The sequence below is a fragment of the Apteryx rowi genome, unplaced genomic scaffold, assembly GCF_003343035.1.
Source record: "Apteryx rowi isolate R43461 unplaced genomic scaffold, aptRow1 scaffold_508, whole genome shotgun sequence".
NCBI classification, from domain to species: Eukaryota; Metazoa; Chordata; class Aves; order Apterygiformes; family Apterygidae; genus Apteryx; species Apteryx rowi.
The window spans coordinates 2,070-146,248 of NW_020450770.1; the positions used below are offsets into that span (position 1 = coordinate 2,070).

Genomic DNA, 144,179 nt, shown 5'->3' on the forward strand with positions numbered 1-144,179 from the left:
TTTTTTAAACTTAGATTAATCCAGGAGATGGAATCAATATCTTTGATCCTGTCTACAGTACAAATCCAACTTCTCTGAACTCCAGTTCAGAGAATGTTTTAACTGCTTCATCTGAAGGGCCAAAATCCCAAATATCAGATCACTGAGTACCTTTTTTTTTTTTTAAACACTGCCACAGTTTGTGCAAGACCTATAAAAGAATTTTTTAACCTGACAATTATCTTTGCGCTTATGTAAAGCACTTCAATATCATACATGCTGTCACTGTCCTGCCATTTTATATACCGCAGGTATAATTCTAGACTATTGTAACTGATAATCAGGAAGCATATATGCCCATTTAAGTATTTACTGAAAAACATTTTTTTATAGAACAGTAYTCTTCTAAACTTAGAATGGAAAGTCCATTAGAAAAAAACATACAGTAGGGATGTGTTTATAGGTAGTCMTGAAAGTGATGAGCTCCTATCAGTTGTCTGCATTGTCACTGAAGGCAGACTTAAGCTGTGAAAACTCTTGGGTATTCTAGAAAACTGAAATATCTGTACATATATGTAACTCTAGAGGTAGGTTAAATCCTTTGTGGTCCTAGTTGATCATCCGAACTCTTTTAAGACTTTATATTTTCTTTCCATGCTTTAAAAAGTCTCTTGTGGCTGGAGCTTGTGATCTGGGGTTTTGACAGTTTGTCTGGCAAGGGAATAGTTTTGGAAAGGCTTCTTCAACCTTATGCTGACAATCCAGACCTTGAGCATAATCAGATTATTCTATTAGTTCAATTAAATATATTATTGGAGAGAAAAACCCATACAGCAACATCCAGTGTACTTCATCATGAAGTGGTATTTTCACCTTTGAAATGTTTGAAATAGCTAACAAATTTCATCTTAATTCTCTGATACTGTGTGTGTGGGGGGGGGTTGCTTATTTTTCTTCCTTCCTTTAATGAAAAGTAACTAAGGAATATTTTTGATATACCTGAATATACCTAGGGGTTCAGTTAACACTATCTTTTTGTATGTATGCAGAAAACCTTTTTAACAGTGGGAGGGATATCCAGTTATGTTCAGGGTTATGTATTGAGAATACCTTCTGAAATACTTTGAAGTATGGATGAAAGATTAATATGGRAACTGGGGTTGGAAGCAGAAATGAATGCTTGAATTCAAATATATCATGCTCTTAATTTAATTCTGCTGGTATAACTTACAAGCCCTTTTCCATTTGTTACATAACTAGTACAGCCTTTGTTACCTCATCTCTTAATACCTACATATGTACATGACCTACATGTGTGTATTCCCTAATACAAAATTGGCTAGTAGTTTTGTTTAGTTCTGTTGCACACAGTAGATAATTTGCTTTTTCTTTACTAATAGGGTCTGGTCTTACAAAAGAAAAACGAAGACATCGATCACACAAGTTCTTGCGTCTCAGGGTTGGAAAACCTATGAGAAAAACATTTGTTTCCCAAGCAAGTGCATCAATGCAACAGTATGCACAGAGGGATAAAAAGCACGAGTACTGGTTTGCCGTTCCACAAGAACGGTAAGGAGATATATTGAAAAATACTGATTTTTACAGTCTGTCTTTATCAGCTGCTTTTTTCCTCTTCACTGATCATAATTGTTTTTCAGTGACTATCTAAAACAACATAAAAAGGGGCCAACTTCCATTTCTGGAGGATCTTATATACATCAAATTTCTCTTGGGTTAGAGGCAGAGAAAGACATTTTATTTAGTGCCTTTAGATGATAGTGGCATGCCCCTCTTCCCCCCCCCTCCCCAACATAGCCAACATTTCTGATGGCAGTGTGCATGCAGAACAGAATACCTGGGGAGAAATTCACAGGGAACCTCCTCTTAATCCTAACTTGTTAGATAAGGTCACCAACCAAGGATGTTGATGCTTGGCTTGTACTTAACAGCTGAGTACCTTCTTACCATACCAAAGCTTTACTAAGTTTTTTGCAGGTTCAGTCAATAGCTTTTTGTGGTATTTGGGTTTTTGTTTAATCTAGTTTCCTGACAAGCTCCTTAAGAAGAAAGTGTAAATATGAATTAAGGAAAGATTGAAGTAAGCGKTGTCTGATAAAGGAAGCAAGTTCAACAGCAAAGCTTTTCCTCGTCATTATCTGTGCCTGCCATTACTTGGAAGCTTTAAAGAGAACTCTGTTGTAGTTTCTAGAGCCAGAGTTCAGAAGAGGTAGGTAGGGTTGCTTTGTCTTTTCATCTTTGTATATGGAACATAAAATTTTTCCAGGAAGTGAATTAAACATATATCTACTGGAAAAACATCTAAGTTTCAATGATTCAAAGAGATGGGATAGCCACCATCACCCTCTGAGAAGGTGTTGGATTTCTGAAGTCACAGTTTCCTAGAAGTGTGTATAAAAAAAAAAAAAAAAAAAGAAAAAAAACCAAGTTGAATGTGGATTTCTAAGTATTAGATCTAACATCCTTATCAGAAGAGCTTAAAAAAAAAAATCTGTCAGATGTCATCTTGTATAAATATCTGAACACAGTGATCAAGTCACTTTTCAATCTTTTGTTTTGAGCTGAATGGCATAGAATGTCCAGTTGGGGCACTGCAGTTGAGGACAGATACAGATCAATTGGAGAGAGTCCAGAGGAAAGCAGCAAGACTAATTTATGCCTAGAAAGTGTAACATAGAAGTAAGTGGGGCTCTTTAATCTAAAAGAGAAAAATCAATGTCAAACAGAAAAGTCATGACATGTTTAAGTTACCTGCAACAAGAAAGGCAGTAGTATCTTTTTCATATCCACTGTGAATGGAGATGAGTAGTGGACTAAAAAGATATCAAGATAGCTGAGTTTTTCAACAGGAAGAATGGAGTCCATGCTAGCACATCACTAACCTACTTTTAAACGTTATACCCTCCAAGTGGTGAAGATCTTGTGATTTCTTGATGCAAATTCCCATCAGTAATTCTGGTATAGATAATCCTGTTTGGGCCAGATGACCTCTTGTGGTTCCATTCCACTCCATTTTTCTTGTTCTATTCTTACCACACTCCATTTAAAGACAGCCAAATGCTTCCTCTATGACAATGACATCTGGATCACTTGATTAAAAGGATTAATGTCTCAAGTGTTATCTTCAGCATAAAGCAGAAGTTACAGTGTCACCAAGTTTAAAAGAAATAATTCATAGCTTATCAGCCGGTATCTGATCTCACTGGTCTTGGCTACACCTATGAATGGTTTGTGTCTTTAATTGCATGGGAATTAGTTATCGAGTCTGCATCCATCCAACATGTGTCCTATTGATTCTGTAAACTAAAAAGATCAGATCACACATAATGGGTTTTTTCCTGTTTGTTTTCTTAATTCAGTGTTAAGCTTGCTGAGTTTTGCTCTGTAAGGTCAAAAATACTTAATGTCAACACACTTTTCTTTGTCAGCTAGGAGTGAGGAAGAGAAGTGTAGGCATCTGGCAATCTTGCTTCCTTTCAGTGTTCTTGATTCCAGATGAACCAGTCTGGGAAGGAATGTTCTAGAGTTCCTTCAGCATCCCTTTTTTATATACTTGTTCTAAACTGCTACAACTATATATAAACTTCTAGTTTGTTTAAAAATTCCTGGTTTTAATTTTCCTACTTCTTGTAAGACTTCTCTGATGCTGATAGAATTTATTTAGACCTATACATCTGAAATGTTTTGTCCTTTCACTGTTAGAGGAAAAATTCATGTTTTCTTTTTTCCTATTTTCTTTTATGAATATCACCCAGAAACCTTCAGTTTTAAGTGCCCTGACTTTGAATGACTGACCCACTTCAGAGGCTTTGATACATACCTGTGTACTAAATTCTTGTAGACAGAGGCACAGGAAAATCATAGCTGCATCTTTGTGAGCCTTTTGCTGCTCTATATCACTATTCTTCCAGTATTTAGCTTTCTAGGAGTTTAGTAAGGAGATGAAGAAGGTCCAGATATTGTTCTGTGTGCTAATTCAGAATGCAGATTCACTGTAATGAAGGTCCCTAAAGAAAGATGTAAGGAAGATTCAAACTCTTAGTAAGCAGGAGGCCACAAAGCCTTATTAGTCCTGAAGTGTCTTTTACACAATGAAGAGATACTAGTGGATTTACTGGGCATCCTTCTTCTAAAAGCTCTGCTTGTCCACATGCACAGAATGCTTAAACTAGTACAGACTAATGCCTATTAGGCTTGTAAATAACTTTCTTTTGGGAGTTGGGGCATTTTGTTCTTCCAAACTGGAGAACCATGCCATTTCTGGGAGATGACTTAAATGGAGGTAAATTCAATGCTAGTACTTACTGTAGTACTACAGTTAGGGTAGTTTGTAGTTTGGTTTGCTTGTGTATATACACGTTTTTCGGTCTTGTTTCTCCTGTAGTAATTCTCAATCTGTATAATTTTGTGTCTTGAGATTGTGCGGGTTTTCTTCAGGGGAGGGGGAAATGAAGACAAACACTTTCTTAATTCCAGTTTTGTATACCTTATATGAAAATTTTTATTTTAAAATGAAATAACAACTCTGAACACTTTCTCTTGATTTTGGAGGTTATTTCAGTTGTAAGCAGAGAGTTTTCCAATAGGACACTAATGGTGGAAGGACTGTGTGAGTATATGAAAAGACAGCTGGTCAACTGCTACCTTATGTTTTTCTTTTCCTGTAGTGTCAGCTTTGTATTATAACTAAACAATGAACAAATAATATAATGACTAGSTTTTTTTCAAATATATCACTAATAATCTAGTTTTTAAAAAGTATTTTAACTTTAAATATTTCATAATTGTTAGACAAGGTCTGAAAGAGCAAAAACTTACCTTTTCTTTTCTGTATCGTTATTTGACTTCTCTAGGACAGACCACTTGTATGTCTTCTTTATCCAGTGGAGTCCAGAGATATATGCAGAGGATACTGGGGAATCTATTCGAGAACCTGGATTTATAGTGATAAAAAAGAATGAGGAGCCTGAAACTAGTGAAGAATCTACTACTGAAGATGCTGCTAAGGAGTGGGAGGTAAGGAAGAACACTGTCAAAGATGGCTTTGTGGGGTTTTTTTTGGTTTTTTAAGATACTTGAAAATACTTAACACTTTTTAACTATATTCTTATGAAAAATTTAAAAAATGCTGTATTAGTATGTTTACTATAATCATGATTGTTTAATCTGTGCCATTCTAATGCTTTGCTCTAACATCAGTTCCAGCAACATTTCACAATTGCAATTTGCTACATACAAAAAGGACTTGTAACTTAAAACTCAGAGTTGAAAGGAGTTAAAAAGAGTTGTAACTTATCTCAACTCTGAGTTTTAACTTTGATAAAGCAGACTTAGTTTTCAGTCAAGCTCTGACAGTTCTGCAGTTTTTATGTCCATATGTAAAATATTGAATATGCATTGATATGTCTCAAAACAAGGATGAAACTGCAAACAGGGAAAGTAATATATTAATGAAAATATTTTTCTAATATTCTAATAAAGGTTTTATCAATTAACTTCATAAATATATAAAATGCTGTTGCATTGATTAATATTTTAGTAATTAATATTCTGTAACTGAAACTATTCTGTAACTGAAATTATCTTTCAAATTTCTTTTGTAACAAGTACATTACTCCCATGTGAATCTGTGTCCACTGTGTTTATATGGACACATCTTTACACATCTACATGGTTTTGTTTTTTAGTGTACATACAGTTAAAGCACTTGTAGTTCTGTGCGTTCAAGTTTGTTGGTTCAAACTTTGATTCTTGTCGTATATACTGTAGGAGTATCCATCAGCATTGTTTAACTTGAGTCTCAGGATAGCAATCGCAATCTCTGACTGTAAGCCTGTTTTTTTTGGGGGGGGGGGGTTGTTTTTTTTTTTGTTTTTCTTGGAGTATGTTGAAATTAGAGATCTGTTATACTTTTGCTTTTATGTAGAGTATAAAATCTTAAATTGTAGTAGCCTAACCATGAGTAATAGCTTTTCACAGCCCTAAAAGTTAGAATCCTAGTAGCATTCTGACTTCAAACTTCTCACTTAGTTGAAGTATTAGGCAGCAGATAACAGAACGCTAAGGCTCTGGAGCTAAATAGTTTGGCTTTGTCTTTGACTCTTCATATTCCAGTTCTCAGCATGCATGTTGCAACAGTATTGTTACCAGCAATATATCTTGATAACTCTCATTCAATGCTTTTATAAGTATTGATCTTTCAAAATTTTGCCTTCTGCAATGCAGGACAGACTGCCATGTGATCCTTATTATGGCTAAGGCACAGTATATCCTTCTTTGAATAGGCTGTTCAGTAACTTCATCTTAATCTAAATAGAGAACCATTTCCACTGAAAATATTTCATGGTGCAAAATTTTCATCAGGATTAAACACTAACTTTTCATGAGTTATTTCTGAAAGTACTGAAGGCAGTCCTCTTCCTACAGGTGTCACAATATTAGTTTTATTATGGAATGATTTCACACCTTGAACCTTTATTTAGATCTCTTCTGAAAACAGAATTGTAGAAGGCACACTTCAAAAATATGGTTTATTATTTCAATCTGTTATGTGAAAATTCTCTCAAATTTGTTTGTCTTAATGTAATCCAGAAAATGATTTAATGGGGAAGTTAGTATGATTTGTGAGATGGATAACTTGTAAACATGAAGATGTCATGCAAATACCAAAAAATATGCTAGTGTAATCTTCTATGCATTTTAACTGCTGAGTAATATGACTTCTCATTACCTTACTTAAACTCCATTCTAGCACAGATCTGAAAAAGCTGTGAAAAGCTACTTTTGTGTTTTTTTAAAAAAAAAAGAAAAGCAAGCTTCACTATTAACAGTACCAGATGCTTCCACCTGTCATTACACAACTCCATTATAGCTAGAATATGTGCTAGGAAGTATCAGTACATAGGCAGGGAACTGTAACTGCTGTTGTCATACCCATTATTCCCATGGGATTTCATTGCTTTTGTTCGGTATACTCCCTTCCTCTAATCCAATGAGCTGCTTCTCTGTCAACTCCTGATCATTATTCCAGGTAATCCAAGGCAGCAGGTGAACAGTATTTTGGAAACTTGTGTGCATTTCAGTTGTAGTATGCAGTGCTATATATATATTTTTTTAAGAGTCCTTAAGCTTTTGTATTCTTAATAGTTGTTCTTTGCATAAACTTGTTTGTTTCTTAATCTACATTTTGTGGATGCTTAGATGTGAGTGAAACAGCTGATTGTTATGTCTTACGCTTTAAAGTGTGGTATGATCAGAATGCTGTATGACAAGCTGAATAATGCGGAAGCAGCAGAGAACAGGAAATCTGGAAGTTTTTGGCTTCTTGAGACAATTTGCACAAACAGTATATAAAAATACATCAAATAAACAGTCTGCAGAATAGAAATATTTTTTCCAAAATGTTTCGTGAAAGGTTGCCTTTTTATAATATAGAAATTAGGGCAGTATTTTGTGTTACATATATTGCGTGTTACGAATTTACGGATGTGTCACTATGTATGTGTTACTGTGTATTAAAAGCATGTTTAATAGGCTTTGCTCTTGTACTGGAGGATGAGATTCTTTTGAATTCAGCAGTCTTATGTGCTATTACAATGTTTCTGTTAAATTAATCTTTGTGATGGAAGAGAGGTACTTTGGCATAGCACAATGATAATTTTCATTCTTGCTTTTACAATCGACTGAAGCAAAATCTGTGCTTTCCTTCAACTCTGTAGGGTGTTTCTTACTTTGCTCCACTTGTTTTCTACTTAATCTCCTCTTACTCTATAATTTGCAAATGAAAATTTGGAAGTGTTCACTGCTTGGAGTTATCCTTCTCTGCTCTTCTAGCTTTTCTAGTGGGAATCATGAATATGAAATCAGTGTCTGTTTCATGTATCTAATAAAACTGGTATAGTCTCTCTATTTAGAAATGAAGTAGTATCATACAACTAAATACAACTAAAACTTTTTGAGACTCTTAATTGCTTTCACTGTACCTTAAAACTTTCTGAAGAAAATTTTGTGGATGGGAAAATGCTGCTCCTCTTCCCCCCCCCCAAGCCCCCCCTTCCCCAGCTGGTGGAAGGAAATAAAGGATGGCTTCTAAAGTTAGACTTTCTTAAAGTTATCAGCAAATGAATAGTTAGCAGACTGAGAGCTGGGCCTATGGAATATCGGTCTGTGGAGTACTGGATACCCCAGAAGCTGGGTATTGCACTCTACAGCATTCTCACTTCATTAATTCTGACCTCAGCACCCTCTCCTCAGTCAGCTGAAAGGCTTTTGTACAAAATAAACTTGTCTGCCTTGTATTAAAGAAGACAAATCGAACCTTAATTCAACTGTCTTCTACGTGCCTTTTAGCACTTACCAATATATGGAACCACGTGCCTTTAACCCAACAGGATTCCTGCAAAAGATGACAGTTTAGATGGCCTGGAGAACTAAGTTAGGCACCTTCCTAATTTTCAAGTTCTTGAAGCTRTAATATAAGGAGAAAACAGCTCTTGTCAGAGCTGTACAGTACAATTTTACATTAAAAATGTTATAAGACTATAACAGAAGGATATTAAATCTAGGCATAGTACTTGTTTTCTGTTATTTCAATATACTAATGTGTGTTGAAACTACATACTAGATGCAACAATAGTTGAAGCAGCTTTTGGTTTTTTTTTCTTTGGGGCTCTTTAATAATGGGAGTTTTTGTTATAATCAGAAATATGCCTATTAATGTGATTATATAGCAATTTCATCTCTTAAAATACTCTAAGTAAATAAGCCACCAAAAATGAAACTAATGTCATTGCTTATTGATTTTTGTTTGTTTGTTTGTTCCCAGACAGACCAATACAATAGCATAAGAACGAGCTTTTGTCTTGTCAGTCAAAAATGCAGCTTCTGAAATTGGAATATTAAATTCTGGGAACAATAATCTTATTTTAAACATATACACTGTTCTCGGGAAGTGTTTGAGGGTGGCTGTCTTCAGTGCACCGCATCTATTGTTTTTCATCACAGAACTTGGTCACCTACACAGCCCACTTGTGTGAAACCAACAGGAAGTTCTAAATCAACTGTGAGCAGAAGTAATTTTTTTCCTTAGTATCTGTCTAGCTTCCCCTAGCTTCCCTTCCTTAAGAAGGAAAGAGCAGGAGAAATAAGTCTCCATCTCCTAACATAGTATTGATCAAGAACCATTCGTGTTAAATCATAGGCATTGTAGAATTCAGCATTACAACTCTTCTATCATTGAAGTATTGCAGTAGCTTCTAGCTGAAACAGAATAATGCCAGCTACCCAAACTGCAAAAATACTTTGCTTCACACATTGCATTCTGTTTTTCCTGCACAAATTTATAAAGAGTTAGCATACTTACTATCCCATTTCTAGGTTGAGATCTGGTAAGCTGATAGCTGAATATGGAATGGCAAGGGTATAAACTAGAGAATTGATTTGAGTGAAAATACGAGATTTCATATGTTGTACTGTGTGTCACTTGTTGGCTAGCACTCTACTCTCTTCTGCTTGTTTATATTCATTTTTTTGCAGACAGATCAGTTTATTAGGGGGAAAAAAAATCCTGAATAGCGATTACCTAAAGGAGGACTATGCACTTCTGCCTTAAATGTCTCTATTCAATCAATATTAAGCTAAGTAAATAAAGTTATCCAGTGTAATTGGATGCATTTTGTTTTGTTGTCTGGGCAGTTAAAAGGTTGTAGCTCTTAAGTGTGTGTTGCCATGCTGCAGATAGGCTGTTTCTGAGCTGGTACTCACTATGAACATTTATGGCAAGGCCATACATATTAACACAACAAGATGTGAGGCTCTAATGCAACTTAACAGATCAGTATGATAATCCACAGATACACAAAAAATAAAGGGGCAACTTATTTATCTTTAARGGCATGCTCCTGGGGTCAAGTGTTTTGTGTTCACTTTTTTCCTCTGACTAATAAAAATTTTGTTCCCAGCAATCTGGGAGAAAGAAGGTTAAGGGCCTGCGGTGGAGGACAGATGAGGCAGCTTTTGCAGTCTCTGCAACTGCACTGCCTGATGCTGGTCAGAGGCTCCCAACCTGCTGCCCTCCCTCCCGCGGTCTGTCCCAGCTGCAGGGCTCGCCTGAACGTCCAAACAGGCTGGCAGGAGGTCTGACTAGGAAAGTTACTAGTGCCTTCATTAACCTTAAACTTTTGCAGTTATAGTTATCTGAAAAGTTAGTTGTCAGATCTAAGCAAGCAAGTTTATTGCTCTTTCATTTTGAGTGATTCTTTCTGAAGGGGGAAAAAAAAAAAAACTTTTGAGAAGCTCTGTGAGGAACCATTTTGATCTACAGAGACTAAAACATCCAAGTAAGCTGTTTGAGTTGTTTAAGATGGGGGGGGGGAGTTCTGTGTTCTAGAATAAATTCTGTGATCATCCAGATTCCTTTCTTCCTCCCCCAGTTTTGGAGAAGTAGTGTTGGGTAGTGTTAATGAGCGTGGGTTTTTTCTTTTCTCTCTTTGAAAAGAATGATAGAATAGGCTGAGAGGGAGTTAGCTCTGTGGCCAGTTTTCTTTTTGGCTTAAAAGTTGCATCTCCACAGACTGTTAGAAATAGTTTTTCTGCATATTCTCCATTCCTTTAAGTTACAGCGATTTTTATAACTTCGATTTCATTTTTTTTCTTTTTATATAATTGTCTCATCTGAAATGGTTTTAATGAAGTCTGTCTGGTCTTTTGGTTGCTTATCGCAATATTAGCATGCTTATTTTTAGCATCTGATTTAGAAAAAAATGGATGTATGATTTATTGTTTGAATTTTGCACCATTTGACTGTGTGCATAATGTGCTATTGTACAGTTCCCTCAAACCCAGCTTTCAATGTGCCAGTGATAAAAAGTTTTTACTGGCATTCTTAATAGTTCTTGTAAGTTGGAACAAATTGATTTTTTTTTTTTATAGTTACCAACTCCTGAGAAAGCTTTTACTAAAAAGGAATGTTTTACCAGTCTGAATTACTGTATGTCGAGTTAGATACTACTGCAAGATGAGGCATTCCAGTGCACAGCATGCTGTATATGCAAGCAAGACTTGTGGTACTGCTTTTGTTTAGGAATCTTGGTTTTTAGATTGCAGTGCAATAGTATAAGTGATCAATGATTTAATCTTATTATAATGCTGCCTACTGCTGCCTGTAATTTTAGCATTAGCAAAGTTCTTGTCATAGATCTCAATGTTGATCACTGTTGGTACACTATTAAATATCGTATAAGTAGCAGCTTAGTAGCAGGATATGCATAYCCATTACTTTTACCCAGGACTCGGAGCATTAAACCCCAAACACCTAATTACCTTTTAGATTTTTAACTTGATCTGATCAATGTTTTTCATTATTGCCGTGAGGTGTGATTTCCTATTTTGTGGACTTAACAGCATTGCTTGCTAGCTTTTTCTAAGGGATGTTGTGTGTTGTGTATGTTGAACACTTCTGTTTAAATACACATCCCTGTTTAAGGGGGAAAAAGTTTGAATCATAATTCCAAAATACTTTTACTGCTGGGAATAGCATTTAACCATACAACATAGTTAGCATATAGACAAAAGGATTCACTTTGTTATTTTGTAGCTTACAAAAATAAAAACACTATAAGCTTAAGAGTTCCTGAATCTTTTAAAATCTAAAGAATTTTTTTTACTTTACTAACTACTGTGCGTCTGTGTTTGGTTGTGTTTTTTTTAACCCATTCAAGACTCTAAGAAGTAACTGACTTGATTTATATGCGCTTATCAGCATAAGTAATACAGAAACCATTATTTAATATTGAGTGCAGATTTGTTACTAGTACAGTTTGTCCATGGATATGACTGATTAGTGTAACATAATGCAAGTAGTTCTGGATTTCTGTATTTATTTGAATATTGCATAAGAAAACTGAAATTGTGCTGTATCTTTAAATATTTTAGCTTTTTCAACAAACTAGTACTCTGCAACCACCCTTGAACACAGGGAACCTTTCTTCTCTTGCACCGTCATCGCTTGGGATACAGCCCCCCTCCTGTACACTTGTTCATTTGTTCCTTGCTGTGTCAGTCAAATGTGTGCATCCAGCAAACTATCCTGTCGCCGCCGTGGGGCTCTGCCCGTGCCTGGAATTGACAGCAGGTAGACAGAATGCTTTGAATCAGCCTTGAATGATTTTTTTGGTCTTATTTTATTTTTAGAAGGGAAATGTCTCGGCTCTGGTATGGGAAGAAGGGAAGAAAGCACCAACCAGTTAATCATAAATTCACTCTGGTAATTTTCAGTATAGTCTGTTCATTTCCGTTACTGTATTCTTGTAATGTTATGGTGCATTGACAGTTTCTGGAAGTTTAAATTCTGAATGTGTAAACAGGATGGGAAGTAGCAGATCTTCATTACTTTCAGGTGCATATTTAATTGCTGATAATTGGCTACTAAACTAGTGTATATATACAAGGCTTTTAAATCATTCCATTAGCATTAGAAAAGGGTAACTACTTCGAGGATTAAGGGTTTCAGCAATTTTTTTGTTGGAGTAATGCATCCTATTTCAACAAAGTTCAATTTATAGCTAAATACTGTGAACAGTAATTTACCTTGATATTTAATCAGGAAAATATAAATCTCTGAATTGGTATTTGGTTATATCTTTTTCACAAGTTATTCTAACATATGAAAAAATAGGTCTGATAATACTTCTAAATGGATGGAGGTGAGTGTGCTATAGTCCCACTCTTGTATATACAATTTAAAAAAATCAACTGTGGAAACAGTGGTATGGATTAGACTTATGGAAGTAGCTGTTATTGTGCATTGTTTTCTTCAGAAGAGCTTAAATTTGTTGTAGAACATAAATGAAATGGGTGTTGGTGAAACTTCAAATACAGTAACGTCTTTGGAATAGGGAGGAAGTCATCTTGATATACGTCTAGTGGCTTACCAGCTCATATATGTAGAGGATATTTTTCATTTGGACTGTGCCTGCGATCAAGTTTTTACCTTCTTTGTAAGAGCTGCAGATCTATGGTTTCTGGATATGCTTTCTTGGAGATGCTGTTGACTTTTTTTAATCCTTATTTGGGGTCAGGTTACTTGCAGAAAATGAATTTGTGTTGTCATGTGGCAGTGATGTGTTCTCTGAATGTGCGTCAGTAACTATAATACTTTAGAGATAGTAATTTCTTAATTTTCCTCAATGGCTGTGGAATGTAGAATAGAGATGTAATTACTACATTAGCTCAAATATAATTGAAGCATGCCCTATGAAAGCACAGGAGGTGTGTGAAACTTACCAGAACTGGGTTTCTAAAAAAATAAAAATAACTATCTGTATCATTCAGCTTATTGAACAAGTAGTAGTATCACTTGTGTATTTCCTTAGGACCAATGCTTCACTTCTAGCCAGAGTCCCACTATGTTAATAAAAGTAGTAGTTATTAACTCTGTTACACAGAGTTTGTACTAAAGAGTTTGTGAGAAATTCCTTTGCTATGGGAGAGGTAGAGAACAGTTTCTCAAATATAAACATAAGTCAAATTAAAATATTCTTGTCTGCAGGTCTGTAGGGGTTTTCTTTAAGCGTTGTTATATCAACAAGAGATAGTCAGTGTTGTGAATCTTTTTCTTCAATGAATGATCACAATGCTAATGGGTACTTGTAACCTTCTTACAGAAGAGAGGGAAGGAGAGTTGGAATCCTTAGTTCTGTGTTAGGCAAGACAAAGTGGGAAGCATGTTATAGTCTGGCAGAATATATGAAGTGCAGGTTATTTGACTAAATGTTCCTTTAGCATTCTTCTGAAATTCAGATGGAAACACAGCTGAAGTGGACTAACATAAATAGTTGCTGGATGGAACTGAATCTTTTATTAAAATGTGGTTAGAAAGTATGCTTACTTGAAGCAACTAAGTCACCTTGGATTATTTACCTGAAAGGCCTCTGTTATGGTAGTGGGGCAAATTTAGACTGACCATTGGAGGTGTTGAACTCTTGCCCAGGATAAGAGACCAAAACCTTGGTGACTAAGGCATTATACTCCCACCTCAAAGCCAATAATGTCAACTCCCCACTTTTTTAGTAAATCTGTGTAGTGCTTACTGTGTCTCTTTATTGTAATGCAACAGAAAATATGCCAATAAGCTTCTAGAATGACAAAGCGCTTTAGACAAAAGACAGACAGTGCAACAGAACAAAGGGTGGGCTGCTGCTTTGGAAATGCCTGTCAGAACTGGAATGCTTTGCACAGCTTCTGTAGGCAGTTTAGCCAGAGGGGACAAAAACAATAGCAACTTGTTGTCTTTGGCTTTTGTATTCTTAAGATATTATATAAAGAGTTAAAGTGGTGTTGGTTTTAATAGTTTCAAAGGCTTGAGAGTCTTGCACAAACTCCAGGGTTTTTGATTTATTAGTTAACCGTAACTGGTAGATTAGATTGTGGAGGTATATTAATAGAGGCTTAAATGTGAAAGGTTTGAGTCTAGTGGTCCACCCTGTGGATGCCAAGATGCTGAGCATCCTTCTTTATTATAGAAGTGCAAGGTTTCATGAATCCAGTATTGCTGTTATAAAGATCTTCTGAAGTCAGTACAGTCAGTTTTTCCTATTAAATTTTGTACAGAGTAATAGTAATGAACTGTTGGTCCCAGTCTCTCTCTTTAAAAAAAAAAAAAAAAAAATGCAGTCCGGTACTTTCTTCTACTGATTATTCTTAAGTCTAGAACCTGGCCCTGGTACAACAGATGTTTGCCATACTCAGCGTCGATCGATTTGTTAAATCAATTAATTTCTTACTCATCATACCCCAACTGTATCTTCCATTGAATTATTAGGTGTTACAGTGTTTACATTTTGAAATATTAGGCCTCACAACAAAAGACCTCAAAGTACAGTAGTAGATGAACAGTATAAGTTGACAGAAAACAAGTGAACAGGGGAAGCTTGTATTTTCTGTGATTGTTCCTAATGGGCTACACAAGCTGAAGTTGTTCCTTAACCTTTTTGATGGAAAAGGGCCAACCTTTTCCACAGCTGGGGTGGGATTCAGTTGTTTGCTTCTAGGCATATGTAACACCTRCTTATAGCATAGCACTTTCTTGGCAATCTGAGAGAATATCTGCATGGCTCTAGTAAAATTAGAATTAGTATCTAACCTTGATCAGCCTGCTGTCTTCTGGAGAGGCAGCTTGAGGTCAGGCACTAGATGCTTTGTGTTCAGGCAACTGAACCTCATCACTGGTTTCTCTATTTGTTAGCACTGAAACTTCCTTAAATTATTTTGCAGGATAAATCAACTGGGTCTAGAAAATCTAGGTATTTTTTAGTAATGCTGATACAGGGCTTGGGGGTTGTTTTTGTTTTATTTTGACAAAWTGAGTTAAGCTGCCTGGTCTAACTCTAAGAAAATAATTTTCATAAATCTTACACATGTCAAACTTTTTTAAATATTTGCCTCTTTTTAGATAAATCAGTTCATTTGTTGGTGTTGCTGTATTTTTTAAATTATTGTGTTCTTGTATCTTGAAAATTATTTACAAAGGTTACCAGATTGTACTCTGTAAGCTTTGATTGCTCCCCTCCCCCCTCAAGTTCTCTTATTTCTGGTTCTTCCAGAACTACTTAATGTATTTGCAGTATATGTTAATTATGGCTTGACACCATTGCTGTAGGTTGAGAGCACTTTGAGACAGATACTAAATAGTCCATTGTGCAAAGCTTTGGAGACTATGCTAATCACAGACTGAATGTTGCTGTCTTGCAACATAGTTGGCCCTTCTATCACTGTTTTAGAAAACTTCTTGGTATGTAGAACATCTCTGAAAAAAGGCCAGGTGATTGGAATTCAAATAAAGAGCTATTAATTTCTCAGTCTTTTTTCCTTAAAGGGTTCCTTTTTTCCTTAAAGGCATAGGTGCAGTGGAAGACTGAACTCTACAATCACTTCCAACAATAACTTATTTTAGGTTCTATTTCAAAAAGGTATTTAGGAACATGTCTGATGTCATGAGCATATAAATAGTCTGTGATAGATGCAGCAGACTTCTTATTATGCACACTTATTTTGCTAAACTGATGTTCATATCTGCAAAGAGGCAGAAGAAAACATTATACAGAGGATTTGTCTTCTCTCATTAAAAAATCAAGTGAAACTATACAGTCTTAGATTTAACTGTTCTTAGATTATTCTATAAATGCTTATCTGATGCAGTAAACACCCTGTATTAATACATTATTGTATTGTGATGTACACTTTATATACCCCAAATACTGATATTTGTAACAGAAGACTGCTTCTGCAATACCACTTCCTTTCAAGTAGTGTGTAAATGTTTTGGGAGAAAACTAAGTTTGTCTAAAAGGCAGAGTTCGTAATTTTCTTTTATATAAAAATTTCATAACTGCATTCAATTTATGAATACTCCTTTTACTTTCACTGGAAGCCAGTTACAGCCTTTAGAAAGGGTTTGATTCTTTCTTCCCTCACCCTGGTTACTAATGAATGAGAAGTGGGCTAATTTTTTGAATAACTTCATAAATGGCCTGACAAAATTAAACTGCTTTTTATTTTTAACTAAATATCCTGGAACAAGAAGTGCAACTTTCTTGACTCTCAAGAAAAAAAATAGCTACTAATAAAGAAGTTTGCAGTTCACCTGATCTGACAAAAAATTTATTAAGACTCAAAGCAAAAATGTTCAGTTTTCATTCTCTTCCTCAGAATTTTTTTCATTTCATATTCAGTTAAGCATGAGGGTATAGATAACTGGTATTGAAGGGAACCACCTAATGCCATTACACCTTCCCTGTACTTATCTTTCAGAAGCCCTGTTCAGCCCTGATAGGGGCCCTCCCTTTCTCTAAGGAGACTATTTCAGCTATGTGTCAACTTTCTCAAAGTTCAGCTGTACTTGGTTTGAGAGCAGCAACTATACAGTTGTGTTAGCAAGTGTGTGTTAGTATGTGTATGTTGGCTGCTTTTGGTTTGGTTAAACAGGCAGAGATATGCTTCACTGATGTAAGCAGTAATTTGTGTTTACAGCTGTGCAGCAGACTGATATAACCAATAACTGAAAGGACTGGTGTGCCACCATATGTATGCCAAGCCATCTTTCCTGGACATTCAAACAGTTGTCACTGCGTTTTTACGTGTATCATTGAAGGACAAGTAAGTTACATATAGGACTTGTGAGTTCTGTTTGGTTCACTGGATATACTAGCACAGCTTCCAGGAGTAGGCACTCTGACTTAAGCTTTCAGAAAAACTAGGTTTAAAAAATTTAATTTTTTTTTAAAAGGAGAATCGTGGATCTCTCTGGTTGAAATGTTAGTGGGTAAACTCTCAGTCTGACTTACTGCATTAAATAATAAAGCTGTTGTATGTTCTGCAAAGTAGTTAACTCGCATCAGCCTGGTGCGGAGAGTCAAGCCAGGAAGCATTCATGCTACAGAGGCATGCAACTCATTCCATGTTTTCTCATCACTATTGCTATTATGAGTAGGTAGGCTAGTGTTTGATCTCTAAGGGTATATCCCCTGGCGTTTCAAACTTGATTAGCCCTTGGAATTGTTCTGTGGTAGACTGTTCCTTCCAGGTCCCTGAGCCAGTTTTGTCCTGAGGCACCCTTATCTCCTGGCTGTATACGTTCTTTGTTTTGGTCTATTCTATCCAGTGCGCAGATCAACCATAAGAGAATTACTGTTCCTGCTGCTCCCTGCATTCTTTTTGAAGCAGAATATAACTAGAGAGACAATGGAGAGTACTTTAGCAGCACTTTCTGATCCTCAAAAAGTAGCTTTGGATATCCAGGAGAATGGATGCTGATATGGCATAGTGAAGACACAACAATAATTAAAATACATAGCGAACTTCTACAGTTAGGCCTGCACTTCCAGTCCTGGGCAAAGTACCTAGATATTACAATTCTGGGTGCCTTGGTAACTTCTGTGTGAGGCCATGGACCACAATAGAAATTTGATAGGCTTGTCCTAAACCTTCAGGATACAATGAAGGAGAATACAGGAGCTGAGAACAGCATTTCTGTTACCAGCTGAAAGCAGACTACTGCATATCACTAGTTATTCCTAGGAAGGAAGATAGAGATGGGAAGCATACAGTGCTAAAGTGGTGCAAATATAGAGCAGAGTAACTTATTTTGAAAGGGATCTCAGGAGATCATCCAGCCCAGCCCCTTGCCCAAAGCAGGGTGAGCTTTGAAATCTGGTCAGGTTGGCTCAGGACCTTGTTCAGTCAAACTTAAACCACCAAGGATGGAAATTCTAGCACTGCTCTGGAAAGCCTGTTCCAGTTGTAAACCATCTTCATTATGAAGAATTCTTCTTTTCATCTGATGGGAATTTCCCTTGCTGCACCTTGTGGTTGATTCCTCCCAGCCTTTTACTGTGCACCTCTGAATTACAGCTCCTTCTCTATTCCCCCATAGTAGGTAGTGCAAAACAAATCAGATTTGCCATTCTCCAGGCTAAACAAACCCTGCTCCCTCAGCCACTTCTTGTATGTCATGTGCTTCCATCCTCAATCATCTTGGYGGCCCTCCACTCAACTCTTTCTGGTTTAATAATTTACTACTTGTACTGGGGGGTCCCAAAAGTAGGAACAACACTGAAGATGCAGCTTCAGGAGCCTCCCAGACAGGGGAATAATCACTTCCCTTAACCTTCTGGCATTACTCTTTCTTCTGCCACACAGTATGTGGTTAGCCTGCATCACCACAAGCGCACACTAACTGATGTTCAGCATGTTGCCCACCAAGACACCACTGCCCCCTTGTCTCTCCCAGCCCTTTTCTGCAAAGCTGCTTTCTAGCCAGGCAACCCTCAGCCCATACTGCTGCATGGGACTGTTATGTTGGAGGAGCAAGGGTCAACTTTTGTTGAACTTCATAAGGTTTCTGTCATCTCATCTCCTCAGCCTCTTGATGTCCCTCTGAATAGCAGCCCTTGTGTGTCTGTCCAGTGTATTCACCGCTTTCCCTAATTTGGTGCCCTCCCTAAGCTTACTGAGGAGGAACTCTGTCCCAGCATCCTGGTCACTGATGAATAAATGAAACCATATTGGTCCCAGAAATGACTCCTGAGGATCATCACCAGTTAATTTTAAATCAATAGCAACAACCCTTTGAGCCCAATGATCCAGTCAGCTTTTCGCCCACCTTCTAGTTCAYGCATCCAGCACATACCCAATTTGATTTGAAGACTATACTACAGGACAGTGTCAAAAACTTTGCTGAAGTGCAGGTAAATGTAGCATCCACTGTTATCTGTCCCAAAGTTAAAGAACTTGTATCTAAAAAACATTCTGCCCTTAAAACAACAGTCTGATATGATACATACTTGTCTTTCATGGGTGCATCTTTCTAGGTGTTTCTAGTACTGTGCAAGAAATGAATGAAATATTGTATTAAAGAATGAATAATTCAAAGTTGAATGGAGTAGAATAGTTTTTGGAATGATCAGGAGAACAGCCAGAAAGTGAAGGGGCCAGAGGAGAGGGAAGAAAACAAGTATTTGTCTACTCACCGAATGCAAGTATGGATTATATACTTAAGTACTGGATTTGAGAGGGTTGATCTCTCTATACTATGCCTTTAATTATTCTCCTATCTGTAGCTTGACATTCTGTGACATGCTATTTGTGATGCTTATCTTTATTGTGTAGCACTAGTCTGTCATTATTCAGGCTTTTCTTCACAAGGTAYGTCTAAGAATCCTAGTGTTGTGTGATCAAGGTGTGCCACAGATTCAGGCTGCCAAAAAGATATTACGCATGCACTTGGATAAATACCCACGTCTCTCCCAGGTAAGMAGTTAATCAAAACAACTTGTGCCCAGCATTCTGGGGATGCAGCCTTCTGCATGGCATATGAAAAACTCGTATTTTGATAACTGAGCAAAAAAGTTGATAAACAGTTCCCAAATGCAGACATATATTTGAAGGCAAGATGGCATTGCATATAAAATTGTGTACATTCCAGTATGTGAAATTCCAACTACAAAATGCTATCTGGAATGCTAAAAACACTAACTTATGGCCCATTAATTAACTACTGTCTCTTATTTAAAAGGGACTGAGTTTAAAGAAGGAACAAAATCAAAGAGTCCTCCTCATATTCTTTTCAGGGTGAGGTTCACAATAGGGGATGGGAAGAATATGTATGATGCAGTGAACTGCCATAGCAAAAAAAATGGGCGAGACCACAATATCACTTACATAATTGAAAGGAATAGTAATAAAGCTTTGGTTATAACTTCTTGACTCTGAGAATGCACAAACCAATATGATTTATAACAATTTTCTTTCTTGGGTTTTTAAGAGAATAGTTGGAAATGGTGCAAGTAAGTTGGGTGCTAGCAGCTTAGATTCTTCAGTAACAAAATTGGATGTCACAAGTATTCCTTTCTCCTTGCCTTGCAGTTGCATGGGGTAGAGTGAACCATCACTGCTCAAGAGCCAGTCATGCATGACTGTGGGCTCTGTACTCAGGACAGTGGCGAGTATCTGATCAAACTCCTTGTAGTAGGGGCAGGTAGATGGGGAGCTGCTGGACTTGTGGTTGTCTTCCTTTGCTCTGTGGTAGGCTCTCTGGAAGTTTTTAATATGCTCTTACTACACAGGACACTCATTTAATCTCCACTAGCTGTTTTAAGATGCTTTCATACAAATGATGATTTTGAGTCTCTCTCAAAATCACATTGTTTGCTATAGTTGCATCAAAATGACTGTTGTAGACCTTTAGCCAGCTTGTTGCACACCAGAGCAGCATGTTTCTGGCTAAAGGCTTTTTGGCTGTACACCTCCTGTCAAAATGGAGGTGGCATTTTGAATGAATGTGTGGACAGATGAGTMGCTCCTGATGCTTTGGAGGTAAACAAAAAGTACAGGCTGAGGGCATGGTGGGATGTTACTGGAGAGTTACTGAACTTTAGTTGTGCTACCTTGTCTCTAACAGTATCTTCATTGCTAAATAGAGGAGTTGGAACCTACTGAGAAGCCTGAGTTTTGCTTCTAATCTTTCCCTTTACCTAGGGAAACAAAACAGGTTCAAAGAATTCATTAATCTGACTGTAAGTTCTGAAAGGACTTTTGAGTGAAGGGTTTAGGTTAAGGCATGCAACTCATTTTGTTGATTTCTAATTTAGCATCATGATACTGGTAATTTTGAGCTCCTGTATCAGTTCAATGTTCACATTAGAGCAGTGAGAAGTATCAGACTGCTAGTGCTATTTGTGTTTACTTTGTAACTTTGCTGTGTCTACTAATCATAAGTCTAAAACCACCTACATGTGTGTTGTCCTTGCAGAAACAAACATCTTTTAAACACTTTGTTTTGTTACCATTGCACATTTTTCTTTCATTACTCTTCTCCACTTTTTCTTTCTTACCTTTTTACTTTTCAACTGTCAGTGGAATTATTGTCTTCCTGTCTCCATATTCAGGTAGTATCAGTGGCTGAGTATCACCGCAGGATCGATGCTCTAAATAGTGAAGAACTGCGCACACTCTGCAGACGTCTCCAGGTGCCCTCTTTGGTAGTTTAACCCCATCTCCAGAAAATTAAAACATCTTTTTTTGTAGTGTCTTGGATCAGGACAAGTCCCATGCTTGTTGGATTTGTCTTATTCACAGCACTACAAGAATCCAGCAGAAAATTCCGTTGTTTTGGATATAATCTATTGTGCAGTGCTGTGATGGAATGCAGTAATTTTATGACTAAATTATTACTTCAAGCTTTTTAAAATAGGAATTTTCTGTCAGAATTTAAAAGCTTGTTTTCAATACTGCTTGACTTTGTGTTTTAACTTCTACTTTAGACTGGTGTGTTGTATTAGATAGAAGCTTTCCTGAAAAGAATGCAAAACAGGTGATGAATCCAAAACTTTGTTACCTAGTTGCATGGGTGTTTAATTCTATATAGGAATCGTTCAGCAAGAATCTCTCAATACTTGACTAGTATGAAGCTTCACAGCTACTCTGTGGAATAGGTAAGTATTTTTCCCATTATACAAGCAGGTAACTGAAGGTAGCTTGACATGTCACAGCTCATATGAATGGAGCTGGTAGCGGAACTTCTTGTTCCAAAAACAGTACTCTAGCTCTGATTTTGAAGGCTTAGTGATATAGATTTAATCTGATATTTGCATTCTCTTTAGGTGTTTCTCAGTTCTTCGACRTATATAAAACTTTGAATTGATGTGTACATCCTATGTACCTTAACAATGGAAAACATAGCTTAGCACTCCTTAGAAACAGTGAATTTTTTGTTTTCCCATAGTACTTGGCTGATGAAACAATAGGAAGTCTCAGTCTTGTTTTTCACTTTGATCTTGGCTTTTTCCCCACTCTAACTATATATAAGAATGTGTTTTCTGAGATTTTATTTCTGTTTTTTTTAATAATCAGTAATTAACTGCTTAAAAGTTGTGTAAGCAGTAAGACTGTGAATCAGTAACCAGCATGAACCCAAAAGCAGCACTTCAGCTTCTATAGGAAGAAAACAGATGTTCTGCAAAAAAGTTTCATTCACACTTGAAAACAAACAAACAAAAAAACCTGTTTCTGGCAAGTGGCAATGGAGAAACCTTGGATTTTTGAAATTCAATCCAAATAAACTTCTGTTGGGATGCCACAACCCAAGATTTAGGTTGACTTGAAAATCTGATGTATTGGGCTGAAATGCACAAACTCTGCGTGCTCTGGACTCTTTACTCTGAGGCCATTTGTGCCATTTGCAGTATTTGTAGTGTGGGCTACGTGGCAGCTACTAACAGTGAAAGCCCCTAGATTCTACCTACAAGTCAGTCTACATGGTGGATTGCCAAGGAGCCAACAGATCGAGCAGGAGATAACTCTGCAAGTTTTAAACCTACACAGCGTTCCATCACACAGATACGTTCCTCTCTCCGCTCCTACTAAGCAGTATTTTTCTAGAAGAAAGTTGTCCTACTGTAAGGAGGAAAAAAAAAGAGAGAATAATTTGGAACAAAAATACTTTTTGTGTGAGGCTCTTTAATCAGAATTGAAGAATAACATAGGGAATAAGCTTTCTGCTGTACTCTTGAACAGTGTTTAAGTTTTGTAGAGTTGAAGCACTAGTATATAATATCTGAGATTTTTAAGATGGAAAAGAATTGGGCTACCAAATGGCACATTTTGTAGATAGCACTTAACAATAGTTTATCTCATTGCARAGGAGGCTCAGTGTATAAACATGTACAGTTTTCTGGTGATCTGGAAACTAGTGCATAGTTTCTGCTGGAAAAGTTTGTCATGTTGCATTCAAAAAAAAAAGGAAGGCTTGAGCTTTTGCGTACTTGATGCTGACTTTAAGTGCACATTTTCTTGAGTTAAGAATTAATGTTGTAATTAAGCTATTGTATGAATAAAGTTTGACTTTATAATTCCTTTTTTTTTTTTAGTAACAGGAGAATAATTTCTTTCTTAGTTCTTGAGGGTTTTGTTCAGGTGCCTGTCTCTGTTTAAATAGTTCTGTTTTCAGCTTAGCGTCTTGATATTTGCAGGATTCAGGCTTATTCTTTAGATGGTCTGTTTACCTTCAGTGAAATTTCATTTAGGCTGATAAATTATTCAGAATTACTCACTTTTATTTAGATTTTTTTTTTTCCTTAGATATCTGAAAGTTGTTATAAGTCTTGCTGCAGTGGCTTAATTTGCTACCTTCCTCAGCTTTCTCTCCTACCCTTCTGTCAGATTTCAGTATCCTCACAGGAAAATTTAACTTATAGAAGGAAGAGGGTTTGGATCTCAGCTGGTCTAGTTCTCAGCATATGGCATTTTAACTTGAAAGTGCCAGTGAATGTGGCTTGAGGTAAGAAACTGCTGTGAACTGTGGTATCTGAGGAGTCTTGTGGCTTTTTGCTGCTTCYACTAAATGGTGATCTACAACAACTGAGTAGGTTGGACATATGGGGCAGATATTTTAAGCTACTACAGCAACAATCACTACTGCTTCCTTGCCAGCCCCCAAAACTCTCTATGCAGCATATTAGTGTTAGTGATGCTTTCCTCTCCCCACCCCTTTTAGCTGTCAATTTTTTCTTCTTTGCTAACCATGAGAACCCCAGCAGATTGATTCCCAGAGAAGCAGTGTTCCTAGGACTCCATTCAGGTGCTTTACTTGGAATACTTGACAGCAGGTTTTTCTAGATCAGCAGTAGAAATGTGCAAAGCGTCACAAATACTTTAAAAGTTACTGATTCAAAAACTAAGAAACTTCTATTTGGAAGTTTCTATGCCTTTTCTTTGTCTGTAGTTTTCTTTTAATTACATTTAATGTGAATACCATGTTAGTATTACAATGCGAGCATTTTGTGCACTGCTCTCTGAAGAGCGTTTGAAGTCCTTCAGTGGTGTGTGAGGACTTGCGTGTTTTTAGCATAAAACCAGAGCTTTCTTCTGAGTGCGTATGTTTKTAGTATATTGTTGAGTAGCAGCTTGTTATTTGAAGCAATACAAATCTTCGTCAGAACAAACCTAATGGATTTTTTAACTTTCAAAGGAGTTTGTAAATTGGTAATTGCATGATTTTGAGCCTGCAAAGTAAACCTTCCCTGCAAATAGAATTGTGAATACTTACTTTCTTGTTCTTCTTTTGTAGATAACAACAAGAGAAGATACCAACTCAAAACAGGCAACAAATATTAAAACAGACCTGGAGCCTGAAGCATTCCGGCCAAATCTTAGTGATCCAAGTGAATTACTACAACCAGAACAAATTGAAAAGGTATTAAGTTATATATGGGGTTTTTTTTTAGTATTGTACCCTAACATATCACAAATGCTGCAAGTGTAGTGTAAAACATACCAAGTAATTTAGGAAGAATTTGTGATAGAAAATGCATAAGCCGAACATAATTCATAGACAAAATGTCTGCTTTTTTCCTCTACCATAACTTTCAATATTCTTACACCAACACTGTTCTGTCTTTGCCATTCTCATTCTCCCTTGACAACAACTCAGCTCTCACAGTAGCTCTTGCTATCTAGTCCAAAGTCATCCCATTAAATATGTTTGTGGAAGGTTGAATTTGTTGGAAGTTTGGGGGATTTTATGTTTTTTGTTTGGTTTTTGGTTGAAGGCATTGGGATAGGAGAGCAAGCATCCTTTACTACTCTTCAGCTTGTTTCCTGTTGACTTTACTGGTCTAGCTCCCCAGTCCTGAGGCGTAGTATTGTTATGCAAAGAATAAATATGTGCTTTTAGTGCCTTCAGATAACTCTTTTAGAGACCTTACAAAACATGCATATACTTCAGTTGGTAAGTCATTCTTCTCCTGCAAATCAGTGGTAGAGGTGGGAAGAGAAACCTGCTTGAAATATCGGGGTAGAAAATACACATATGAGACCTGAGGGATGGCCTGAAGTTTTAAACTGTTTTGTCAGAATTCTGCAGAGTTGGAGCAGAATATTTTTATGGCTTCTTTCAGTATGCTAGTAAAGCATACTGAAATTCAGTTATGGATCATACTAAATTTAACCAAAATCTCTAGTAAATGTATCTCAAAAACTTAAACCATTATGCAGAATGTGTGTAAAGATACAGAAATAGCAGTAGTCCCCTCAACTCAAAAAGGGGGGAGATTTGGGGAGGGGGTATGAGGGTATATTTTTTGTTTTAACTTTAAGTAGCTGGCATATATGCTAGATCAGATACAAGTTGACACATTTCCTGGGGAACGGCAAGTTTTAACAAAATTTAAAAAGTGAAAGGAGCTTATCTTTTAAGGCTACTTGTAAAAGTCCAGAAGAACATAAACAGCCCTCATTTCTATGTAGTGCATACATGTAGGAAAAAGTATTTAATAAGAGCGTTGTCATTATCTTGTTAACAGCTCACAAAGTCTCTTCCACCACGGACCATTGGATATCCATGGACCCTTGTCTACAGTACTGCAAAGCATGGCATGAGCTTGAAGACTTTGTATCGAACTATGCTGGGATTAGACACACCTGTGTTGCTGGTTATCAAGGACAGTGATGGACAGGTAGGAAAATGGTTTGGGGCTGGGGACCCATCAAGAAAAAAAAATCTTCAAGAATCATAACTGAATAGCTGACACTTCAGTCCATCATAGGAGGAAAGAAAAATTGTGTCTATCAAGCTGTTTTCCCCCTTAATAGTTATGTACAGGCTTTTAAAAACCTGATTCACTGTTGAGGAACTCACTCGCACACTGCATTTTAAGGAAATACTTTAATGATACCACTTTACTGTCAGACTGTGTGAGTCCTAGAATGTCCAGTTATTGAATTTAATTTTAATTTTTTAATGCACTTAAAGCATGAGAAATATAGTATCTAAAATCTCTAATACCAGAGGATCATTTTGTGTTGGAAAGTCTTTTGCCAGCTGCTGTTGGTGCTTCTTGGTGCATTCAGTCACTGCAGCCAATATTCCTTCCATTCAAGAGCTGTGGAGTTGTTTCTGCATAACGAAGCTATTTGTTCCTTAAGTCTCTGTAGGCATGCTGTAGTCTGCTTCTGACTGGGATGTAAAGTCTAGAAAGTGGACCACATCTTGCAGTTTGAGTAGCAAAGATCCTCTACGGAGAATTCTGTAAAGATGAATGTTAGAGGCAGCATGAGGCTTTGGCTCTTCCTTTCTTCCTGAATGTTCTGTGCTATCTTATGGAAGTAAGTTACTGCTATCATCAAGAACAGACAGAACCACTGAAAAAATCTATAGCTTTTACTTATCTATCCTCCTTTGGTAACCACTATTTTTATTTTCAGGAATGCTTCCTGAGGTATGCTTCCTCATATCTGCTTATCTGGCACAGGAAGAAAATGTCCCTTCTCTAATAGGGCTGTCTTGTCAACAACATATAGTCTTGTCCTGTTGTTGAAGGACTACAAAGTATTTTGGATGATCTGCCTTATATTATGTTCAAAAAGTATCATAATTGCTAAACTAAAAAATTTGTAGATATGTCATAATTTTTTGTGAACTAAACTGTGACAAATCTCCTCAACTTACAGGCTAACATCCAGAAATGTATGAAAGCATTCCTTGGGTCACCAAGCCACCTGAATTTGCACCTTTCACAGCATAAGACAGATTTTACCCAGCCTCCATACAAGACTGGGTAAAATCTGTGTGTATGAGCAAGCARTGAACAGTATAGAAGAAAAGGGTCTGACAAGTTGTACATGCAGTACTTCACCAATTAGGAGTGATATTTTCCATAGTTTTGTTTATCAAGATGTTAATAAGAGATATCTCTGCATTTGACAGCAGAAAACTAACTTTACACTGCCTTTGGATTCGAAACCTATGAAAACTCAGTGTAGAGCCTTTCTCTTCTTGATGCAAGGATCTACAGTCATGAAAAATGAGACAGTGGGACAGTGGTAGCCTATTATGCCCTCTGACAGTGATTAAGCAGGGCCATACACTTTAAGAAGCTACTGGTTTTAGAAATCTGTTAATTCATCTGTAATATCCTCCACGTTCCTGGTAGATAGTCATATAAAACTGCCTTTCTATGAAAAAGAAGCCGAATACTTTTTTTCTAAAGGAGAGTGTATTCAGAAATAGTTCTTTTGCAGCATGCTGAGACACTAAATGCTGTTTATTTCCCTCTAGAATGCATCTTAGGGGACACCAGGTGTTGTCTGTTCAGATTTTGTGCTCCAAAATCACTACCTATTTTCTAAGTCATCTAGCTCAGAGGAGACCCCAAATGAAATTATGCCTTTCTGAAGAACAACAAAATTATGACCAAGTAGTGCCTTGCCATTTGCTGAGAATACCACCTCARTTACTGGTCACGCTCCTTGTTCTGCATACTCTATAGCTTCTATATTTTTGAAAGATACCATTCATGTCTTCTCAGTTGAGGTGCCTTTCCTTTGAACTAGAATTGATTCACTGTACCACCTCCTCTGAGACCCTGTTAGTGTTTAGGAGGAGGTTTTTTATCTGATGTTGACAATAAGTTGAGGAGTAAAGAAAACATACCTTGTAACTTGTCTTTCTGATACAGTTCTCTAAAGATCAAGGTGGCTGTTAAGCCTCACCCTATTTTTTTTGTCCCAAATTTTCTCTAATCTTTTATTTGTTTATTTAATCACCTGACCATTCTAGTCAAATACCTGTCAGAGGCAGCCAAACCACTTGGTTTTCACAGACTGAAGCTTTATATGAAAGCTGAACATTATCTAGTTGAAGGTTGGAATCTGAAGCCACCTAAATTGTGTGTTATATTAGTTTTAGCAGTTCTTTTAATAAAGGTGCCTAAGAAATCTGTAGGTCTCTACACAACAATTGGCATGGATTGGTTATGCATATATTTATGTGCTTTTGCTAGTGAAGACTGTCTACTCTGACAGCCATTTTAAAACTTAAAAAGAACATTAAAGCCTATTTCCTGAACAGGAGTCACAAAACAAGTGTTGTTTCTAGAAGTGGAATTCATGCACTTAACCACCCAAGACTGTATAGTTTTATAGTAAATTATTTTTTGGAGTGCATTATGTTTATTGGAAAAGAGTAAGACATGCAGCTTAAAACTATGGAGTTTTAGGGATCCACCCCAACAACAAACCAGAACAATTAAATCTCATGCAGAATCCATGTAGACTCACTTCTTGGAGGATTACAGTTTGTTGGGAAACAAATTGCCCTGTTGCATTACAGCCCAATTCTTTTCATGTTGCTTCTAGAAGCAATGTGATCTTCTCAAGACCCATATTTGCTGATGGAAGTGTACCAAATGTGGATGTAGAAAGGCTGTGGAATTATCATCCTTGGAGATACTCAAAGCTTGACTGGACAAGGCCCTGAGCCAACTCAACGTAACTTCAGAAATAGTCCTCTTTTGAGCAGGGAATTGTACAAGAGACATATCTTAGGTCTTTTACAACCCATGTTTTTGTATGATTCTAAATAAAGTATTCATGTATATGCGTATACATAAAGCAAGCTTCAGGTCTGTTTTAAGTAAAAACCTGTGAGTTTTCTATACAGTTTTGATGTACTAGCTTTTTTCACCTGTGCACAAATCACAGCTATGAGATGATCTGGGACAAACACTGAAATGAAACAATTTTTTTTACACAGACATGGCATGTTCAAATAGCTGAACAAAGATAGATTAGGATTGGCACAATTCTATACTTTGTTTTACCAGAAGGTAAATCCCGGGCAAGGAATGCTTATTGTTCATGAAATCTGATACCTACTTCATGGCTGGATGTAATATCAATCCTGAGAGTATTAATCTGAACTAAGGTGTGTCTTAGCTACCCAAATGAAGCTATCAGAGTTGTTCAAGGAATAACTTGAGCCCTTAAAGGAAGTTAATATCCAGAGACTCTGGTAATTTGAAGCAGGATTCTACTTAAATGTACTTACCTGCATACAATAAGCACGGTCTAAGATCACAGCATCTCTGACAGAAAGAAACTACACCAGGTTTCTGAAGAAACTATTGTCCCAAACACTTGAAAGCACACAAAGGGAAAGAATGTCACATCTATTCTGCTTTTTAGAAACTTTTTTATAAACCAGTCCATTAGTGGATTTTGTAGAGACTACATGTGCAAAGGTAAACTATGTTTTTAGTTGTAAAAAAAAATAATGATATGGGTAGGGGGTTCTGCACAACTTCAGTAGGAGACAGAATAGATGTCAATAATTACACTTTATTTCTGATTTTTTTTCATCTTTAACCATAAATGTTAGTTAGCTGTACAGCTAATAATGGTAAAAATGAAATGCTTTCTTGGAGTACAAGTTGTATCGGTGCAGAAAATGTACACATAATTCTGCATGAAATTAAAGCTGTAGATATAGTTGTATTTTGTGACACTGAAGTAATCAAAGCCCTGAAAGAATGTTAAGTTACTGAACAAATCTATTGATAGAAGCTTGAGGATTAGGATAATCAAATATCTAATAAATAAGGCTTGTCTTTGATATTTGGTCAGTGGGACCTGTGGTACAACCCAAAGTCTCTGGAAGAGAATGAACCAATAATGCTTTTAAGTCCTGATGGAAGACCTGTTTCTATAATGAAGTAATTAAGTTGTAAAAAGCCATTAGCCAAAACTAAAGCCTGTATAGAAGAATGCCTCTTCCCAACCTTTACTCATAGAGGGTTTTCAGTAAGACCTAAACCACCAGCTTTGAATAATTGACTATCACCAATTTAAAATGTTATTTTCTGATCTGAATTGCTTTCTGTGAAATCTTCTCACTTAAGACAAATTTCAACTGAGCCAAGCATATTTTTAGGAAAAGGATTTAGAGTTAATATTCTTTCTAGTAAGACAACTATTGCTTCTCTTGATTTAAATCTGAAATCAGATGACAGTCTGAACTATTTTGTCTGTAACTTAATTTTGGAGTTCTTCACAAATTGCAGGGAGAGAGAACATTTTTGAATGTCTTTGCAGCATGAGACTGAAGGACTGTGATGATTTATTAAGTCAGGCGACAGTGCTGATTTCCTACTAAAGTCGAATAACAGTTTCCAGATCTATTTAGTTCCTAATTTCGTTTTCTTCTTTTCTTTCTACTTTGTTATTCTAATAAGCATTTCCCCAGGTATCCTGCCAGAATTGAGAGATATGGACTTCTCTAATCTTTGGGGGTTTTGTTTGTTTAAATACAAGATCATTTATTGTTCTGACCATGATTTGCTAGATACTGTGTTGGACATTATTCTTGGTGAACTCTCTGTTGAACTTTCTCTGACCCTGGAGGCTATAACTGGCAATGAGTTGGAAAGAAATAAGTGTATGCAGCTGTAGGTCTTAATAGTATTTGGGACTGACTTCAAGCCTACCATTAAAAATTAAAAAAAAAAAAAACAAATCCTGAAAAATAACAGGAAAACAAGCATCTTCAAAGAATTTCTTCATTTTGGTCTGGTTTCCCAAGAAAATATAAGTGGTAGTTTGCTGCATCTGTTAAGCCTGTTTGTTTGTTATCCTGCTCTAATACTGACAAAGAAGTGTCTTGACAGTACACGTCCTTATGCCTGCAATGGAATAAAAATGTCTAGGCGGATTACTGGAGTCATTGAACACATAGGGACAAATACTGTCGAGACATTTCTTTTCATCAAAGTTCATGGAACTTCAAGCTTTTAGACTGATTTTGAAACTTATGCGTCTCTGACAAGGTGATGAAATGATAAAGTACTACAGTCAGCTGAAGTTAATCACTTTTCAAAGTAATTTAAAAAAAATTCCTACAAAGAATCTCATTTTGGAGTAAAAATATTGTATTTATGCACAAGTATGCACCAAGGTAGCTCTATTCCTTCCTACAAGTGAAGGAACAGTGTATACATGTGTATAAAATACCTTTATTTGAACAGTGCTTTTCAGTTTAATGATGTTGTGTTTTTAATAAATGAATTATTCTGAAATATTAAAAACAGCCTCTTCAGTTGTTATGGCTTAAAGAAAGTTTAGTATGCAAACCCTACCTCTGTTTCTCTCCAATGTAGTATTCCTTGCATCTCTTTTTAACAGTGGAGTCTCTACACTGGCTTTTAAAATATGCAGGGCATATTTTACACCTGCACCTGTGAGGAAATTGTTTTCTTTCAGAGTGCATACTCTTTTCAAAATGATGAAAAGTTTATTTCCAAGAACCAGTGTTTGACTTCAACAGAGGTTTTGAAAACATCTGCTATTGACATGATTGCACCTAGTTAGACTTAAGACTGTCTGTGCATTATCAGGATGTTTAGATTATCAGGGATAATTTTCTTAAAAGAATAGCAAATTATGTCTCCTAACTAGTCAGTGGAAGACTTGGAAGGCGGGAGGAAGGGGAGGGTGATTTGTTTCATAATGAGCAGTGTGTGTATGGTGTAGTGGTTTGGTGTGTGTCCCCCCCCCGGAGTAAAGGACTTTCTGGACCACCTAAACCTGAGAAATAAGGAATTTTCTAATACTGGTTGTTCTGAGCTGGTAACTTTTTGCTGTTGAAGTTGATATATGGCTGTCAAACATCTGATAAAATCCTCTAGTTCCTGGTCTGAAACTTGTGACTTTAGTTCTGACACACCTGGTTTTGTATTTTTTATAGGTACTGTAGAGCTGATCAGGTAAATGGAAAACCTACAGCTTTCTTAGGATGCGCAAAAGAAAAGTTTCTACCTTATCCTGAACATAATTAAAGTCAGGACGGTAGCTTTAATGTCTCACTCGTCAGTCTCGTTCTTCTGCTTCTGGGAGACTCACTGTTCAGTGTGAATAAAAACACAAAAACTTCCATTCCTTCGCCCCCGCCTTGTATATAACATGCAAATGAGAGTGAGTGCTAGTGGTCTGCTTTTGCATTTACATCTGCTCTAGTCTTGTAGATGTGGAAATATGTTTCCTACTAGGAACAGAAATACTGACTTTTGTTTGTGTTTCACAGCATATGCTTGGTTCGGCATAATAATGTAGGTTTTTTGGGGTTATTCTACTTCCTGAGAAATGGATACTGCTTTAATCAGATTTAAAAATCCAGTAATCTGTTCTCAGACCTCTTTAACTACTCATGCAATGTTCTTATTACTGAACATCATAAATCCTCTGACTACCCACAAAGGGTTAGTTGAAGTCAGGTCTGTTTTAAGACAGGATAGCTGTACTTACCTGTTATTTGGAGTGGAATGAATAAATTGCAAGAAAAATCACAACTCAGTTACAGCTAGGAACTCACTGAAAAGTAGCCTAGTTCAAGGAATCATGGTGACTGGAACGTGAATGACTGAGAAGGAGGTGCATAAGAAGCAGAACCTTTTGGATCCGTAATTTTAAAAATACGTACATTGTTTTTGAGAACTTCTTGAGCTTAGGTTTTTATTCTGGTATTTTTCGTTTGTGTATTTAGTGAAGGATCATTCTCTCTCATTCAGTTTATTGTACCACAAAACATCAAACTATCTTAATGCAGTCAGAAGTGTGATACCGTGTAAGGCTTATAATCCTGTAGTAAGATTCCAAAGCTGGCACCATTTGCAAGCTGACTGATAGTAACTGACATGCAATCATTAGAGATTTGCAGATGGTGTGTAGCTTACTTTTTTTTCTTTTTAAATATTTTGTTTTGCATATTTTTGCTTACAGATTTTTGGTGCACTAGCATCTGAACCATTTAAAGTGAGTGATGGCTTTTATGGCACTGGGGAGACCTTTCTTTTTACATTCTCTCCAGACTTTGAGGTAAGGCGTTAAAATTTGGTGGGTTTGACTTTCTTTTTTTCTCCATGTGTTATCTCTTAATTTACCCACTATTAGACTTATTCAAATAGTATCTAAATTCTAAGAATTGTCCCAAAAAGTATGTGATCATACTAGCTTTTCACAGAATCACTGTAAATAGGTAGGGTTTGCATAGTGAAAAGCTTCAGTACAATGAAAGTCAGGTGGAATAAGTCCCCCCTCCCCCCCTTCCCCCTGCCATTCTAAATTCTGCTCAATTTCCATGTTAGGAAAAGTAAGTCTAACTCACAATTATGTCTTTACCCAAACCAAAATTTTAGATATTTTAACTTGCTAGTCTGTTTTTCATTAGGTTTTCAAATGGACGGGGGACAACATGTTCTTCATCAAAGGCGACATGGACTCCCTTGCTTTTGGTGGAGGAGGGTAAGTCATAATTTTTATTCTTTGTTATGGAGAGTCTGTTACAAGTGACTGTGCATGTGTTTATATACACACCCACCTTTAAAAAGAAAATATGGAATTGACTTCAATTTCAAATTCAGTGTCTCAGCCAAGAAGGAAAAGGTTTAGTATCAGCCATACATTTAGTTTCTTAATAGATTCAGGTGACTTATGCAAAGAGGTTTTTATCTTCAGCATAGTGTGGTATCCAGTTTCAACCCTGAAAGATCATGATGCCTTGCACGCTCTACTTGCATGTTTATCTTGGTATATGCAGAATGGACACGATACTTATGTTTCTGATAGTATGTAAACGTGAAAATTATACACAACTAGAGGCTTGAATTGAAATTGTATCATGCCAAAACATGCTAGTCTCTTCAGAAATCATGTTCTCACCCCTTTTTTTCTCCATGAGTACACAAGCCTCTAGGATCTTCCCTGTTCATCATCATCATTCTTCTCACACAGGGGAGTACTGTTATACCTTTGTTTGTGGAAATTGAAAGGGCTAAAAACTTAGGAATTGGGTTATTTTTTTTATTTCAGAATATCTAAAGAAAATATTTCTAAATGAAGAAAAAACTCTTTACAGCTTTGAATATACCAAGAGCTATGAGGTACTTGTGCTGAAAAAGAGAATTCTGTGATTCTTCCAGTCTTCTAGAATTTTCTGAATGAAAAATACATTTATTAGTTTAATGTTAACTTACTCAATCGTTTTGCTTTAATAAATTGTCTGTTTTGCAGAGGGGAATTTGCTCTTTGGCTCGATGGGGATCTCTACCATGGAAGAAGTCATTCATGTAAAACATTTGGGAATCACACGCTTTCTAAGCGAGAAGACTTCATTATTCAAGACATAGAAATTTGGGCTTTTGAATGAGTATATAACTATTTCTGCAGGGTATTGTCCCAAGCCTGACACGAATCAGTGCAGCTCACAAATCCTGAGGAGCAATATAACATGCTGTTCTACTTTTTTTGTTTGTTTGCTTTCTTTTTTCTGTGTGGCCGTTTAACTATAATTTTGAAATAGCAGACTTTATGTTCTCGCATCTGTAATATATGGTCCTAGTTTTTCTAAGCTGTAGACACTCTTAAGAAGTATAAACCATATGGACTAAAAATGAACATTAGTTGCTTTGAACCTTGCAGCCTACAAAATTTTCTCACCCTCTCTACAGCTGCCTCCCAAGTTTCCCACACACCTTTCTTCAATCCTGCCAGGGGGCTGCTTCATTGAATATAGGCTATTATTTTTGTATTCAAATTATATCTATGAATGAAGCTGCCCTCTATGAACCTACATAAGAAGAAAGCTGTGTGTGGGTATTGCAGAGATTGGTCTGGACCAATGATGGATAAATTCATATGGTGCCACAACTAGATAAGAAGCCTAGCATTCCTTCTTAACACATATCAGTATGCATATGGTCAAGTTAGAAGATATATCCAAAGTCAACAGTGCCACTTGTCTTGTTTATTGTTCATGTTTAGAAAAAAGTCAGTTAAACAATGCAGTAAGTGTTCTAGCTGCATGCTGATTGCATTAAAGAGTGTTTTGCACATGCTGTTAATGATCTACAGGTTTGGGACAAATGCTGACAATATTGAGCTACCTGGCAAGGACTTATAAAATAGCAAGGGAATGTAAGAATGTGACAGTTCCACAAATTTAAAAGGCTAAAGCAAGTAAAACTCGAACAATTTGTAGCTATAGTAGGGCATTAAAAATACAAAGATTATGAAACAGATGCATCTTTCTTCAACATAGTGTCAGATATATACTGTTATACTGTTGTAGCTGTGTAGCACATCAATTCCAAGAATATAGCTTATTCCTGTCCAAAGAAAAAATAGTTGTGATGTTTTGAGTGGATCTATGTTGTAAATTTACAGTTAGCACCAGCTCTGATTAAAATGAGATAATGTACTATAGGTAGACAACATTGTAATTCCGTAGACTTGTGGAATATGCAAACTTACTGTCATGTGACCTCAAGAAAATGACAGGCTAGAATACAGTTCCAGTAGCTCTTGTCCACTTTCATAGGAAATTGATAAGCCATTGTGGCAATAACAGCTCAACAAAACTGTTTGTTTCAAAGCTTCTATTCTATGTTCTGCAAAAACAACAACAAAAAAATTGCTGTTAAGTGTGACAGTGACTGACTTTGTGCTGAAATTTCAGCTATTTCAGATGAACATTGTATATTATTTTGTAAATTAATGTTTAAAGTAGTTTTGTTATTATAGAAAAGTGTTGATTGACGGGTTGCTTATAGCACTTTAAATTATTCTAGAAATGGAATAAAAGCCAAATGGGTTGGCTTAAGTAAATGTAGTTGTATATTTCAAAATATTTAGATCTTGGAAAAGTTTTAAAAACTTATTTGAAGAAGGCCTACTGCTATGGTAATGAAAAAGGGCAAATGTTTCATCTATAATATGCTAATGCTCAATATGAATAGAAATACAGGGCTTTGTTTCCTGTCTCTGTAGCTCTTTACCCTTATTAGAACTTAGTATAATGTGTAGACTAAATGTTTACAAAATAAGGAACTGTAAATAAGTTAAAATGGCTCTTCTCCCCTTTGGTCTTCCACAGCAGTATTATTGTCTTTGTGGAGTTAAGACTGATTATTACAAAAAGAAAATCCTGTAACGGATTTTAAGTACTATAAGGTCATAGTGATGTATAGCAAATAAATCTAAATATATGTAAAAATAAACTGGATTTGGAGTTTATTTAGAAGCACAAATATAGATTATTGCTGTTACTAAAATAACTTCAATGAATATGCAGGATCTATTTGCTCCTCATTCAGTGCTGGTCATCACTGACTTTCTTGATATGTGATAGGTACTTACAAAACAGCTGGAAAATTTCTCTAAAGAGAAAGTGGAAAAAAGGGAGAACAAAAAAAAGCAAGAGACCTGGGTTTTGTTTAATTGGGCTTATGTGCTTGTTTTGACTGCCTTTCCCCTCTTCCTAGTAACATCAAAAGATAAACTGCTAGTAATAGCATATTGAAATGTGATTGAGCTTCAGAATTTCCTTGGTCTTGCTTTGTCTAACATACATGAATAATTAGCAATGTACACATTTTTAAAAGTCGGAAAATCCATCAAAATCAGATACTGCTTAAGTTCTACCTCCTCYTTCCCCCTGTCCAAGTAAAGAACCAGAACATTCAATCAGCTGTTGCTCAAATGCACAATTAGAAGATGCCCAGATAATATAGTGAGTAGAATGTAACAGAGAACACTATATTGTTTTAGTGTAAAACTCATATACTCTACCCGATCAGAGTTCATTCTGAACTCTTCCTTTCAGAAATTGCATATTACACTTGGCTTGGTTTGTCTGCTTCAGCTTTTGGACTATACTTGTTTCTCAGATTCTAACTGTAGAAATGATAGATTTTATTTCAACATAAATACTTAGATTAATTGAAAGAGTAGATACTATGGTTGTAGTGTGTGTGTGTGTGTGTGTGTGTGTATAACAAGCTTTTCAGTCAAGTATTTAACATCAAGGTGGAGCTCTTCCAATGAGGAGTGTACTCATTTCAGCTCAGGAAAATTTCCAACCATTAAGATTTGTGTATACATTGAGGGGACCAGTTGATACCCTAGAGAGTACAGCTACTGTTCAGAGGAATCTTGACAAGCTGATGGAAAGAGATCCAGAAACAGGCTGAGCTAGACTAGCTCTGCACAGTCTAGCTCTAGCTAGACTGGCTAGAAAGAAGCTCTGCAGAAGGTCCTTACCAAGAGGTGGGATCCTGATGAACAAGCTGAACATGGCTGCAGCATGCCCTTGTGATGATCAAAGCCAACCGCCTACTGGTCTACAGCAGAAAATAAAAGCAGGTTGAGGGGAGGTGGTTTCTCCTCTCTTTGAGGTTAGTGAGCCTTCATCAGGAGTATTGTGTCCAGTTTGCACCTAATACAAGGGAGATACTGGCAAACTGGTGCAAGTCCAGAGGAGGACCGCTGAGATGATTGGAGGACTGGAGCATGCATCATACAAGAAAAGTCTAGGTTTGTTTAGCCTGGAAGGAATAAAATTAGAGGAGGTTCTAGCTGCTGTTTCCAAAGGCATAATGGGGGTTGAAGACTAGATGAAACTAGGATCTTCTTGGAAGTGTGCAGCAAAAGGATGAGAGACAACATCCACAAGCTGCAGCAAGGGAAATTCCAACTAGACAAAAGGAGATTTTACTCAGTGATGGCAGGTAGACCCTGGAGCAGGTTTCCCAAAGGGGCTGTAGAATCTTCATCTGTGGAGCTTTCCAAACTTAACAGGGCAAGTTTCTGAGCAACTCTAAATTTAGCCCTGCTTCGAACAGGGAGTTGAACTAGGTCATCTTACAGTGTCCTCCAACCTGAGTTATTCTGTGGTTCTTTGAGTTTTCCCTGAAAAATCCACCTTGCAGGATGTATCAGTCAGTCCATCAAGAAGATGGAGCCTTCTCTTAAAACTGCCTTTGGTATTGCATGCTTCCGACTCCTTATCTTGCCCTTCTACTGATAATTCAGATCTGTGGTTGAATCAAATTAGTACTTATTTAATGTATAGTTTTGTTACTCTTGGTATAAAATGACTGTCTTCAGTATGGTTTCATTATTATCACATCTACCATATCATTTACCATATCACCATCTGCCATTACCACATCTAAGCAAGAGAGGAGTGTTTCTCCACTTAGAGAAATTATAATTTCTTGTTAATGTGCTTCTTCTGGAAAGAGCTTAACAATATGACAGTTTTTCTGTGTGTGAGTAGAAAAAATGTAGAAGTGGGAGATTCTTATATGATGTTGCATAAGTTTGTTGATGTTGATTGCATTGGGATGGATATGGATGCAGGAGGCCTAGAAYGTTACCTGCAGTGAGCTATAGATTCATGCTGTGCAGCAGTGATTGCGTTGTCATACTGGTGATATAAGGATATAAAGGCAAGGAGAGATTTGAAGAGGGCTTGAAAGCTAGTTCCCACCACCACCACCGCTATCAATTGATCTAATGTTACCTTTCTCTACAGATACAATATTGTTTTTATTCTATATGGTAAGTACAAATGCACATACATCTGGATGTTCTGATATGCAAAAGGCATCAGTTACATGAAATGTTGAGATTAAAAAGGAAAAGTAGGATGTCAGTGATCATTTCTGTTGCTGAATGTGTTTGAATAAAACAGTAGCAGAAGTTCAGTTTTCTCTGCTATGTTCCACAGTGGATAAAACACAGGAAAGTTCCCTGTCTCCTGTGTCACTGTGAATTACAGTGCAGCTGAGAAGCCTGCCCTGCAGCTGAGCCTGTCCTTGCCTCTTCTGCCTCCAGCGTTCATTGTGCATTGTATTAAACTGTTAAAACATAGGCTTGTCTGCATTTACTTCTGGTAGGCTTACAGGAGTCTGCAAAAAAGTCAAATGTCTGTAATCGAATGCTCTCAAATGTTTAAGTAAACTAAACTTTTGCGAGTCTCAACTTAGGTGCAGATATGCCTCAATTTCAGATACTAAGACTGGAATAGGAGCATTTATCTCCTCCAGAGTAAATACTGAACTTCCCCATAATGATGCTGGAGGAAGATGGCCGTGTGTGAGAAGGCCAGCAGCTTATTCAGCACTGTCAGGTGTCAGAGACCTCTGTCTGCTTGTGGCCCAGTCAGCCCAGCAGTTTTTTGTCAGTAGGCGTGCAATGATGCAGAAGTGGCCCTTGTATGAACAAAAGTTAGTGGTAACAATTGCTGCCTTCCTTTTGCATAACTGTTTCATCATTAGATGGAAGCTAGTGGAAGATACCAAAGAGACAGCGCTCCAAATTCCATGTTCCTGCCAAAACAGGTAGGGAGAAGTGAAAAGTGGCTTACCCTACGGTTGCTATGGGCTAATTTGTATATATGCATATGGCCAAAGACGACAAGCTAGGAAGGTGGAGTTAAAATAACACTGAAAAATATGTTGCCTTATAAGAGGATGAGAATTCTTGTGAGCAGAAATGTAAGATAATTTAGTTAATTAAGACTTCACTGCCTTTAGAATGTTATTCTTTGTTCAGGTTTTTAGCATGAGAAGTGTTTCACTTCATTGTACACTATCTTCTGCTCTGAACAGAAATCATCACAGGGAAGTATTTTAACTGCTTGCAAACAGGAGAAGGTACTTATATTTTGAAAGAACATGTTAATGTTTGACTTCATAGAATATGAATGTGTGTGTGTGTGGGGGGGGGGGGTTGGCCTGGTAAATGGAAGGATTAACCTAAGAAATACTCAGATAGGTCTCTTATTTATAATTCAAGTATTCCTTTGACACAAGACAATTTAGACTGCTATAACAGTGATTATATAAAGATGTGAAGAATAAGGTAAGAGTATGCACATAAATATTCTGATATGTAGATGTTACATTCAGAGGTCTGTTTGGCAAATCTGTTTGAGTAGTCTGAGAGAACTCAAAAGAACATTGCTAGACAGGTGCCATTGAATCCATCTTGTAATTCAAGTTTTTATCTTGATTCACAACATATAACTATGCCTATAATATTATAGTGTTTTACATAAAGTCTTACAGTAGACACATGTTAGTATCATTAACTTATAAATTATATAAATCATACACTCACTGGGAATTTCAAACTGGAGTACCTGTACTCTCATGATAAGTTAGCAATACTTGTTTTATCACAGAGACAAGATGCTCATACCCTTTCTTCTGCAAGAAGATATTTGAACTTTCAGTTTGAAAGAATCTTTTTAAAAAAATCATTTTTCATGAAGCAAATTAATTGTCTAGGTGTCTTGCTCTGAAACAAATGCTTTACAGATAAAACATTTTTACCAGGATAGCTTTTTTTTTCCCCAGTCATGGTCTAGAGAAACTGTAATCCAGTAAGCATTATACACCCTATAGAGATCTCAAATTTGTGTATAATGCAAACACAATTTTAAAACGTACAAGTGTTTAGTTCATTAACTTTTACTCATCTTCAACACTACCTGGACTGAAATAAAATATTTTAGTAATATCTGGATGCGAGGATGCAGCATTGCTTCAAGTGACAAATGCTCTAAAATTAGTACAATGTTTTTTTTGTAATGTGAAATTCCAGTCCTCTTAAAGCTAGCTTCTTTTAATAAGGGAGCTTCTGTTTCTTTCAATGTTGAAGCATGTTTCCATGGAAGATGCTGCTTGTAGTTGCTTGTATCCTATATATAATAGTGCAACCACCTGATTCTTTTTCTATGTTGCACATTATTTCCCTCTGTATTTATAAGAAACATATTTACATAGATATTCAGATGATACTTTGCACATTATTGCATAGGAAGTATTTTCTGTTTGTCTGTCTATTCAAAATTTTGTGCATAATATATTCTATTGTTTGTCGCCATTGTTTTCTTTCCATCAACAATCAATATAAATATGAAACCATCTAATAAATTAGTTATATAAATACATTAAATATRAAGCCTCTTTGGTAAAAGAAGGGTTCTACCTTAGTTTGTAGATGATATTTATGAGAAAGCTTTGTCAGTAGTAACCACAAGATAATACTGTAGTACTATTTGCATTATATTATTTATAATAGGAAAGAAATGTGTTATCCTTTATTCTGTGTTCAAATAAACTTTTTGCATGCATTTAAGTTTATTACTAAGGAAATATGCACACAAGCTTATGTTCACAGATCAAAAATTTGGTCTGAGTCTATATCCTCATTCAGCTTCTGATCTGGCATGGTTTATGAGAACCCCCGAAATCCCAATTTAATTAGTTGGGAGGATCTTGTATGTAAGAACAAATAAAAATTGGAAGTAATTTGTAGCTATTTGTGGTGCTACTATTTTTTTATATTCATCTGCTTGCATTCAATATAGATTTTTCCCTTTAATATATATTGTTTTTTGTCTAGTAATTAACTGAAATGTCCTGCAAACCCCCATGGTACAGAGAAAAATCCATTTGGATGCTTGATTTATCAAGCAATAATTAGAAAATACATTTTTAGAGAAACACTCAATATCTTTTCTGTGTAGGAGGAAAAAATCTTGCATTCAAAATGAGCAAAAGCTAATAGCAAAGGAAAAATGGAGAAAGTTTTGCTGAGATAAGTTGCTCTTGTTGTAGTATGCTTATTCTAATAGAGTAATTATGATGTGATCATCCCTGCCTTGCCATAACATTTCTCCCTCAAAGTCCACCAGCCCATGTTTTCTGGCTCTCATGAGAATCCCAACAACCTTATCTGAAATACGAACATATCTCTCGAAGAGTTCCCCAAAAGTGACTTGGATCTTGCCATCATGCCGAGGCTTAGCCATTGTTTTGATGATAAAGCCCATGTCTCTGATCTCCCGGTGAATGTGGGCTTCGGCTCTCTTGGCCCTTTCTGCAGTTTTGGTTCCCTCCTTGGGATGGCCATAGCCTTCATCTCCTTTGTGCAGGCGTGTGGACATGGCCAGCTCGTGGTCAAATTCTTCGCTGAAGGGATTCAGCTTCTGCGTTATGATATGCTCATCTGCCCATTCTTGCCATTTGTCTTTCAGGCTATTAACAGGGCTGTATTTCCTGTGAGCTTTCTTTGTTATCTCTTCAGTAAATTTGCTCGTGCTGAAAGAAATAAAAATGGCATTTGAGCCTTGCATTTCATCATATTTCATTATGCAGTTCTGCTACTCATCTTTTTTCATTAACTTAGTCACAGTGGTTTTCCAGACCAGCTGCGAACCACTAGATGGCATGTTTTCATTAATTCTAAATTAGTCCTGGGGCATTTAATCCATGTTTTGGTTTGCGTTTAAAGGAAAATTTGGTGATCACAGCTTGATCTCATCTACACTGCTGCCTTTTAGCTTAGAGGTGAACCCATTTTTCCAAACTTTTGCCCAGACCAAGTTAATTCTGTAGGGGTGTGAAATAGTATGTGCTGATTGCTTGCAATTTTTGTACCTTTCCTTAATCACATAGTTTCCCTTTTCTGCCTGTGTAGCAGAATCTGAAATCTGTGACTTATGTTGTAGATGGCAGTAACTGCAAGTGTGCAGACAGGGTCCTTCAGCTATTTGTGACTGGAAAGTAAAGGGCAGTATCTGGAAAAACTTGTCCCCTCCAGTCAATGTTGATGAGAAAATGCAGTGGCTCTGCCTATGCTGAATTTCAACACTAGTTCAGAACCATACTTGAAATCCAAAACTGACTCCTGTTGCACGGGTCGGGAGAAGTTTAAGACTGCTGAAGTTTGTGTCAAGGTCAAGTGACGAGGAAAGGACTCCAAGTATCTTACTGATCTTTGTAGCAATATCACTGGATGATTTCAGGCAGACAAGACTCTTCGCTCTAGTGGCCAGTCTTGTATGTTGTGGGGAGCTATAGATAGTCTGAGCTGTTTTTTATTCTCTCCACATCCTGTCATTTGTGTCTGTACAGGACTTGGCTAGGGAGTGTACTGGGCTGTGGCTCTGCAAAAGTAATTTGGATTCTAATTCTTTTACGCCCCAGAAAGCTGCTCTGCAGCCTACCCAGTGATATCTGGTGAATATTAACAGTAACAGTCAGAGAACCAAAATACAGATAATGAAACGGCACAGAGAATTGCAAATCTGCAGACTGCTGTTTGACCCACCCTTTGTCTTCTAGTAAACTTTTGAAAGAATGCAGATGAGTGACATAGATATCTCTGCTTCAGGTCTGTGCGGTGGAAAGATACTAGTAGCTACTGAGAAGAGAGCAGGCACATGSGGCCAGGAATAGGGGAGGGACTCGGGGAGCAGGACCACTCCTCTCAGCTGTGGAGTTGCTATTAGCTTGCTTAGCTGTATTCAGAAATCTTACTCCAAAATCTCCAAAATATTCTTTAGCAACAATGTGGTGAAAAGCACCAGAAGAATCAGGCATGTGAGGGTGCCAAGTAAACGCCGCTTTCTTCTGTGGTGTGGCTCTGAGCATCCTGAGTGTGCCTGCACTTGGGCAGTTTGGCCCTGAAGGCTCCAGATCTCATGAAGGCTGTAGTGCCAACTCAGTCATAACTCCCACTGAGAGCTCACATAAATCAGTTCCTCAGCTCTACATGTGGGAAGGGATCAGTGAAGGAGGAAGAAAAAAAAAGTCAAAATTGGCTAGAAGAAGTTGTACCAACAGTCTCAAGGCAGATGATGGGCAGATACCACCAGCGAGGGCTTATCCCTCAGTCACAGCCAGCTTTCTCCCCTTCTCTCAGTGGAACTTGACCCTTGAAAAACTCCTGGAGCTCAAATCCCTCAGGCTCAGGGGAAATGAAGACACTGAGATGACTTAACTTTGGATTTTGTTACCTCTTCTTATTTAAACTATGCCTAGTAAGTATTATTCTCCCCTATCTATTCCTGCTTTAGTCTTTAATTTTCTTTCCTAGCTGAGCAATATTATCACCTTTCTATTCTAATAACCTTCTCAGTGGCTGAAAAAAAAAAACCCACCACCATCATATCTATTTTTTCCCTTTAAATTCACGTGCCCTATGTGGTTTTAGAAAAAAACTTATTCTCTCTTTTCTCTCTCTTCTCCTTTTATTTAATGCATCTCCTAGTTTAACAATTTCTGATTTTAAAAGTGGTACTTTCACCACTGTTGAACTTGCTGATAAGTTACACTGTAAATACACTGGTATATCCTATCTATCAAGTTTGCACAGTACCTAGCACAATGGATTGTGGATCCAAAGTGAAGCTTGTGACTATTAACCTACTGTAACAAGTGGTTTACCTGCAGCAGCCCGAAAGGCTTACCTGTTAACCAGAATGATAACCCTGAATGTGTTCTGAACCTCTAAGAGGACAGCGTCTGGGTTCTGCACTATCCTTTTTTGTGGGGGAAACCACACATGGACTTTTTTAATGTCACAAGCCTCGTATCACTGCTGTGCACCTTTGGCTCCTAAGCAGAAATGAAATAGTATTTCTTAGGCCTGTGGGAGTTTACATTAAGTCTACTAAGGAAGCAGGCTAATTTCAGCAAGCATTACAGCTGGAAGGGATGAAGGTGCTGATGCAAGGAGAAAAAAATTACTGGCACTACTGCTTCTTCCTGGGATATAGAGAGGGGAAAATGGAAGATTGGCTTAATTGTCTTCAAAGAAAAAACATGTATGTGGTTGTTAAAGCAAAGCTGAAAGGTTCATAAAAGTAGCAGGCTGAAAAAACATTTTCTGAGTCAATTTAAAAAGTGATTAAAAAAATCAAGTCCTGAAACAGTAGTATAGATGCATATTCATACTGCTATTTGTATTTTATTTCTGGCATATTTCAGTGAAAGAGATAGATGTAAGTAATATAAAAGGTGTCATTTCAGTCATTTGTCCCTCAGTAAATATGGCTAATCTATTTTTCCTGGGTAGCAGAACTAAAATAAGACATATGGGGAAAATATGTGAAGCTTAGCAGAAAGATAGCAATTTTGTTTCTACTATAGCATTTTTTAAGCATTTTGTTTTAATTGAGGTTATTTACAGATATCTGCTGCAAATATACTTTCTTTTCCCACTGTATTTGAGAAATCTGCATTTCTGAGGTCCTAATTTCTGTCAAAGGACAATGAGCAGTCTCTTCCAAAACTATGAAGAACAAACTTTCAAGCTCTAGGTTATTGGTGAGCTTTTTCATTTTGACTGTTAATGGATTATTCCTTATGGGAGATGATTGGTCAGTTTTGTAGCAAAGTGTCATTCTAATCTCTAATCTGAATAGTTGAAATAATTATGGGTGTTCAGATATCTGTTGTAAAACATATGCTTGAAATACATGACTACAGTACATCAGTAAATAGATGCTGCCTGTGGCAAATACTCATCAGTAGTGAGTATAACCTGAGCAATGGAAACGATATAGTCTGCGTGATTGTCTGCAGATAGATCAGTAAGTCTGTTTTGGCATTTTCATCTGCGCTGGTTCCAGTTTCTCATTTCTGAAATAGTGATTAGGATATGGTATGAAGACATTGGCCCTGATCCTCTGATTCCTGCTGTCTTGCTAGTCCCTTACACACAAGCTAATTGAGTCAGTGAAAAATTCTGCCTTCTCATCTCGAATTGCCTTGTGCTCAGTTTGCACTTGCATTGTGTGTGTGCAGGTGACAACACACTGGAAGGCAGCAGAGGTTCAGGCCCGCTGTGTGATGGCTCCTGGTGGGAAGTAGCATCCTGGGGCCAGGCTCTTCCCTCTCTGTGAGCTCTGACAGCTGAGCTCTGCCAGATCCTGCCTCAGGTTAAGTTACAGCCTCCAGCTGTCTGCTCTGCCCCCTCAGCAAAGCTCGCAGAGAGAACGTGTGCTGCGCCTTAGCCTTGGCAGAGCAAAGACTAGCCTCACACTCTGCCTTCATCACACTTCTAAAGTTAGATATGAGGTTTTGCTCAGAAACAGTTCAGACTTCACCACATGTTCGTTTCTGCAATCTCCGCTCGAGGGCATTACAAAGTTTGTAAAACAGAGGGCTGGAACAAACAACATACATCTACAATGACTGCCTCCAAGTTGCCCTTTTGCCACCTTGGATGTATGGATCCTTTTATCTTTCGCCAAAAGGAGAGAGTCATGAATTGGTTTGGTGACTACCCCTTGGCAAGTCTGGTGACAAGGCAACTGTTGGTAGCCATCGGCTGGAAAGGTTGTTCTGCCGGAGATCTCCAGGGGTAATAAACTGGAGAATGTCTCCCAGACCCTGCTGATCCCCTGTGGAACTTGCTGTTCCTCTGCTCTTCTGGGAGATTTCCCAAGGACTGCGTGTCTGTAGGTGAGCTTTGCTTGTTTACTACCTGGACTCCGAATTTAATTTGCAGCTACTGTTGAGCAGTAATCTTCAGGCAGGAACCTCTTGCTGAAAAAAATATTACTCAAAACTCTGATGCTGTGATTTTGATTGCTGTTTAATTCATATCTTTAAGTGGAACCTGTAATAATTGTGCAAGTAATAATAGACTCTGCTCATTCTGTTTTCTTCACACCAATTATAGGCATAAAAAATCTGCCACGTGTCAGGAACTTCCACTTTTTGCTGGGAAGTGATTTGTAACAACATACTCAATTAACATACTCTTTTTCTGTTGGTAGTATGCTCATAGAGAAACTTTGAATGTTAGGAATCTATTAATTATTCAAATGTTGTTTTGGACAAATGATTTATAGCAGCATGTTCTAGATCAGTCCTTCAGATGTAGTAGTCAGACTGGAAGCTTTATAATGTTTGTTTAGGGTCCTGACTTCTATGCTACTTTCCATTCTTTGACTTGATGAATTCCAAATCTATGAAAAGCTTCCAAAGAGAACCAATGAACCCAGCTTTTGTTAAGATGTATTTAAAAGAGTAATTGCTGCAATATCTATTTTGGACATTCTGGACAAGTTGCTCCAAATGGTATTCACAATTTATATTAAGCAAAATCATGAATAAGTAGTTGGAAATTTTTGCTCAAGTACTGTGCCTTAGACTTACACTGAAAAAAATGAATAACTCTGGGCTCCTGATAAAAAAGTTAGTAATCTTAAATGTGGACTAAAATATTAAGAAGTAAGTAGTGATTTAGATGAACCAATAAAACCAGCATCAAAATTAAACATAATTAACATTTCCCAAATATAACTTCCTGTGTGTGTTGTGTATGTAGTGTATAGAACCCAAGGCTGTAGTCAGATGATGTTGGCTCTGACAACTTAAGCATAGAGAGATATGTGATAGTTTTTTCCTTAAAGCGTAATAGTCTCTTTGGCCATTTCCTAGCAATTAGATTTTTTCCTGATCCCATTTCCCTCATGGAAACCTTACCTGTCTCAGGGTCTGCTGACTATTTGTGACACTGTAATGAAGGTGTTTTACTTACAGAGATGGCACAGGTCGTTTAATCCTCACAGCAGCCACTTTCTCTTGGTCACCATCTTCTAGCTCGAGTCTGTCCTCCGCTTCTCCATAGCCACTGTCCACTGTATCCATGCTGTCATCGTGGCACTTAAGTAGCAGCTCTTGCCTAGGGACCTTGTCCTCTTGTTCCATCACTTTCCAGCCCTTGGTCAGCTCTGACACCAGGTTTGAGCACTTTCTCCTCATAGTTGGAGATAATTTACCACTAAGAATTTTGTCAATAGTACTTGATTCTTCTTTCAGCTTTATCATCTCAGAGCTACTATTGTCATTTTCATATCTATCACTGAGGAGGCTAATATCACCTCCTCTTTCATAGGCTTTACTTACAATTGTTTTGGTCACCTCTTTGCTTTTTATGTTCAGCTTTTTGAGGGCTTCATCTGACTCCCTTGAATTTTTTTCAACATCTCTTATTGTCACTGACTCCTTTGAGGATTTTTCATCATCTTTCATTTGGTGCTTCTTAACAGATGGCATTGGCCATTTTTCAAATGGTCTTTCTTGTAGTGGCTGAGCTGATGAGTCTTCTCTACTGGGTACCCATCCAGAGGGCTCTTGCGCTTGCTTTATGTTGTGGTCACTAGCCCACTGCTGCCAGCCTCGTGCCAAGCTAATAACTAGGCTGGCTGTTCGGATCTTGCGGACAGCCCTTTTTGCAGGAGTAGTACTTGGCTTTTCTTCAGGAGCTGTGTTGCTGTCTGCTGCCATTGTGGCTTTTCCACTTCTTATGCTAAGCACCTGCTGAATGATCTTCCTGAGTGAATAATGTCCAGACAAGAGAGCTGCAGATATTTAAATAGAAGCAGGAGCCCATGGAAAATATGTCAAACACTTCTCACAAAGATATAGTATCCTCACTGTTACAGAGTTCTTTTTTTAAAACAGCAGGGTTACATTTCATCACAGCAGATGAATGATGCATGATGTAAACAGGGTGGCACATACCTGCAGTGGTAATAGTGGGAATTAACAGCTCCTTTAAATCCTCTTCCCTGGGAATACTTAGTTCTCAATTTGTTGGCGAGCATCTTCTTCTTCTAGAAGTGTAGAACTTGGGTTGAAGATTCTGAACAGTGTCAGAAACTGCTAAATGTTAAGTGCTGTCAGTTGCTGACAACTTCAGAGTAGGGACTGCTCATCATCATAAGTAAAAGGTAGCCCTGATCATGGAGTGTAAGTTCAGTAGTAGACAATGAAAAAGAAATTTTAGATGCATTTTTCTAAAAAGATTCCAGGTGATTTCTTTTTATTGTTTGTGGTAAATTATATCCAAGGAAATCTGGGGGGTGTGTGTAATTTTTAAAAGTACTTAAGTGTTCTGTTCTTTAAGTCATTATCTATTTATGTCTGTCTACTTAGAATGTACTTTGGGGGTCTAGGAACCATTTCATAATTGACATCGGTACTTAGAATAAAGGAATCACTCTGTTCTGGGAATTATTATGCGTGTGTGTGTGTATATATATATAAATATACATTTTATATTAATAAATCTGATTAGATTTCTCTAATTAGATATTTGGTTAGATTTAGTTAGATTAGGTTAATTTAGATATCTGATTAGATTTTTGGTTACAGTATAAGAAAAATCAAGCTTCTAAAGAAAATGTTGTGATTTCTTAGTTCTGGAGGACTTGCAAGTGGGTGTTCTTATTTGGATTTGTAAAGTTGTTTGGTGGACTGATATATCACTTTTTACATAATAATAAACAGAYGTTTTCAGAGATACAATTCTGTAGTATCTTATTTCTTAGTATAATGTTTCCTAAATAGGAAAGGAAAATAGCATTGCTTTTTCTATCAGTCATAACTTGCAGTTTACAGGATGACCTGCAGTACTTTCCATGTGACACTGAGGCAAACTGAACTTCAAGGAATTCTGTTGGCTTCACTGGAGTTGTACCAGAAATAAATATGCCCTCTTAGTAATCTGCCTTTTATTTATTTATTTTTGTTAATGGCTGAGGCGATTGAAGTAGGTTAGATCAGATCTAGCTGTTGCTTAATAATATAAGACTATATCATACCTTTGACTTTTGAGTAGAATTCCTCGTTAATCTGAGGGGTCGTTTCCTCTTCAAAACTAATGGCATAATGTAGGGTAGTGTTACTATTTGATATTTACTCATGTTTATTTTAGAAAGAAATGTGTGACCTCAGGATACTGTATTATCTCAACTATTGCCAGCTGCATCATAACTCTGAAATGGCATTGTGATGTGTACTGAGGCAATTTGATTAAGCAGCATGCATTACAGAGCGCATTTATTTTGGTAGTGCTTAAAGCCTATTAAGAGTGGGAGCTTCTTGTGTTAAGATATGTATGTGTAGGCATGCATACATACAGAGTGATCGGTATTACCTAATACATAAGGAAGACGCAAGTGAAAAGAAAATAACGCACACACACAGTAAGCAGTATGACACCAGCACGTTATGTCATGTCCCATGATTTCTTAAGTATAAGGGTGGCCAAGGCTTTAGGAATGAGTTGGAAGCTATATCTAAAAATAAATGGCCAGGGAGGAAGGTGTGCAATGAAGCTCAAGTGAAAAAACTCTAGAAGGATGATGATAGAGGTAAGATTGACAGGGACCTCCACAGTCATCTCCCTGCCATAAGGTAGGCTCAGCTCTATCTCTGTCTGTTTTTGTTCAGGTTGCCCAATACCTTGTTCTTAAAGACTGCCAGCAATAGATACTCTCCCACTCTGCCTAGGCAATCTATGCCAGTGGTTAGCCAATTTAAAAGTTAGAAATTTTTCTCATGTCTAGTCTTTACCTCTCTCACAGCGCTTTAAGCCTCTATCACTGCTGAGAGCAGACAAATCCTACCCTTTTGGAGGCAGCCTTTCTAAATGGAGAGTGCTGTATTCCTCCTCAGTCTTCTAAACATCCCTACTTCTTCCAATCTTTTCTTGTGTTTTCATGATCAGTGATCATCCTTTTTGCCTTTTCTTCTGGATTCCCTAAACGTGGTCTATATCTTCAAGTGTGATGTCCAAAACTCGAATGGTGTATTCCAGGTTAAGCTCACCCTTACAGAGGAAAGGCAACAGATGTGTCTTGCATGTTCTGCTCCTGTTTCATATTCCACTTCTAATTCCCAAAGCTTCCAAATGCTTTCCTGCTAAATGGCTATCTGTATTTAGAGTTGACTATTCTGTGTAAGCGGCCATCATTGTTATTAAATTGCATTCTAAGCTGTTCAGATCACTTTCTCAATTTTTTATGATCAATTTGATTTTTAATCCCTGTTCCAGTATTCTTGCAACTTGATTCAGATATGATAAATGCACTGTTTATTCCACCTTTGGAATCATGAATGAAAATACAGGTAAGCATAAGGTAGATCCCTCACCCTACTTAGTAAGCTCACCCAGTTTGACAGAGAGCTATTTTATTTCTGAGTGGTTTTCCAGTCAATTTTGCACTATTCCAATAAATTTTGTGTATCAGATAAAAACAAAACCTGACCAGTATCAAGATACATAATACCTGCTACTCCTGCCCATCTTTAAAGACTGTTACTTTGTAAAAGAAAATAAGATTGGTTTAATGTAATTTGTCAAATCGAGTTGTCTGTACCTTGCTCCTTGTTACAAAGGGTTCAGCTAGGTTTATTACTCTAATTACTGTTGAGGTTCTTGGACACTTTTACTCTGATACTCTGAGACTTTGCAAGYAGTTGTATTGAAATTCATAGTACTAAAAATTAAGCTTTTGAAGAAGTTCATTTCAAATAACTTTAAAAAAGATTGCTTCTTATTGATGGGTCTGACCTTAGTGTATGGGTCATCATCCCGAAAACTTAATGATTACCTAGTTTAGATGCATAACAACAAATATGTCACAAGTCACAAACTAATGAAACTGGTGAACACCAAGATTATGGTTATAATCTACTATTAAATCCATTTCGCACAATAGTATTTTAAAGAAAATGTTTCGTTTAAACTGCTCGCTGTTTTAAGCTGAAGTTATAATATCTTAGGCTTGTCCAAAGTGTTTAGTAAAACTAATGTAATTATTCTAAGGATGACTAAATTTATGGTGATTAATTTTAGGATGACTAAACTTATGCTTAATTTTAGGGTGTACATCGGTGTGGCCTTGAAATTATTGAATGGTGACTGACTTTATATGGTGAGGTTGCCAGTGAGAAGTTAATCATGAGAAAAGTAAAAATAATGACTCAGTCACCCAGTCAGATTCATACTTTGCAGATTATGTGGGTCCCTTACTTCACTTAATTTTTACTGCAGTAATAGTAAAAATTTATTACTTTAATTGTATTTAATTTGTCGTCTTAATGGAATAACAAGCCCAGTTTGAAATGGCCTATGCTATACCTAAACCTCTTTGCTTAACTTTCCTGCTAGCTCTTCTAGAAGCCCACAGGTACTGGTGGGGTATCAGAAGCCATTGGGATACTGATGTGATTTAGGCTGACTGAGCCTGGACCACATTTTCTACATGTCTTTTATACTTCAAAAGGAATGCTCCAATGCATAGTCACCCTCACAGTCTTGCTATGCTGTGGACTTTCAGAAGTTCAGAAACTCTGCTGGAAGTTAGAGTTGAGAAGTAGTTTGCAGAACATATCCAGGGAGGAGTAGCAACTGGAGAAGGCAAGTAGATGAGTGGGATTGACACACTTATACTTGAAAGTTGTAAACTCCCTTCTTGACCCTAGCTGCATGCTCTTCTTGGATTTAAACTCTGACATCTTGAGACAAATCTGCCCACGTTCCTAGAACCTTGTTACTGTTTTGCCACATTTGGATTGCCACATTTCACTTAATATCTCTGACTTCCTGAACCCAAAGTTATGAGGGACTAACTGAGACTTTGCTAATGTTAGCTTTTCTTTATTTTTTTTTTTTTCCCCCGGATGGATTATTCTCTGTATAGTTATATGCAGTTTCAAAAATCCTGTTATTTCCCATCCCATCCCATGGAATATTAAGTCTCTTTCATTTCTTTTTTTAAAGGATGCTTAATTTTAAAAGTAGGACTGTATCCTTCATTCATTGCTTTACCTTATCCAACATATTTGTCCATAAGTTATTCAATGTTCTTGATGTCTTTAAAACAAGGAATTTCATTTTCAACCAATTGTAAGTATATGAAAAATGCTGTCTTCTTCCTCAGAGTTAGTGGTGAATAATGAGAACAATCTGTGTTTCACAGCTAAGTGTTACCAGCTGCCATTATTGATATGTCTCAAGACTGAATTTTCATCATTAAACTGTTAAAGTACATCAAGTCAGAACATCATATATAGTATTGCCGGTGATCACAGAAAACCTGTGCAACTGGTTAGAGTTGTGGATTTCCTTTAAATTTAGAGTTTGCATCAAACTTCACTTGTAACAGCAGTAATAGGCAACTGTGTTTTAATTCTCTRTACAGTTTTGTGTATAATTCAGGTGTCTGAGTTCTAAGAAATGTACCACTGCTGCGCCTTTGGACTCAACTCTTTCTAACCCAAACAGTTTACACATTAGTTGGTACAATTTCTTGCGTTTATATCCTAAAAACAGCCAATTATAATTAAAAGGGAATCTTGAATTTGCATTTGATTGTGTCATTTCAGGATTCAGCTATCTGAGGGACCAGAGCTTATCCATGACCTATTAAGACAGCTCTGCTGCTTAAAGGAAATGTGCCTAACAAAACTCCAAGAAACTCGAGCCAGAACCAGGACTAAAAGATCTTTAGCTGTGGAAGGGTACTTTGGGTGAGAGGAGAGGACCATCCATTAGGTGCACCTGTAGCTAATGAATTTTAGATTATAGCCCAAAAACTCATCTCTCTCTAGGTGAGACATACTTAACTGCAAGCTGGCCAAACAATAGAAAATAGCACTCTAGAAAGTGAACTAGACAAAGATGAGATTCCAGCATGATTTCTCACTGTAGTCTGGTAGAGAGACCTGGCTGGTAGGGTTGAGAGACCCAACTCTGGATACAGAGATGTGTCCATATGTCTTAAGTTCCTATTATAAACCCCACTGCTGAAGTAGCAGAGCTCTTTGCTCTCTTGAATATATTCTTCCTCTAAAGTTGCCTCCACTTAATAGAAAAAGGAAACTAAGTTTAGGATATGGAGCCTTGAAGCACTTTGACACCCACTTCCTATTTTTGCCTACAAGTCCCCCTGTTTCATTCCACATATTACATTCCATTAGATACCCAAATACCTGCAAGGAATCTATGCAGTTTAATCAAATTTATACAGGAAAAGAAACGTGACTTTAGTTCATACACTGTTAGCCCCATTGTGCCTTAAAGCATAAATACATCTTTTATCTGAATATCTGTATGAAGTGAACAGAAACAAGGAGCAAAGAGTAATGAAGCAAACTCATTTAACAATGTGTATAAAAATGTTTGCAGGCAATAATTTGCATTAGGTATTCAGTTCTGTCTGTAGTATAAAGGAATTTCTGAAGATCATGTAAACAAGATAGCCTTTGAAAGATAACTGCAAATATGTTGCCATTGAAGATTATGATATCACTTCATCAGTGAATGATTATTGTTTTTCTGACAAAATGATTTAATATTATTTTATGAGAATTTAATTTCATGGTTCCAACTTGCTGATGTATCTTAGCTTATAGTCTACCAAAAAAGTTTATGGCTTTGAAACTATGAAATTATTGGCTGCTACTGAACCTTGTCCCTGAGCACAACATTAAATACAAGGAATTTAAAATCTTTACATAACTTTGCAGTATGAGAGGGGCAGGAGCCACACCAGAACAGGAGAATCTGAAATCAGACATGTAGATGTAATATGATAGATGATAAATGTGTATCAAGCATACAAGAAAGAAACAAGTTAAAAAGGAAAGACAAAGACAAAAGATGTTGGAAAACCAGAAATAAGTAGTGTAACCAAAATCATCATCATCATCATAGTATTAATATGACAGTGTTCCCATGTATTATGGCTTTCAGTTCTTTTGTTTGTTTGTTTTGTTAAAGTTAACTGCATGTTATCTGTTTGTTTCTCAGATTTCAAGAAGATAAATGTGGGAGTAAAAAAAAAATGCTTATTTCTCAAAAATTTTTCCTTTTAGAGATAATGTTTTCTGGTTAACTACATTACAGTAGTATGCTTTATGGAGCAGAACTGAATGAATATTTTTATAATAGTGTTTGCTTTATCATCAGTTTAAACTGCATTTACTTCCTGTTATTACTGGATGTGCATCACTTCAATGTCCTTTATTATCTTTATAGACTATCATCAGTTGTGTGTTAAATCTGACTTAATGCAGAGTAAAAACCGCAAACACAAAGGTGCCTTTTTCTTGTAGCAGCCATTGATGCATATAAATGACCTATTACACGTATTTTCTGGACTCTTTGAAAATTTATATTTGATTTAAAACAGAATTGGTAATTATATTCCAAGTCTTACAACTTTTCCTAAAACAAAACAAAAAACAGAAAAAAGAGAGCGAAAATGTTGAAAGTTTTTGAAAGCATGTTCCAAGCTCTTCAAACACAGAAAAACCTACATATAGCAGGGGGGGAAAAATACAAAAAAACAGAGTTCACATATAAAATAAATCCAGTATTTCACATTTTTCTTTTTAAATCTTTTGATTCAGGACCAGGCTAATAACTGAGGAAACTGGCCTGTCTCAGTAATTTTTCAGTATTCTATTGTTGGTTTTTTTATTCGTCGAAGGAAATACCCTTAATTAATGCAATTTCTTATTTACTCCTTACTCCATTAATTAGCTAAGGCAATTGGCATATTTTGAATGCCTCAGCCAAAATCACACTCTGCTCTATTGTATTCCATATCCTTAAAGATTCTGAGACAAAGGATCTATCCACTATGAAGAGGGAATTCTGTTAATGTTTTTGTCAATGTATTATTGGACCCAAATTCATCTACAGAGCAATGTGACTGTTTTCAACGAAGCTATAAGGTAGGAATTGAATTTGGTGTCTTCTGCCAGGAAAAAATCCCTTAAATATTCTCTGCATAAAGCTGAAACTCATTCAGCCAAGGAGAGAAAAGTTAGCATTTACCCTTTCACCCAACTCTGTGACAAATGTGACGTTATGGATCGAATCTGGAAGGCATTCATGATGGAAGGCAAAAATCCTCTTGACTAGTTCTTCAGCATTTCCTCTTGGTACAGAGGATCTCATTTAAAAAGTGACACCGGCATACTTAAGCTTTAAACTGCAACTGTGATTCTTGACCTTTGGTAATACAAACGAAGTCTCTTGAGGGCTGTCAGCTCTACCAGCTCCCCCTGCTATCACATTCCCCTGCGACAGGCGGGACATGCTGTTATTTATTATTTCTTACTYAACCACCAACTGCTTTAACAGCATGCAGCTGTGTTATTAGTAAAGGTAGACTCCTATCTTTGCATTTCTTTAACTGAATGAGAAGTCCTGTGGCCAATCCATGCCAGGAATGCTGCTCTACAAAGTTTCTTGTGTGAGCCCAGCTGACACTGGATGTCAAGAAGTGAATGATGAGAATTCCCAGCAGATCAGGTGGTATTTACATGGGCATTGGGGTATTTCTGTGGCTTGCATTTGGCCTTCAATTCTCAATAATGTTAGAACTGAGATTCCCAGGGCTCTTTTGGAGTTAATTTTGATCAAAAATTTCAAGAATAAGTTAGATTAAGTTATACTGCTACCTCCTTTTTAAGCTGCTCTAAGGAGTCTGTCTCATTTGTGACATTATGTAAGGACAATTAATAGACCATGACTTAGCTGTAAAATTCTTTGCAAGAAAGAGGAGAATGGTGGTGGGGGTGGGTGGTTCATGAGGTCTGTTCCCCATGGGCAGTATTTAAAACTGCTCATCATTTGATTTAGTAAGAGAGCAAACTATGCTTTCCTTTTGGATACGAGGACAGCTAATTGCTAATAACAGCATGCAAACCGACATGAATGTACTGGGARAGGCATAATCAGCTCTATTTTCTCTACAGTTTGGTGTGTTAATTTTCCACGCGACTTCCTCATGCTCTGTTTAAGCACACACACAGTGATTTAGTTACTTAAAATATAAATCAAGGTATTAATAGAGATTAGGGAAAATCAACCCTACTGCCACCTTTTCTTGACCACCATTTTTGGCACTTCCATCACAGGTGGCATTAGCCAGTTTATCACAGAAATTTTGAGGAGGTGGTAAATTTTTAAGAATGACCTCTAATTTTGAAAGTGCCTGGGTATTTGACTTGAGGTGCTTTGCTTCTCAGACATGTAAACTGTTTCTATCTCCCACTGAGCTGTTACAGGCCTGGGTCTTTCTTACTCATTCCCTACATCACTTGTTAATGCTGACTCAGTTCGGTGCTGTATACCTCAGGAGATGATTAGAAGATCAATGTGGAGCAATATTTGGCTGAGCAATTAAAAGTTTAGTATTCTTTAACAGCCCCAGAATAATGCCTCAGCTTTTCTAGCTTTTTTCAGTATTAAAAAACAAAAAACAAGGAATTTGGCATAATGGAAAAAAATAGAGAAAGCAGAAGCATGTGATTATACTTGAAGAGTGTTATGCTACTCACATCAGTTGACTGGATATGGTCATTGTGGGGCTACTATGTTCTCTTTTCTCTCTGCAGAGATTAAGGTTTGTGGCAGAGAGCAATGGATCTGTCCCTTAGTGCTTGACAGGTTTTCCAATATAATAACAATAATAGAAACTTAAATGTAAGTAGGTAATCTATTTTTGCTCTTTTCTTAGCCAGAGGATTGCCAATAAATATTTTTGCTGAAATTGCTGCACTATATCAATATTGGCCTTTATTTCTCTCTTGGTATTTCTCTTCACATAGTGATTTATAAAGATCCAGCTTTACTCAGGAAAGGAAGAGAAACTGACTGGGAGAATTTGAATGGTAGGAGAGAGGTAATAAAGATAAAAAGACTTCTCATACATTATGAAAAACCACTGGGAATCACATAAGAAGCATTTCAATGATTGGAATTCATAGTCAAAGACTGGCACCAGGAAATGGATTGACTTGGGATATCCACTCTCAAGCTCCCTTTTAAGGCCTGTCCTATTTTGTGAGTCGAATAATAAAAAATTGAGCCATAGGGCTACAATATTCCAGCTTCAGAAAAATCCCCAGGAAGTATATCCACTGTGGGTATGTTAAATGTACAATAAAAATAGTTGGATGTAGGGAAAATTCTCATTGTCATTGCTCTGGAGGCTCTGGTTATGAGCCTTCAAAAGGCATTTTCTCATGAATTTAAGCTGAAACCATTCATACTATTCACAATGAAGAGACGTAGGAGAGGTCTTGTGATGTGATGATCGCTCAGTGCAGCTCCTATCCCCTCCACCTCTATTATTAGTTCCACCCCACTTTGCTTTCTCGTGAAGTGTGTAGTCTTTTGGTGTACTGTGCAGCTCCTCCCATTATGCCTTGCCTTTGAGAGGGAGGAAAGTACTGTCCATGCTCTGTCTGCAGTTGGCATCCAGACCCACCCGGAGATCCACAAGGCTGAGCACGGCTCTGTGCCACTTTCTTGTGCTCAGCACCCAGACCAGCTTTTGCCAAGCCAGGCTCCCAAGGTCTTTCAACTGTGTCACGGAAAGAGTTAGGTAACCAACTGGCGCAGGGATTCACATCAACTGGTAAACTGAGGAGGTAGAAGGAGGTAGAAGGTAGGAAGACTTTGGTTATTAATGAGAAATCTTGATTCTGAGCTTGTTACTATGAATAATTTTTAATAGTAAGGGAGGTAGGTTAACAATACAAAGAAACTTCTAAGGGAAGATTAGATTTCTATGTCTGAATCTATTAAAATTGCAAATACTGGCTCTCTTATGCAGAGTTCTGTCCCAGGGGTGCTGTATTTTAGTACAATCTTTCAAAAACATTATAGTTTCTCTTACATTTTTCCCTTGTAAAAGAAAAACAGTTCTCAGTCTCTTATGTGTTCTCTTATGTCCTAATGCTCCTATGAACTTTAAACTTCTTGTGGTGTTCGTCTTTGTGCCCTGTTCTGTTAAGTCCTTTCCACAGAGACTGTCTGATAAAATGGTTTTTTCTCAGGCCCTCTTCTGCTCCTAGTGGCTCTGAAGCCGTCTCTTCTTGGAAGAAGCTAAATTTGTCTCCTTCTAGGAAGTCTGCCTTGATTGGTGATCACTTTACAGGAAGAAGAAGCAATTCCAAGAGATCATTGTTTGCGCATTCCTGTTTTGCCCCTGCCCCTGTGACTCCGTTTCTTGTGTGATTATACACACACACACACCCCGCAGTGCTTAAAATACAAGTGTGCATGTATTTACAACAAATGGCGTGGGCTGTATTCAGTAAGAAACACTGTTCCAGCAGGTCACTAACAAGGGTGCTCCTCTCCAATTTAGTAGTGCCAAATTAGGTTTCCAGTTAGCTTCTTCAGCATTTTAAAGCACCTGTCAAGCTAGGAAGTGTTTCAAGCTTAGGTCTAGCTTCCCAGGTAAAAGAGCTCAGCTCTTGCTCAGCCACCAAAAAAGTTGGAGGGGAGAGAAAGACTCTCCCATCTCTTACCTCCTGGCAAAGCTGTAATCCTAAAAACCTGATATTCAAGATGCCAGGGAGAGAACAAATAAGAACCCCATAAACTTGTATTGCAGCAGAACACTTACTTTGGGAGAGGAAGTTCTTGAGTTTTGCCACATGTCCAGTATCACTTATGCATTTTATCCAATCACTCTTCAATGCAGGGTCCCCAACTTAGAATTTTGTTTACTGTGCTTTCCATTAACTTGAACGGGCATAACCAAAAGCAACCTGAGTCACAGTAACAAAATCAGTGCCAGACTGGACTAGCAGCCTGCAGAAGGCATTTGATGTGACCTGTTTGCTGTAAGGGATACACTGACTCTATCTTCTAGATCTCCAAGGATATGTATTGGGCATAATTGCAGTTCTTACCTATGATACCACAAAGAAGAGTGAGAACTGTTTCCCTCAATTTGTGATGGAAAGAGCTAATCAATCAGAGCTATTCAAGGGAATGCCACAACATCTTAGCTTGCACTACTAAGCTAGAGTAGTGCAGTTGGTATACTTAAAGTATCATCTAAGAACTCTATTTCATCATTTACTATGGAAAAATTAAACTTGTGTTAAGGAATATAAATGCCAGGGTCACTCTTCTTTCCACTATTTCTCACTAATACTCTATTTTCCTTGCATAAATTCAACAGTTATTTTAAAAGTAATTCTTGGTGATTCTGGAAGTTTAGTGATTTCTTTAGTATGCTCGGATATGTGTGTCATAAGCAAAGTTGGTAACTACCAAAGGTTTCCAAGAACGATTTTATCTAATTTTTAATAATTATTCTGAGCCATTGCACCTCCTGTGTTTGAGCTGTTGCCTCTAGTTTGAGATTGTTTCTTCATATTTATTAAAAACAGACCAGAGACCAAAGTCCAGTTGTGAAACAATATTTTTAGGAAAAGTCATATTAGGTACAGATCAAAATGCTGTAGTTCTCTTATTTAAGACTTTTTAGTTTTCAGATTTTTTCTATACAAATGATTTTAGATGTCTTATTTTATATGTTTTTAATGTTTTAATACAAAAAACAATTGGAATACAGAGAGGTGTATATGAAAGGATCAGTTTCTAATACCTTTATTGCTGCTGATAGGGCTTGTTATACAGGAACTCCCATTGATACCGGTGAGAATACTGGCAAGATGGGCAACTACTATCAGATGTGATGAATGGTGGTATCCCACCAGAAGAAGAGAAATCTTATTTTAATTGAGCAACACAGTGATAATGGTTTAAACAAGCCTCTGTTATCAAGACTAGAGGATATGGACAAATGCGCACAAACAAATGAAGTACACAGATTGGAATTTACCATTGTGAAAGATTAAGTGGCATAACAGGTTGGAGGTGCAGAACTAAATGATGGTACTGACGAATACACATATCATTGCATGCTAACAGAAGGGAGAACAGGCATTGCCAAAGCACTCAAATTTGATTATATGATCGCTATTTTCTTGAGTACTGGGTGGATTTTCCCTTTTGAGAACATGGTGCATCTTGCTGGTTCATTGTTAGGGAAGTGTCCTTCCAGTTCACTAGTAATCTGCTAACTTAAAAATGTTAAAGAATAACAGTGGGCAACATTTCAGAAATACCTTGGTGTCACTGAAAATCAGAGGAGCATCAATGTATTAAGAGTTATTTTTGGAGCTGTCTTTAGAAGCTACGTAAGTTAGCTTCTACCCACACTATTCTTACAGAAAATTGTGTATGTTTACTGCCATGAGTAATCTAAACACTATCCTGAGTGTTTGCCATAGTGCAGTTATAGTCTAGAATAGGGCATACTTGCCTAATTCTAGGAAGACTAGTCTTTCATCAAAATGAAGCACTTCATCTAAGGTTACTCAGGTACTTCTGTAATGAAAATTCAGTGCTATCATCTAGACAGAATTTGAAAGAAGCGTGTGAAGCTTTGAAGCACTAGCCAGCATACTTCTCTGCTGAATGCATCCCTTTGTTAGGAAGTTACATCCTCTGTGACAACAAGCAGAGAGGGTCCTTGTGTCTGTTCTTACTTTAACAGGTTGCAGAAGGAATAATGACATAATTAAGACATTGACTCTGATACAGAGCCCCCTAACTGGACAAAACCAAAGTCAGAAATGTTCCCCCTTTAAAGACCAGTGTGGGTAACTCTTGTGTAGGTTTGAAACTGTGACCTTCTGCTCTTTCTACGCTGATACTGTATTGYTTGTTCATCTTTGTGCTCACACATTCCCTGTACAGCCAGCAATTCTCAAAACTTCACCTGCCTTCTGAACAAAAGACATTTTCCTACTCTGATCAGGACTAACTTACATATTTGCATGTTTGCATTAAGTCCAAAGTGCAATGTTCAGCACTTCTCATGGTTTTCATTTTTCTTGCCAAAATTCTGGGTCACATATGGATTCACAGGTTAAATTTGTTTGTACAGCACACTAACTGTCCCACATCTGTGTTCTTAGACCATTACAGCATCGCAATATAATAGATAATCCCCTACTAAGGGTGGCTGTCTTTAAAAAAAAAATGCTGACCTCTAAGCTAGCATAAATAKATCTTTTATGGGAATAAATAAATTACTGTTGGAGTCAGGCTTGTTCCAAATTCTTTTGTGAGTGGAGAGTTGGACATAATTGAGAGATCAAGAGTCATGAGGTTAATGAGGTCATACTGATGGGGTCTGGTCTAGGTTTACTATAACGTGAAAGACTAAGCTCTGCTCCTGACATGTCATGTTGAGTTAGCAGCAATACCGTCCCGGCACTGATCTGTTCAGAAACCTGAAACCATCCTCAGTTAGCCGTCRTCTTGCTGCGTGACGCCATTAGAAGACTTACACTCCCCTACATGAGAAATCCCTTAGACTACCTCCCTTYGCATTTGTTGTAAACATGTTTGTTAGGAGAAATATTCACTAGTGAAATTTTTCCTTTTTAAATCAAGAGACTTATAGTCCATTGAAAAGGATTATCAAAGCTGTAGCAAACAATGTTTCGGAGACCCTTATTAAACTACCCACTCAGTTGTTAATCAGCTTCTGTTTGAACCATGTAAAATGCTATATTTTACATTGTATGTTAGAAAGAGCTCTTACAATGAATAGCTCTTTTCTGTAAAATGGGAATAATATGTCTACTGCTGCTGAAGGTTTTATGAAAACTGACTAGTGTCAGTAGATAGCTGCTATGAATACTTTCTTCTTAATGATTTTTCCAGGCCAATGTACAGTTCAAACCTCAGATAGTAAAAACAAAATATAATTGCTCATTATAAAGTATTTTCTGTCCTGAGGCCTGAAGGAGGAGAGGTCTCTGTGGAAAGTAAAACTGGACAAAGTGTTTGAATTTCATTGCAGAGACAAATGTCTGGGGCAGAGGGGGAGCGGAGTTGCAGAAGCATTGGCTCTTTTACTTCTGGCGGTCCTAATACTGTGCTTGACTACGCAACTTCAATGAATGTAGCTTTTTGAATGCAACAAGATATATTTTGGAGATTGCTAGAAAACTTTTCATACAGCGCTTTTTCCATCGGTGTTGTAAAGATGCATCAAAATCAAATGTTTCTTGAAAACAGTTCAATTTCAACAAAATTCTAACAGAACATCAGGAATTTTCAAAACCGCATCTTTTCCTGACAGATCAATGTATCCCTCCACTTCACCTGCCCTCCTAAAGCCCAAGGTTTTTGTGATGCAAAATTGAAAACAGTTTTGCAAAATTCAAAACATTTCATTTTAAGAGTCTGAGAATGAAATATTTCTATTTCATATTTCAATGTTTTGTTTCGGAATTTACAGTATATGATGTTCAATATAAACCCACACTGTTAACATAACTTCTGCAGTGAAACAAAATCAAACACTTTCCTTGGCTCAAGTGACACATTTTTAAGACTTAATTGAATCCTTCCCCTTCCTCCATCAGTTTTTCATTTTGGAAGGAAAACAGAAGATTGTTTTCTGGCACATGTAAAACAAAGTCACTATTTTGCTTCTTATCTCTGCCATGTATCTCCCAATCTCCTCATGTTCACATGCGTGTACTTTGTGGATGCTGCCAGCTGCTGAACTAAGTTAATACAATGCTTGTCAGACTCACTGCCGTCCCCTTGACTACCACTGCCACACTGACCAGAATTACATCTTGACAGAATAACTGATGAGAATTGCATCATCTTCAGGAGCAGTTGCTAGGTTTTGTAGGATCTCAGCAGCTCTGTAGTCTCCCAGAAATTCTGGAAATAACCTTTTAAGGATGTATAATGGGATTTATTTCTACATGCATCTTTGTCCTTAGTCTTTTCCATCTTTACTTAGGCTAATAAAGCTTTGTAAACTCAAATGTTTGTGAAACTGAAAATATTCAGCTCAATAATTCATCTGACTAAGATTTCTTTGTTGTCTTCTCCTGTCTTATTGGCTGGATGGGGCGTTTTTTCAGCAGTCCTGAATACATTTTACTGCAACTTATACTAATAATGCAGTGTGTATTAAGGTTGTAATGGTTAGTTTAGATTTTACAAAATGCTATGGTTGTGCTTTATGTTGAATTTTAATTGTTTTATTGCACCTCACTGGGTTCCTCTTTGTTGTTTATTGACATTTCCTTTTGATACATTGTTTCTCTGAACTGTTCTGTAGCGTTCTTTTGCTGGAGACTACTTTTGCTCTAGACTACAAAGCTGGTAGTCTAAAAGGTTTATAAAAAGAATGGGTATCAGAGATGGGGGGGGGGGATATTTTTGTTTTATTTAAATAGTGTCTTGAGCTTTAAAATTCCAATCAATCCAAACTAGATTGAAAAGGTTAAGCGTCAACATGTTTCTTAATTGCATTTTACTCTAGAAGGAAACTGATCTTAAGTCTTCCAAATGCACAAAGCAGTTTAAAAAAAGAAACACTGCATCTGATGTGATGAAAGTCTATCTTAAATGCATCTTGATTCAAACCTTGTGACTCTGTTCCCTAATTTTTTAAATAACATAAGACTCATGAAGAACTAGTGCMACATTTGATTAAAATAAACACCACATAATTCGGGAAAAACTTTACTGTTCCTACTGCTAATATATCTTAGTGGTATCAACACCAAAGAAATGCCACCTAGGTTCACTGTTTCTAGTACTGCTATGTAGTATCAAATCTTCCATTCCCTAGCAATCGCAAAGAAAAATGAAGATCCTTACAAGTTTCTCTAATTGCAGCTAACACTTTGGATCAGACACAATAAGGATTCAGGTCATGACAAGGAATAGAAATAATTTTGGAGTCAGTGATGAATGGCCTCCTGTTGGTAATAGATGCTGGGCAGGAACTGATTCTCAACTCTTAGACCTCTCTGCAGACCATAGAAAAACAGTAAGACCTAAAGGAATGTGCTAAATTCTGATAGATTCTTCTTGGGAGTTCCCCAACAGGTTAAGAAAAGAATGTCTGCCACTTGACCTTGTCTTCCTGCTCCCATCATTTCTAAGTCCCTTTTTCCTCCCAAAGCCTGTGAAAATCCCTATGAAGCTGCAAGGTGAATGGATGGAGGCTGTGGTTGGATGTCTGCTGCTGAAGTGTCCATCATGTTATCATTCTCTTTCTACTCCTGTGGCTGTTTGTCACCATTTACTGGTGAAGGAAACAAGTGAAGGCTCCTTAAACAATACAAAGTTCAGGGGCCTAATTCAAACCTCCGCTGTCAGCATTTGTAAGACAAGTTTTCTACCACTTGTCTTCCAACCTGATGGATAAAAAAAATGTTCTCAGCTAAGCCTCTTTCCTACATGCTTATTGTAGGGTCCAGATTACAATAACAGACACATGCAGCCAAGCTCACTTAGGAAGCTCTAGCCAATAGAAAGCACTGTTGGTACAGCTTACCAACACCAAATTTTCTACAAGCACATCAAATTTCTCATGTTTCTCCGCAGCGATTTTCCATAGAAATGAAGTCAGATCAGAAATCTTGGTTGTTATCTTTGAAGCAGTAGAACATTCTTTAAATGATTGCATAAAGCTTTGGAATGAAGACCATCACTGAAAAAATCATTCCCCAGTATAATGAGACCTTCTATTGTAATAATGACATGTGGGAGGGAGAGAACTTTCCAAGGGCCATTCTTTGCCTGTGAAATAGATTTCCACAAGGTCAAAGGATAAGCCTTGTCACCTTCCTCTGCAAATGACTTCATGTATTGCTGTTCCATATAACACCTGCTTATCTAAACTGCCTTCTCTAAGGAATTCAGAACAGCCTTTAAGGTTTAAAAAGTGCAAGTCAAGGAAACATGATCAATTTGGTGGAACTGTCTCGCTCACTATTGATTTGAAACTAAGGGCAGAACTTGGCCATTTAGCAATCACCCAGGTCTATTAAAAACCAGAGCAAAAAGCTACTCCATCTCCTTCCTAGAAAAGACATCGCTGGTTGTGCTGGAGGCAGAGGATGGCTCCAGCCCATGTATTAATTACAATAAATTGGGCCCCTGGGCAGATGTGAGCGCAGCCAGGCTGCCTTAATGGCACTTGCTGCTGCCCTGCTCCACTGCCTGTGTGCTGGAGTTGGTGGTCTGGACCGTGCTGCTGTTGAGTCTCTGTCAATGGCAGATAACTCAGCATTGATAGCACCAGCTGCAGCCTAGTCCTTCTATTCCTAACATCCTGAAATCATATTAAGGTTACAGAATTGAGGACCTAGGCAATTTCACATCAACAGCAAGGTCAAATCCTCAGCTGGTATCAGCTAACTGGCTTCCCACCTGCAGAGTGTTCCACAAGACTGCTGTTTTTACTCCTTTTAAAGACCCATTGCCATTAGCTTTATTCTTTTCTTAACTAGGGCTGTGATCTTTCTTTTCAGGGGTTAGATTTGATATCCTTCCTCTAATTTCTCAGAGGAAGGCCATGTGTAGAAACAGGAACCTGTCCTGAAAGAAGCTTTGAACTATAATCAAAGAGAGTCTGGCACCTTCTGTAGCACTTGCCTCTTCATACTGGTTCCCATGAAATGTAATCAAGAAGAGCTTGATGATAAAATGTCATAGTTGTAGACAATTGTGCAGGAGTTATTAGCGGTAGCCCCTCTAGCATGATTAATAGCACTGGCCTGCTAATGCAAAAATACCTACAGCCACTTGTTCCTCGCTGTGGCAGATTTCATTCTGCTTTCCTTCATTTTACCAACCAGCTGTGGCTAACAGTTGCAGAGGGACATATTTCACCTGAAATCTGACAACTGGTGTTGTCAAGCCTACAGCCAGGCTAGTGGAGGAGTGCCCTACAGACATTTTGAGACTCCCAAGGCTGAGTAGGATGGTTGACACTGAGAGTAATACAGTACACCTTAAGTATGTTTACAGTTCCTTGAGGAAAGGGCAGTAAATATGCTGGATCAGTTTAAAAGATAACTCTTAACGTGAAATGATGTTAAGGAAAAGTTTAATTTATGAAAGACAGAGAGGAGCTCCTAAACTGATCAGGAGACAAACACACCACAAGCACAATAAACGTCTCAGTAAATAACTGATATTTTGTGACAATTTTAGAATCTTCCTTGTGTTTTATTCAGCTCGCAGATCTGAGCTCTGAGGCTAATGGACACAAATAATCTCAGTTGCTACAGCTGGTGTCTGATTCTCAAACAAGTCACATTCTCACAGCATTGTCTTTTCAGATAATTATTAGTGGTGTCCTGGGAATGAGTAGTTATTGTACCACTGCTCTGCAGTAATATCATCTTGGTGCTGCTTATATGGTGGGGGGAAAGTCTAGCATTTTATTTGGTAGGAAAATATGATTCTTGGTAGGAAGAACTTGTTGCTATCATTTGACCAAGAAATAGTTTGTTTTCTGCTCATTTTCTTTTAAAGTTGTTCACTCTTGATAATTTTTGAAAGCTCTTAGTCAGTTGTTGTCCTGTGATTTTCCAGAAATATTTCAGCTAGAAAAATACGGCAGTACACCAATGAGATTCAGGTAAAGAGGAGCCTTCATAAATTTTGGGCTACAGTTATTAGAAATGAAAACCCAAAGAAGGCCCCACTGCAAACTCAGTGCCACGCTGTGCGAATTGTGCTGCAGAGCTATTCCTCAGGCTGTGGAGTGCTTGGCAGCTGCTCCGTCAGTATATTTGTACGCTGCAAAAGCAGTGAGAGCTGTTGGTCGGTGGCCAGGGCTTGTGCTGCCTGCACGAAGGCCCCGAGGGCCGTCTTGGTGTTGAGAAGCAGGGCAGGATTTGTGCTCCCTCCCTCCGCCGCAGGCAGGTCTCTGCGTGGCTCCAGGGAGGCGCACGAGAAGCCATGCTGAGGCTCCGGCTGGGAGCATGAAGACCCTCTCCACGTGTCCTGATGATTAGCTTGGGTGTCCCATGCAGCAAGCCGTAAATGGCTGCCTAGGCTACTTTGGCCCCATGCATAGATTTAGATGACTTTTTTTAACAGAAAACATTGGTAAGCACTTCTGAGGCGACTTAGCGCACCTTGTGAAATTCTGCCTTGGCTACCACTGTTTAGGGAGGAAAGCGCGCAGCATTCAGTCTCTTTGTCTGTCAAAGGCAGCCTGAGCTGGTTTTGGCACATATCTCTAACTGCAGCAAACAAATCAACTGGATGATAAAAACAATGACAGCAGTTACCAGCTCTAACCTTTTATTTCTTGTGTAAATTAGAATGATGAAATATTTGATCTTTAAGGTTATTAATGTGTGACTGCTTGCCTAGTCTTATTTTTCCTTCTCTCTGCAAATCCTTTTAACTAACTTTCTGGAGTAATTTTCCACTCCCATTTCTTTTCTTTCCTACGCATATTGCAGTTTAATGTCCTCAGCTGTTGCCAAGGAAACAGAATTTTGAGCCTGGCTTGTCAAGTAAATGAAGGAGCAATTATTTTTGAAGTATTTCTATAAACTTAAATTAAAGATGATCACATATTTTTTAGGTAGTGTTGGTAGCACCTTTTGCATAAGATTATTCAACACTTCCAGTGGAAACCCCCTGTATTGTAACTCCCACTGTTCAGTATGACATTTTCTTTGGGTGACCTTTTTGGAAAGTTTCAACAAACCTGATCCAGCTATTTCCAAGAGAGATAAGATAAAATATTTTACACATATTAAGCTAATGCATGCAGCTGTTTTCTCTGTGTGTAAAGCTGACGCTCTCATTGAGAAACTTGAAATTTTCCATGGCTAGAATCAGCCTGGTGATAGATGCTTGGAGGCAGGGGAGGGAAGAGGAGGGACAATTTTGTTTCCTGGGATCTAGGCCAGTATTTGGGCTAGYGCCTTCCCAGGTGGAAGCTGCAGCTATTCCTTAGGGGGGATAACAGCTTATCCCTTCCTTTCTGTTTTTCAGCAGAAGGGAGTGTTGAAGTGGGAGGGCAGGCATCAGGCTCTTCTTGCAAAGTAGTCACTGCAGCAAGTTCAGCAGCCTTTTCCACAACTGCTCTGAATCTAGCTATAAACTACAAGTGTGCATTGGGCAATATGTTATGTGGACAACCATGAATCTTCTCCTTTGTCCTCTGATGCCCAGATGAGCCCACAGCTTCCCTCTGCAAAGTGTGGAAAGGTCATTGAGATGTAGCTTGTTTCTTTGATAGCTTTTTGTGGAGGTCTATAGAGGCACCATGAAAGGGACTGAACTAGGAAGTTCCTGGGTAGTAGCAGCAACAGACATGACGTGTTTTTTCAGATAAGGCTCACTTCAGTATTCAGAGGCTCAATAGCTAGAGGAGATGGGGAAGAACATTTCAGAGTCCTGGAGCCAGCTGGAGAGACAGCCTAGCTGGAGGCAGACCCGCTAGGAGAACTGGTAAGATAAAGCAATCTTGCTTTCAAAACATGTGAAAAACTTTTCCATGTCACATCCTCGTAGATGGTGCCCATTCAGTAAAACACCTCTCATCTGTCACCCCAATCAGAACGAAGGCACGTACATCTTTGTGTAGGCCAGGGCCTGTGTCCAAGGAGAGGAAAAGCTGAGTGGCAGGCCACGTCGTCTTAGAATCYGGGAAATACTCAAGAGAGAGAGATATAGGAATGGCAGGGAGGTTTGGGTATGTTAAGCTATCATTGAGGTAGGTTGCAGCCCACATGGTGTTTCAGAGCTGTTCTGGAGACTTGCTGGGAATGTGCGACTCCCCCTTAGATCAGAGGGTATTTTAAGCRTGTGTGTGTGTGTGTGTGTGTGTGCATGTACGTGAGCCTGCGCATTTCCATACTGATGGCATGACCTTGTCCAGAAGTAGCAGGTTGCTTTTCCAATTTGTAATGTTGCTATCTATAGAGCCTTCAATTTTAAGAAAAGAAAAGAAAAGAAAAGAAAAGAAAAGAAAAGAAAAGAAAGGAGAGAAGAGAAGAGAAGAGAAGAGAAAAGAAAAGAAAAGAAAAGAAAAGAAAAGAAAAGAAAAGAAAAGAAAAGAGGAGAAAAGAAAAGAGGAGAAAAGAAAAGGAGGAAAGGAAAGGAAAGGAAAGGAAAGGAAAGGAAAGGAAAGGAAAGGAAAGGAAAGGAAAGGAAAGACATTAAGGAAAAATAGTCTGCACCTTTTTCTATGAGAACTCACTTGTACTTTTTGATATTTAAGTTAACTTTAGGAAGAATTTTTTTTCACCAGGTTACCATCTGTCGGTGAAAACCATTATACACTCAGAACTGCATCTTACTGGTGGAGTTACTAAATTGTGCAGGAATTAGATTTTTGCTACTTAGTAATGAAAAAAAAATCTGAAAAACTGAGAGTAAGGATAGGAAAACTTATGTGCATAAACAGTCAATAATTTATGGCTTGGTTTAAAGCAGCTGATATAAGGAAACACTTTTCCTTTCCCAGTGCAACTACAAGGTGTATTGGGACAGTCTTCACCAAGCCCTGGTTACAGGATACACACAGAGTCTGACTGGCTCACCAAGCTCCTCAAACTCCTATTTAGAAGTGATATGACCCCATTTGCACTCTACCCCTACTTAGTCTTCTGACAGCACTGCTGGAAAATTTCTTTGTCTCTACCCACCCCTAACATAAAAACTTCCTCCAAAAATGTCAAATGAAAATGTTTCAAGAAAAACAACATTTTTATTTCCTGAGATTTACAACCTGAGATTTTGTTCTTATGGAAACGTTTTTGCCTTTCTTTTGTTTTCCTCACCTTTTCCTCAAAATGTAACATTAGAACTACTTATGGGCGTAAAGTAGCATGTGTTTTGAGTGACTGAGATCCTAGTTAATAATTAATTGCAAGTTTTCATTTAAAGTGCTTATATTGCTCCATTACCATATTTCTGTATTGAAAAAGAAACAAACCCTAAACTGGAAAGCAAACCAAAACTCATTAAGAATAAAAATTTATTTTGGAATAAGCATTTTGTGCACAGCATTCTGTCACRGATTTTCACCTGTCTGACACACTGCTAATATGTTGTAGTTGCTGGTGGGTAGTATCACTGCTTGGTGATGTTGAGACACCCATAGGAGCTTCCTCTAGTTTGGAATAAAAGTGATAACCCCTTTTGCTACTTCTTTTTAGTAGCTTCCACCCTTGAAAGTTTGCTTATGTAAAGCATTTGGTCTATGATACCTGGCCTGCATGTCTTTTCTTGAAAATATCAGAAAATGTGTGTTTTTCGTTTATTCTCAATTACAGAGCATATCAATTTGGCCATTTCTAGTAATCAGTAGTCAAATACTCCAAACGAGAAATTTATTATAAAAGTTTTTTTGAAGCAGTCTGAGTATTGATTTTGTTCTCAAGTGTTCTTTACCTTTGGTGTTTATCAAAAGTGAGTGCTGTGGAGTGGTTGATGATTGAGAGTTAACCTAGAAGTGCAGTAACTGTCAGTTCTTTCTAGCCAGACTTGTCAGGATATTCTTTTGGAAGACAGAGCTTTACATGAGGGCTTTGACACACAAAAAAGTTATCAAAGGGCACCACTTACCAAGTTAGCTTCTCTGTGGTAACTATCTGTGTGCATGTTTCAGCTCTCTGGCCCTCTTCAAGAAATGAAAAATAAATTAATTTCCAACTTAATTGAGAAGTAAGTCACTTTCAATTAATTACCTCATATTTGCCATGCAGACATGGGTTGATGGACTGGGAGGGAGAAGAGGAGTTAAGGCAACCTTAGTGTTCAGTAGAGCAGCACACGTGCTTCTCCTCCCTTGCTGCAGCAGTGGCCTTGCGGTTTCCCCTTCTGGCACCTGCAGCACTTGCAGTGGGACTGGATCCGGTCTGGGGTTACGAGCGCGCCCACAGGCAGTCCCCAAACCTCTAGCAGTCTGTCAAAAACCTCAAATCCATTTGGTAAATTTCCCAGCTTAAAACCGGGCAGCCTGGCCGAACTCGGGTGCCAGGCCCGGGGAAACGGGGCCTTGCAGAGCGTGAGTGCCCGGCGCGCGCGTCAGGATGCAGAAGCAGGCTCTTAGATCACCCTCTGCCCAGCTCTGCTCTCTGAACGTAGCCAGAGGAAAGGGCTCCTTAACTGTTTTAAGTTAACCACCCGTTTAACCATCTCTTCCATCTTTGAGCGGCGTCTGCCTCTCTGGGGRCCCTGGGGGCTGTGAGTGTCCTTTTCATTTCCAAGCTCTTGCTGACACCTGGTGGCCTCCTGATTTCACAAAGATCAGAGTACTGGGGGAGATTTTGGTGGGGAAAAAGTGCTGGCCCTGCTGTCATCCTCCTGCTCCTGCTGCCTTTCAGCCTCTGTATTGCTCAACCTCTTGAGCAGATGAATATTTCTAGAAGAAATATTTATTGGGCAAAGCCTCCATTTCTTCATGTGCATGGCATGAGAGTACATGATATCTCTTGTCAGCACCTACATGATCATTCATAGGTGCGCCAGCATTTCTTCTAGGTTTTTTTAAAGAGGGACAGGCAATGCTGGTAAAGACAGGGGATGGTCCACAGCCTCAGCACCAGCTGATGGGGCTGGCTTACTGCAGTGTAAGGCGTCCTACAGCCTGTCAAAAGTGGCAGGAGTTTCAACAGTGCTGAGCAATTTAAGTTGATTCAACAGTTTGTTTCAAAATGAAACAATTGCTGGTACTTATAACTAGCAATTTGCCATTTTTTATGGCAGGTAATTGGTAACCATTGCTTGTTAGATTGTCTTTATAGTTTCTGACTGTACAGAGGCACTCGATGCAATGCTGGGGTCAAACAGACAAAAGGTGTGATAAAATTCATTATTCATTTTATTGCAAGACTGAGTTATGCAAAGGCCTAATTCTCTGTTGCTTTGCTTGAGACACATTCACTTACTCTGTGTGCAAAACAATGCTGAAATGCAAATAACTGTGCACTTCTCTAAATGACAGGACAGACAGAGTAGAAGGAAGTATGGTCCAAAAGATTTAAAGTAGGGTTACATGTCCTTATATGCACATTAATATTCTATAATCTGAACTAAAACAAGAGTGTTTTTTTTCTTCTCTTACATAGCAGTTTCAAAGCTGAAAACTTCTGAAATGCATTACAAACCAGTTGCTGTTAGTTACTGGTATCAGATAAAAAGAATATCAGATAAAAGTAAGTAAAACATAGGTGTGCTTCACAAACTGCACCTTACCATGTGAAATGCTGTTTGGGGATTGAACTATGGCTAGAATTACAGGCCTGTTCTCTAGTGTGCTATTCTTATGTTGCACTAGCACCTGCAGTTGAAAGGGAAATGCTTGGAGTGCGCTGACAGGAATAGCTATGCAGAAGGAAAGAAGAGCTGCCATCTTGTGTGGAGAACTGAGACTGCACTAAAGAAGGCTAAAAATTAAGACATCTTCTTAAACCATTGTATTTTCAGAAACTCCTTAGTAACAATAATTTCATTTGTATAGTGACTGGTTCCATTCTTTCTTTTTATTTAACTAATACAAATGAACCACTTTTTGTCCATAAGCACTTTTTTTCGGGCTTCAGTAGTGCTGCAAGCTCATTGAGAGAAAGCCGAGGAGGCAGGGAATGGCTTGTCTGCACTGACTAAGAGGGCTAACTGGCTGCAAAGCAGCACATGTGGCACCCAGCAACACCAGTCTTGCACACAAATATTTTTGCGTAGTTTCATATATGAGAACAGCAAACAAGCTTATAGTGAGTGTGCTACATGGTATTAATGAATCACATGATAGCAGGCATCTTCCCCCCCAGACCTTATGGTAAGTTCACTGTAGGAACTGGCCAAGCACCCAAAGGATACTGATAGGCTGAGTTTGTTCTGTCTAGTTTACAGCCCTCTAAATGTCTTTGATAGTATTAGTTCTGCTCCCTACAATAAAATTCTCATTTTATAGTATTAGAACAGATGGTGCAGACCTCATTGAGAAGAGTTTATCTGATTTATCTGCTACATTCTAATAACAGTAGAATATGCCACAAATATAACTCTCAAAACTTTATTCCTGTGGCCAGGCTACACAGGGAGATCCTGAAAGAACCAGTCAACATCTTCACAGTGACAACTATATGGAAAGTCTACAAAGCTGTAGGGATCAAATAACAGTAAATGTTAGCACATGTATTGGTGGACTGCTGTAATGGGATGGTGAATGCTGATAAAATGAATTGACCAGGGTTGTCTCTGTGATATTGCTGCTATGGAGACTGAGAAAGAAGCCTTCTTACTTCAGCCACTGATTAAATCCAAATCTAGCAAGTTGGGCTTCTAATTCAGCTAGGTCTTGTAAAGTATAATTACTTTTTCTAGCTTAGAGTTTAATCACAATACTTACAGTGGTCTTGGTCTTTATACAACTGGCTGTGTGAAGTTAACATTTTTCTGCACATTAATGCAACTAAATGAACAGTATAGTGCCTTGCTCTTGGGCTGGCAGAAGCAATTCCAACCATCTGTTGTTAAACTGGTGCTGGGAAAGAAACACAGCTGACTTAGGGCTTTAAAGTGTCTCAGCACCAAACATGCTTATTTCTTGTTGAAGCTGAACTTCGTTCTGAGGACATCCCTCCCCCTCCCCCCTCCAAAAAAATAATTAGGGACATGCTAGAACTTTTCAGTCACCTTACCTTGCATTGAACTGTGTGAGTATTTCTTCTAAAACAGCTGAGAGCAGGACGAGAAAGGAACAACTTTTGCTGTTGTTCTGATCTTGCTTCCATCAGTGACAATTAGCCTTTACTCCCTTTCTAATAACTGATAAGCAGAAGGGAGAATCTAACTCCCTGCCTCTACCTTTTTCTGATACTCTCTTGAGAGCCAGCACTGTTTCACTCTGAGCAAATAACGATCTTCAGTGATACCTATGCGTTCTTTTGAGAACTGTGGACATTAGCTTCCTCTCCCCTGTAAAAAGTGATCCACTTTAAGTAAGCCCCAAAATAAAGTGTTATAAAGGGACTTTGTTTTATTAGATAGACAACAGTTCATTGGAAATGGACCCAGGCTCTGTGCCTTACAAAAAGGTTCTACGCAAGTCGTATAGTTATTCGTGCTTTCTGTTCAGGGCTTACAGGCCTTCAACCCTCCTGTCAGACACAGCTGCCCCTTCACATCTCGTCAGCACCTTCTGAAATGGTATTAACACACCCTCTGTTGGGAATAAATGCCTGCATACACCGTAGGTCCACGTTTGCCTAGCAGCATAATACTTGAGAACACTTAGTCATTTTGTGATTGCCTAACAAATCTGAGTCTTTTTCACTATGTCCCATTTCAAACTGTCCCAGTTTATGCCTGAAATTCTTACTTCTCTTTACATACTCGGACATGCACTTTGAATTTCATCCCATTTCTGATTGTCCAATACTAGTGGTCATCCACTTCTTGTATGATATTTTGATTTCCTGCTGATGCTGCTTTCCATATACATGTCATCAACGAATTTTATAAGCACATTTCTTTTTGTGCCAAAACATTTAATGAAACTCTTCCCAAAACCAGGCTTTGCAGAGCTGCAGAGCAGTTTCTTTCCCTTTCCCAGCCTGATGCTTCACCTTTCACTACCCACAGTTATTTTCAGCCTTTCACAATTCTTTTATTAGTTTCCATTTTTTATTGTTTATCTATTAATGTCTCATGTAATCCTCCATCATATTAATTTAAGTTCAGATAGATCAGTCTTTTGCATTTGCTTTGCCAAGAAAATCAGCAAAGATACAGGCTCACTGTGACACTGTATGTCCTTGATGAAATCCCGTGTTATCCCCTTTTCTGTGCACCTCTATTTCTTTTATTATTCTGCCCTTCAAGTGTTTTTGTGGTAAGAAAACACATTAAAACACAAATGCTTTTGGGGGTAAGAAAATGATATCTGTCATTGTGTGCATTACTTTCTCCTTTTTAAACATTTGTATTACATTTGCTCTTCTATAACCATAGAATACCACAATTTGATAAGTGCATTAAAATCCTGGTCAGTCAATCTGTGATTCCATTTTCCCATTCCTTCAATGTTATAACACTGAAACTCATGTCTCAGTTTCCTAATTTGAACATTACAGACAGTATTACCCTGAGTGTGGATGTTAAAGAAATATTTCAGGCTAGAACTAGTATCTAATGTGTCATAAGGAAACTTTTGTTACCCTGTTCAGTCTGACCTGTTCTTAAAACTATAGAGAAGCTCTCAGCACAAAGGTAAACACAAATTTGAATTATGTCTGTGCATTATCCCATTTGCTAGTATGCTAATTCTTATACATATGAATTAAGGAACACCAATTGCAATCCTATCCATATACCAGAAACAACCACACTTTTAAATGTAAAGTGTGTGTAATCAAGTTTGAGCTATTTAAATTCAGTTCTAGAAACAGATGTAGCCAGTCTATTTTAGTTTACAGAATGTCATTAACCAGTCAAGATAACTTCACTTGCATGTCTTGAAGAGAATAAAGGAAATTTATTTTGACTCACCTAAATGTTTGTGTCTTTTTGAGAAGTTCCTTCCACAGATCAGAGAAGCTTAAAGACAGAAAGAGAAACCTATTGTTATAAACTATATCTTGAACTTCAAGTTACTGTAATCTGAAACAGGTTTTCAAGTGCTTTGTTTTCATATTATGTGATATTTGAAAAAAAGGAGCTAGGATAAAAGAACACCGAAGCTTACTGTGCTGCAGAAACCACTATGAACTATAAACAGAAAATCTTCTCAAAACATGATTGAATAAAAGCTACTATATGATTTTCTGCTTTACATAGCAAATATTAAAATAAAGATATGTGAGAGGGCAGAAGGATCTAGCAATACCTATCAAATTGCTTGTACACTAACCATATCTGGGGTTGTAATTTTTTTGACCAAATTTTTTGAACTGACAGAAACCTCTGCTAATTCCACTCTTCCCTTGCAATTTCTATTCTTCCCTTGGTAGAACTAAGCCCTGAATGTTCTCTAAAAAGCACTTACATAAAATCTGAGTGGGGAAGGGGACAGGTAGCAAAGCAGGACAATTTTGCCACTGTTAAAAACCACCTCAGACTTCCTGACTATACAGGAAGGATGGCAGTGCTTATGGAGCTCACTTCCCTAAAGTAAATCTTTGTATCCATATCAAATAGGGACTTACATACAGTTACTGTGTACTTTCTTATTGAGAAAATGAAAATCCTTCATACTTTATCCAATTTAATTCTTTCCTTGGGATTCTGGGTTTTGCACAAGTAATTAACTATGGTAACACTAACCTGTACCTTGTAGTATGATAGAATATTGCTCAAGCAAGTTATTAAGAATAAGCCTTATACTAATGAGCCACATATTAACAATCAAAGGAGAAAGTTTCCTTGTCATCACATTTAGAATTCTGCTTTCTATATGTGTTTCAAATGAGACATATGGGCTTTTCAGCATGCGTTAAGGCTGCTCAGTCATGCTGTTCTTATTTTCAAAGGACCTGAGCCCTTCAGGTGCCCCTGACTTCAGCTCAGTGGTAGSTGCTCAGCCCTTCTGCTCTGTCCATTTGCCCCCTGATATGCTCCACTGCAATGGAGCAGATTGGTGTACGGCTGCTTACACTGGAGAAGCATGAGCATGTGCTGAACATTTTTGGGTAGAGGCAGTGATGTTGGATCACTAAGCTGAGGATGAGGTAAATGTAATGGGAAGATGAAACCTCTTAGTATTTTTCTGTTTCAATTCTTTTTTAATACACACAATTAACGTTGCAGTGTGTGTGGGGGTCCTCTGGAAAGGTTTACCACACTTTGTTCAAAGCAATTAATGCTGCCTTTGTCAGCTCATAACATTTCTGTGGCATGAGTCAAGATTATTCATCCTACCCCAGATCGTATTATCTAACTCCTACCAAGCTGGAGATTTGGATATGTGTCCTTGTTTAGCAGCAAATAGTTCTGTTCTTAGGCTACAGAGCTGGCTTTTTGTGAGCATAGTTTTGAAAATGAAAATTCAATGGACCATGTTTCCCATGGGACTAAAAGAACGTGCAACCCTAATTTATTGCATTCAGTGATTAAACAAATAAGTTCTTTATTATGTATTCAAATTGCCATCCATCAGCTTTTTAAAGACCAAATCTATAGAACCCTTCCAGAAAGCTGGAGATAAATCTCTCATTAATTATTACACCCAGTGTTATTACTGCCTGTACACTGCTGGCTGCAAAAATAATTCTTTGCATTTCTTTGTTGTAACTTATTCTTTCTACCGTGGCAGCAAATGTACCCAATGTTCCTGTGGGCTTGTGAACCTAACCAATACTGCCACTGTGCAGAGTCCCATATGTACTTCAAGCCTGTCTGGAGTGGATCACGGCCCTTTGAGTGGAGCATTTATCTCGTTCAGTCAGAGAGGAGCAAAGGCCATTCTAGGCATGCAGACTAAAGAATATTTTCTCTCAAACTTGAGGCTGTAGTGCAGATTGCTCTGGTGTGCTGGAGAGCCTCGGATCAACACAAACACAGCTGTAATGGAGAATTATTCCATTTCTTATAACTCTGTTAACTGTACTGTATTCTGTGGCCCCAGTTAGGTGTTTACAAGAAACATCTTTCCTGCCTGCAGAAATTAGTTGGCTTGATCCTAGAAAACGGATTTTAAATTTGTTGCATTGGCTGGGTTTATCATTTGTGTTTATTTTAAGGTTCTTTCACTTTGCTGGTAATGACTGTATCTGCCTGCTTTTGCCAGCTCCTGTAATTTCCTAACCAGAGACATCCAAATCCATGTGTTTCATATAAAAAGGTCTTGAATGATTTTTTTATCTCTTCTTACTTAAATTTGAAATAGCTGAAACTGGAATATTTTCTAGTCTTTATTATTCATTATGAAGTGTGTGCAAAATGCTCAGGGCAAATCACAGCATTACATTTCACTCCTGTTATGAGTAGTTGCATTATTGTTCTGAGTTATGGACTATTATACTGTGGGTTTTCAGACTCCTGCCTGTGTTTTTTTGTGGAGGTGGTTCCATGTAATAGCCTTTCATTGCTGGTTGGGCAGTACAGATATGTTGCTGCAGGTCAGGGAGTATCTTCTCTGTTCTACCACAAATCATTTAGACATAGAGTGGTCCACGCACAGAAAGAGGACAACAAAATTATCTCCTGCTTAAATTTAGAGCCCAGTGTCTGCAGTTACTGTCGGTAGACTTCACTATCTAGAAAGCTCTACATGTCTACATACACAGTGTGGTGTATTTTGTCCAGTTTTCCCTATAGCCTTATTTATCATTTTCCCTTTTACTCTTGTCTCCATTTCTGGGTGTGTCTCATTTGATAAAGAGACAGCTCTAGGATAATTCATATCTTTAATGATGGAAATGTTAAAAATCATTCTTAAATGCTACTCATGAGGACTGTGAAACACAGGCTGGTGTGCTGAAGATATGGCCCATGTGGGGACTCCAGAAGCTTATTTTGCTGGAGGAAAGCTGGGATGGGATGGTAATTTGTGTTTAAGAACTATATATGGGTTCCTTCCTTCCCTTCCCCCCCCGCCCCCGACAAGAAAGAACGAGGAGCTCTGTGCTGCTCCTTTCTCAAAAAGTAATAAGGAAACATATAATTTACAAGAGTGCTGCAGTTTTCATAAGGAAAAGGACAGAAGGTGCTGGTCTTTCAAGAGAGCCATCATCTAAGACCTCCAGGTTATTAAGAGAAAAAAAAAAAAAAAAAATCCAGGGCAGGAGCCTTGAGAGGCCATTTGAGTTTCCTGGGGTTGCCAGAGGTTTGAGAGGGATGGAGCTGGCCATGTTTCTCTGGGCTGCTTGGAAGATGGCAGAAGTCGGAGCTTCTGGAAAAGGAAACATATGTTACTTGGGACCTGAGGCCATGGAGCCTGTTTTCATAGGCTGATGTGTTTTTTGAAGGAAGAATACACCAAAAGTCAAATTTGAAAAGGAATTCTTCCTTACTTCTTTCTTCAAGTCCATATGAGAAAGGGCCTTTGAAGCTAAGATTTGGTGGCACATACACATCTATCTAGCTGCTCCAAGTGCATCCCCTGAGGGTTTAGGCCTTGTGCCTTCACCTTCCAGGCTGGAAGCCCAAGATTCTTCTATGCTTAGTCTGAGCTGAAGATTATGGTATTTTGTGTTTAAACTATTTTCATCCAGAAGATCCAACCAGATTACTCTTGCTAATCTTTTTTCCTTTGGGAGCTTGTGTTGGTTTGTGAGTATGAGGAGCCACTTTAAACAAAGCGCAGTTTACTCTTACCAGTGGGAGCACAACATAAATGAGAACATACATTTTTTAAAATCTAAAATTAGAAATGGTTACATGAATGCCTACCTGACATGAACCTTTCATTTCGGCTGGATGCCATTTTATTACTCGGTCATTTCTATTGTTTCCTCTGCCTCTTTAGAGCTAACCAAAGACTTTTATCTCCATGCCTGAGCTGCGTCATCTGCACTAGTTTAATAAGACTCAGAAAATATAAACCAGGCTAGCAGCATTAAATGCATTAGTATGAGTTTTTTGCTAAGAACCTGTGATCTGGCTGTTGCCTTTTTTCCCATTCCTGCTTGCATATCCTTCCAGTCATGCTATTGAATTAATGTAGGCTAGGCCTTCAGTAAACATCCAAAAAGGCAGATTATGGCATTCTGCTACATTATTACAGGGATGCTGAAATCTGTCACAGGGGGAGGTGAACTGGAACTGATTTTAGGTTCCCATATAATTTCTTAAGAATGCAGGAAAAAGAAAAGCAAGGAGAGAGGCTGGTAAGGGGAGAGGGTCTTTAAATAGTATTCTTGACATTTTGAAATAATGATCATTGGCACTAACGCTAAAAAGTTTATAAGCCGCTGCCTTATATGGATTACTAAGTAAAAAGGCCAGTTCCCTCTTAGGTAGCATACTTTGTAGTGCTAGCTCAATTTGGGGGTTTAAGGTGAATTTCAATAGGCTTATATTTTCTAACAAAACTATGGCCACCAGTGCTCCTCTTGCAGCCTGACCACCTGCAAGAGGTGGAAAGCTCATCTTTCTGCTTGTAAGCCAGCTCCAGCATTTGCAGCTAAAAACATTGCTTTTCCTGGGCTACTATCTATATATATCATTTACTATGTGAAGTAAAATGGATTATAACAGAAATGGAGTAGGGGCAGTAAGAATCAAGGTTAATCTGGAGCCCTCGGTAACGCAGAAGGGTACAGATATGAATGGCATTGCTTCCTTTGGTTCTCTCTCCTCCCCTGCTCCAAACTTTAAAATGCTCTTTCCTATGCTGCACAGTGCCCCTGCTTTCTGTGTTTTTTCAAATAGCTTTCAACAGCTTTTGCATACTCACACTACTGAGGAATTAAATCCCTTCTTGGGATCAAACTATTCTGGCGATTTCTGCATGCATGCAGCCTCAGTGAGGCTGTCTTCTCTTTGCAGGCTGACTCTGCACTGATGGGAACTTAGCCAGCCTGCAGCTTTGCAATGATAGAAAGCTCTGTCACAACCAAGTATTTCTCACCATGGGTAGGAGAGCCATACAGACACAGGAGCGGAGCAGACAGGGGAGGCAGACATCTGTAAAGTGAGAATGCAGATAATCTGTGACAGAATGTGATATGTCTGTATGAAATTATAAACTCTGCTGGTGATTAAGCTTCGAACGCGTCGAAGTCAGTCTCTGAAAAGCCTACGAGGATGTTTGGCAGATTGCTGCCCTGACCAGGAAAGGCGCCTGACATCTTCTCTCAGGACCATGGCGGAGAAGCTGGTGTGTTCCGGGGCTGGCAGACTGTGGGTGCTCGGGGCTGTGCTCAGGTGTGTGCTGCTGGCTGCTGTGAGCTCGTCCGCAGGTGCAAATCCCCGTACAGCCCCTAGTGCAGCATAATGCCTGGGCACCTGAGGTTAGAAGGGGAGAAAACCAGGGCAGAAAATACCGCAAAGGGTGATGTTCTGTGATACACCAGCCTTGGCAGGGAATTCAGTTTAGGAATTACTCCTTTTCTCCTGCCTCCTTGTTCCCATCCCCAGTCACTTATTCCCATTTCGTACTGCAGTTCTCTCTCCCCTCAGGTGTGCTGCTAAAATTGCTTTTGAACAAGTTGTAAACCTGACTTATCTACAAAGATCTCTCTTTTTTGAGGTTTTCCACTCAACTTTTCCACCATTTTGCCAAATGTACTCACAGGCTGTGTTTGCACAAGCTAACCTATTAAAGGAAAAGATCTGATTTGAGTTATCTTCATCCTCAGTTCACCCCTAGCTGTTATGCACTTGCCCGAGCTTCCTGCTCCTTCAGCTCTGCCTGCTATAAAAACACGATCATTTCATTATCAGTCTGACTCAGGAAATGGTCAAACAAATGATTGTGCTGTCATCATGGAGGAGGAGTAGCAGGGATGAGCATGTAGAGACAAACTAGCAAATGGAATGACTTAAATCAAGTTTGTACCCAATGCAATGGTTCTTGTGGCCATAATCTGAGAGGTGGGGTAGTCCCACCTGAAGCTCTCCAGAAATACAATTTTTTTCCTCTAAAGTGTGTAACAGAAGATTACGTAAAAGAAAAGTGCCTTGTCTAGCAGAGATAGTTCTTCGTGCTGTGAGCAGTAGGAAGCAGCAAAAAGGGGATACCTGACTCCCAGACCTCCTGCCAGAATCATCTTCTGGCAAATAGTGCATGGAAACACCAAACCCACGTGATTTCCTTTATAAGGTTGTTGCTCACTAGTTCTTTCTATGTTGGGATGACAAAGAAAGCAGCAATATCCAGAAATGAAAGGATAACTTGTTTTTGGTGCCATTAGGTTTATGGTGTGAGCTATTCTGCATAGTTTTATAATGTAGATCTTTCCAAGTTGGATGGTGAATGAAGCAAATCTCTTTTATACTCCTTGGTGCTGAATGTTAAGGCAGACCCTTGACTTTGTGTTTCACCTCAATGGAACAATACACGTTTTTTCACACAGACCCACACAGGCAGGTATGGCTGGGAAGAGCTAGGCATCTCCCCAGTACAGTAGGAAGCAGAAAGAGAGTGAGGTTTGTGTAAAGGCATAGTTATGTGAAAGGCTCAGACGAGAAGGCTTACCTGATCTGGCATGAAGAGGTGACATCAGATCCAAGGTGGCTTGAATCTTGGGACATTTGCTTTCAAATAGTTATGTCTTTCAAGTGCTTTGAAAGTAAAGTCACTGTGTTTATGAAAGTCTTGTTAAGAAAAAAAAAACAACTTTCTTCTCACTATGTTGTCCTCATAATGTTAAGCAACATGATTTCCTAGTTGGGTGTGTGTCTGGGAAAGTTTAAAAGCAATTGGCGTGAGTTCAAAGGGTAGGACAGATGGGAAAGTGGGCTCCTTTTCTTTGGAACATTAAAAGCCTTCCCTGAAAGGATGGGCATTATAATGAAATAGTGATAAACAGCTCTCAGATCAATTTGCTCTAGAAGAGGACTGTCCAGCAGGATTTTGGGCCACAATATAATGAACAACTAATGTTAGAAGAAGAAAACTTAATCTCATCTTTCCTGAAGATGTTTTTGGAGATGCTTTTGTTAACTCTTTGTGTTAGACAATTCTGGAATTAAATTTTGGACTTTCACAAAGGATTCAAAAAGATTATTTTTGTGAAATCCTTTAAAAGTCTGAGTCATCTATCTTGGAAATAGACTTACTGAAATATGACACTGAAAAGTGTGAGGCTTTCTTTAGGATTTCTGACTTGAAGCACTCAAAAAGTTCTATGCAATGCCTTTTCCTCAATATGATTTTGTCATGAGTCAGCCTTTTGAACCAATGGAGTTACTTAATGGCATGAAGTACAAAGTCTATCTGGCCATAAATGAAAAAGGCCTCTTTGTTAGGAACAGCTTGTTCCTTGAGGGGGAGAAATCAAAAGGTTAAGCACAGTATCTGTGAGATCATGTTCTCTAAAACTGAAGTCCAGCCTTTTAAGTGAAAATAATGTTTTTCACTCTTGTATGAAAAACACCTGCAACTCCAGAACAGTTTGCAGACTAGTGGGGCTTGTTTTTCTTAGACATAAGGGGAAGAAAAACAGATTTTTTCCTGTTCACCTTTAAATTTGCAACGTGACTTTTGCTGTGAGGTTTTTATTAGAATTCGATTGGTCCAAATTTGAGTGAGGCCGTCAGGAGTTGACCATCAGATGTAGACAAAATTCCTGTGATCTAGGGTCAAAAAAGAACAAATTACCAGAAATGAGTAGATTTTCCCCACAAATGAAGGATGGGAAGTCTGCCAATCACTTATTAATAATTATGAAATAACGTTTTTTCTTACTAGAAAACAAGAGCAGATTTGGACCACGTTTCTGATACATATTTTTAGTTTCAGTTATGTTGCGGTTTAAGATTGTGGTGTTCATGTTGCAAAAAAATTCAGTCAACTTGTATGTAAGTTGTTCATCATCTTGGATTTGTAAGAACTCTTTCTCCTGTAATTGATTGTTTTTCAGAACAGGAAAGTTTGTGGTCATTCTGAAGTTTAACAAAGTTTTAAAAAATCAGTAGTTAGGGCATGGAAAACATTTTTCTGCAATTGTAGTTTTTTGGTATGTGAACAAAGAGGAGTGACTTCCTTTCATTTACCTGCAGGACCTTAGATTTATGAAGCATGTTCTTTCATTTTTCATGTTTAGCCTTTGACTGATCTTTCACTTGTGTTACAATATGACTTAAAAAGAGGCACTTGCTTTTAAGCAACATGGCATGTTGAAAATGAAACTACCTAGAAAAGCTGAGGGAATGGGAAAAATCAAGTCTATTGCTGAAAGTTGAGCAAGAGCAAACTTAATCAGTTCAGCTTTCCAAAAGGCCTCTCTTGAGAAGAAAGATATAAAAGGCCTAAAATAGTACTCTCAAATAAAGAACATGTTCCCTCTCTTCTTTAAGTTGGCTTTGATCAATTTACATGTAACAGAATTATAGTTTGTTGGCTTTCAGATATTTGGAGATGTTCAGTGGTGAACATGCAGTGGTTCAGTAATCATTATTAGGTTTTGACTTTACATATAAAACCCTTGCTGATAAGCTCTTTTGTGTCACTGATAACTGTAAATAATTACAGAGAGTCTGATCATTTTATCTGCAAGTTCAAAAGATTACATAAACTTTTTTGATCTAGAGTATATCTGTACAATGTAGACACATAGACCATGGCTGAAACTTAATAATGAACCTAGAAAGACATCTTGTACCTGAATCTTCCTCCTATTCTGATTTGTCTCGCATGCACTGGTAATACAAATGCCTAGATGGACAGCTGGAGGAGTAGTAGTAGAAGCAACTATGTTATAATGATGAATAATCCATACACAGGCTGGAAAAGTACACCTGTGAGGAAGCCCTTAATGCTCAAGGGAAAGTATCCATGTGAATATGTCTCAGACTTTCAATGTGAAAGCATAATTGAGGAATAAATTGTTATGTTACCTGGGGTATCACTGCAAGTCTCACTTAGCAAGCATCAGTGCAGAAGGACCCGAAGTCGCACTGATCCAAAAGAGTGGTTACAAGTCTAGATCCTTTAGACTTGGTGGCTACTGCTTGAGGCTTGGATGTAGACCAAGCACCCTATTGTACAGCTTTCACAAGGGAGAAACAACTACTTCATTTCTCCTGACACTGGGTTAGTGGATGAATTCAGCTAAGGAAGTTGGGCAATCACCCAAATCAGAGCAGAGATATAAATATTAGCAGAGCATTCTCATGGGAGGTCCACAGAATATAAAATTGGCTTCCTTGATTGGTCTCAGAGTCTGACCGAGCTTGGCAGACTCATGTATTTTCTCAGGCATTAAATGACCATGGCTTGGATTATTTCTTTAAATGTTTTCTTTCTTTTTGGTGAAGTATAAAAATTGTGGATGCCTTTTTTTTTTTTTTTTTTAAGGAAACTGGAACATTCATGTCCTCAATCTGTATTTATCATAGAAGAAAGGGCTAGAAAAGATCTCCAAAGGTCACCTTGTCCATCTTCCTATCCCAGGGCAGGATTAATGACACATGAAGTAGAGTTCCCACACTGTGGTACACTGGTGATGCATGAACCACTTCAAAGTGAATGTGGCAATGCTGCACAGGGTTACAGCATTCTGGGGCAAATCTTCAGTGTACAGAAAATACTATTTTCACGAGATCATTTGGGATTGGCTTATTGTTCCTGCAGCAAAGGGAGGGAGCCCTGTAATTGATGGAGGCTGTTCAGCCTTGGAGGAAAGTGAGTGCAGCTGAGAGTGCTGGATGCAGCAGGATGCATCTCTGTCTCCTGCTGTTCAGCTGGGCTTTCTGCCCATGGCAGCTTTCCTGGCTTGTTTCTTTTAGCTTGTGCTGTAGCTGCAGTCCACGGGTTTCTCAGCCACTCTGGCTACATCAGTACAATTAAATGTGTCCATGTCCATTCTCTGGCACTGAAACTGCCTGGTGCAGAACAGCCCTTGTTCACATTATTAAACTCTGCCTCTCTCCAAAACAGGGTGGCCACCTTCAGGACAACTGCCTCTTGGGAATGATGCATGGCCCATTGGCTCCTAAGCCATGCATGGGAATGGGGAAAGCATGCTGTTTGGGAAGCCAAAGCAGCACTGTAGACCATTCTAATAATTTAACAGAATAGGTACCAAGTCCCAGTGCCTGGGAACGGTCCCTGTTGCAAATGAATTTACTCCTCGAGATGTAGCTCCCCTCCCTGTACCTTGACCTCTCCCTGCACCTCCTTGCAGCGTTCCTTTACTCATGATGTCTCCATGTGAAGCCATCTTGTTGAACTGGCAAAGCAACATCCCCATCTGCTTAGGGCTTTTTACTTGAGGAATAGCTTTTCTCTAGCAGCTTTCCATATATTCTACTCTGTGTCTATGTCCTGTGTTCAGGAGCTTACCTCAGAATTCAGATGACCTGCTCTACCAAGTGATGCAGACGAGCAGTTATTGCAGACAATGCTCTTGAACGCTGCTCACTTGACTATTGATAACTAGCTGCTGTGATCTTTAACCTACTCTGCTCATAGTGTCTGCTTCAGGAACCCACCTAGTCCTGTGATTTACACTTCCCCTCAGGGATGCTGGAGCAGGGATGAGGCAGGTGAGGTAAAGAGCACAGATTTGGGGAAATGTGGGTTTTCTTTACTAGGCAAGTGTCTGAGGCCCTATTCTGTGAAGAAAACACAGTGGGATGTTGAAGAAGACAGGGGTTTTGTTGGAGGGGGCTGTGGAGAGAGGCTTCAGTCTGAGGAAAGGATGTGGGAGGTGGTGGGGTAATAGAAAGCCTAGTGGCTGGACATTCATTCATAACACTCATGACAGAGATGATTAGGAGAGTGGTCTGTACAGTGCTGGCAGTAATATACAGAGGTGCCAGATAATGGGAGTGTTGACAGCCAGTGGTGCTGTGGGAGTTTAACATTGGCTTTTGGGTGGGAGAGGCAGGCTGCATTACCAGACTGCACAGGATGACACGTTCTCCTTTTCCGTTGCAGTCACGTATCCCCTACTAATATGCAGCAGCTGATGCCTTAAGAGAAGGAGGTCTGCTGTGCCTTGAAACCTCTCAGGCTGGCTATTCTCAAAAAGGTAAGTATCTGATGGAGGTTTAGTCTCTTTTGTATCTGCTGAAGGACCCAGAGTGAGGGGCAGAAGCACCTCTAAGACGACTGAGACTGACAGAGACAAATGTTTTGCTTGGGRAATAATGGAAAAAAAGCTGAAGACTTTCACCCCTGTGAAGAGAATATCATCAGAGAGACAGTCTAGAAAGGCATAACATGCTGGCGCCTTAGTATGACTTTAAAATCAAAGATATAGAATTATAACCTTAGCCTTTGATAGTGACTATTGCAATATTTTGTGAAGAAATACTAGGTACCCTGACCCACGTCCTAGCAGTCATAAAGCTTCAGGCTAACAGCTTCTGGATCCAGACTGTCATCATGGGTTCACATTCAGTGCTGGACTTCCATCTCTGTTGTGGGAGGGGATAGAGCTACAATGCAGATATGTTGTTACACAAATGCATGTTTGATGGTTTTCTCATGAGGTGCAAAACTAACAGAAGCAGACCTCACTTTGGCTAACACTTGAGTGAGCCTGCGATGGTGTCCTTTTGTCTTTATAGTCTGACAGAGACTTCTTTTCATTTGTCCTTTCCATAATTGCATATTGTGATATGACAGAGCATTTTGACAACCTGCTCTCCCATCTAGTTTAACACTGCAACTTTCAGAAGACAAGTGTTCCTCTGAGAACTGCAGTGTGCATGCTATTAGGAAACACTGGAAATAATGGCTGCTGAAATTTTAACAGTGAAATTTGATATACAATAATTCCCTGTTCTGAATTTCTGAACCATGGCAGATTACATCATGTTTTGTGATGTCTCAAGGTAGTAGAATATTTACAGGCATATAAAATAGAAATTATTTCCTAAATGTCATATTGGAAGATTTGAGGAAAAACCTTCTACCTTTAAAATTAATATGATTTTTAAATTTAAAGGTAGAGCATGTCCCAGCTTGTGAATGGTCCCTCTGACACTGTCACAGCTTGCCAGGGAATCCAGTTGTTTAGAAACAGCATCATAGTTCTCATATTGGCACTATTTTTGCTATGCTCCTCTCATACTGCTGTATAACTATTAGAAGGCTGTCACTTTCTAGAATCCCAGCCAAATAAATAATGAATATGGCTTCATTTAGCAGTTGAGATCTTTGTATCTGAAGGTTTGCTATTTTTCAGTAACTTCAGAAGAATTTGTCTGCTGACTGAAAACTTTGAAAGAGGAATGGCTTCATTATATATGTGGTTGTAATGTGGGTGCATAGCACAGCTAAATATTTTTAATACAGGAGTTATTGTTATTTTTAAGATGACCCAGATTTTAATGATGAGATTTAATCTGTCTAGCAAGGATTGCTATTAAGGAGCTATACATTTAGATATAGGAGTTAAACCTCATTCCTAAAACAACTTTCTGAAGGTTAGTCTGAGGCTGCAAAGTATATTTTTGGAGGAACTGAAGAACATCACAAACTCACCACTTAATTCACCTTTCACTCCAAACACAAGGAGGATTTTATTATTCTGTTCTTCCACATACATTTGCTGTATTTCAACAAGAACAGTAAGGAAAATAAGTTGAAACCCTATGAAAATGAAATATTTCTGAGAGGAAGTGAATAATTATGAGAAGAAAGTCAACAAACAACTAAGTTATGGTTGGATACCTCTTTGATGAGCATAGCATAAAATAATAGTGCCACTTTGCTTTTAAAAACTGTTCCGCAGTGTTTCTGGGAAAACTGCAAAATATAATACCTTATCCTAGTTGACTGGAGTCTTTCACTACAAATTGAAAATTAATTTGTACTCTTTGTATTTTTCTTCCAGATCTAGGATAGATTCAGATGGGAATAGGATATTATTTTTTTAACAGAGCTCAAAAAACCTGTGATGTGTTTTACAAACCTTCTGTTAGAGAAGCCTTAATTGAGTTTCCCAGAGTCTACTAAGGGCTTCTCCCCAAAACCTCCTTTCCTCCCCTAGTTGTCAGCTCTGTGTCCCTCTGATCATGTTTTAGTTCATGAGTTCAGTCTTTATAAAGATGGGATACAAGTAAATGACCTTGGCACTATACAGTCCCAGGAAGGAGATGTCTCTATCCCACAAAGGACTTCCAGCCTAAAACCCACATCCTTCAGCCTCCTGTCAGAAAACTGTTTTACCTGCATGGAGGCACTTGAATGCATGGGACACTTGAAGAAACAGAAATCAAGAGTCTGGAAAATATTATCAAAGCTGGAAAATGTGAAATGAAATGCTGGCAATAGCTCTGCTGCATAAGTGCTCGGAGCACTGTGTCATGAACATCTGTTGAAAGCACACAAACCTTGTCTGTGCTAGTTGCCTGGCGCTCATGCAGCTGAGCTGCTGCTGAAATCTGGGTACAAGCTGTCAGAGCAGAGATTAGTACTGATCTATTCGGTGTTATAAATGCTATTTTACCCTTTATCGTGGTTACAAGTATTCAGGATAATATCAAGCTTGGATGCCTCCTGTCTTAGGAAAAAAACAAAACAAAAACCACTCTTAATGCCTTTAGTGAAAATTTTATTATGTGACAAACTTTCTCTCTCTGACTATGTTCTTGGGTGTTAAGTGCAAGCTAGAGCTTAAGCAGGCAAAACCAGGGACCACAGATCAATTACAGTTTTTGTGGAGGTGGATGTTGGTTCATTTTCATCTGCTTTATTTAGGAATGAAGCTCGTTAGGTGTTCAGGTATCAGAATGGTAGTGGCAGACAACATGTTGACCACAGTAAGTACTAGTGGTTGAGGATCTTGAATTAGGAAATTGCCTTGTCCACTCTCCCAGCTGAGGGAGCTTTTGGCAGTGATGGCTGAAGGAGAACCTGAATGAAGTGATATATGACCAAACAGTTTGGAAACCGGAGAACAAATAAGCCAAATGTCTCATAATGGCAGCTGAATGTTCCTTTCAGGCAGGTTATGCTATAAATGAGACAGACCATGCTGACAGATAGGTGATTACTGCCTTTGAGGGAATATGGAAGCCACAGGACTTTTCCAGGTGAAAGACTTCAAAGTTGTCTGTAACTGTAGGTCTGTGAAATCTTTTTGCACAAAAATTAAATATGATACACTGTATACTTTTAAATATGTATCTTCTTATAGGCTAATTATAACTACTGGTTTTCACTGGGTCTTTGGATTCATTAGGAGCTCGTCAGCTGAATTTCTTTGAAGACCTGATTCTCAGTGTCTCACTGTTCTTAATAACATCCTTATAGGGTAGGAAGAAATATATCCATTTTACATATGCAAAATGGAGTTTTCAGCTAGATTTAAGTGACTTGCATAGGGAAAAATGTCAAACAGATAATCTTTTGTTGATTAGGGAACTGAGTCCTGTCCTCCTGTGTCCTATATTCTTGCCCTCTTAAGCAGACCTACCTTTCTGTCATTAATTTGTTTGGCTTTTTGAAGTTAGTAAAAAGAAAAAAAAAAGTTGTAACAACATTCCTAGGTATTTCAACTACCTCTATTGTTAAACTTACCTATTGTTTACATCACAGCTATGATATTAGAGCATTGCATATAAAAATTGTTGGTTTGGAGGTGAGAGTATTTCAAGTATTTCAAGTATTTCTTTTGCTTTGCCAAATGATATCCAAATGATCAAAGACCTTCAGACATAAGAGCTGTACCGTTACATCATATTGTTATCTGAAAAATGTATTGTGGTTTCAAATCAGATAATTGTCCTTATTTTAATGGAATGAACAGTTACTAGTAACAGGGTATATCTCACGTAGAACAGAGGATTTATTGTCTTTATTTTTGGAGTGGGGACACGATTTTTCAAGATTGACCGATTAAAAGGAAAAAGGAGGATAACCTAGGTGTGATGGAGATGTCCTTGACTTGCCTAGCAGTTCATCTCCATTAGTTTTCTGTGGCAGGAATCAGCCTGTAGATGTCCCCCAACACATGTTGTGCTATGCCCAGTAGTTTAGTTCTGTTGAAAGCAACTATCACATTTATAAATTACCAACAGCTCAAGTTAAAGAGAAATGAAAAGCTGCCCAGGAATGGCTATTGTGTGGGAGGATAGCAGAGGTAATGACAGACTGAAGAGCATCTCAGACCAAGAGAAACATGAGATAAACAAGAGCTGATAAGGGAAATTGGAATAAGAGTCTTACAGAAGGCTGAAGACATCAGAAAAAGGGAGCCAAAAAATGACACACTTCACTGTGACTCTTAGATATGGAAAAGGTAGATTTTCCTTTGGATTAGTGAACCAGAACTGACCTTAGCACTGTAATACAAATGAAAAGAATGCTGCACTTTCATAAAGTGACAGGTTTGTGAGTACATAACTTCTTCAATAAAACCAGTATGTTAGTGGGGGAAAATTTAACTCAACCACTTTTCATCCTGATGAGATGATGAATTTTGGTGACCTTTACCTGTGTTTAGCTAATATAACTGAGTGTTGAATATGCCTGCATCAGTGGTGAACTTGGCCCTGCCTGCATATCGTATGGCAGAGATAGCTGAACCCTGAAGGCAGTTCATAAGCATGGGTGGAATCCAAAGTACTTGTCTGCTTCACCCCTTTTGCAACCTATGCTCTTCCAAAAAAACACTCTGGTTTCTTTTCACGCAAGAATTTGATAAATGGTTTCTATTTGTATCAATACCCATATTCACATGCAAACAAGGGCATTTGTCAAGGAGAAAGAGTATTCAGTAGTCACAGTTTATTTTGCTCTGTTATTTGTCATTTTGACCATTATTATTCTGCTTTCAAAACTGTCTATTGAGGAACTAAAACAATACAGAGTAACCACTTCCTCAACACAGTCAAAGAGAGTGGTAATGAACAACCTCTAGATGGAAATTTCTAATTTGCTATGCTATTTAATATTCCAGAGCACTTTTATCCTACCTCCTTTTGATCATAGATCAGAAAACAGTGAATGGAGTGGTCACCATCATTCATTTTAGAGGTGAGGAATATGAAATCACAGAACTTGATGGCTGGCAAGAGATCCTCTTGCTCCATGGTAGGCTCAGCTCTGCCTGTGTCGCTCCTGACAGACACTTGTTTACTTACCCTTAAAGACTCCAGTAATGGAATCATCCAAGCCTCTCCGGGCAAGTTACTCTGATATTTCATTGTGTTTATCATTAGAAAGCTTTTCTGAATAACTTTCTAAGCCTTCTTTGCTTCTTTTCCTGTCCATTGTGGACATGGTTAATGGCAGAGCCTTCAAAGAAATCATTGTTTCTCTTATCCACCTACAGGAAGACTGGCATGTTCGATTCTTTCCTACAATCTTCTTTGCCTTAGGCTAAGCAATTCTATTTCTTTCAACCCTTCCTTGCTGAAGAATTTTTCAAGATTCTGATCGTCTTTGTCCCTTTCCTCTGGAGTCTCTCCAGCTGTTCTACATTTTTCTGGAAGGAGTAACATGCTATTATCTTGTCATTTTCAGTTTGTAGTTCACTGTAACATACATAATTGTTTTTTTCAGAACTGCTATATAATCTTTTGGTTTTCATCTCCTGTTTTTTTCTGCCTAAAAATAGATGTTTTGATGATAAATCAATAATAGCTGTACTTGGAATACAATTTGAATTTCTTTTCACCCATTTTTAAATAGTTTCCTGTAGATATTTCTTACCTAACCTCTGAAATTGTTGAATCAATCTAATTTCTCTCTGTAAAGGGGTAAAATAGCTTTACAGACAGAGAAAATCAGTAAACATTAAGTTATCCATACTTGAGTAGTGTTTTGGACACTGTCAGTGAGGAATCTTTGTTGACTGTTACTTAGCTGTTAATCATCTGTTACTAATCAGAATGACTTTCCCAAAGTCACGCAGCAAGAATTTTGATGTAACTAACACAGTACGTAAACCGAGATTGTACTCTGACCAATTCATGAACAAATGGAGAAAAATAATTCAATCTTGGAATAACTAAAATACTCAGGAACTATTAAAAATGTAATATATTTATGTGTTTCTAAAAAACATTTTTTCATGGATAAACCACAAGTTCTTTTCTTTGTGTGTGTGTATGGCACAACTTTCATTTCTTTATGTATAAAAGATATGTTATGTTTACAAAAATTATTCCTGCTAGTTTCTAAATGAATTTGCAAAAACTTCAGTGAAGGGAGTGTGTATTAGACAATGTTATTGTCCTTCATGTCAATGATTTTTTTACACAGATTCTGCAGTAAGTTTTTTCTCATTCCATGGATGACCCAAGACGAATAAATTTCTCCAGGCCTATTGCTTCTGACCTGTAAGAGGAAGTGTAAATGAGCTCTTTCACTTGTAGAATGAACCCTAGTCTAAAGGAACATAAAAAATTGCAGCTGAGCTTTCTAGAAACAAGTTGCACACAGGGGACTTACCATGAAGGAGCTGTTGAAATGTAAGGTGCTAAGACTTTTATAACAAGGTAACCATGTGCATTGAGCCTTCAGTATGATTGATTGTGGTTTAGGCTTTTTTTTTTTTTTTTTGTGGTGGGGGTGATTTGTTGTGTTTTCCTTTGTTTTCTGAGACAAACTTGTAGCTGGATTGCAGAAGATAACTTGAACTGCTGACTGCTTCAGTGAGACTGTGGGTGAAAGGAACATCTCATTTTTCATCTTCCCTCCAAGAATCAACTATGGAGACTGAGGAGAGCAAGTGAGAATCAGATCTGCCTGAGCAATGCTATTATTCAGTAGAAATTCTGAGAGGAGTACTAACCAATTTTTTTTCTGGATTGCCACCCCTTCAAATTGTTCTCTGAAAGCTACAGCAGATATGAGAGTTGTGTTTGATAAAGATCAATTCTACCTAATTAATCAAGGAAAAAGTATCACATCAGGTTGAGGTACCCTAGCAAGCCAGCTTACTTGGCTGCTGTACAGTCAGAAGAGCTGGGAAAATTCTCATAACCTCAGCTTTTCAATGAATGTGCCCTGTTTGTCTTGTACCCTGTTGTCACACACTTCTAGAATAGTTCCTCCCAGTGGCAAGGTCCCAGTAGGTCTCAAGGGTATGTATGTAAATTAAATGATCTACCTCTGATGTAGGTAGTACAGAGTTTACTCATTTCTTGCTGCCCAGGTGTGCACACTAGAAAAGTAAATTTTTTTATTTTCCATCATGTTGATCAGCTACTCTCTGCTTCCACTGTTTTTGTCTTCTCTGGGGCAAGGAGAAGTTGACCTCAGTACTGGAATTTTTCTCTCCAGTTGTGTTGGGATGCAGAACAAGATCATTTCTTTCTCTGATCCCAGCCATACACAGAAATATCAGAAATCTCAGTATGCTAAGATCAGAAATTGAGGGGAGCTGAGGAAGACAACCATTTGATATCAGTATCACTTTCCTTCTTCTGAATTAATCTTGGAACAGGGTTATTTTCCATCTTTTTCCTTCTGAATGTAATCAAACTATATTGATCTGATTATACTGAATGATTTCATTGGAACTTATTCTTTGTGGCTATACAGGGAAAAATCCAGAAAGTCACAGCCTATAGTTACCAGGATATACTTTTTTTCATAGAAAATTTCTCTTTGAGGAAACTCATTTACTTCATTCATAAAAATGATACTCTCTCTGCAGAATAAAGTGGCCAAAACATATCCTTTAAATGTATGCATTTAAATGGCATATTTAAAAACACATAAAACTGTTATGAAAACACAGACTCTGTAGTATTAATTTTGTTGGAATAAGTGGACCCAGAGTCTCAAAGGTGTTAGCATGATCATGTCATTGTACAACAGTTAAATGTATCTCAGGGATCTGAGTACAGAGACCTTGGATTGCTAATTCCCCTGGTAAATAGCCCAGAATATTCATGCCAAACACTGAAAACATATTGGCTGGATTATACAGGAGAAAAAAATAGTACAGAACATGCTGAATTTCAAAGCTAAAAAATTATGAAGCTGACTGATTGACTGATTATGCAAAGCAAACCTATTCAAGAGTCACCCAAGTTTTTTTGTTTTTTGGGGGTTTTTTTTGGTCAGAAATGTTGATTAGGGGTTCTTAATCTGGGAAGCATCCTTATTAGTGGAAAAGAATAAACTGTCTCTGCTGGTGAATTTTGTATTAAATACTTTGAAAAAATATTTTCGCATTAAGTACTTTGAAACAGAGGGTTGTTTTTAGTCTTTTTCTTTATTTGATAAAAGGGACAGAGATGAGAAGGGAGGAGTAGTTAGATGGTAGCAGGTGAGGTAATAGGGGTTAATTGATGTTCTCAGGAGCTAAAGCAGCTGTTCAGTCTTGGTGGATGGTCTGAGTTGCCAGGTCAACCACAACCGCTGTTTTTGTGGGGCTGGCTGAGTTCCACAATTTAGATTGTAACCTGGACTGTCTAGTTGGGCTTTCACTGCTGCTTCTAGGGTGGGCTGCACCATGGGGTTAATGCAGAATCACAGGACAATAAATCAAAGGGAAGGAGAGAGAAAAAGGGGGAGGAAGGAAAAAAAGATAGTGTAGGTGGAATGGCATGTAGGAGAGAAGCTGGAGTATGTGTATATAGTTAGCCTTGCTTTGAGGAGAAGGTTGGACCTGATGATCTCTTGGGGGTCCCTTCCTATGTGAATGTTTCTGTGGTTTCACCTGTGCTTCTACATACAAGATTACTGTCCTCGCCATTCCAGTGCCTGGGCTGGAGGTCCTAATGGTCAACTGCGGGGGCAGAGGTTTGACAGTAAAGTAGATGAGTGCCAATCTTTCTCAAGGGAATTCTTGTAAGAGTTTGTTTGGCCTTTCTGATTCCAGAAGTATCTTCCTTTCAAACCTCAGAAAAGGATGTTGCAGGGGTGGATTAGACCATCCCCTCAGAATTTAAATCAGGGAACAGTTTTTGAATGAACTATGTTAGATTTCTCTTGTTTGAACAGGTTCTGAAAAGAGTATTGTTGGTCCTGTGAGGTCAACATAGTTAGTCTCTTTATGCCAACTGCAGTCTATACCCATGAGAGTAGCTTTATATACTGTCTGGAGGATTGAACTACGAGACTAATACTGAGAGTGTAGCCAAGGAAAATTTCAATCATCATCACATAAATTCAGGAGTAGGACTGAGAAGTTTTCCCTAAAGAATGTATTTCCCTCATCTTGGGTGGGTTTTGCTCTTTGAAACTACCTTGAGGGACCAGTTGAATTTTTCTAAGTCATAGCTGAAAAGAGTGTTTTGAAGTATCAGCCCATGCTGGAAAGTATATTGTTTGCATGCTCTACAGTTCTTAGCCTGCAGTGTGCTCCAACTGATGCCCAGCCAGAGTAATCAGGGGACCAGGGGCATGGGGTGCATCAGCCCTGTATCCCTGACACAGCCAGAGGGTCCCCATGAGCCTCTGCTCTGTGAGGGGAACAGCACTGATGTCACCAGGAAGAACAGATCTTGGCAGTGGCCGCAGCTGCCTAAAGAAGGCAAGAAGTGTCAGAGCAAAGCACTGCATTTCCTCACCTCAGGGCAGGAGCACTGGGTGGTAAGGCCTGAGAAGTAGCCTTGCTTCAATTGAATGATTACACAAGATCTTAGCTAGTATAAATGCACTATATATTGATTTCAAACTTGATCACTTACTAGAACTGGGATTTGTATTATATTGTATGAAATATCTACCAAAAAAGAGAGAAATTGAAAGAAAAAATGTCCACCAGCTGTGATTATACAAGCCCACTTTTATTTCCATTTTTCACAATGTTGATATGACAGACAGTTGTAATAATTAATTAAAATGGTATTGTTCATGATAATCGAATTATACAACTTTTTTGCCTGCTTACTATAAACATTACACTACAGATTCTGAGGGGAAACTGAAATGTAAACAGAGTTTTTTCACATAAACTCACCAAGAGCCTTGCACTTTTTTTTTCCTAAAGACTCCACACCAGCTCTTGATTGAGAACCTAAATTAAATTGTTTGAAGACTGGGTTTAACATTTTTAAGTACAGATAAACAATATACTTTAAAGTAAACATTGTTACATGACATATGCAACCTTAAAAATATACCATTTTAATCATTACTGCCGACACTGCTTGTTTATCCTTGGTATAACATCATGAAATGAAATGAAATTACCTTTAATTTTATTGATATAAATGGGGAAAATAAAATTATTAATTTCTAATATTTAGAAAAATGAGTTTCATGTGGCTATTATGAAGATAGGAGGAGTTATTAAATGCTAACTTTTGGTTCATGTCTGGATGATGAACAAGCCAAAAGCGTAGGAGTGTTTTATGGACAGAAGGAGAAAGTAGTCTGAGCTGTCTTTGAAATGTTTTATTTCTTCTTGTGTGTGTTGCTACACGTTCCTTGTGCCTGTAGGTTTCTATGACTGGTCGTCTTCCACAACCGTGTTATAATCTCAAGGCAATAATTGTCCAGCAGTACAAATATGGATCCCGCGGTCTGACCCTTGGCGTTCTTCTTGTAAGCCCMGTTCATAATTGGCTTGTTGTTAGTATATAACACAAACCCTGAGATTAGGCACCCATGTTCTGGCTCAGGAAATATTGCTCATTTTAGTTATTGCCTTATACTAAGCTAAAGGTCTTCGGACTGAAAAGATATCTGTATATTCTTCATGTCTGGAAGAGTGCACAACTCTAATAATGTAAATGACTGTCTCAAGTATGATATCACAACACATACAGTGTGTCTTGTGTCTGCAYCCTCCCACTCTGCTCTCCTGAAGTGGCTTCTTATGACAAGTGTTGCAAAACAGAAGTCAGTTTGAAACATGCTTCTGAGAAGAATAACTGTGTGAAATAGAAAGTTATAAGCAGAGAACAAAAGGTTAGTTTTCTTGTAGAAAAGATAGCAGCTTGAACCTCTCTCCCTCTTCTCTCCCCACATTGGAAAAGCGTGTACTAGTGAGGTTAGGTCAGCACACACATGTTTTAAATTAGTGGTTTCTAAACAAGGAAGTGACAATTATTTGTTATGATTATTTGTCAGATAATCACGTCTGTACTTAATTACCACGTATGCGCCAGTGTTTGCATTTCTCACTAGGCAGAATTCAGTGGGAAGAGTTTTAGATGGTAAATTCTGAGCCCTCATTTTAATGGGGACACAAAATTTAACACAATATTCATTGTGTTAAAAGTTATCAATAAAAATGCCATACAGCCCGAATCAATCTCACCCCTTATCTCTCATTTGCTATGTTTATGAAACACAGCAATGAATCTGACACAGGCTCTGTGATGTGGGTTTCTTTCATTCTCAAAACCTTTTTATCAATCAGATAAATTTTGGTTTTATTGTTTTATAATCAAATAGTGTTCTGTCTTTGTTAATACATATCTAACCTCACTRTAGCACAGTCAGGCTAATATTTGCATTAGATATCTTATTTATGTTAATTTCTTCTATCATTTCATTTAGTCTCTTCCTTTGCAAACACAGGTTTTCACCAATGATTTAATTTCCAAGGATGGCTGCAGTTTTATTTTTAGTGTCACAAACTGAGTTGTTGAATATCACAGAAAAGACCTTTGAATGTTCATTTGAATATAAATAGAGCGTTTTCTTTGACACTGCTCACCATTTCCTTTAGAAATTCTTATCTCAAATTCCATCCAAAAGTGTATTTGTGGAAAGGGAAATTGTAAGTATGCATTTACATGAGTGTTTGTTTGCCCCAGAGGTGTTTGTGCTGTCATCTCTTAAAGTGCTTGAGTTTAGGAGGCACCTGGGGTCCAGGAAAACATAACATGCACTTGAAGTATTCCAAGGGTTTGGACTGGATCCTTGGAGTATGTACTATATTGTCTTCCCCATTCTGAAAGCAGTCTTTCCCAGATGCATGGGGGTTTTAGCACCCCTTTATGTCATTGCTTTATGTCTTATGGGTGGGGGAAAATGTGTATCACAGTCCTGTTTGTAATCACAAAACATGTCTGTGACAAATACAGATGGGAAGACGTGGTAGGAGCCCATGGTGGAGGATTTTCCCCTTGTTTGAAACTTGTCTTGCAGCGCTGCGTTTTCTTGTGTGGTCACACTTTGGTAGTGTCACACTGCCTTACATGATGGGAAGTTTTGAGTGTTCAGGCCCATCCACATATCTTTACCTTCTTTCAGTATTTTTAAATGAAGAGAGACAATGCTTTGGCCTCTCTCTGTTTCACAGCCTACTGACTATGCCATTTTCAGCCCAGGGCTGTGAGCTACAGCCTAGTGGTAACAACCGTGATACTGAGCAGGCCCACATGCATGTGGCTTCTGCAAGGTTCTTCTTTGGGAGCTGCTATGAGACAGAGTCCTCAAGATAAAACATTGAGTAACCTTAGCAGTGGGAATCTAGCAAGCTACAAGAAAAAAAAAAAGCTTTAGTACAATACATTGTCTATCTATGTCTGTGGAATTAGTAACCTACCCAAAGATCTCATAGAAAGATGTGATATTCATCATTTATGACAGAGTCGGCCCACATTCCTCATATATTGCCCACTCCTTTTTAGGTAAACTAAGGTACCCAGGGAAGATCCCGCATGCTTTTCTGCACTTATCTGACTCCAGTGTTTAGGGAATGAAACCAACAGCTGGTCCTTCTGATGCCTCTTTGGACGCTCCTGGTAAAAAGCCTAATCACTGAGTCAAGATCCTCCTGTCTGAGTCTTTCTTTGGCTCAGTTATTGTATCTCTGGCTTAAAATGATATTGTCCCACCATTAAAACTGATACTGGAAAATAGTCCTTTTCTAGCCTAACAGTTAAATACCTTGATCTTTTGCAAGGTGGTTTGAAACCACCTAAAGCTAAGGAGAACCTAAGATTTGGTTTCCAAATTCCTTTTACTGTTCCAAAGTAAACTTTCTTTCTCCGTGTTCCTGTGTGCTGTTTTGTAATCAAAGCGGGTGAGCTTTGCATTAAACTTGATTCTCTTCAAGGGTGTTGGTACTCTAAGCATACCTATTGGATTGTTTTCCTGTGGGAATTTAGATTAAATTCTAGCACCTTTTCAATTCTGAACAGCACCGGAGCTTGGACATGCTCTCCAATGCAAAGCACTGAATGGTCCTATTATGCATGTTTTAATATGCATGAACTCCATGTTATGGACCAAAAGACTGTTACTGCATAATTTTAGGTGCTTGAGAATAAATGATCTGAATCTGTCTGAGGCATGTGTGCCTGAACTCAGCCTCAGTTTGAGCTTCAGTGGAATTTATGCGGTCTGAATCTCTTCAGAGCTCAGCAGAAACGAGATCTCCCTTTCCACAGGGAAAAAATGGATGCACTAGGCAGAAGAGTGTTTTGTTAACAGAAAATGAGAAAGGTAAAATTTGCCTTGCAGTGTTAATGAGACCTCATGAGAAGCTTTGCATGATGAAAATATTAAAAATCACAAGCTCTAATCTCTTTGGGGAAGAGGAAAGATACATTCTGTACACTTCTTTCATTCCACTGATTACTTGGGATGAGTATTTCAACAGATACCATGGAATACGATCAGTTAGGTGGCAGCTGGTATTAATCAGCAAATTACACGTGACAACAGGATTACAGACTGAAGGAAGAAGCTGCATTATCTTGGTGGGATTCAATCTGAGTAGATGCTCACGCTCTCTTGCTGCCAATATTAAAACATCACAATTTTTGGAAATGATAGATGATATTTTTAAAAATAAAATTATTGTAGTCAGTATGTAAAATTCTATTACTTCTCGTACTGTCATATAGAAAAAAATGAATCCCAAAGTTAGAATTTAGTAACTGCTTAGATTAAAAAGAATGCAAAAGAATTGAGGCAAATGACCTCATATAAATAAATATGTAATGCCTTAAGGGACTTCAATTTCACAAAGCTGAAATCGATTATGAGTCAAATCATCCAAAAGGAAATTTAAACAGAAAAATATGATTCATAACTGAAAATCCAAAAGAAAGCATTACTGAATTCCTCAAAAACCACAATCTAGAAAAAAAGTCTAAGTTGATATAAAAAAATACAACTCAAAAACATAACAACCTAGTGTAGAGGGAAATGGAATTATCTAATAAATTAAATTTTTTTTAAGTTGAATTTAATAACAATGGATATAAATGAAGAGTTAGRACCTGGAGAAACTGATTCTTCTTTTGTGACACATATAGTGGAAATGAAACATAAATAATATAATTGAAACAAAAAATGCAAGGAAAAATATTTGGCCAGCAAAGTAAAGTAGAACTTGAAGGAATTTTCACACAGTATGTCAGAAACAATGAAAATTAATAATTTAATTAATAATAATGATAATAATATAGGATTGAATAAAAATGCAGAAAATTCAAGATTGTTAATTCAATTATTATTTATTTATCTCTAGGATAAAAGAATTGTATAGGAAAAAAGGGTTGTATAGAATAATGGTATGTATGTACTTTCTTTTCCACTAGACTCTTAGCAGGGTACCACACAGTAATTACTGAATTTAAGGTATTTTTAAATTACTGGTCCAAAAGAGTTGGACCCAGGAGATTTGGAAGATACGGCTTGGGAGCTTCTGACTTATTCATATTTATTTTCAGTAAACCAGGGAACACTGAGAAAAATCCAATCTAAGCTAATGTCAAGCCAAGATTAAAAATGGGATATGGAAAAATCTGAATAATTCATAGACCTGTCATCATAGCTTTGATAAATGATATCATAGCAATCAATTAATAAAGAATTGAAGTAGGGCAGTGAAATTAACAATAGCCAGCATGAGCTTGTGAAAAAGAGGCCTATTCATATTAATATTGTACAATCATTTTGGTCAAGGGGAAGAATATTAATGATATGGTGTCTTTAAACTTATATTAAATATTGGAATTATTACACCATTGTGGGTTTTTTTAGGAAACTAGAACGATACAAATGATATATTTTAAATGGATTAAATACTGGTTAAATGTATGTATAATTGGGATTCAATATTGGCATAGGAGAGGAGTTTTTGTTAAAATACATTTTGTTAGAATGGTTCTTTGTCCCAGACTTATAAAAAATATCATAAATGGCTTGGAAGAAACATGGAATCATCACCGTCTTTAGTTGCACACGATTCAAGGATTAGGTGAGACATGAAGTAACTGACAGGAATTATCTGTATCACTTTGAAAAGGAGATCTAGCCTATAGTGTACAGTCCTATTTCATGGCCAGAGAGGAAAAGCATACTCACAGGAACGAGAAAGTAGGTCATGGTTACAGTATTCATGACTCTCTGCATGAGCAAAGGTTAAACCGACTGGTGACTGACATGCTGGTTAACTACAGTCAGTTCACTGTAAAGTCTTGGAGCTTTGCCCTGACTGCTCTAATGAAGTTGTTAATGCAATCCTTAGCTTTTATATATAAACCTAAATATTAAGGAGGAGGAGGGAGACTATGCACATCTTAGTGTTTCATGCTTCCTCATGGATTATTATATTCAGATTTGGTATATAAAATTTAGGAAAGATGTTGAAATATTACATGAGGCTCCACGAACAGTTGGGAGAATAATTAATTGTTTGGAAAGTTACAGTTTATAGTGAGAGATTTAAAGATTTCAGTCTATTTATCAAGGAGAATATTATATAGTGATTAATCACTATTTTTAAGTATCTATAAGAAGAGCTTCTATTTCACAAGTAGGTGTGCGTAGTGTAAGAGGAAAAGATACAATCAAATCCAATGTATAGAAGTCAAAAGTAGGCAAATTCACCCTAAAATAAAATATGAATACTTATGAGTGAGTAATATGAAAATGTGAATATTTATGAGCAATATGATGGGGCAATATAATAATGTAATGTGATATACAGAAGTAATATGATGGTTTAAAATGATAATAGAAGAGTGAAAAGATAATGGGAAATTCTCAAAGTTTGTAAAAAAAAATCTCTATCTGTGGAAATTTTAAAATCAAGCTTTGATGTCAAAGTCCTAGTTACAATACACCTTCTTGAAGTCATATGGCCAAGATTATGTAGAAGGTCATTCTGCATAATCATATTAGTCTATACATTTTCCCTTGCATCTATGACTTGGTGAAAGCAAGGTCTTGGTCAAGCTAACCAAATCAGAAAAGCAGCTGTCTTTCATGACAGAAATAGACTTTCTGGTTGAATGTTATTGATACTCACTAATAAAGCTATTGGGCACTTTAATGGTAACACACAACTCTCAAATGCTCACGGGGGTTCTTGTTAGAGTTCTAACTCTTTATATGAACTTGAACCACAACTTCCCTAAAATAAAAAACTTGTAATTTTTTAACTTCATTATTTCCTTAAATGTGAACTTGTATATTGTATATTCTTGTTTTCTTCATGTTTGTGCAGCTGCACCCAGTGATTGTGATCTGAGCATAATTACTTTAGTCATATGGTTTCTGAYGTGTCCTGGTTTTTCCTGTGTGCCATATATTTGTTCTGATGACATGAAGGACATCAGATTTAGTTTGTGAAAGACCTCTTGAGTGTCTTTAAAATTTCACGTTGGTACAGTGGTTGTCATTACAAAATGGTACCTAATATATCACTCCCTCTCTATACTTCCAAATGAAAATAACTGTGTATTTGTTGGCAGATGCTGATTTCTTAATTGCTCCCAATAGCACTTCTTTCAAGTAATGCATTTAGGGTCAAAATTTGCCCTTAGATGAACCTGTCTTCTGTGATTTTGAGCCTGCAGTTGGCTTCTAACTAGCAGACTCTTTCAAAGATAAACGTTATGTCTCTATTTGGAGTTGTCTTTCAGTCTTGATAGATACAAGTCTGCTCTGTCTTGGTATGTGCATGCACCAGCTGCTGATGTGCTGCACCTGCAGCCAGGGTCAACTAATACACTAAAGAAAATGAAATGCCTTTACAGGCATTTGGGGTAGTATGCTCAGAAAGAGCTCCTTCACCCTTTTCATAGACGCAGTACAAGTTCCCAAAGTACTTCTTGGGAGGATACTGTGGGGAAGCATTTCTAGGTAAGGTAGACAGTTTTCTGCTGTTATCATCCTTCCCTGTTAAAACAGCATACAGGAGAATCCCTTCTGCTTAAAGACAGTATGTTAGTGTTTTCCTTGGTTTGAGGTAGATGTGGAGGATCACCAGACATTGCTGGCTCTACGGGAGTGTACAGCTCTGTCACTGAAACCGGGGAGGCCCTCAGCTCTCTGTCTCCCAGGGAGGTGACCTCTCAGGCTACCTGACTGTGCTGTCTTCCCAACAAGGCAAATAGCACGAGGTCTGAGGCATCCTGACACTGAAGAGGTGCAGGACCAGAAAGTGGCTGCCTGGTGAGTTACAGAACCAGGAAAAAACTAGAAACAAAAAAAGAAAGGATGAAAAATTAATTGTAGTTCTTCCAAAATGTATTTTTTTTCAGAATTCTCTTTTCTTCTCTCTAGCTTACTCTTTTCATATTTCTGTGCAGTGTGAAAGGAAGGAAAGAAGGAAGGGAGGGAAAAAGAGAGTGAGAAAGAAAGAGACAGAGAAAGAGAAAGAGAAGGAGCAAAAGAGAAAGAAAGAAAAAGAAAAAGAAAGAAAGAAAAAGAAAAAAGAAAGAAAAAGAAAGAAAGAAGACAACTAAGAATTGAAAAATATTCTTTTAATTTCTCTATTTTGTCTACCTGTTTGACCCTTGATAACTGTCATTGCTGCTGGTCACATCTTTTTCTGTTAGAAAGAAAGAGAGAGAGAAAGAGAGAAAGAAAGAAAGATAGAAAAGAGAGAGAAAGAATGAGAAAGAGAGAAAAAGAAAGAGAAAAAGAGAGAAAGAGAAAAACAGAAAGAGAAAGAGAGAAAGAAAGAAAAAAGAAAGAGAAAGGAAGCAAAGAAGCAAGAAGAAAAGAAGGAAAGAAAGAAAGAGCCCTTGAAAAACTCAATTTTACAGCCAGCTTTACTTATACCTCCACTTGCTCCTGATGAGTGTATATGCATGAGGAGTTACGTCAGTATATGGCACATTATTTTTTACAGGATTTCTCCTTGAATCTGACTATATACAGAAGGAATCAAAGATTTTTCTTAAGGGTGTGGATACTTTTAAATAATTGGAAATCTCCCTCGGGGAAGTTTTCATGTAAGCTAAAATATCTATAGAACTGTACAAGTGTTCTACATTAGGGTTTCTACACAGGCATATGCATGCACAACCATGATTAGTGCAGTACTTCTCTCATTTATTTTTTGCTTCAGATTTCAGGCTCTAAAATCTTTTTGTTGGGCAAACTTTGCAAATACTTCCAAGTTTGAATCTATGAGATTATTGCTCTTCCCAAAAAAAACACCACTGGTGCCAATACAGTTTATGGATGACTGGATGTCATTAAAGTTGGAATTTATCATTTTTATGATGATATTGACAGCTTTATATTAAGAATTGAAAAATATTCTTTTAATTTCTCTATTTTGTCTACCTGTTTGACCCTTGATAATTGTCATTGCTGCTGGTCACATCTTTTTCTGTTTAAATCTTTGCTGCAACGAAAGGAGAATTTATTCCATGTTCCATGTAGAGTATTGCCTGGTACTACTATTAAACAGTACTACTATCATCTTGGTAATTGTTATTGCAAGTTTACAGTATTCTCTGAAGTCTGAAAAGTGATTACAGGAAGGGAGCATTTGCCTGTCACAGTAACATGCATCACTCCAAATCTCAGTTCTTACTTCTCTAATTTCCATGTTCCAGTACATCAGGTCTTTGATTTGAACCCGCATGCTACAATTTCTGTATTAAATCTCCGTAACAAAGATCTTTGTATTGCAACAGGCTTCATTCAAACAAGGATGCTAACATAACTTCTGTTAACTGACTGCTAACACCTCTGACAGCTTCTTGGTTCATTGCCAGCAATATTGCTGTGGGAGATTCCTTCTTACAAGTTACTCTGGCGTCCTGCACCCTACCACCTGCCAGTGATGGCTGCTAGCACGCCTGGGTCCATTTTCCCTTGTGTCATCCTCTGGGGCTGGTATGGCTGAAAACGATGATGTGGTGCCAACCATTCTGTGTTTTCCTTGCTGTAATAAGACCATTCCTAAAGCAGTGTCTTTTGGGATTAAGTCTCCTAAATTTAACAACAACAAAGAAACAAGGCTTACTAGAAACAAAATGGAGCTACGAAAAACATATTTGGGAGTGTACAGTGCTGTTAACCTTAGCACTGAATATAATGCTTCAGACCTCCTGTCTTTAGTTCATTAGCCAGACCTCTTCTGACATGAGCATGGTTTTGCTATGTTTCTATCTTGCAGCCCTTGTTTCTGTCAGTTTTGATGTTGTTGCTATGTATAAAATCAAATTGAGTCTTGTTTTACAATCCCAGTGTTGTCTGTGGAATCCGAGCAGTTCAAGAGCTCCATTAGCAATGTTATTCTTCTCTATAGTCACTGTCACGCTTAATTTAGCTTGAGTTTTATTTTTGCTGTAAAATGGCTTTCATGGTCACRGTAATTCTGTTGCCACGATGATCTGAGAACCAGTAAAAGATATTAATGAATTAATAATGAAGTACCTGGCTTACTTTACAGTCCCCAGAGGATGCTTAGCCTGAGGTGGGATGACTGCAGGCTACATCTGTAGCTGTCCAAGCCTGGGGTTAACCACAACTCAGTGGGCTGTCTGAGAGCAGTCTGCTCTGGCTGGGTATTGGCTCACAGGCTGTCGGGGCTGGGAGTCCCAACGTGATGGGCAGGACAGAGAGGACCTTTTTGTTTAACAGGCTGTGGGAATAAGTGGCAAGCTGAACTTCACTGGTGAGAAGGGCTGTAGCAAGAAGAGGAGCTTTAGGATAAAACAACTTTCCAGTGCCTGGTAAAACATGCTTTCCAAATGCTGTAAAATACATGGATTGAAAACACATGCTCACRGCTGTCTGTCTGTCCCTCTAGTGATAGCTGAACACTCTTCTGCATGAGACTCAAATGTTTTGTTTTATACCTCTATGAGAAGTTCATTATCATACTGACAACCAAATGTTATGCATCCTGCCCTCTTAGCTTTCTGTGGGTACTCACTATCTCTTGGCTGCTCTCTCTGTCACTTTGAATCCCCTCTTCCTTGCAACAGAAGAGGAAGAGTGAGAATATGTTGGCATCTGACCAACGCTCTGGCTGAAATTAATAATGGCTCAGAGATGGACATGGTAAAAAACTCCTTTTTATAGCCTGTCTTCACCAAGGAGAATAAAGTGAAGATGGTACAATGGATGAAAGCAAGGCTTCATAAAAAAATCAGATTATGAATGACTTCTATGAAGTGTTATTATATTGCTGGGCCTACGAATGAGGCCCGCATTAGTATATGGTAAGTTGGTCTTACTATGGGATCAATAATGACTCAAGTATAGATGAAATACAGATGAAAACTGAAGCTCCTACTTTCTTATTTTTATAGGAAAGGATAGGATATTTTATAGGAAATATATATAATTTAGAAACTTCATTGAAATAATGATGATATAGTATGAATGATGTAAACTCACAGTCAAGGTCTTATTATGTTATTCATTGTATAAACGGAGGACAAGAAGTCAGTCTCTGACTCAAAAACATTATAGCTAAGTATAAAACACAATCGGAGWGTGTTACACAGGGGAGCATAAGAAGAAACAAGTCAGCTTTAGTGCAAGASAGGCATTCATTATAGCATGCCTCCAGCCTATTTTCTTTTAAGGCTTCCATAAGAGGGAATTATGGGAGATGGGATAAAGTACTTGATTTGTCTAGTAAGATATTTCACTTTGTGTTTTTTGAAGAACTGAACTTCGGATAACTTCTCTGTTTCTGCTGTGAATCTAGATGAGCTCTCTTCCATTGTTTGCACCTGATTAGGATTGTTTTCTTCCAGATAACAGCTCTAGAACAGTTCACAAGGTAACCCGTCCTTCATTTTCAGTTTGTCCCCCACTATTTCTGCCCAAGGAATCCAATCCATTATATTCTGTAACTTTTGGAGTTCTTTTCTCTTTCACATTACTGCAATCTCCTAGTTTTCATTTTGATAGTTTGCCCTCCCTCTGAAATATTGGAAACATGATCATTTTGCAAACACTTGCTCCAAGAGTCCATTGTCCTTTCAAATTTTCTATTATTTCTTTTCTGTTTGTCAAGCCTAAGTCTAAAATTACATTATCTCTGTTTTGTTTTTTTAGTTTCTGGAAGAAAGATTATTTTCAACACTACTCATGAATTTGAAGTTTCATTTCTCTGTTTGTGTGAGTGTGTGAGTGTGTGTGTGTGTGTGTGTGTGTGTGTGTATTTGCATGTGTTTGCCTCTTTGGATGAGATGATTCGTCCATCAAATCTCTTTGTGTGGTCACTTTCCTGGCACTTTAGAAGACGAATACCTGCCACAGTGCAACCTCCTGCTGTCTAGGAGAGCTGGAGAGTAGAGAAAGGGCTCCTTCCACATTTCTCCAGCAACCTTCTAATTTCCTGACATGATAGATGTTCTTATCCTTATATGAGCAAGCTTGCCTATCAGATGCCATTGAAACCAAACAAAGGATTCGAATGACTTGAAGTAATATTAAGAACTTTTTAAAATCAACTTTTAGAGTTATTCAAAATCCAGTTCCGTCAAGCTGAATTCATGTCTATAAGATCTTTATTTGAATAATCCATGATATGTTCTTCATGTAAGGCTTGATCTTCCCTGGACTAATTCAAACGAGGTATGATAAAATTTTGCTTCCTGTTAATTCTTGCACTGGAGGGAAAGAGCTGAAAGGTTCAGTGTTTCTGATATGTAGACTTTTAAGGACCAGAGCACTTGATCTTTTAGCCCTCGAGAGCATTATGACTGCAGGAACACATTTCTGGAGTTTATCTTCAGCCTTCAAAGAGAGGATTCAGAAATGGTGATTGGACACTGCAGAAGTTTAAACCTTCTGGCTTCTTCCATTGATTTTGGATTAGGAGAATTGGGAATAAGGCCAAATGATTCTGATACACAAGACAAGATGGCACATGTGCTGACTTCTTCAGATGTGATGAGATACAGTTGGCAGTTGTGTATTAAACTGACAAAGAGAAGCACTGCAGAAAAACTGAAGAGGCTGTGGTGATGAATGCAAAAGATGAGTTTGCACATTGAAAGTCAGATTTGAGCCTTGCTATAGACTTCCTCTTACACTTTAGTGAACTCACTGATCACTTCCTCTCTGTTCCTCAGTTGTCTGCCTATAAAATCACCCACTCACATTATTCTTTTGGTCTGTAATGTCTTCAGGGAGTAAACTTATCTCCTTATGTGATTGTGTGTCACTTAAAGACAGGAGGTCCTTTAGGCAATGGAGTGATACTATCTCATCCCTTCCCTTCCTCAAGAACCAAAATAAACAAACCATATTTTACATATTTCAAAATCTAGAAATCCTGGAATTGATATTTATGTGTGTGTGTACATTATAATACAGTTTCTAATCTTGTATTCTTTCCTTCATAGGTCCCCAACTTTCAATGCAATGAAAATCAGTGTCTGAAAAYGAATTGCTCATATATACTGAAAGGACACGTATGTGGCCTCACCAGTTGTAGAAATGGGAAAGCGCATAATGAATAGGAGAAATGAAGTACTTCCTTTCACAGACTGGGATCTGAAGTGCAAAAAAAGGGTCTGAAGGCCAACAAAGTTAGATTTCTGCAGTCTATAGATGGATAGATGGAGAGGTACTTCCAGAAGCTGATACACCTCTTCCCGTTTAAACATGTACCTTAAGGAAAATCATTTGGTGTTTGAGCTCCTGTATTAACCACAGAGGAAACCTAGAGGACTACTTTTGGTTAGATGCCTGACTTTGAGATGGCTCAAGTTAGTTACGGTAAATCTTATGCTAAATGATGTACCTAAAGTCACAAAAGAAATTGATTGCATAATGTGAACATACATTTTCCAGAAACTATTTTATGCAGAATATCATTCTTCAAATATATGTTCCCTGTGGCAGGGATTCTCTATAATTTAATCTGTGGAGTTCTCAGCAGCTTGTGGGCATTATACTGATGAATAATAACAAAACAATACTTCTTTTTCCTGTGAGTTATTACTACCATTATAAAATAGTAACATTTCATGGTAAGTAAACTGGTCTTTCTGCTGTATAATCAGACAGCACAGAAACCTGACAACAAGAACAACTGAGATGCATGTTTCAGAACTTCACTCAAAAAAAAGCTATAACTAAGAAAGTTTTAGTTTAAAAGATTTTTTTTCTGTTGTTCTGCAGAATATGAATAAAATTACACAATGTAAGAATTCTTAACAGATGGTTACCATTTCAGCTTCAGATGGCAGAAAGCCCTAGAACCAAGCAATTACAGAGTTATTTGATGCAGAACCAACTGAACAGATTTTAATAATTTCTTCTAAATTGGAGACACTTGGCCCCCCAGAAAGTGCTGTAAGTTAGATGATGGAGGTGTGCAATAGAAATAGATCCCTGATGTCACCTTCCAGGTTTTGGTGACAAAATCATAAAGGCCCATAGGAAAATAATTTAAAAATTACTTTTTTCCTTTTCTGCTATTAATACAATGGAATATTGCATATAAACCAGTACAATAATTTTAAAGATACTCTGAGGCAGGAYTGCATTGTTTTGATTTCCCATTACTGAAAATGTTTTCCCTACTTTCAAAGAATGCTGTACAGGATATGGATATTCAACAACACCAACTTTTATTGCTCACCTTTATAAAGTTCATGGACCTGACCCAGAAAGAATCAGGAAGAACAGGTGAAATGTTACTTTGTCTTACTCTTATTCTATTTTCTTGATGTAACTCCTGCCTTTGGAAGGTTTAAATATATTCCCCTAGTTGCAATATGTGGCTAAGAAAAGACGTTAGGCCAAAAACACTAGTATGACACATTTGTGGCAGCTATACTGTATGAAGAGGAAGGAAAAGGGGCAGCCTAAATTATTGTTAAGATTTAATTCCACCTGAGTTCTGCCAAATTCTTTCATTCCTTTCTCTTTCATTCAACTCTTTGTTATTGTAAGGTCATGTCTGTCTCATTTTCCTTGGCAAAGCGCTGTCACCATCCCATCCTCATCTCTGGTACAAGTGAGCTGATGGCAAGCTACTTGCATGGTTCTAGCTCCATGTTGATTAGATCCTGCATGGCTTGATATTAGTACTATGTGTGGTACAAATACTCTGTAGGACATCTGGCAAATCAGTCAGCTCTGCTGGCCAACAGCTCTGAGGTAATATCCCAGTAGGGCTTGGTCTTAGCTGCCTTGAGAAGTTACAAAAGGAATTTCATAACATGGTTGCTGGACTTMATAATCCAGGAGTTCCCATCCAATCCTATGGTTCTGCTTTACTCAGTTTCTATATAAGTTAATCATGCCTAGTGTTTGTAGAATATCAGGTATTCCCTGGAGTGTGTGAGATGTGAGTGAAGCAGCACAGGAATGAGTATAAGAAACTAAATATTCTAAATTAATCTGGTTAATTAATTTGTCTGAGGTCATAAATTTAAATGTGACCACCGAACCTATCTTTGATGAACCTATCAATTTTCTGTGTGCTAAAGAAACCTTAAAGTGGTCAGATTCAGTAAGATTTTAACAATAAGGTACCATGTCCTATGACAGCACCAGAACAGTGCTCAAGACCTCACATTTTCTAAAAAAAGACAAAAGACACAAACAAGATGATCTTGATTTTCTCAGATAACAGTATTTTAAACTGCAGTGAAATGGGGTGAGTGGAAGTGAGGGGGAAGAAGTGCCATGATTCTCTTCTTGCAGGAACATCTCTTACTTTAACTTGAAAATTTAAATGGCTAAACCTTGTATCCCAAGGCTGATTATATGTATGCAATATGACGAAGATAATGTGTTTTCTAACTTGGCTACTTTCATGTGATTAGAATCAGATTTCGGTTTCATGAAAATCAAAATCAGAAGAGGTCCTTGCGTATGAAAGACACAAACTTATTACAGACATTATACATCCTTCTGGCTTTTCTTGTCCAAACTCTATATGACTGATTTATATTATGTTATCATATGCAATAGCATTTTACAATGTATATCTGGCAAAGATATCCATCAAATTGAATACAATAAACATTATAGTGCAATAATTTGCTTTTGGTTTGAGATTTAAGAATGAGTTCCTTTTAAGTGGACCTCATTTCAGAATATGATCCATTCAAATACATGATTTTCCTGTTCCTTGGAGCAACCTCAGCAACACAATAGATTTGTATTTAGTGCATTGTAACTTATTTTGGTCTTTTCTTTCCTGCAAAAAAGAAATCAGTAGAATCAAACATATTTGTGACCAGTTTTACTGTCAGAACAATGTGGGGCTGCAGGGCCAGTGAGCACCTCATTCATTCATTCCATAATCTTGTGAGATATTTGCACAGAAACAGGCAAAATGTATAAAGAATATTTAAGCACAATTATATGGCAGTTGACTTTCAGACCATTTTCCACCCTCGCTATAAGCATACAAACAAAACATCAGAAAAACTGACTCTAGAAACAGTATGTCTCTAGTCCTCTTAAATCCTTAAAACTCTTCTTCAGTGTTTACAGCTTTATACTCTGATGCTTTTCTTTCTGTGCAACAATTTCCGTAAAATAAGCTACAGTGGTTTATTTCTGTTCTCAGGATTGGACATTTTTAGATTGTTTGGATGTCAAGACCCAGAGGATGCTGGCCATTTCGTGATATGATTAAGTGCCATGGTATTGCAGAACCAGGGATTTAGAGGTGAATGCCTGCACTTCCTGATGCAGAGAAGATAGTGTTGTTGAAAGAAAAGTATTTGGAAATCTCCATTAAGAGAGAAAGGATTATGAAGCCATTGGTGACTTGTTTGTGAATRGGGTGCAGTTAATGGTGCATACAAACGGAAAGAATGTGCAGCCTGCAGCTCACTGTGGGAAACCTAGCTTCCTTCCAAAATGGGATGAGGGAGGGGTTGAAAAAGAAACTTCTCCCCTTTGCAGCATCCCAGATTGGTAAAGATAATTGGGAATGATAGTCCTAGACAGCTGTCAGGCCTGGCTGGGAAGATTTATGCCTTAATTAGGAAATACAATTGCAGTTGCCATTGTGTAGTAAAAGATAGTTGGTATGAAAATAAGAGCAGTGCATGTTTGTGAAATCTGACAATGTGATGACTTCTAACTGGAGCAAAGAGATAAGTGAAAACTGTGTATGTTTAAAGCTGCTTGTTTGGTTGGTTGGTTGGTTGTTTTTTTCATGATATCTTGTAACAGACACTGTGTGTGACTGGCAAAATATAGTTAATTTTTCTTTCATTTTAAAGATACTAAAGAACCTCTGTTAGATCACATTATAATACGGGCAAATCAACAGTATGGTTAATTCTAGGATAACATTTATATAAGGTCAGAATACGAGCTACTAGACTGTACAATTATTGGTCTGTTTAATTTCACCCATCTGTGATGATATTGATTCTTCTTTTCCATCAGTGATGCCAGCATCATCGCCATACATTGCACACTTCTCTAAAACACTTTGAGATGGATTCATGCCATGCAATTGTTGGCATTGAACTGAAGTGACTCAGTTAGTGGCTAATTACCTTTTCAAGGTGGGTGTTGCCGTGGTCTGTTTCCCAATTCTGTGTGGCTGCGTTGTTTTAGATGTTCAGTTGTCATGGAAAGATCTTTGTATGAATCCAGGAGTTCATCTGCATTATGTAGCTCACTAGACTGGGACCTTCATAATGATCATTAGCACTAAAGGTGGGACATAGCCATTGACTGTACTTAACACATGTGAAGATAAAACTACAGTATCTGGTGTCCTTCAGGAACTCAGTAAGGAATGAGTATTCATCACTACAGTAAGTTTCATGAAATGAAACATTTTGGGTCAAGCAATGTGTTTTATTTTTTATTGTGACGTTATTATTGTGATAGTTGYGGTGGTTTGCAAATGCTTTCCTCAGCGTCTCTTCATTCTCTTTCTCGTATAAAACCATCCTAGAGTGGCTGTTTAAACTCTGCTTAGTCTTTTGCTTTCCTGACTTGCTTTTCTGAAGTATGGTATTGCTTCAGTTGTTGTCATTATTCAACAGAAAAGAAGTCTGTCTTCTGTGGCAGAATGGATAGGTACAATAAAGTCTTTTACAGGATCATACAGGACCTCGTCCTGACTAGAAGCATGTTTGATTTTAGACTCAAGCAGAGGTCAAGCCCCTTCTTACYATTAGGAGCTCTTCATTCCTCAGCATTAACTTACATTGTGTATACAGGCCCAGTCTGCTGTGACTGAAGACTTTCCCATCATGTGGTTTTCGTTCTCTTCATTTTCTACGTCTTTTGGTGGAACTGGTCCTCTTTCTCCATTCTTTTCCATGATTCCTACTTGCCAAGCACTGCTTGATCTCTCTGCTGTCACCATCTCTTTGCTCTGAGTAAGAGAAGGGAGAGGTTGATGTGCCAAAACCAGACAGTCCGTTGACTCCACCTCCACCAACTCCCTCTTTATTACCACAGCCAAAGGTAGACGTCTCGGAAAAAAATTAAGAACAGAGAAAACATATAATGGTATACTCAGTTAGAGATTTAATCTTTCTAGAATATTCTCCCAGCCTCCAATACTTTGGGGCTCAAGTAGTCCCTGAGCCTGCAGCAGTGCATGTGAATAGAATGATTGCTGAAGGAAGAAGGAGAATAATATATTAATTTTGACTAGTATCATTACAAAAAGACCACACTACCAAAGTAAAATATTTGCATTTCACATATGGTCTTAATAAGGACTTGGGTAGCTGAATCTAGCCATGGCAGCAGAGCCACTGGGAGGCTACTGCTATGTGCCCCGATCTGCTGGAATTTACCAACGCAGCATACTCAGCTCCACTGTGGTACTCTGCTAGCGTGTTATCTGAAGCTGCCTTTGGTGGTTTGACATAACTGCAAGCTGGGATGGCTGAGGAAAGCAGACTAAGTTTCCAGACCTATCTGCATGACGGTCTTTAGCACAGAATCAGGTAGGACAGCTGAGGTGATAGTGGTTTAACACTGCTGCCTAATCCAAGAAAACCCCAATTCCAGACTAGGAGAATCAGACCCCAAAGCATTCTTGTTGTGAGTTCCTTCATCCAACTTGAGCTAAGCTGGATGAAAGAACAAACATCTGGATTCTCACTGTTATGAGCTGAGGCCTCTTGGAGACCCCTATTCACCTTATGAAATTTTCAGCAGCCCAAACAGTGGTGATAAACTTCAGTAAAAACATATCTGTTACTTATTGGTATTTAAAACAGCTAGGGAGCATTATCTGGCAGTAAATCTACTGTGTTTCAACAGTAAACATGCTTTAGTAAATAACACATGGTCATAAAACATCTGTGTATTACACAAATTTAAAGACTAAAGGAGTTGTTAAAAATAGGCATGGACTTAATAAAACACATTTTATGTCCAAATTCCTAATTAAACTGCTGTAGCCAATTTAGCATAACTTCAAACTCTTCCTGCCAGGTCTTCTTTTACAACTGTATCACATTCCACCATGAAAGAAAAATCTCTTGAAAGTGTTTGGTATTCTTTAACCTACTGGAGCCAAGCATAGCTAAATCATATTTTTATTATATTTCACATTCTGCTTACTAATATTTGTACTGTGTGACAAAGTTTCACTACAAAAACAGTCAGTGTACCCAGTAACAGAAGTAGAATGGAAAGGAAAGTAAATTAAAAGGCTTGTTTCAATAGTGTAATTTATATAGATTAAAACAAAGCAAATCTTAGACTGCCATGCCTTTTCTGGTTTCTCAGAAGAGCACCTATGGGTGTCCGCTGCAGCACAGGACAACAATATTTGTATAGGTTTCTTCAATTCTGGCCTTATCTATAAATATTTCAACAAATTTTCATTTAAAATAGATTTGTAGCTTTCATGTCTTGTTTCCATGACCTTCCCTATATCAGTCATGCTCCTGCCTCCTCTCTATATAAATGACTCGGGTCATTTGGTTATTTTAATCTGTACAAAATAATTCTACCTCAGTCTATTTAGATAGAGCTGAATTTTTTATGAAAAGTGATTTAGGAATCCTACCTCAAACCAAGAGGGAGCTACTGGCTGGTATTGAAAAATTCTGCCTCCCGTTATCAGGTGATACTTCGAATCCCCCAAATTGTTTGGACATTTACTGCTTGATGTTTTTAAAAGGAGCTGAAAACATTTAGGCTTCTCATGTAGGTATTTCAGTTGGATAGGATAAATCCGGGACGTGCTTGGCAGTTATTCAGATGGGATTATAACCTGGACAGGCATTGGTTGGGAAAGGCAATAGAGGATTTTGATTCTAGTCCTGATACTGTYGCATATTTCCTATTTTACTGTGAATAACTCATGTCACATCTTTGTGCTTCTGTTCCTTTTCTATTTCTTTGTCTGCCTTGGCTTTTTTTATAAAACCCTCATCAGTGTTAGGACTGTCACATTCTGGGAGTTTGTGAAGCACCTGGCACAACCATGTCCCAGTCCCCACATGGGATCAGCAGGATTCTGCAGTACCATATTTAGATATCTGGGAATTCCCAAAATTGAAGTTCAGGGAACCAAGAGTGTTAAAAAATATTTTTCCATTCAGGCACTCTAAACTATTTTGGGGGGGGGGGAATCTTCAAAACATATTTGTTACATTAGAGCACAGTATCCAGTTATCATACCCACAAACTGTCAGTCATTAAAAAAAAATCCCTTCCCCATGACTTGGTCATCAATAGAAGGGTTTATGAGGTTTATGTTGGGTAAGGGAAAGAACCAATAAACAGCACACACATATTAGAAAAGCACATAGTACTAATTTCTGGTAATAACTGAGTACATTGGACTGTTCCTCATACTAAGCAGGTTATACTAGCTTATAGAAGTTCCTGTATCTACATTTTAGGACAGGAGAGTACCTCAGACAGAAGACAGCTGTGTCATTCAAACATCCAAATTGATGATTCAAGTGCCATTTAAATTAAAAATGCATATCCCCAGTCCTTTGTCAAGGAAATCTTTCTGTTCCAAGCATCATACTGAATGGAGACAGATATACAGAAGACAGAGAAGTCTCTTTCAGATGGGAAGATCATGAGGAAGCATTCCTGGGTTTAATGGCGGTTTCAGAGAATGCTACAAGGAAGTTTATCAAGTGTAAAATGAGTCCCCAGCCAAGCACAGCCTTCAAGTTGTATATAATGACAGTGCATGCATCAGTAGATTTAAGGACAGCCAACCACGCATTACTCAGGGGCTGAAAAATCAGCTAAACATATAAAGAATTTGTGCCCCTCAGACATAAGGGTTAGACTAAACTTATTTAGCCCTCTGAACTGCCCTGAAGAGCTCCCTTAAATTTTCAAGAAGATGAGTGCGATGTCTCTGAGATGACTGTCATTCTCCCAAGAGTGAATCTATCACTTTCATCAAAATATGACTACATATAGATGGAGCAAGGAGAAAACACTACTGATTGTAGCAGTTTTTTCTTTAAACAATCATTTCCATGAAAGCGAGAAACTTAGCTAAATTCAGTGGAACAAATGGCTTACTCCCAAGAGACTGCAATAACCACAAGCCCTGTAGAGCCATTTTCATACTCCTGCTTAGCTTAATGAACATGTCATTACTTTATGTTAAAAAAAAAAACAGAACAGTTTCAGCTAGCAGGACTGGGAGATATCCATCACAAAATACACTGCAGCCTCCCTTTTCACAAGAAAGTTTCAAAACCTGAAAGAAGATACCACATTCGAAGCAGGTTATCGGGCTTCCTGGCATGAGATCTCTGTTGGGTGGGACTCCTGGGTGCCCAGGCACCCCATGAACTTCTGTCTGCATTTGGGCAATGTACCCTGGGTTGGGGCTGGGACATGACGCGCTGAGAAACACCCCGCTGGTGACTCTCACTGGAAATGCAGCTTCTGGCAAGCTGGCAGCACAGCCACATTTCACAGCCCAAGACAGCCAGGTGAAGCTCAACCGATATTTGGTGCTGCAGTAGCTTTACTGGAAAAAATTTGGATGTGTAGGAAATGCAAGTGCTCCCCAGCACATCAGCAGTGGAGGCACATGGTTTTGAGTGATTTAAATCATGGGCTTAGAAGTCTACGTCCCATTGTAGCTCCAGCCCTTGTGCTCTACTACAGGAAACACTTTAGCAGCAGAGGCTGAGACCAGTTTGACATCTGTCCAGAATTCCCAGTGCTAATAATATTTTATTACATTTTAAGGAACTCACAGCAAGGTTCCTAGAATGTAACTGCCTGGGACAGGTGGACACCAGACCGCAATAATGCACTTCTATAAATTTTTTAGTAAATTGGTTCCTATATGATGGCTATTACTTTTTAATTACTATGATTATTTTACAGGTATTTCAAACATAAATTGTGTCATCACAACTGTGTTACTTGCTGCTTAATTGAAATAAAGATGCCTTACATATTTTTGTCTTGGAAGAAATTCTTCCCCCATACCCTCCTAAAATTTGCACACCATTTATATAGAAATTACAACTCACAGTGGAACTGTAGCTTAAAAGAATGACCAGCTGGCTATGACTGAGTCCTTCTTGTCTCCATGAGAGAAAAAACAGCCAGTGACTCAAATACATGCACACTGCTAGCATAGACAAGATTAAAAACTTCTCTTGCCTTCTATTTATCACTATACAAGGAAAAAATAATACTATTATAAGGTGTTAATGACATTCAGCTAATAAGAAAAGGGATTTTCCCAGGCACACTCTCTCTTTATTTATTAAAAATGTTAGATAAAATGTAACTATTTGTTTACCAATATGCTATATTTAATATTACCACAATTCATTTGCAGAAGAGAATAATATGTAAAGAAAAAAGTTATTGTATCTAAAACAGCTCTAATTAGATGCCTACATGGTCTACTGTCCAAACTGGTCAGATTATTCATTTTATACATACTTATTTAAAGCTCTAATATAAGAAAAGTACTTTAACCTGTTTYGACAATTGCAGTTAATTAGGTGAGAACATAGAAAAAGAAGTACAACAGGACCAGTATCTTGGAGGGTGTAGGCAAAGATTATCTCATGTCATTTCTTACTGAGACATAGCATGGGAGTGGTTTTAAGAATCTTTGGAATAGTTCATGGTCTGGGTAAATAAGTAACACAGCAGCTACACCTGTGACGTGTCTGTTAAGGTATGCCTTTGGGACAAAGGATTTACACTCTAAAAAGATAAAGACGGATAGTGAGTGATAGCTTGAGTAAATGCTTGAGTGCAGTTGCTTAGCATTTGTTTATTAGCGCTACATATTCAAAACCATCTTTTATTCATATAATTTGTGGCACTCTTCATTGTAGTATTTAGTGCCAGAATTATATACTTACAGAATAGAATGGAAAACATAAAAATATTAAAAACAAAAGAATTAAAACCTTTATCCAGTGCTCTACTTACAGTTATTACTCTAAATATTTACCTCCCATTGCACTGCTAGAAAATAAAACATTGTTCTTCCCATGTCCTTGAGGTTTTCAAGCTATTGTCAGATACTATTACAAAGCTGTAGAAGTGAACCCTTTTCCAGCTATGTCCCTTGAAAAGAAATTTGAGAAATGCAGATGTATTATTAAACATTCATTTCTGCTTGTTGTGTTGTTGGTTTCCTTTTTTTTTTTTTTTTTTTATTTCCATGTTCTTGGATGCAGATTTTATTATTGCATAAGGAGATGGTTAGGCATATAATCAAACTTGCTTGGACACTGAGAACTTGTATCTACAGTAGAAACATCCTATTATATTACTTTTGCTTTTGGGCATAAATTACTGTTCCTGAATCACTGCAAGACATAATGGGAGTTTAAGATAAATAACTGTGATTGTAGGGTACCAACCCAGCAACAGCAACATATTTGAGCATATGCCCAGAATTCACATGGGCAGCATCACTGAAGACATTTTTTTTGTATTTTGAAAACTGAGCATGAGTATAAAGGGTTTATTACATCCTACCACCAATCTTATTTTAAGAAATACTGCTGAACTTTTGTAATCCTTAGATCTCTCTTATTGAAGGAACCTAATTCTTTGAAAGCTTTCCTGAATGAAGCTCTGACTAGTACGTTGTGTTGTTACATATTAAAGCTTTTATTTTTGTTAGCTACCAAAGGCCTTCTCCAGTGATCATGCCTGAGATTTTACTCCCTTATTTTTGTTAATTTAAGTAGATTAACATAGTTTCTTAAATATAGATCACAASTGGAGTATTTTTGCATGCTGAATATGTTACAAGAAAAATGCAATTACAAGACTGAAAATGCACATCAAGTTTTCTTTATGTTAAGCATAGGGAAGCAAATTTGTATCTATAGGTATGTGCACTTATGATTTGTTAGCAGGTGAATTTGCAACAATAAAGCGAAAGAAAAATCCCTCCTTCACTAGTTTTAACAGGAAATGAAAAAGCACCGTACCATTAATTATTCCTTTGTCAGATTTACTGCCTCAAAGACAAAGCAACACTCACAGGCCTGTGTACCCTTCCTTCTCTCCCTGTTTACAATGTATGTGCTAGTCTGGACTTAAATGACAGAAGATTTTGTCTCTGAGATACTACCTCTCTCAGAAAACCAGAATGCCAAAAGCAACCAGGTACAGAACTCCATCATATCTTCTCATTGTCTGTGTAATACAGCCCCAGTTCAACCCTGAAATGCAGTCTGGAACTTGTCAGAATTTAATTGGTCATATTTCCATTTATACATGCACATGAATTTACTGTTATAAATTGAACATTGTTGCCTGTGTGGACAAATACTCATTCATTGGTCTCCTATGTAAAACTTTCCATACAGAAAGAGTTTTTAAAATTACTTTTTTAATTTAAAGGATATTTTTGCATACATATCCAGATGAGTGTAATTAAAAATAAAATAAAACAATAGTGACAATATAACTCAAGAGCTTACAAGAAGACCCAACAGCTAAACGAAAGTTAATACTATGCTAAATCTGAAAAATTAGATGCATATGTGTCAGCAGATTCTAAACTTTGAATATATTTATTATTATATTATTATTATTATATATATTTCTATATTATACATATATTTATATATCCTGTATATATATATTAATTCTATGGTTATATGTTAGAATTAATAAATGGATAGCTTTGATTGTGTTTTAAGTTATCTGAACATGATTTTGTTTTATCTAAGAAGTTATGTTTTACTAATGCTACTAATTTGGGCAAAGGCAGAACATGTGACACACTAGACAGGAATGAAGACACAGGCTCTTCTGCCGAGAAGAGCCTTTTTTAATTAAAAAATGACTACATGAATTTTCTGAAACTGTGACAAAACAATGAAAGTGTTAGACAAAAATGGGCCTCTTATAGAAAACTACTAGCAGGAAAAAGATAGGAGTTATATGGAAAGATCTCTTCAAGGCAAATACTGCAACTACTAAATAGTTGACCCTTGGGCAGTATTAGGTTCAACAACATGTAAAATGATTTAACATTTTAAGGGCCTGACCCTATTGAAATCAATAGAAAGAATTTCAAAGAATTTTGAGAGCTTTGGATAAGATCCAAAAAGTAAGCTGATACTTCTGGGGGAGCATTTCTGCATACCTCCTGCACTTGGATTGTCATTTACACTGCTGTTCAAGATGTCATCTACTGTAGTATTAATGTAAAGCACTGGTAGGGAGAATTTAGCAACCAGCAATTATCTTCAATTACAGCAATTATTACAGCAATGCTGAGCTTTTCATAGGACTCTAGGTGTTTCCTCCCTCTAAATATTTAATAACATCTAACCTAGCAACGTGTAGGAGATTAAATGCCCTTGCACAGACTTTTCTTTATTAGAAGCATTTGAGTTTTTAATTGTTTGTTGTTTTAAGCTTAAAGTCTATGGATAGGATAGAAAATAATCAGAGCTTCTGGTCTTTCATCTGTACTGATGGGGATCATACCAAAGACTGTTTTATTATTGAACTTGTAGTCTTGTTTGATAAAGATTGTTATCAAAAGTAATGTTACACTTGGGTCAGTAAGTAAAGAGCTTCGCTGACTGGGGGTCTCCGCTTTGTTTTTCTCAAACCAAGAATGTCCTTGAAAACATTTCTGTGTAACCATTATGTTCACTGTAAATCACCAGCCTGCAGTTTTAAAGTTTAAAAGCTGACGAGTTTGGATTTTGAAGTTGTCGCCAAACTGTTCCTTCACTGTCACCTTAATCACGATGGTTTAGCATGCTAACCTCTGTGCAGGAGTGGTCAGTCTTCCCACACCCGTGTAAACCATGATGCGCCATGAAACTCAAGGCACTGCCCTGCTCTGCTTGCCCTGCGGTTAGACCCTGCACTTCTGGCTGGAGACACCTTGCGGAGTGTATTTGGGGAACCTGCTAGGGGCCTGCATTTAAGGCAGGTCTCCAGGAGCTCTCAGTCCCAGTCAGCATGGTAGGTTTTTTTAGAAGACTGCCAGAAAAATGACATGAGGTAATGGGGGGTGTTGGTGCCCCTATTTCTTCCCTGTCATAACAAAACATATTGAATAACTTTGGCTTAAAAGATTCACTATAAAGTACAGGGAATTTGTTTTCAGTCCTGTAACTGAATGTGTGTTTTCTTCCTGAAACACTCTCCCGCAAGGATTGCAAAGTTGGCAGTCCTGCCTTACGAAAAAGGTTACTGACATCATGGCAAGTCTTTCATTAGTAAACTAGATAGAAAACATAGCTATCAAACACAGCTCTTTAACATCGGCCTTGGTTTCAGTTTTTGGTAGGATCTGAAAACAGGTATTATGTAAAGAAATCCTTTTTTTTTTTTTCTGAACTACTAGGAGACATCAGAATCACATTTAGTTTTCAAAGGAGTCATTTGGAATAGAAATGAATAAATAAGTGATTATTGTTTCCTTGGAAAACAACAAATTAGATTTGTGTTTTCACTTCACTTACAAGGAAGTCTAGCAATTAATAGTAATCAAATCTATACCTTTAGCTCGCGTGCTGTATTTTTTAAAAATGAGTTTGTTTCACATACTGCAAAATAGAAATACATGCAGAATATCAAATCTTTACCTTTTTTTTTCTTTTCTAGTTTAGTTTTTTTAATGATAAGAGATGGCTTTTTATGCTTTAATGAAATGTTTACATATAAAAAGATTGTGATTTGTATGTCTTGGAACAGAGCAGTGAATATTGAAATGATTACTGAAATATCTTGAAAACCCAATTTGTTTTTTTATCTTAGAGCACAAAAGACTAAAATTTCATTTAAATTCAGAATGTTTTATTTACAAAAAATTGATCAAATACAAAAGAAATAAGAAGACATTTTTGGTTTTAATTATAAAAGGAAAATTTACAAGAAAAGTTTGAATAATCTAAAACAGTTTAAGCTGTCATTGAGAAAAAAAACATAGTTCTATCAACATCTGCACACCCAAGAGCCTGTCTTCATGTCAGTTAATAGCTAAAACTTAACCAACAAGAATAGTGAAAATTTCACTGGGGGTTTATCCAGTTTGTCCTGAATTTTCCCCTCCCTGCTACCTGTATATTTGTCAATATACCTAAGCATGTGTGTTACGCAGTGTGAATGGTTTAGGAAAATTAATATTCAGTTCTGGTATTACCTGAATTTATGTTCTGATGTTTGTTTTGGTGTTCAAATATATTAAATATCAAAAAAAATGTTAGGGACAAATGAACAAGAGATTTGAAAACAGATGTTCTCATGCAGCTCTCTAATCAATAGACATTGGCATAACCTTGAGAGAAAAGCTTGACTGAAATCAGTCTCAGCTGCTGGATAAAAAAATGAGACTTTCAGGAAGCCATGGAAATACTTAACATGGAGGACAGTCCCACAAATGTTTATAAAATGAAGTGCATTAAGTGCTATTCTGAGTAGAGAAGGGTCCTTTCTGGATGGTGCACTACTGATGTCAGTAATGAGACGGAYGAAGCAACTGCTCTACATATGATTAACAGACACTGAACTTACATTTGACACATCTGAGATCTGTATCTGCTCGAGGAAGGAGAGGGCTAATGTAAGCCGTATGTTCTCACTTCAACTGTGGCCTGTTATTGGCAAATGGTGATCCTTACACAATCTGAAGTTGACACGCTCCAGAACTATTAATCTGATTCATCTGTGTTTGCCTTTCATATACATTTAAACACATCCTGAGGACAAAGGACATGTTTTTTAAAAAAGCAGAATATACTAGCCTGAGGGATGATCTATTTTGATAGCAGTCCCTCTATTTGCCATACCGGGATGATCTATTTTGATAGCAGTCCCTCTATTTGCCATACCAAAGTGGAAAATGATTTACTATATCAAGCCAAAAATGCTCTGCATTTCCAGCCTTTCCCAGTAAAATATTATGCTTAATGCTCTCACTATTTTTGAAGGCATGGTCAATAAAGCTGCTGCTTGACAGGTTCTTGACTCTTAAAGCTGTTTTTCTTTTGCAAAGGTCAGCAAAGTAAGATAATAAATGTCTTAAAGATAATATTCTAATGTATCATTTTTAAGATAAAGGTAACAGGTAAAATTTTCAAATGCTTTGAAGCTAATCAATTAAGACTCGTTTTCAAAAGTGGTTTAGATACCTAGAAACCAAATTACATTGGCTTCTCAGTGAAACTCAGATACAGGCATCAGTCTCTCTTGCTTCCCAAGTCACTCAACTACTGCTAGTCATAGAGCAGTGCAATGTCCAGCTCCTAGATACCTTCTGACCTGAGGGAGCTGATTGCGAAAGGATGAGGTGAAAGGGAGGGAGAGGTCCCTAAGGAAGGGATCCTGAAAARCAGTCAGGTGGAAAGTTGTCAGGACTCATCAGTAAAGATGCTGCCTTCTGCAGTGACCATGAAAAATCAGGGAGTGTCTCCTTTCTCACAGTTGTGTGGTTTAATTACCAGATTACAGGCTGTTCTGGATTAAGACGCTGTCAGTCTTTCCTCACGGAGTTGTTCTACTCAGTATAATTAACTAACTGTTTACCAGGCCAGAGATAAAGTGAATGACATGTGACTCTTCTCTGAAATGCAGCGTTCCTGAATAARTTTGGAATTCACTGTCACAGGGTCTGATCTTTTAAAGATGCTTTTACATGTTGCATTATAGTTAGCTGAACAATCCTATTTAACTTAATAACTAAAGTTAAACAAGCATGTCAATTTTGTAGGCTGGAGCCTAAAAGAATGAGAACAATGTTCATTGAAATAGATACTTTTTCTTTGTTACTAATCCTGAGTTCATAATCTAGCCAAAACTAGTTAATTAAGTTTTACTCAGGCTTCCTTGGAAATGTTATTTAGAGGTCTGATTAGCAAAATTCAGTGTATTGCATTCAGTTCTGCTCCAGGGTAAGTGGATTTTACCTTCAGAGCTGGGAGTTGTGGCAGCCCAGCATTTTCCCAGAGGGCAAGGGAAACAGTCAGGAGCCTGGTATCTCCCCACTCACCTCTGGGCACTGGTGAGATCAGAGCCAAAGTTTCCCGTAAGCAGGATCCTGATTAGGCAGTATGGCTTTTTGGTGCTGGTGGCAGCATGGCCTGTTCCTAGCAGTGCCAGCCAGCTCCCAGCAGCCAGCCAGGTATTGGCTGTGACTGCRCGGCTGCTGGGTTGTCTTTCACAGCAGAGTTTCCTTTCTTTTGGACAGAAATCACTGAAACACAGTAACCATGTGGACACCTTATCATAAATGGGAGATTTTTCCTGGATTAAATGCTTCCTTTAAGAAAAAATAACAATTCCAAACAGTATAAAAACCCCATTTAGAGCAGCTTCACGCACTGCAGTTGTTTGAACATATGATTAGGCTTGCCCCTTCACCCAGACATACTAAATACAGTTCAGTTGCCTAGCCTTTCCTAAATATGTTTATTGTATTCAGCTCAGCTTCAAAACCTACTTCTTTCCAACAAAAATGTCCCAAACTTCTGTAAAGCATTTGTTTGGTTTGGGACTGCTTAACCTTCACTATCCTTGTCAGCTCCTGCTGGATTCTGCCATCTGATCCACACAGGCAGATGCCCCTTGCTCTCTGCCAGATGTGCCTCTCCTCCACTTGGATTCTCTCCCTAGATCACAGGCCATCTCATAAGAGGAAACTATAGATAACAGTCCTTCACGGGCTAAATGGCATTAAAGGTGATTTTAACACTGAGTTCATAGACATTAAATTCATTAGGTTGTCAGACTTGGTCATTAATTTCACAGAGAATATAAAAACAAATATTAAAACAGGATACAGTGCTTTTTTCAAGGATTGCATCCAAGCCAATATCGCATATCAGTCAGCACATGAATATTATCTGCTTTGAGAAAAAATATTGAAGACAATTCAGTTTTTTCTACCTGAGTAATCATCATTGCTTTGTCTCTCAGGACAATGGTTAATGGTTAATTATTTTATATCTCCCACATTGCAGAAATAATGTTCTATAGTATATGACATTTCAGAATTTGATCAAGGAGAGCTACGATGTCCAGAGTAAGCAGTAATACACATTGTCTCTATGAAAGCACTCATTGCCTAAAGTTATAGAAGTTATGACCACATCACAAAATATTTATCAGTCAATATGCTGAGTTCTTCAGATTCTTTGTCAATAATGCCACAAAACAGGTTTTCCATGATTGAAGATGGTGGATTTTGACTTATTCTAAGGAATGTGTACTCGTTGTCATGGTAAATTGAATGTATCTGGGTTCAGCATGTGTCTCAGCGCAATTCATTACACGCTATATTCTCTGCTCCCTGACATCTCATAGAGCAGYTGAAGTCATCTTTCAGCTAGCTGGCATCTTTTTTTCTCATTATTACTCCTATTGGCAGAATAACAATAAAACCAAAATCAGTGCTGGAGCAGTCCAAGAATTAAAGCTGTGTGATCTCAGCTCAGCCTAGTGCATGGGAAATCAAGCATTGCTTGAAGCCATTCTCTTGGCATGTGACTCAGAGAGTTGTGATCAGTGGCACAGAGTCTAGTTGGAGGCCTGTAGCTAGCGGTGTCCCCCAGGGGTCAGTACTGGGTCCAGTCTTGTTCAACTTCTTCATCAATGACCYGGATGAAGGCACAGAGTGCACCCTCAGCAAGTTTGCTGACGATACAAAACTGGGAGGAGTGGCYGATACRCCAGAGGGCTRTGCTGCCATTCAAAGAGACTTGGACAGGCTGGAGAGGTGGGCAGAGAGGAACCTCATGAAGTTCAACAAAGGGAAGTGCAGGGTCCTGCACCTAGGGAGGAATAACCCCATGCAGCAGTACAGGTTGGGGGTTGACCTGCTGGAAAGCAGCTCTGCTGAGAAGGACCTGGGAGTGCTGGTGGACACCAAGTTAAGTATGAGGCAGCAATGTGCCCTTGTGGCCAAGAAGGCCAAYGGTATCCTGGGCTGCATCAGAAAGAGTGTTGCCAGCAGGTCGAGGGAGGTGATTCTGCCCCTCTACTCAGCCCTGGTGAGGCCACATCTGGAGTACTGCGTCCAGTKCTGGGCTCCCCAGTACAAGAGGGATGTGGCACTACTGGAGCAAGTCCAGCGAAGGGCCACAAAGATGATTAGGGGACTGGAGCATCTCTCTTATGAGGAAAGGCTGAGAGAGCTGGGCCTGTTTAGCCTGGAGAAGAGAAGGCTAAGAGGAGATCTTATCAAYGTGTACAAGCATCTGAAGGGAGGGTGTCGAGAGGATGGGACCAGACTCTTTTCAGTGGTGCCGAGCGACAGGACGCGAGGCAACGGGCACAAACTGAAACACAGACACTTCCACCTGAACATGAGGAAAAACTTTTTCACTGTGAGGGTGACAGAGCACTGGAACAGGTTGCCCCGAGAGGTKGTGGAGTCTCCTTCTCTGGAGATATTCAAAATGCGCCTGGATGCAATCCTGTGCAATGTGCTCTAGGTGACCCTGCTTGAGCAGGGGGGTTGGACTAGATGATCTCCAGAGGTCCCTTCCAACCTCAGCGATTCTGTGATTCTGTGATTCTGTGACAGGATATGGTTGTAGCATGAAAGACAGATAATGAATTAATTGGACTGCAACATAATTTATTTTGTCCTTTCACCAGGAATACTGCCAGTCACCCCAGAGCACATAGTATGTGTCATGCATCAAAATAGGCTTCCCTCAGTCTCCCTTTTCAGAAATCATGAGCCACCTAAAGTGGCCATGATTTATTTGTCCCTCCCTCGTAATGACTTAGCTTCATTGTGAGGTTTAGATGGCCAGCCCTGTCTTACTGCCTTGGCCTGATACAGTTTCAGGTAACCCTGCTGACCATACAACAACTGCTWTTCAGGTTAAAGACTCACTCTTGCTGGAAGAGCTGCTGCCAGTATTCCTCCATCCAGGAGMTCAGAGCCAAGTAGCCCTTCACAGCAGTATCCCTGGATAGCTGGTTACCATTTCATGGCTCAGAAACTCCCTCCCTTTCCTTCATGTAGAAGATTTCTGAGCTGCATGAAGGAATGCCCCCAGCCCAAATTTCCTCATCATCTTCTAGAACTATAGGCGGAAGAAAACATGGCTGTCCCCATCTCTGGCACAGATGGAGGCAGAAGGGATCCATGCAATGCACCAGCCACCTATAAAGAAGGACATGCAAATGATCAGCACATTATTCCTGTGAAAAGTGGAAAGCCTGTGGGAGAAAATATTCTAGAAATCAGTTGTATTTGTTTCCCCAGCAATTTGTTATTCTTTAGAATATTAATAGAGATAAGCCCATGTCTCTGTAAGAAGCTATTAACCCTGACCTTGAGCAGCGAAACATTAAATATGTAAGAATGTAATAGTACTAGACTAAAAAAAAGTAAAACACAGACATACTAAAGTTATAAGGCAAAACTAAGATGTAACYATCTCAGCTATGATAGTTTCAGCTTTGACAATGAAGGCCATTTCTCTGAAATGAGGTGCATTACTGTAGATTTTAGAAAGCAAAATAGTAGGAAAATTGACTTCCATGATCTTCTTTTGAGGCAGTAACTTCATATAACCAAGGGAATTATACACTCTGCCCACTATGTAGTTAATACTTTCAGGGCATTTTTTTCTTTTTTGCCTGAAAATCTGAATCGACTCACAAAATGACTGATTTCTTAGGATGACTGCAGTACCATAGTTTTTACTCACTGATYGTGAATCAGTGTTCATGTGAAACTCCTAATGGGTTCACAAAGGGTAGTGGAGAAAACATGCACACTGTTTTAGGCTTAAATGGGGATATACCAGGATCTACAATTTTTAAGTGTCTGCACATTGCTATACCTGCTGTAGCATCCATACCATATGTAAGTATAAACAAAGGCAGATGTGGGATGTAAGATGCCAGAATTGACTGAGCTACAAATATGAGAGAATTATTCCTGTTTGATCTGTGTTAACTGTGGTAATGATGGGTTTGTGATCTTACAAGCATGTCCATTACGTCAAGTTTAAATACAGTTCTTTTTTCCCAGATTCAGCCCAGCCAACTTTAGACAATTAACTAGGGCAGCTAGGATAGGACATAGTCACCCAAGTCATCTAATCTAATTATCTGCAGGCATCAGTTTACTCCACTGAATATGTAAAAAGTCCCTATGACTTTGTGACTGGACACCAAACTTCTAGATGGCTAAAAGTACTAAGACATCAGTCCTACCACTTGCTCTTTAATCACATGAAAATTTTTTTCTCCCCTGACAAACTTACTTACTTTATTCAGCGTACAGSAGGGATAAGCAGAACAGACAGTTGCAAGAAGAGGAAATATATTTCCCTTTTCTGTTTCAGCCACTGTAAGTCACAAGAGATGGGATCTTTTTCTTGTTTGTTCCTGAAGTTATTGTATTGTGTCACACTATCATCCTGACTTTCCAAGCCTTACAAGATTAGCTTGTTTTATGAGTACTACTTAATGGAGCAGACATAGTGAGTGTTTACCAGTGAATTGCCTTCTCAGAAGCATTGTGTACATGTTTCCAGGTATATTTTATGAGGATCTTTCCATTTGAGGCCAACAAAAATTAAGGTCTTGCTGGATTGATCCCTGTTCCTTTTTAGAAGAAAAGGCATTTACATTTTGAAAAGAGAAAGCAATATCCGTTGTTTACAGTAAAACATTTTCATGTGGGTGAAAGTATGTGAATTTAAAYGTCTTTTGTACATTTCTTTCAAATATTTGTCTTTTTATTGACATATGTTCCTTGGGTTTATTTCCATGTGTTTCAATTCATTTTAATTATTTCTTTTTTACAGCATGCAGAATACTGGTGAATATACACTCTCAGACAGATATCCGTGCTACATTTCACTGGTAGTTTGTATAACCAGTTTGACTGTAACATTTCTATTATTGTTAAAATTGATGTAATTTCYGTAGACTTAGTAGTGTAGCCTGAAATTTGTTATGTTTGTATGGAAAACTGGAATTATGGACCAGTCCTGTAATCCTTTCTCAAGTGAGTGATTTGTAATCCCAAACAGTGACATCATAGATACATAGAATAATTCAGATGGGAAGGAGCCTCTGGAGCCCATCTAGTCCAACCTCTTGCTCAAAGTATGGCCAAATTTGAGGCCAGATTCAACTTCAAAATTAGACCAGTCATAGCTTATGCTGAAAGACATTGCTCTTTTCATTCCTCCATTTTTCCCACTTTTACACATTCTGTGGTGACATCGTTTTCACTTTGGAACACATTGTGTTCACATTGGAAACTCCTGACTGAGTAACTGACAGAGTACGGAGAGAATGAGCTTAGCAGCATTCCAGATTTACCATCTGAATACTTGATTTGTGATTCTTCCATCTTAGGTAGCCTCAGACAGTGATTCATTCCATCCTGAATGTGTGAATCTAAGCTATGTGGGACACATTTATCTTTCTCCATAGACAGATCTTCACAGAGATCTTCCTCTCTCTCTAAAAAATTGTATTGGGGAACTAACTTCAAACAGAATTCTAGCTCAGAAATGGTCAAATTTARGTGAAATGAGTTCCATCTCTGTTGCCTTTAAACTCACAGGTAGAGGAGAGCCCCAAGCGGGGCTCTGGAAACTGGGTTTGAAATGGGAAGGAGGTGCCATTCCTTCTGCTTGCAGACGTCTGTGTTTAGAACACAAAGAGCTCACTAAGATGAAGCATGAATTCTCGCCAGTGCAAATAAAAGCAAAATCAACCTCTTAGTAATTATTTTATTTGCTGGAATGTGAGATTTATTTTATACCCTTTCTCTCTTCTGTGCAAAGTGGCTTGGTGACAGCAAAAAGGCTTAAGAGATTAGACCCAGACTTGTGCTGCCCATATTTATTTTCAGCTGGAGATTCAAAATGTTCTATTCATCAGGCTTTAAAATAACTCAGAATGTTGTTCTGTGTCTTTGATGTCTGAGGTCTGAAAAAATATGTTTGCCAACTTTATCTGATTATTGGATCTTTATGGTCTGATACACTCTAGGATGCAGAGTTCAAAAGATGTTTCCATTAGAGTATGCAGGTAAACTAGGAATTGTCAGACTTAAGCAGACCAGTTACCCATTTTCCTGTCTCCAAGAGTGAAAAGTATTAACGACTTAAGAGAAATGTGCCAATGGACTTAAGCAGGGAGAGAGATGCATACTGTGTATAACTGATCCTGCAATCATGTTGTATCTAATTCCCTAACCATGTCAATGAGCCACTGAAGAATTGCTTGGTAGATGAACAAATGATTTTTTAATTTTTCTAAATAGTTTACTTGAACAACTCTCTATGATAATGATTTTTTATTTAAATTACCGATTATCAGGGAAAAACACATTTTCTTTTCTCAGTTTAGAAGACTGCCTTTTCACTTTACTGCATGTCCTATTCTTAGTCTTTATTCTTTAATTAGGACCAGCTGCAACTTAGATTGGTAGGATACTGAGCCTAAGAACAGACCAGTTAGACATAGATGTTGCTGTTCATGAACTAAATAGGTTATCTGGTTGCTACTTTCTTGTTCATGTCCAGTTAATCAATGTGGTCAAACTAAAAGGAAAGAAGTCTGATAGGAGTCTCCTTCTCTGGAGATATTCAAAACGCGCCTGGATGCAATCCTGTGCAATGTGCTCTAGGTGACCCTGCTTGAGCAGGGGGGTTGGACTAGATGATCTCCAGAGGTCCCTTCCAACCTCAGCGATTCTGTGATTCTGTGATTCTGTGACTTGGAGAGCTGAAACAATCCTTATTTATTCTTTTTTCCTACTATATTCCCTCTTTTTCTCAGCTTTCCTTTCTATATTCCTGAGGGCTCAGTCGGTAAGATTTGATGTGGTAAAATACCCTATACAGGTGCCAATATTCAAAGTTAATTTGCTCCATCTTTTAATTCATTCTTTTTTCCTCATTCTTTTTCCAAAACCTTAACATAATCTAAAACATTTTCAAAGGTGTTTGACATGTTCAGAGGGTCAAACCAATGTCATTGAAGTTTTTCATTATCTTAGGCATTTTCCCCTTTTATCTTGCTTTTTATTACTTGCATGTTCTCCTCCTGCACCTTTCCCCTTTTCATCATTTCCGTGTCTCATTCTTCCCTTTTAGCTGAGGTCCCTTCTCCATGCTTTTAAATGTTGTAATAAGTAACAAAGTCTTTACCCATGTATTTTATAAAAAATTATTTGATTTTGGAAGGAATAAATTACAAATTGGCCTTTACTTTGTGTTTCTGGTTGACTAGAAAATCTCTTGCTTTTTATTAAAACCTACTGTTGTGTGGAACTCCGCCTTGTCTGAGCTCAGTAACCGTTTTCCCATAGCTTCAATTCTCAGCTTTGGGAGTGAGGACCTTTTTGAAAAAAGTTTCATGGCTCTTCTGCATATGAAGTGTTTTTGAGCCTTCTTTGTTGTACTGGGAATTTGAAGGTCTGGGAGAATAGCCCACCTTTTCCCATTATAGAAACACTTTCTACTCAATAAATATTAATTCCCTAAGTGGAGGACATAACTTCTCTTAGTTCAGTGCTAGAGAGCCAAGGCCAGACAGAAGTTGAACCATCTCTCAAGAAAAGACAAGATGTGACACTGTCTCCCATAACATCCTCATAGGGAAGCTCAGGAAGTGTGGGTTAGATGAGTGGACAGTGAGGTGGACTGAGAACTGGCTGAATGGCAGAGCTCAGAGAGTTGTGATCAGTGGCACAGAGTCTAGTTGGAGGCCTGTAGCTAGCGGTGTCCCCCANCGCCTGGATGCAATCCTGTGCAATGTGCTCTAGGTGACCCTGCTTGAGCAGGGGGGTTGGACTAGATGATCTCCAGAGGTCCCTTCCAACCTCAGTGATTCTGTGATTCTGTGATTGCGTTACAGGCTGGTAGCAGTCAAATTTGTCTAACAGCAAATATATGGTACCTATTCCCCAAATAATATCAGTCAAGAAAAGATTTTGTATAATTACAGAGAATATGCTCACAAACATTCTACACTTCAACTTTCTTAGAACTTTTGAATGAAGTACTCCTTTTTTTATGATATACCTAATATTGAGGGTTACACAGTCTACTGCCATGGCCTCCCTTTGGATGAATCTTCACAGAAAGTGTCATGTGCTTTTTAAAGGTTCAGGCAAGCAGTTTCTGCTGAATGATCAAACTTGTAGACAATATCATACTGTAAACAAACAATGTCACACAAACTATTTCTAAAATGTTTTGCTATATAATAAGCCTTACTGAAAAGAAGCTGTATTTTTTCACCATCCAAAGCTATGCTGAGTGTGGTAGGCCTATTAGGAGATTTTTGCAAGAGTTTATATTAATTGCATTTTAGCATTTTGAGTGCTGTTAAAATAAAAAGAAAGACAAATATGTATTAAATTAAAATGAATTGTTAATGTAAAATAGCACTAAAAACCATTCATCTGTTTTCTGTCCCATCAAAAAGAATAAAAAAATCCTCTGAATAACTTTTGCAGAGAATAGGTAGAGATAATTAATAAAGATACTGCCAGATCACTGAAAATCATTTGAAGGAAGCTTTTCCAACATCTCTCCAGCACTACACTTGCTGTTTATCTCACATACACTTTGATGATCTCAAAGTCATTTGAGATGCTCGTTATACTCAAAAGTAAACTAGGGATCAGATCATATGACATTCCAATTCACAGCCAGATTAAATTGGGAGTGCTGGTGCCAGACAAGGTAATTAATGAGTGTGGCCATTTGTTGCATATTGCAACTGTTAACTATATAAGTTAGTTTGCTTGAGGAATAACACTGCACACAGCTGTTGGTGGTGATAAACTGTGCTTATCAGACACCTTTGTCCACATAACTCATATTTTCCCCATTACTCCATCTTAACTGGGATTTCCACTAATGTTTCAAACATTCAAGGAGGCCAGAGAGTTGTCACTGAAAAAACAAAGCAAAACAAAACAACTCATTGACAGCAAGTCTCATAGAAATACTTCCTTTTTTCCCCTGAATGTCAATCCCTTTTCCCAACCATGGAATGATGATACAGGCTGTGACAGCTTTAGCAGGACTAGAAATAGCATTAGAAAATGAGAATTACTCTTGGAATAAGTGAATAATTTATTCTAACCTTGGAAAATCACCACTTAAGAACTTTCAAAGATGTTGCATTAGTGAAAAAAGAAATCTACTATGGAAAAATTACTGTGTTTTCTAATTTTTTTCTTTTAATGTTATTTCAGCTCTGAAAGACCTTTAACTAACATGCCTTGTTTTTAGAGCAGAGAAATAGAAACTACATCAGTTACACTTTATGTGACTGTATACCTATATGTTTATATATTTATATGGCAGTCTCAGATTTGATGCCAAAGCTCTGCATATTCTAACCTACAACTGGTACTTAATTTCATTGACTTACCTAAATTATTGTAACTAAGCCATCTGAAGGTTCATGTAATCATCCTACATTAATGCAAATAGAAGCTTTATTCCAGGAATAAAGGAAACTCAGTCAAATGCCCACTAAGATCTCTGGAAGTTGGAATGTTACCACTGCAGTCCTGTGTTCATCAACACCAGTGGGACATGGCGCATTGACATTGCTTGGGTAGCACCAAGCACACGAACACTGAGGAGGAGTGTAGCAATGCAGCCTGAACAGCTGTAATGGGATATCTTTAGAGCTGGGCTAAGCCTTCACAGCCACAGCAAAAGGCCCTTCCCTGACTTGGAGATCCCTTGTATTCTCTCTCTCTTGACATCAAGGTCCTGTTTCACTGTATTTGGGTTTGAGAGACTTTCTATGAATTGYTCTCTAGAATACTTTTCTCGTGGGCAAGCTAATATCCCCTCTCCATCCTAGGCTTATTTCTCAGGAAAAGCCGAACTATTTTTGGCTGGAATCTTCTTCAAAGATCTCAGTATGAGTCCGCTACTCTGGTTGCTCAAAGTGTAAGCAACTTAAAAASGGGGGTTGTGATAAGAAGGCTTGGGAAAATTTAATGACTGATAACATTGAAAACCAAGCCTAAAATGGCATATAAACTAATCTAACTTGTCTATCTCAATTCTACATTAAATAAGATGGGGTTTGTTTCCAATTTTTCATTTCTTTCCTTCTTTTTTGGTTTCATTTTGTTTTATTTTTCAATAAATGACTTAAATCTAACTCATATCTATTTAAACAACTTCCGCTTTTAAGGTATGGGAAGCTGAAACTGATTTTGGCCAAAATCTATGAACATTTTATATGYAACTTTAGTTGTTGAGCATCTGGGATTGATCACACTGAACCTGTGGTAAAAAGAAAGCATTCGATGAATCCCAGATGTTTTAATATGGCACTGCCTCCCAGACTAACTGGATCATGATGGGAAACAAATGGAAGATAAATGCTTTAAAATTAAGGAGCTAAGTGGGTTTAAATGTAGGAACTTGAAGGTGGTGGGGATGGTGGCACTGTGTCCGAGTAGGTGTGCGGTCTCCATCTGACTGTTTCCAAGGGTTGTAATCTCACATGCACATTAACCTAGAGAAAAACATTTAATGTTGCCAGTGAAGACGGTCTTTGGATCCAGTCTCTCTGACTGGTGCATGTGCTACAGCCCAGTTTCATTCTACAGATGAGGAGGTTAACAGTTTTCTAACAACCTTCAATGGAAAACTGATAGACACAGTAATGCCAAGGATAAAAAGAGCAAAGCAGAAGTGCTATTTAGATGATGGGATGGTGAATTCTCATAGTTTCTTTCTGGCATAATATGAGATGAAAGAGCAAATAGTTAAAAAGGCACACTGTAAATCTGTTAAATTCTCTTTCCTGCAACTGGTACGTGCAAGCATAGTAATGTCTCTGACTGTATCACTTCTCTCTTTTGGGCTATTTTTTAATCCATGATTTTGGCTAAGCCAGATATTTCAGTGCTTCATAAAGTAATCAGGCATTTAATCCTCCCTGCTCTCCTATCTCCAATGCACTTAAAGTGTGAGAATAATGTTTATACATTAAGAAGTTTGTTGTTGCTGCAGGCAGGAAAGTTGTCCATGCTTTTTGTTAGTACAATGAACATGGAGAGGGAAAGCATCTTTTGTTTCACTGCAGTGGTTGATCAACCAAAGTATAATTGTTACCTTGCCAGAATTGCTTTGCAGGCATAAATAGCCAGTACTCCTGCTTTAAGGACTGTGATTAAACCCATGCAGAGTTTAAAAAAAAAAAAAAAAAAAAGACAAGGAAGAAAAGGCATTACCTTTGTCTAAATGTTGTAATTCAGGCCAAAAGGGAAAGGAGGAGAAGGAGATCATTTGAAATAAAGAATAATTTCCCATTGCTTGTGCTCAAGATTAATTTTAGCTGGAATGCTAAGTAGAATTTAATCCTCAAGTGTAGACTGGTAAATAGAGGCAATAAAAAATTTCTGTTCCTTTTCACTGGAGGTGAATTTATGGTAGCATGGCTTAAGAGGCACTGTGGAAATCTCTCTCAAACTCAAGGATATATATTTCATCAAGGTAACCTATATATATTTTTGTTTGCTCCATTCTTACGTGGGATTTGCCACCTATTGCTGTCTTACTGTCCAAATCACTTTCTTTTTTTCTCTATTGCCATTGGTTGAACGTTTTTCATTAGTGTTTTATTCATAGCCAGAAATAATGTGTATACTGTCCTCTAAGTGTGTGCATGTGTGCATACAAATTTTCTACCCTGCAGAGTAGTACTGAAGAGAGATTTTTAACATCATATGAGTCTGTTTCATTGGAAAAGTACGTGCTGCATTATGGAGAAATAAAGTGTTTCATTTTATTGGATGGGAATATACTTAAGACCTCCACCTACAGAAACAAACACAAGTCCATTTTTATGGCACAGCATTTTATTCTGAGACAAAGTAATTAATTTTGTGATATTTTAAAATATTAAATTACCTTTAAGATGTCTAAAATATTGAGTATTTTTTTCCAGCTAAATTACAGGAGTGTGTATAGTCAAGACAACTCTTAAGGTAAGTGTTATCTATGATTTAAATTGGATTAAAAAACACTAAAAGGATACATTTCAAACTGGTTTAAAGTCCTGATCAGTATTCCAAGAAATTTAAAACTAATATATTAAAAGCACATAAAAAGCGGCAACACAAATACAATGTGAAGAAAGACTTTATATAATATAATATTAAAAATACTACTACTTTAGAAGAAACATTAATAAAGATCCAACCAGGATGACAAAGGCAAAATAATTCATAGATTACTGTTACTTTGAACTAATTGTGCCCTTTTATTTTAGGTTTCTTGCATGATACTTTACCATTTGGCATGGGATGTCACAGGTACAACTGAAGGTAGTGTGTGGGAGTTTGTTTCTTTATTACTGTTTAGACTCTCATAGGAACTTAACAGCATAACCATGGCTGTGGTGAATCAGGCCACAGGTTCTTCTAACCTAAGGTCCTGTCTCTGACACTGCCAGTAGCAGATGTTTTAGAAAGGAGAATAATAATAGAGCAAGCATAAAGTGATAGTTCCCATGGTATATCCTCCCAGCTGCTGGCAATCTGTGATTTAGGGAGATCCTGAGCCAAAGGTTGCAGACCTTCACAAACATATTGTGTTTAATAACCCTCCGTGGACTTTCACATGATTGTATCTAATAGCTTTCTGAACCCATTTATACACTTGGCATCCCATACATCTCATGGCAATGAGTTCTGTAGTTGAATTAGGGATTTTGTGAACAAATGCTTCTTCTGTTTGTTCTTAAACCTGACTCCTGATCATACACATTTGCTTCTTCCTTATTCTTCTAATATAAGGACCAATAAGTATTCATTCATTGTTTTACCTTCTTCTCCTTATTCATGCTTTTATGTTATCTCTAGTCACATCTTTCCTCAGTTGTCTCTTTTTGCTGAGTTTTTGAGGTTTTGACTAATCTCTGTTTCCACAAAAGCTCAGAGTTCTCTGTCTCTTAAAAATGGATTAATCCCACTTACCTGTCAGAACTGACCTGAATTGTCTAAGTTACGATCTTGATCACTTGTCATTCCTGGAGAGCATCTCCAGGCAGTGATTAAAATTAGATGTGGTTAAGCCAGATCTTGAGACCTAAATTTCAAACTGAACATGAACACTGAGCATGCACATGATGTATTTCCACAGCTCCTGACAAAGACCCAGTATAGTGAACAGGATATAAGCATTGTGGKTTTTTTGGTATTCAGGAAGGAAAACTGTAACATTTCTTATTTTGAAGTAAATAATCTTTTGGGCCTTCAGCTATGATTCTTTATTGTGTTGTACCTTATTCATGGAAGAAAGGACCTCAGATTTGCTATGAGTGGTGAGTCTGTTCTGACTAGAGGATACCAGTCTTCAAAGAAAGTGCACTTGAGATGTAGATGCTCTTTAGAGAATGAGTATTTTTTTTAAGTTCGTTGACTCAGATAATTGGGTGTCATTTTATTGGAATCAGTGGAGCAGTGCTGATTTGCAGCAACTACAAATCTAGATAACATTTTTTTTCTGTTTGTGTAGCTATTATAGTGTAATAAAGAAGTGACCAGTTGACCAGTAATATATTTAGCATTCCAGTATTCTCTGCTAGGTCAGGAATTAGAAAAGATGTCTGTAGTAGTAGTGTGTTGCCGATCTAGGGGCATTTAAAGAAGTGCCAAGAGGCTGAGGTACAAATACAAGTGTAAAAYGTCGACATTAAATACATAAGCTTTTTCAACAGAAGATAGTCATGGTGTTTTCATTGAACCATCTCAGCTGAAAGCCTAGGCTCTCTCTATGGTCAATAGAAAGTGGCAGGCCTCTTGGATGGACAATTTAGGCCAACAAAATTAGGAGTTCCATTGACTATACAGGGAACTTAGATACTAGGATGGGTGACTAGAGTTATATAATATAAATACTTCCCCAGTATATTTAAATATTTGTGTCAAATGTTATAATCAATTTGAATTGGAAGGATTTGAATTCCTATTTTTATGTGCCACATCATCAGTGAAAAAAAATTATCTTCTGTTAGCACTAGCAGCACATATTGTCTCCAAAACAGAAAGCCAACTAACCATTTGGTCTTCCTGACATCAGGGGAACAAAATCTGAAGTGCAGTGCAAAAATCACCGTGTTGATGAAAGCTTTGAGGTTTTTGTAAAAAAATAAAAACAAAAACCCAAGAATTTGTAATTAATCATTGGCTACTAAATGCTGTCTGTTGCAATATCTGGAAAACAATACAACTCTGGAGTAAATGATTTAAGTGGAAATAACTGTGTATGTAGCATTCAGTTGTGTAGTGAACAAAATGATTGCAACTTTGATGCAGCAAAGTGGCACCATGAGCATTATTCATTTGCAGAAGAAAAGACACGACTGAATGAGAGCCACATGGATGAAAAGCACTGAAATAATTAGGGTGTAGGAGGTGTGAGATCTGTGGTCATTTATAAAAACAGTGACACAAATGCAAAAGGAAGTGCAATATTTGGAAGTGAGGAGTTAAAGTAGTAGGGATGCTTCATTACTATTATTTTTAAAATGTTGTTAAATCATCCTGTCTTCTAGTTAGAATGTTGTTTATTTGGCATGATACAATCAGAAGCAGGAATGTATTCAAGTAGATTTATGCAGAAATAAACATTTAAATTCTGAGAAGTACATAATTGCCAAGGGACTAATATGAATCCCAGCATGTAGACACGTAACATGAAGCAGAGAGTTTGCCCAGAAGAAAAACATAACTGTAGTGTAGTGCTCTGCAAYGCAAGGGCCATTGCAAACATAGGGTTGAATCTGATGGTAATACAAGTACTAAACCCAGTGTTTACCTTCTGGTTCCCTGTTCTCCAGAGTGAAAATTGCAACCTTGCATTCAGGAATGAAGTCTTGCTATAAAATCAATGGAGATATAGACTCTCAAAAAGATGTCAAAAACAGCCCACATGTCCTTGTGGTTGTATAAAGTCAGGACAGTCATAAGGATATTTATATCTGAGACACTCAGACTGCCTTTGGTCCAGCTTTAAATTAGTTACCTGCTTCTATAAATGTTATTTAGATAGCCCAGCTGTGCTATGTAGATAGTCCACCTGGGAGAGGTTCATACCTCTGAAGGCCTCCAAAGAAACCTAAGCTGGGACTCACCCCTCTCCATATGAACTGTGGTCACCTCATGGCCGTGGTGCATTTTGTGTACCGTCTAAGCAGCAAGCTCCTTAAAGTCAGCCAATATAGCAGTAGTCAGAAGGCTGCTATATTGCTGAAGAAGATAGTTCTGTACCCATGAGGGTTTCAGAAAGCTGAATGATGGCCTCCTCCATAACAGTCGTTTGAACACTTGCCCAGGAAATGGGACAGAAGAGATGTAGCTTTCCTCAACCTGAGGACTTTGGGTCTGAATAGCAGAAAAGTATCCTAATACTCAGGCTGCAGGGTTTGTATATGTATTTACTGCGGTTACCATTTACTGTCGCATATGAAACACTTCTTAGAGCAGGGGTCAAAATGCAGGATTCATAAGAGAGGTGGCCTTCAAAGACTGCCTTCATCTTTGTCCCAGCCAGTCTGAGTGAATCCAAGTCAACCGCTTCTCATGTAAATGCTTCAGCAGCTATATTCAATGTTTATACATATATGTCCATATGTGGTGTATACATACATATATATATGTGTACATAAAAGACACACAGTCATCACCTCCCTCCTTTTGTTGTTCTTAACTTACATGACAGGGACTCAAATGTGAACACATTTATTAAAATTAAGCATGTCAGTTTTGCAGGGTCACATTCTCAAAGATGCTTCCAAATTTTGCATTTACATTTCTTCATTTCATAAACAATTTCAAAATATTGTTATGCTTAGAGTGGGTCCTTAGAATCGCATAGTATTTGAAAYGAAAAAATGTGCACAGTTTACTTTCCACAAGAAAAGTTGCACTGTTTCTACTAGATGCTGTCAAAATAAAGTAAAGCCAAACCACTAAAAAGCACAGTGCACTAATCAGATTAGTCCAGTGTCAGGGTTTCTGTGCAAAGCCACACACAAAATCAGAACAATGTGGTGCTAACATGATAGTACTGCTATTGCAAGCAAACCTATACTGCTGCTGCTACAGCCTGCTTTACAGTGAAGGGTTGCCAATGCTGTTACTGCCTTAAAATGTGAAGGTTTCATTAATGTGTTCCTTGAAACAGTAACCCAATCCATTAGGGATTATTTTTCGCTTGCTGGAAGACTGGTTTTCTATTAATGTGAGATTTCTATCGTTATTTATTTTAATTAAGTTTACCTTGAAAGTAAAGATGAGAAAGTATTCCTGGCATGTCCTCCTGAATTATAAGAAGTGTTTATTTGACGGCATGCCAGATTTTACTGTAACACAGATTTTTGTCACTCTGGGTTAAACTTTCAAGTTTAAACTGCCCTTGTAGCTTTCCACTTTAAGTGTCAGATAGTCTAGGTAATGATCCTAGTTCTGATCAGCTGATCAGGGAAAATAATCTTTATTAATAGCAAAATATAACTTATTTTTCAAGAGCTCTGGCCTCTGTGAGCACTTGGAGAAGTGAGCTGTACATAGACTTTCCATATTTCCAGATAGTTCACCATAAGCAATGAAATCACATTGAATTTTGATGTTTTCTTTAAAWTTGCATTTTTTATTCTCCAGCGATATTGACACTGATAAATTTTCATTTGCAAGTTATGTAAGTACAGAATTTATATTTGCCTTGTAATGTCTTTGAGATATGTATTGTCTTCTTGCACTTTCTGCTGTGCCCAGCATAATGATGCCCTTATTCTGGCTGACTTTTATTTCTACAGTACAAGTTATCTCTACTATATTAAATTTCTTAGGGCAACTATTAGATTAGCACATGCTGCTAAACAGTGTTTTGATCGTTTGTCTTCTTTTCTGCTATAACCCCCCTCCTTCCAGCCCCAGTTTCCAAACAAAGAGTTAAATATTTATTCTCCTTGGTTGCTCTATTAATCCACTATAATTTCTGTTATATAAATATAGAAAGCATTTTGAGGCAAAGCTTGTCATTATGTTATTTGATTGCTCAGTGTTTAAAGAATTAGACTGAAGGCTTCTGCTAAAATAGCTGTACAAAAATAAACCGTTATAGCAATGAGGTATCCCTTCATATCCGTGGCTCTCCACATGTGCCTCTCAAATAACACGTACCTCTGATGTTGAGCATAGTCCTACATTTTGCTTTCCATAGATACATGCTTTTTCAAGTGGACAAGGAGAACAGAAGATTATTTCTTCAGTTAATTCCTTGCTGGGAATGGTAAGCATCCCTGTAGTAAGTGGAAGCCTGCTCAACAGTTGTGAACAACTGGGTGGAACGAAGAGGAAGGTATCTTTGGGATTTGAATTTAAAATTTCATTTTTTCGGACTGATGACTTTCCTCTGGATTGCAATGGTAGATCTATCACCAAGAGCTTGTGCTTAGCATGCCCTTCAAATGTGCTGTCATGGAACCACTACAAGAAGGAAAAACCTTTAAATAAATAGTTCAAAGGGTTCTTTAGATTTGCATTTACCACTATGTTGTACTACTGGCATAATTTACTTTCACTCAGGCAGGATAAATGATGTCATTATTATACTGTGGGAGAAAGAAGTAGGTTTAAGTTGGAAATGATATTGTACAGCATCTTATCAGCAGTATTTATGAAAGTATTAATATTACATTGGGGAAAAATTTAGCTGAAATCCTGAAAAATGTGTTTTACATTATAAACTTCCATAAGCCATTGACACTGAGTAGCCTCAGCATTGGCACAACTGTTTTCTCTCTGAAATCCTGTTTATGGCACCAGAACAAAAATTTTGTGTACCATATTTTCATGTTCTCAGATTTCTTTATTATTGACTGATATATTTATGGCATATGACTGCACATATGTGTGGATGACTGTATAGATAGCTACAAAGAAAAGTATTTAATTTAGTCCTTTAATCTCCAGCTAGGTTTGTTAATGTGACTGAAAAAATAACCCAGACATTTTGAAAGTACAGAATTTTTTCTCTTTTTTCCCCCTTCTTTTTGAAAACAAAAGGGAAATTCAAAGAAAAAGGAAATATTTTCAGCAGTCACTTTACTATTGAAAACCACTTTTTTTTTCTTTAAGAATGAGCAATGTAGTATGTCTAATTATTGAGACTGTAGTAATACAGTTACGTATGTTGATGAAACAACGTAGCAAAAAAAAAATTTGCTTTTCAAAATCAAACTTACTRAGTATAGCTGGTATTAGAAATAGGTTTATGATGCATACTAAGATATTTAATTGAATATTTCACATGCCTCTAATATGGAGGAGGATTTAAAATGCTGAAAATAACAGTATTATCATTGGTTTATAAACAGAAATTAAGCTTATATAACAGGTATGAGAAAAATAGATGCTAAATAATGGAAATGTAGAATAAAATATTGTTTTCAGGGAAAATCTTGGAGAATAGACATGAAATCATTTCATATATTTTATTAATATAATCAGAACCGCACAATATTGAAGACCAACAGTAACTCCAAAATTCAGCGCAAAACCTAACAGTCTCATGCTGTACACTTTAATATTACATAAATTCATATACATATTATCGTGAAAAGCATTTGGAAGGTTTAAAAAGGAGGTCTAAATAAACATAGTTTTATTAACACATTTTTATACTAAAATAAATTT

The 144,179-nt window shown here is 37.8% G+C and overlaps 2 protein-coding genes across 9 annotated transcripts; one reads left to right on the plus strand and one right to left on the minus strand.

Moving 5' to 3' along the window:
- Positions 1–1,383: 1,383 nt before the first annotated feature.
- On the plus strand, positions 1,384–36,371 carry OXR1 (oxidation resistance 1). Of its 8 annotated transcripts, XM_026080003.1 has the most exons (8): positions 17,178–19,800; positions 20,416–20,574; positions 21,438–21,530; positions 24,617–24,742; positions 25,851–26,003; positions 33,097–33,192; positions 33,545–33,618; positions 34,387–36,371. In XM_026080003.1, the coding sequence occupies exons 2-8, from the start codon at positions 20,458–20,460 to the stop codon at positions 34,520–34,522; spliced, it is 795 nt and encodes a 264-aa protein (XP_025935788.1). In that variant the 5' UTR covers positions 17,178–19,800; positions 20,416–20,457; the 3' UTR covers positions 34,523–36,371. The 8 variants fall into 8 exon arrangements, with proteins under 8 accessions (XP_025935786.1, XP_025935790.1, XP_025935789.1 ...); XM_026080001.1 differs by lacking the exons at positions 17,178–19,800; positions 20,416–20,574; positions 21,438–21,530 and adding exons at positions 1,384–1,548; positions 4,851–5,013; XM_026080005.1 differs by lacking the exons at positions 17,178–19,800; positions 20,416–20,574 and adding an exon at positions 12,029–12,259 and having other exon boundaries at positions 21,438–21,518.
- Positions 36,372–41,685: 5,314 nt separating this feature from the next.
- On the minus strand, positions 41,686–49,221 carry ABRA (actin binding Rho activating protein). The gene is made up of 2 exons (XM_026080010.1): positions 47,503–49,221; positions 41,686–42,266 (listed from the first exon to the last, which is right to left on the minus strand). Exons 1-2 carry the CDS (start codon positions 48,249–48,251, stop codon positions 41,789–41,791), a joined length of 1,227 nt encoding a protein of 408 aa, XP_025935795.1. The 5' UTR covers positions 48,252–49,221; the 3' UTR covers positions 41,686–41,788.
- Between the last annotated feature and the right edge of the window lie 94,958 nt (positions 49,222–144,179).

Excerpts from the sequence above, each read along its gene's own strand:
- OXR1 (XM_026080001.1), top strand. The coding sequence starts at position 1,451 with ATGAGAAAAACATTTGTTTCCCAAGCAAGTGCATCAATGCAACAGTAT. Across the intron at positions 1,549-4,850 it reads TTTGCCGTTCCACAAGAACG|GACAGACCACTTGTATGTCT; the intron begins GTAAGGAGATAT and ends TGACTTCTCTAG. Across the intron at positions 33,193-33,544 it reads CATTCTCTCCAGACTTTGAG|GTTTTCAAATGGACGGGGGA; the intron begins GTAAGGCGTTAA and ends GTTTTTCATTAG.
- ABRA (XM_026080010.1), bottom strand. The coding sequence starts at position 48,251 with ATGGCAGCAGACAGCAACACAGCTCCTGAAGAAAAGCCAAGTACTACT. Across the intron at positions 42,267-47,502 it reads AAACGACCTGTGCCATCTCT|CACGAGCAAATTTACTGAAG; the intron begins GTAAGTAAAACA and ends TATTTCTTTCAG.